Source organism: Tauraco erythrolophus, chromosome Z (genome assembly GCF_009769465.1).
Source record: "Tauraco erythrolophus isolate bTauEry1 chromosome Z, bTauEry1.pri, whole genome shotgun sequence".
Lineage (NCBI taxonomy): Eukaryota > Metazoa > Chordata > Aves > Musophagiformes > Musophagidae > Tauraco > Tauraco erythrolophus.
The window spans coordinates 45532486-45676664 of NC_141496.1; the positions used below are offsets into that span (position 1 = coordinate 45532486).

At 42.1% G+C, this 144179-nt stretch overlaps 2 protein-coding genes and 1 non-coding gene across 7 annotated transcripts; 2 read left to right on the top strand and 1 right to left on the bottom strand.

Moving 5' to 3' along the window:
- The first annotated feature begins 53078 nt into the window (after nt 1-53078).
- On the top strand, nt 53079-116067 carry LOC104373225 (atrial natriuretic peptide receptor 2). 5 transcript variants are annotated; one of them, XM_086628813.1, is made up of 24 exons: nt 53079-53168; nt 72591-72666; nt 75497-75593; nt 78286-78418; nt 80874-80997; nt 83002-83106; nt 83719-83821; nt 85367-85512; nt 88122-88194; nt 93931-94078; nt 95585-95671; nt 95929-96072; nt 96926-97047; nt 98688-98829; nt 102393-102441; nt 103348-103452; nt 105759-105878; nt 106698-106791; nt 107594-107681; nt 108448-108587; nt 109719-109871; nt 110778-110876; nt 113205-113296; nt 113832-116067. In XM_086628813.1, the coding sequence occupies exons 3-24, from the start codon at nt 75578-75580 to the stop codon at nt 113991-113993; spliced, it is 2445 nt and encodes an 814-aa protein (XP_086484939.1). In that variant the 5' UTR covers nt 53079-53168; nt 72591-72666; nt 75497-75577; the 3' UTR covers nt 113994-116067. The 5 variants fall into 5 exon arrangements, with proteins under 5 accessions (XP_086484939.1, XP_086484935.1, XP_086484937.1 ...); XM_086628809.1 differs by lacking the exon at nt 53079-53168 and adding an exon at nt 71036-71215; XM_086628811.1 differs by lacking the exons at nt 53079-53168; nt 109719-109871 and adding an exon at nt 71036-71215.
- Nucleotides 104684-104756, top strand: TRNAK-CUU (transfer RNA lysine (anticodon CUU)). The gene has a single exon. It is a non-coding gene; the product is annotated as a tRNA-Lys (tRNA).
- A 10268-nt stretch (nt 116068-126335) lies between the features above and the next one.
- TMEM215 (transmembrane protein 215) lies at nt 126336-127055 on the bottom strand. The gene has a single exon (XM_009977376.2). The coding sequence runs from the start codon at nt 127053-127055 to the stop codon at nt 126336-126338; it is 720 nt and encodes a 239-aa protein (XP_009975678.2).
- Between the last annotated feature and the right edge of the window lie 17124 nt (nt 127056-144179).

Here is a 144179-nt window from a genome sequence, read left to right on the forward strand (position 1 = left end):
CCCAACTCAAATGCCTCTATATGAATGCCCGCATCTTGGGCAATAAACAAGAGGAGCTGGAGATGTTTGTGAGTCTGCAGAGCTATGACCTGATTGGCATCAATCAGAGAGACATGGTGGAATGACTTCAGCAATTGGTGTGTTGGACTACGGGGGTATAAACTGTTCAGGAAGGACAGGCAGGGGAGACGAGGAGGGGGTGTTGCCCTCTATGTCAACGAACAGCTAGAATGCATGGAGCTCCACCTGGCAAGTGATGACGATAGAACCGAGTGCCTGTGGGCCAGGGTGAAAGGAAGGGTAGGAGACTTTACAGTGGGAGTCTGCAACAGACCACCCAACCAGGAGGACCAAGTGGATGAGGCTTTACATAGGCAGATAGGAGTTGCTGCTCGTTCACAAGCCCTGGTCCTCATGGGGGATTTTAACCACCCTGATATCAGTTGGAAAAACAACACGGCAGGGAACAAGCAATCCAGGGGATTCCTAGAATGCATTAACAATAACTTCCTTATCCAAGTGATAGAGGAAACAACGAGGAGAGGTGCCATGTTAGACCTCGTTCTTGTCAATAGGGAAGGGCGGGTAGGTAATGTTGAACTCGTGGGTAGCCTTGGCTGCAGTGACCATGAGATGGTGGAGTTTGAGATCCTAAGGGCATCTAAGAGGGGGAAGCTCAGCAAGCTTGAAACCCTCAATTTCAGAAGAGCTGACTTTCGCCACTTCAGGAACCTCCTTGGTAGTGTGCCATGGGATAAAGCCCTGGCAGGACTGGGAGCCCAAGATTGCTGGTTGACTTTCAAGGATCATCTCCTCCAAGTTCAAAGGCATTCCATCCCTAAAAGGAAGAAATCAGGCAAAAACACCAGGAGACCTATATGGATAAACAAAGAACTCCTGGCTAAAATCAAATACAAAAGGGGATTACGCAAAGCATGGAAGCAGGGACTGGTAACCTGGGATGAGTACAAGGAAGTTGCTCGTGTACTCAGAGACCAGGTTAGAAAAGCTAAGGCCCTGACAGAGTCAAACCTGGCCAGCGATATTAGAAATAACAGAAAAGGATTTTATAGGTATGTGAAAGAAAAAAGAAAAATGAGAGAGAATGTAGGGCCCCTCCGGAAAGATACGGGTGACCTGGTTGCTGAGGACATGGAGAGGGCTGAAATTTTCAACAACTTTTTTGCCTCAGTCTTCACTGGCAACCACTAGAACCACACCACCCAAAACACAGAGGATGTTGGCTGGGTCTGGGAGAGTGAAGAACCACCCAGGGTAGGAGTAGATCAGGTCCGGGAACACCTAGAGAACCTGAAGGTGCACAAGTCCATGGGACCTGATGAGATACATCCACGGGTCCTGAAGGAACTGGCGGCTGAAGTTGCCAGGCCACTAGCGATCATATTTGAGAGGTCCTGGCAGTCTGGTGACGTTCCTTCAGATTGGAAAAGGGCAAACATAACCCCCATCTTTAAAAAAGGGACCAAGGACAACCCGGGAAACAACAGACCAGTCAGCCTTACCTCTGTGCCAGGAAAAATCATGGAATAGATTCTCCTGGTAGCTGTACTAAGGCACATAAAAAAACCCCAAGTGGTTGGTGACAGCCAAGATGGCTTCACTAGGGGTAAGTCATGCCTGACTAATTTAGCGGCCTTCTACGACAAAGCTACAGCGCTGGTTGATGTGGGTAAATCAACGGATGTCATATTCCTGGAGTTGTGCAAGGCGTTTGACACTGTCCCACATGACATCCTTGTCTCTGAAATGGAGAGACATGGATTTGACAGATGGACCACTCGGTGGATAAAGAACTGCCTGGATGGTCACACTCAAAGAGTGGTCAATGGTGCGATGTCTACATGGAGACCAGTGTCAAGTGGTGTCCCTCAGGGGTCTCTTCTGGGTCCAGTGTTGTTCAACATCTTTGTCAGTGACATGGATGATGGCATTGAGTGCACCCTCGGTAAGTTTGCCGATGACACCAAGTTGTGTGGTGCCGTGGACTCACTTGAGGGAAGAGATGCCATACAGAGGGACCTTGACAGGCTTGAGAATTGGGCCAGGGCAAACTGCATGAGCTTCAACAAGTCAAAATGCAAGGTCCTTCACCTGCGTCGGGCCAGTCCTAGGCACAAATACAAACTGGGCACAGAGTGGGTTGAAAGTCGTCCTGAAGAGAAGGATTTGAGGGTGTTTATAGATGAGAAGCTCAACATGAGCCGGCAGTGCGCTCATGCGGCCCAGAAAGACAAGCGCATCCTGGGATGTATCAAGAGAAGCGTGGTCAGCAGGTCAAGAGAGGTGATTCTCCCCCTCTACTCTGCTCTTGTGAGACCCCGCCTCGAATACTGCGTCCAGTTCTGGTGTCCCCACCATAAGAGAGACATAGATTTGTTGGGGTGTGTTCAGGGGAGGGCCACAAAGATGATCCAGGGGCTGGAGCACCTCTGCTACGAGGACAGGTTGCGGGAGCTGGGATTGTTCAACCTTGAAAAGAGAAGACTTTGCCAGGGGACCTAATAGCTGCCTTCCAATACCTGAAGGGAACCTACAGGAAGGCTGGGGAGGGACTTTTTACAAGAGTGTCCACTGATAGGACAAGGGGAAATGGGTTTAAGTCGAAGGAGAACAGATTTAGATCAGATCTTAGGAAGAAATTCTTCAGTACGAGGGTGGTAAGAATTTGGAATAAATTGCCCAGAGAAGCTGTGGATGCCCCCTCCCTGGAGGTGTTCAAGGCCAGGTTGGACGGAGCCTTGAGTAGCCTGCCCATGACAGGGAGGTTGGATTAGATGATCTCTGAGGTCTCTTCCAGCCTATGCCATTCTATGATTCTATGATTCTATGATACATGAATCATTTTTGTTGAGCTTGGTCCTGCCTTGGTTTTCAAAAAGAAACAGTATGAGGGTATGTCATGCACGTGGGACAGGAGCAAACCTTATCACTACATAATATATTATATAGTGACATATATATATAAAATGATACATATATAATTCACTACTTATCAGAAGTGCTTGGTTCTTCTCAAAATTTAAAATTAAAAAAAAATGCAAGGTGTTCCATTGGCAGCAGAAACTGAAAAATCCTGATTTTCCAGTTTTCACACTCCTCTGATGTCCCTTCACCCCTGGCACTCCATACGACTCCCTTTGCAGCACCAGAAACAGCCTGCACTTCAGCTGACCGGGAGCACCGTGCACAATGCGTGGCCGCCCTCTGCACATGTGCTCGGTCCCAACCCCACCTGCTGCCAAACGATTTTTATCTGCCAGCCCATCTCACTGGGCATCTCTTCAGCCAGCTGCCAGTTTCTCTAAGGCTGCCTGCTTCTATGTGCACCCACGGTTTGGCTGAAATCAGCCTCCAAGCTCAAATGTCATTTGTCTGCTTTTCCCTTTTCATCCTCTTTCCAAAACAGACAGACAATGCAATTGCATAAATCTTATTTCCTTTGGAAGCAAAACTAAAAAAGAAGCCCTGTGCAGAGTGAATTGTAAATACATGACTATAACGGGGAATAAGCAAGCCAGCATTTAGTACAAACCTCTTAGCATTTGATAGGAATGAAACCAGTGGAATTCTGTATGTATTAGCCACTTTCAAATCTTTTCAGGTTATGTACTCACATGGTATAAATCCAGACAGCTCTGTTAATTTTAACATAGCTGTGTGATTTACAATAGCTGCTGGTCAAAATATTAGAATTTAACAACCACTTTTTTTATCTTATTTTTAAAATTTGCTGTGTAAAAATACTGTGTTTTCTGAGAAATTTTTAAAGGTCTTAAAGAAGAGTTAAATTTTTCAGTCAAATTCTAAAGCTTTTCCATATGGAAGGCAAGCTGTTAAAGATCAAATCATAAAACAGTGTCAACTTAGTTTTCAGACGTTTTTCCTGTCTAAGCAAAAATATAAAGCCAAGTCATAGCCCAGCAGATTTTACTTTGGTTAGGTTGTAGTTTTTTTTTCCTGTGCCATGTAACCTAATCAGCGAAATGTGCCCTAGGAAATGCTTTGTAATCACTTCCTTTGACTTCATTTGCAGATGAAGATGCACAATTGCACCAGGTGATGTCAACAGAAATTTCAAAGCAAACCATCATTTCTGACAGTGGATCTTACTTAACTCAGTGTAGAAGGAGTAGCCAGTGGTAAATCAGCCAAGTCCTCCACAATACCTACAAACGAGATAGGGATCGAACAACATCCATCCTTTTAACTTGACCTGGCTTCTCCAGTTCTTCCAAAAAAAACTTTTCAGTGCACTGTGTTGGACATGAAGGTTTCAGCATGGGGTTAGCGTGAACAAGCTGGAAATGAGGTCTGTATAGTGGAGCCATTGCCTTGTTCCATCAGCTCATGGGCAGACGATGTGGTCCACTGAAGGGCTGCTAGCATAAACATCATTAGTTGTCATGTTTGGATGCTAATCAGTAATCCAGAGTATCATTCTCATAAATTGCTTGTAGAAGTTCCACAGCAATATTCTTGAATTTATATTCTCAAGACCTTTTATAAAACTAGGGCCAGTACACAGCCACCCAAGCGAAAAGCAGAGCCCACTGAAGAAAACGTTCAAACTATTTCTGATATCAATATTTAAAGCACATCTTTTCTCAATTTTTCTATTCATTTTCTTTTATTCTTTAAACTTTATCATGTGTCTTTTATATACCCACTATTTTATTGAATAGGATTTAGCACTAGTCAAGGACAACTATATTTTCTTCCTGAAAACTGGGCGCTTATTTAGTTAGCATTTAAAAAATAATCAGATGAATTTTATAGAAATATTGCCAAAAACAAGTATCTCAAACTTTTACTTTTGAAAAACATAATTTTTGAAATCTCATAAATCTTCTTAGATCTTTCACCTCACAAAAATAGAAAGAAAAGAAAGGGTATCAAAATTAGACTAGATGGGCTTATTTGACATTACTTGGAACGAATAGCTATTTGGCTGGCATAAATATTTCTACTGTGTCCTTATGACATGCAATAGTTTAGACAGATTTCACAGTGGAGGATTTAGACAGGGAAAAGAAAATAAAACCTTGAGAAACCAAAGGAGGAGTAAAAGTTTATGTTACGAATCTCTGAATCACATTTTTTTTTCCCCCAGCAAGAAAGCAACTGCTAATGTATATTCCCGTAAAAGTAAACAAACGTCTATTCCAGTGTACAATACCAGGCATAAACAAGGGCATCAGTGATAAATGACTCCAGGATGCCACTTATTCTCACAGAAACACATGTAGAACATGAAGAATTCAACCTTCAGTCAGGTTTATTATGGAGACTTAGTATATTTCCTCACAGTCTGAGCAAGTGAACTAAAGTAATAACAAAAAATCTTCAGTCTTCCCCTCTTATGCATGAAAGCAATGTGTGGGTATATGCATTTCTTCTATCTCACAAGCTCAAGCTGGAAAACACAACCCATCTGCAGTCCAGTTGTTCAGAAAGCAAATAAATCCACTCAGAACATACTATTATTATTCTAAGCTTTGTGATTTTAAGCCAGTTTTAGATTTGTGCAGGGCCTGAAACCTGCTGGAGCTGCCCAAACTACAAAAAAGGCAGTAGTGTAACTAAGGATAAATGAGGCAAACAAGGTTTACCAACTTCTAATTTAAGTAAAAAGGACTTTGTCCACTGTGTCCCTCCTACTTGAGATGCCCATCAAGTGATTTTACCTTCATCTATTAGGTAGATACACATTCCTGTGTTTTTTTTTTTAATTTACCACTACACTGAGACATGGGTTATTAAATTTCTAATGCTAATAAAGTTTTCTCTACCATGCACATGAATATAGCTTTTCAGTAGTGTAAAATTCATAAACTTCCCAGCTCTTCTTCACATACTCTCTAACAAGAACAGGATCCACTATTCATTGTGAAAAGCACTGATCACGAAGCAAATCTTTTTCTTTCTTTCTTTTTTTTTTTTCGCTAGCACCGGTTAGCCTAATGATATGCTAATATGAGTTCCCACAATGAAATCCCTTTCAGCTCACAGACTGGGAAGTTCACTCCATTCAGAAAAGTCAATGAAAGACCTAGGAATCATTAAACCCTCAGAGAGCTGGTTGAAGCTACACTTGGGTAGTACCTAGGTAAGCCCAGCCAACAGGTACTGTTAGCCACTCTCCATGCACAGAGTAATGAGCTGGACAGAGAGAAACTCAGATACAACTGTAAGCAGCTCATATCTGTCTTTCCAAAGATCTCCAGGCCTCAAAAGACCATCAGCACCATCAGCTCCAAGTCTGCTCTGGAAGCTCTGCACAGGTTTCTCCCTAAACAGCTTGTGATCAGTAGAATGTTTCTTCAGCTTTCTGTTTTCTCCTCCTATATTTTCAAAGAAAAGAGAGAACTCCTTGTCCTCTTCTTGACCCACTTTCCAAGGTCTCCACTAACTACTGAATGTATCCCTGTCTCCGCACCCTTGAAAAACCCACGTTTTTTGCCTACCTTCCTCTACAACATCCAGCTTTTTGGAATTGATGCAGCTCTCCATTTCCTCCTAGGTGCTCTCAGCATTTTATTGAAATTAGTAAGGAAGTGGGACGTGGGGTTGTGTTTTTGGGGCATCTACAGGATTAATGGTTAAAATGGCAATGGGGGTGCTGGTGGGAACACTGAAGGCAAAAGGCAATTTCCATCACACTTCATTTTGGTGCTGGAACATGCATGATTAAGTGGACTCTTTGGAGTGACAGCACACGAGCCAAGTGAAAACGGTGTGTTTTATTGAACAGACAGGCTACATTTCCTGTCACCTGCTGAAAGATGCCCATAGCTGCCAACTTTTAAGAGAAATAAAAAAAACACCGACCCTAAAGCAAACAAAAATCCTCTAATAACCTACCATCTGTGGGTGTCTGCTGTCACATGCTGACTTCTTAATAGGGCAGATTTGTCTGACAGTAACTTTCCCTCCCTGATTGTGGGCTGTGGTTTGGGGGGGCCACGAGCACGATTAGAAAGTGATATAATTTTCTAGGGCCTGCCGTTCTCCCCCCTGCTCTGATATGAAATAAGCAGAGCCCTTCTGCTTTACATCTGACCTTGACAAGGGTGTTTCTCATTTCCTCTCCACTTTTTCTCTCCTAATCCTTCCTGAAAACATGTGCCTGCTGAATAAATTGGATCCAGTATTTTTAATTGGCATCTTCCTGGTGTTTGTGCCTGTGGTTGAATTTTACACATGTAAGGTCCTTTTAAAGGTATGAGGGAGATGATTTCTCCTTTGACAACGTACCAGCTGTGATCTTTCCTCCTGTTACCATTCCCCATCTCTGTGTTCGCCTGGAGTGTAGCTGCTCTGCCTGCTCGGATGGTGTGGTTTGATGAATGCCATGCTTCAAAAACATGTCAGCAAATCAACCTTCCTCAGTGAGGTGCTTAAAAGCAGAGGCAAGAACATCATCCTGTTTACGCAGTTATTTAACAAAGCCTCTTTCTTTTCTCCTTAGGTGGGTCATTTTGATTTGAAAGTGAGATACAAACAATCAATTTTTCATAGAAGTCTTCCACTTATATCTCAGAAGAGGTGAATTACAAAAGCAAATAGGCACAGCTACAAGGAGAGTTTAGGTCATTTCAACAATCACGCAAATCAGACTTGGGACTGGGATAATGTCCTTGCAGTCTCCAGTAGTGCCATGTTAGGTTCCTTTCCAAAACCATAAATTATCTTCCAACTCTAGCAGGCTACTGCTTAAAAGTTCAAGTAACATCATTGCCTGACCACTTTCCCTCTAATTCATCAAACTAATTTTACACAACTACTGAAAGCAGAAGATAGAATATTTGTCTTGCCAGATGAAACTAGTTCTAAATTTCAGAATTGCTGTGATCTTCAATAAAAGCTGGAGTATTTTTTGCTTCCTTTTCCCTTTATCTAGATGACAGCCACAAGTTAACTAGTACTGAAGTCTCTGCAGAAATGACTTAACTGACAAAAACTATCACAAAATGGAAGTGTACTCGTTTTTTAAATTATAACTGTATGTTCACTTCCTGATTCTCATTGAATTGCCCTCTTCATGAGATCTCCACCAATTAAATGCCACTTGTCAGTAATGTGCACTGTTAAATGTCACATTAGCATCCCTTGACCTTCTTGTATTTTCAGGATGTGGCTGAGTGCCTGCTGTTACAGGTAGCCTGCAGTGGGACACACACAGGGCACAAGTAAAAGACCACTCAAGCAATGAAGACATTAAATGGTTTGTAGATGTTCACTTATGGTGGGAGAAGAAAAGGTAGACTAGGATGATTATAATCCAGATGCAGTAGACATCTCCCTTCTATAGAGGCACACTCCAGCACCGAGATCCCAGCTGCTGACCAGAAAAGTCAAGTCCTGCAAGACTTAACACAGAGGAAGAAAACATCAGTTTGTCAAAAGATCAAGGAGACATTCATGGTCATCACTTTCACTTAAAATATTTCCTTCAAAATGTTTTCATCAGACTTGTTTTGCTTTCTAAAAGGTTTGTTCTAGAAAGCTTTCAACTGTGGCGAGGGGGAATAATTAGTCTCTTCTATCAATAAAGAGATACTTTTCTGAGCATCACAACACTTCAGATTTTATTCACTTGAGCTGCAGATACAATTGGGTAAAAAAAATAGGTCCAGCCTTCCACCAGGAAATCCTATGACATTATGAAAGGATAAAACACCTGACAGAATCCAAGAGGCTAATTTAATAAAAGCCTATTTGAAGGAATTCTTTAGACCAGCTTAATAATTGATTTCCTAAGACTGTTGAAATTCCATTCCATTGCAGTAATTTCCACAGAAAACTGGAAATTCCAATTTCTTTCTTTCCATAGAAGAATTTCTTCTTTCTTTCCATAGAAGAAATCTTTATTCCTGTGCAGTCTTATCAATTTCACTGTTTTCTCATTCTTTATTAAAAGAACACTAAATGAAAACAACACAGCAAAACTGCTCGGGGAAAACAGCAGTTTCTAATCATTGCTGTGCCTTGTACCTCCCCATATGGCACAGAGAGGAAAGTAGCTTTCAGACAAATATGCCACATTAAAGAGCCAGCATGTGGTTTTAAGATACTCAGAGGCTAGATTTTTAGGGATACAGGGTTGTTGCGGTGTGGGCTAAGGAGAGGAGAGGGGGGTTGTTTTTCATTAAATTTGGCATAATCACATGGAAAAGGCGGCACTGGACCAAAATCTCAGAGAATCCAATGTTTTCCTGCTGACTCCCCAGATCCTGATAACGCACTGCACAATGCATTGGCAGAGTCATATAAACGAACAAAAGTTTTGGGATGCAATCTATGTATCCCTGAAATGCCAAATATTCATATTCAGTATAGGCTACTCAGGACAGGGACTTACGGCCACAGAGCTCCCACTTCCATCTGCTGTTAGCAGCCAAGCTTCCAGAAAAGGTGGACATTCACACGTCCACTTCATTCACTGGATGAAACCAGGCCTGCATTTCAGCACGGCTCCCAGAGGATCTGCCTTCAGGACAACACAGACTCTGAACAGTGCCAGCTGGCTCTCCAGTGCCACCACATAAAGATTCAAGGTTTCCCCCAGTGAACTGAGAGAATCACCCTAAAGCCTGAAAGTCTGGAAACACTTGATCAGTCGCCCACAGACGAAGGAAAAAACAAAAAAATCCAAACAATTAAGAAGCTGAATTAGATATCTGGAAAAAGTGACTCAGTGATCAGGTCTTCATCTTGCTCATCGGGTCTTATGCTTGCTTCTCCTTCCTACATAATTTTTATTCTACTGCTGTAAGCCAACAACAACAAAAACGTCAAGGCTGTCACAACTAGATTTAGGCATATCTCTGTCCGTTGGCAAGTTCATAGAGCAAAGCAAGAACGAAACAGCTGCAGCACTTTTCAGATTAGAAAGCTCTGTTTCTAGGAATGTATTCTCTTTTAGAAATACATTACCTCAACTACATCTTAGATACAAATCTGTAGGTTTTATTCTGTAAAAAGTCAGTACTCAGTTTCCATGTTCCAAAAATTGGGGGCCAGACGTGATCACCATACACGCCGTGAAACACAGGCTATAGACTCTTACTTCAACGCGGGGAAGAATGGTCCTTAAAAGGCAATACTCGAAAGGCAACAGGGGTAAGAGTCATCCCTAGGAAGATAACCAGCATAAAATTAATCAATTTGCCACAGACAAGTGACATCCATAATGCTAATCCTAACGCTGACCCTAGATCTCTTAGTGCTTCTGAGTTTGGATTCTAATCCTGCAGGCTGACAAAAGCAAGCCAAATTACCCCATTTGCTGGCTACCTTGGAAAACAAACATTGCCCCCCCACACCTCCAATAATACTTTGATGAATGACCAGTACCTTCAAATATGTGGAGGAAGCCACTGGTCTGTCACTGATGAGAATGAGGGAGGTAACTGTGGATTCCTCTGCATGAATCTATGAAAAAACTGAACAGACTTCTCCACCTTGTGCTGGGAAGTAGAAGGAGAAAGTAACTCCAAAAAGGCAAGCAACATACACAAACCTTCTGCCTGCGCAGTATCACACATAACTCGGTAAAGCAAGAACTGGAGGGGGGAGACAGCTATTACGCCTGAACATCAGACACAGGATCTCATGTCCACCATGGAGCTGACTTTCTCCAGAGACATGGAAGTGTTATTGAATACCATATTACATATACTCAGGTTCGATTTTAACTGCACACATTTATTCTTCATGACTAGAGTGACTTTCTTTGCGTCAGGAATTTACCTGACAGAGTAACCGTTTAATAAGGGGGAGAAAAAAAAAAAGGCAGAAAAGAAAGTTGGATTTTTAGACTGCAGAAACACAAACTTTGGGCAGCGAAACCCTGCGAGTAGAGGCTATGCAGCACACTGACTGAGTGCTCTGCTCCAAGTGAGATCACCTCTTCTTCTCATCCCGGACGGGAGGCGAGGGGGTGAGGTGAGCCAGAGGGCGGACAGATGTGAGTCTGCAGCGGGGAGGGGAGAGGGGAGGGAAAGATGGAATAGGCAAACGTGGAATATGCAGAGGGCTGGAGCACTGGGAATCATGCTCTTCAGCACTTTTTCTTTCCCCCTGACATCCCAGCACCTTCATATTTGATGGGCCAAGACTCATTACAACGTTGGCAAAAGCACTTTCTTTCTTTAAAGAGCAGCTGGAAGTCTTAAAACATCAAGGGAGAGGGATAAAAAAAAAAAAAAGAGAAAAAGCAAATCTAAAGTCTCTGGATTTCAACACAGGTTTGAATGTGATATTCACAAGGAATAAATGCCATGCTGTCACAACCAGTGAGTCAAACCTGCCGTGGCTGACCTAACTGATGAATGCAGTCTGAGCTTAGAGCTTCAGGACAGAAGGAAGGCCTGCTTTCAGGTGAGATTCTACTCTTCGAAAGCAGAGATGTGGCTGCAGAAATTAGACCTCGAGATGCCCGAGGAGCTCAGAAAGCATGGCTGACCACAGACTGAATCACTTCCCCAGGTCATACACACAGTATCAAGACCCTGTAAGATTGGGCAAACATTAAAATCAGGCCTTTTGGGGAATGACAAAGATGGTCTTATCAAGTGTAGAACTATCAGAGCCCTTATCAGACCAGTATTCCCCTGGTCTGGGACCTTGGACTGACTCTACCAGACATTCCCAAGGGACACAATTCTTGTAACACTGTGGGACACGTTGCCTCAATGCCAGTTTTCTCAACCCACGGCACACCTAGGAGTTTGCATTCTCAGGCATGAAGAATGCTATCTTGGAGTTTTTATCCCATTTTGCACAATGTTGGATACTTCCTTTCTCCATGGTAGTATCAGACCCTTCTCAAATCTGCTATCCTTGCAGCAGCAAAATTCAAAGGCTAACTTTGTGATACTGTTGTAAACTTTCAGTTTATGTAATTTTCATGGGTTTTTTACCCTTCAGTTTAACTGACCCCAACATGATGAGATTATTTAAACAGGACACCAGAATGACCTACTTTGCCATGTTCATTTTTACCTCGTCTTCTGTAACACCTCCTTTTCTCTCCCTCTGACCTAAGAAGTTTGTTCTTTTTCATCTTTTCATAAGGAATAGCTTGTACTTCAAAAATAAACCATCGACTGTCAATATGAGAAGATGTAGGGCATGGTGAGAACATTCTGCAAGGCTGCATAATAATAATTACATTTGCTTTCACTCATATTTTCTGCCCTGTCCTCTATGTTCCTGTCCCTAATATTTTAGTAAGATGCACTAAACAGACATTTTCATCTCTGTCATTCTGACAATGTGGAAAAGATTATGGTTGTGTTTGCTCAGCTGCAGTATAAAGACTGCATGGATTTTGAGTGTAAAAATCTTGTCTTGAAACACCACAAGGTAGATAAAGGTACACTGTAGGACAGGACCCGTTTGCTGGTATGTTAGAGCAACCATCTGTGCAAATCCTCTATTTCCTCTACATGCCTAGAGCTGTGCTTCACAGAGATGAAAGCAGAACAGCCACCTTCTTTCAAGAAACCTTCTTGGCCAGAGATTTCAATCTCTGGCATAATATAATTTTAAGGCAACCAACTAGCCTGCAAATCCAGAGGCTAGCACATCTGGATGACCTCATAGGCCACCTAAGTTGAAAAGATTTCTCGGAGAAGATGACTGAAGTGCTGCCTAACATGCTGGTAAATCCTTCAAACTAAATGTCAGAAGCAATCTCAGTCTTGACAACGCCTCTCATACAGTGACCCAAAGCGTCTTCTCATTCTCCATCTTTGCTCACATAAACCTAACCTCTGCAAACCGGTACTGCTAGGAGTCAGTAGCAAAGGATCCCTCAGGACTTAGGGAAGTGGCCCCAGAGGAGCAGGGTCATGGTCAAACCTCAAAGAGCTGGTGGAGGACACAGCCTCATGAGGCACAGTTGTGGCTGACCCACCAGTGGTCTGGTGTCACCCTGCCTGCCACTGCTCCATATTACCCTAATGACATGAGGGAAGGAAAAAGTCCCAAGCCTTGGTCTCCACAAAGAAAGATGGGCACAGACTTTGTCACAATCTACTTGTGATCCCAGTGGAACCATGTGGAATCCTTGAAATTTAACGTGCCTGTCAGCAGGCTGGTGGCTACAAATCATTTATTTTAGTGCAAATGTCACAGTGGTCCCATTGACAGTAAATGATCATTCTGGATTTGCACTAAGGAGACGAAGGACAGAATCTGTATACTTTCTGATTTTTAGTTAAAACTCTGGTTGCAGAACAAACTTACAAAATGCTCCTTTCTAAGCTGTAAAATACCATAGAAAAAAAGTTGTCTTTTTCTCTTTTTGCTTTATACCAGCACTTGCCATTCTTATTTGTAGTTTCCTTTTTTAAAAAAAAGACAGACTTTTTTTTCCCTGCAAACACCTGACGTAACATAGCCCGCAACACAGGGAATAAATATATTTATTACTGCCATAGTTAGCTAAACACTGCTCACTTGCTCTTGTGCCATAAAGAAAACACAGTTATATTCATTCACAGAGAATGACTGCATTCATGGCCCTTGGTACGCTGCTATTTTTACTTCAACCCTATAGTTAGATTCTATATTTTCAACAGTAGAAAGAGGAGAAACTTTCTCAATGGTATCTGTTTCCTATTTCTTGAGACCACATACAATTAAGGACACTGTCCAGCAATGATTCGAGAGAAAGAGAATCATGGGATTAGAAATAAGGCTTGTGTTTTACAAAAGGCTCTTTGGTGCATTAGATAGACTCTATACACAGATAATTCTTTTATATGATTTTGCCGGTTTCCTACAAAATGAACAACTCCATCTACTAGGTTAATGCGTTCTCACACATTAATTAATACTCACTGCATGAGTGAACCAGTACGACTGCTACACTGGGCTACTCACCTTTCGAAATCAGGTGAACCATGATGTACCAGGGCTGCCCTGATCTGTTTCACAGATTTTGTCTTCAACAAAGAAAGACTTGAATTAGACATGCAAGTCTCACAAAGCTGAAGAAAACAAACTACATAGTCCTATTTCACAGGTTTTTTTTCTACAGTGGCTCCAGAAGTCATTAGGCTCATAACCTCAGGGTTAGGTTCGTAACCTCTGAGTTCCCTTATGATTTCATTATGTTATTTATTTGTTTACTTATACCAAGTAGTTATTGTGCAATGAATGAATGACAAATCACCAACAGCTCCAAACTCGCTCTGAAATTACACTGGTATAAAACCCTTTGTATATCATTTCTTCAATCTCAAGGCAATTTTAGCAAAACCTTGATTTGTTTTTTTCCAGAATGACAAAATACTGGGCCTTCATCCTCTGGGAGTGCATGAAAGCTGTGGTATGGTTCACGATAGTTTCAGTAGGATAGTCAGGTTAGATAACCATCATGTAAGTCCAGTGGCTCAAGTGCTTCTATAGAAACACATAGGGCTTTTAGAAAATACCTATTTATATTTCAAGATGAGGTGCAGAAATAAGCCAGAAATATGCACTTGCAGCTCAGAAAGCCAACCGTATCCTGGGCTGCATCCAAAGAAGCGTGCCCAGCTGGTCGAGGGAGGTGATTCTGCCCCTCTACTCTGCTCTTGTGAGACCCCACCTGGAATACTGTGTTCAGCTCGGAGGCCCTCAACATAAGAAGGACATGGACTCATTGAAGTGGGTCCAGAGGGCCACCAAGATGATCTGAGGGCTGGAGCACCTCTCCTGTGAAAACAGGCTGAGAGAGTTGGGGCTGTTCAGCCTGGAGAAGAGACAACTCAGGGGAGATCTTCTAGCAGCTTTCCAGTACCTAAAGAGGGCCTACAAGAAAGCTGGAGAGGGACTTTTTACAAGGGTATATGGTGATAAGTCAAGGGGCAATGGCTTTAAACTGAAAGATATAAGGAATAAATTTTTTACATTGACAGTGGAGAGGTCCTGGAACAGGTTGCCCAGAGGTGTTGTGAATGCTCCATCCCTGAAAAGTGTTCAAGGCCATGCTGGACGAGGTTTTAAGCAAGCTTGTGTAGTGGAAGGTGTCCCTGCCCATGGCAGTGGGGTTGGAACTAGACGATCTTTAAGGTCCTTTCCAACCCAAACCATTCTATGATTCTATGATCTCAGTCACCAAGTCATCTGTTATATCAGCTCTGAACAAACAAAGCGACAGTTTCTTCTCTGAAGAACTTGAAGTTGTTTTCACCCATTGGACAAGAACAACATAAAAAAAATAGAGTGCCATTTTGATCTATGTTACATAAAGTAGCATTCTTTAGTAATGTATTTCTTGAACACATTTCAACATTTCAGATAAACTGTTACTTAGAGAAACTAATTACAGATGACAAAAGTAATTTTTTGGTAGCCTGAAGAAAATCTATTAATATTTGTTCAAACACATGAGGTTTTGAATTGTACAACATATACTTGCCCTGTTTTTTCTCTAATAGCACTAGTTATTCTAAATATGCAGTATCTTTACACGCATGGTAGAAAATCAGGGATAAACATGTCTTTGCTATGGTGTTGCAAAGAGAGTATTTCCCTGATTTTGTAAAGTATCTGGAGAAGAGAAGCAGTAAGTGTGCAGTGTGGAAATTGAAATAAACTTCTGGAAAAGAAACAGCAAGCCATTGGGATATGAAAAATACCTCAGGTGCATACCATTTGTTAGCTGTGGGTGTAGATCACTGCAGGCTGATGTAAGTTAGCTGGACTAGCGGTGAGAGAAAAGGTTCTGCTGCCGTACTCTTATAAATTTAGGAAGTATTTTAATAGTCAAAAAACCAGAACTATTCCCTTAGTTTACTCACCCCTAACAAATGAAAACTCTGATTCCATTGAAATTAAAGAGGAGCTAAGATTTCATCCAGTATCCCCACCGATCTGGAAGTTCAAAGGACCAGGAAGTTTGGGATCCCCTGGGTTTTCGGTCTTTGAACACAGAAACATAAAAAAGTGAGCACCAGACTTGCTGCTCGCTTCCCAGACAGTCTGTGACCCCAGCAGTCTACTGGCAACCTCACCCACTCACCCTGACCCCAGCTTCTTTCATGTCTGCCATATGGAGCAGGGGAGACACTTTTCCTACCAGGGAAAAGCTTGCACGGCAGTGACGGCTTGTTCAGGTCTACCCAGTGAAAGAAGCTCCAAGGGATGAATCGAGACGCAAGAACCTGCTTGCTGTGGCTGCTCTGCATACCCCCTCCTTCCCCCTTCCTCTCCAAGCAAGAGGTCCCAAAAGTTATGAAAATATTGAATCCCGGTGCTTTTTATTTTTAAACAGGGGGAAAGGAGGTATTGGGGAAGGGCAGTTTTGGCAGTCAGCAAAGCCCCGCGCCATGCTCTGATGGGAAGGACTCATCCAGCAAGCAAGGACAATAGCTCACTTGTGCCTGGCCCTACCACATCACTGTCATACAGGAAGGGTATGTGAAGGTCACAAGGAGCAGACTACTGCCCAACTGTATTTTCACAGGAGGAGATGTAAACCTGATGGATGGAAGGAACATTACACACTGGACCTTGCTGGGAGACTGGTCATATACAATAACAAATATGCAGTTAGAGAGCACAGGGGTTTAATGAGCTTCCCTTATTTCAAAGAAACCCCTTCCCCTCATCCAAATTTTTTTTTTTTTTTCTGACTCAGTGCTAGAGTACTACAACACCTCAGTTATAATCCTAATTGAGCTTCACAACTAGCATGACGAATAATTATTCTGTTGGACAATTATGAAACCCAATTAATTGGATTACAAAAGGAGGCAGGTGGGGGGGGGGGTTGGAAATCACCCGAACACTTGTTGTTCCAGCCTACAGAATAACCTGAATTCATGCTCACTGGGTACTTTATAGTTCTCTGGAACAGAATTGACACCTCTGGGAAATTGTTTCTCTCTCCCACAAGACTGCAGTCACACGATGTGCTATTTGCAATTACACAACCTTGTGGGTAAAACCACCTTCCCAAACTCTTTTTTTATCAGAATGACCTGCAGAAGTCATAAGGAGAGAAATAAACCATTCTTTAGGTGTCACAAGAATTTCAGAACACATATTAGGAAGAGTTTTCTATTGATAGATACAGTCAGCAGTACAGAAATATAGGAATGAAAGGACTTGCCTGTTTGAACAAGTTTCATTTCATGCACCAACAAGGAATTGTGTGCTAGATGTTCCTTCTGGAAAGAGTCACAAGAAAAGTTCCCCATACTTCCTTTATACTAACAAGTGGCAAATTACATTCTCCCAAAACAGACAGAGACAGTACTATAGAACCAATAGCCTCAATTGTACGCTGATATCATAAGAGGACTGGAGCAAGACCCAAACCATGGAACCCTGCAGGAACACACAATTAATAAGGTGCCTAGAAACCGATCTGCAGGTCACACTGCAGAAGAAGGCAATTATTCTTCCCCCCTTACCTCTGAAACAACTGCCCTTGCTGTTTTGACCTTGGGGAATATTTTTTCTGAGTAAACCTGAAAAATGGAGTAAAGCCAAGTAGAAGCAGATCACTCAAATGTCTGAGAAACTCAGAATTGGCAGCAGCGGTAGCAAACCTCCCAAGCACCAGTGTCCCATCAGGCATACACGCATATTGTGGCAATGCCTCTGTCAGGCTTCTGATCCAGCATGTACAATGTGCAACTGCAGCACAAAACAGTAAAATGGTCTAAAAATGACAAACGGTTCCAGCCTTCTCTTGAGTAATTTATGTAGTTTCCTTCCAGAATGGAAAACTGGGCATCTTTCATAATGGCTACCAAGCGCTACGAGGACTGGCAACTTCTGCCTTTGACCATTCATTCAACAAAGGAAACCACTTCAGTGTAACCTGTACTTTTCAGTCCTGGAAAAGCAAAAGCTGACACAACTTAAGTAAGTGACAGGCTGTGGACAAACGTATGTCTCTGCAATGTGACTAACACGGTACATGTGCAAAACAGAATAGATGATAAATTTCATGATAGTTTTTTGGGAACACAAGTATGAAAACTCATGCCAGCTGCCAGGAGAGGAAACAAACCCAGAATTTTGTCTGATAGCTCTTGTTTGATGTCTTCCAGGGAAGCTCCAGGCAGCAGAGGTGTCCTTTGTGTCTTAAAGGACAGACTATTGCCAAGCTTCTGTTGTGCACGCAGAATTAAGCGCCTTGGCTACATCTAGCTGGTGAGAGACATTACATCTTGGTTTGCTTCCAAATATAAGACCAGCTTTCTCAGTGAAGAGACCAGACCCAACAGGGATTTTGGAAGAAGGCTTCTTTCTCTTGTAGCTTTGGCCGAATAATCTCAGATAGCATTTTTGCCTTTCTCCTCCTTGCTAATTTATTTCCACACAATCCCAGAGGTAAGGGGAAGGAAGTCCATCTTTTCATGTGACATTATTCTCCTGGAATTTGACTAAAGAAGTCAAGAGGGCTCTCACTAGGTTTGGCCAAGGAGGTACCGAAGGGTGGCCTAGCGCTTCACTAGTCTCACTTTCTTGGGATAGCTCAGTAATACAAACAATAGCCTATTTACTTCACCCAGATCCCTACATTGGTTGCAGGGAGAGGTCATCTGCTGGTTCCAGGTCCTCATAGGATTCTCTTTACCCTGCAATAGCCATCTCAACAGCTCTCTTACTAGCTTTAGGGCACACTGCACCACTTGTACAACAATGCTAACAGAAGATAGACTCTGACCCTGACCAGCAACAGGCTGGTAAACAGTGTGATTTCATCATTAAAGGAAACTCTGAGCACACCTACAGTTCCTCAGGCTCCTCCTTGTGTCGCCTCCCACTTCTCTTTGTAGAGGAATTAATTTTGTTCCAGAGTGTTCTAATTTGTGGTACCCTCACTGATGAGCTAAATATTATGCACGCTATTTCATTCAAGCTTCTACAGCTATATATAGGCGTGTCAAAAAGTGACTCAATGTTTTTAGGTGTTTCAGACACCTAGAACTCATTCTGGCTCCCTTCCCATTCTTTTTTTTTCCCTCCTAACAGGTTTATAATTATGATCAGTACAGGAGATTTTTGGCAACAAACATTAAAAAAATAGAGTAAGGCAGATGGTAGGGAAACACAACCATCTGGCTTAGAACAGTCCTCTAAACATCTACAGAATAATACCCAGATCTCTGCTTTTTTTGTTCAGAATTCTTTGATACACAGTCATTATTATTCTCTCACTGGAATTAGGCTTGACCTCTAGTTTTGAATTTATATAAAATCTGGGTGGTATGCATGAATTATTAAGAGGAATGACCAATTTTACAAATAAATTGTAATTATCTCAGCAAAAACATCTATATCAAGAACTGAAGAAGTGGGGAGGAAAGGATGGGTCATAGTACAAAAGGAAAAGTTTAGGTTTAACTTTGAAAGCAAGTGCTCTGCTCAAGCTCAACTGCCATCAAAAATAATTTCACCATTAATAGCTGTTGCTTAAACTACACATGGGAAAGTTACAGAAAACATCAAGGCTTTAACAATGACACCTGACAGAATATAAAGTTTTTAAAGCATTCCTAAGACCCTACAACTACATTTTTTTCTTTTTTTCTTTTTTTTTTGACTCTTTATACTTATGATATCATTTGTTTGCATATTTCAACCTATGGCACTTGTTTTATAGTTGTCAAAAAAATCTTCCTTTCCAGGTGTATTCAAATGAAAAGAAATAAAAGTTCTCTGCACAGCAAGACAGTCATATTTTATTTATTTAGTGAAGAAAGTAAACTGGGAAGCAACAGCAAGCACCAATGCCTCAGCAGAGGTGTAGACTATGATTAACTCCATGCAGTTATGCCACTGAACAGGAAGCTCTTCAAAAGCCTTCACTTACACTTATTTCACATAATTTGAAGAAAATAAATGGAAGACCTATTTCCACTAAGTTCTCAAGGAATTACTTTTCCATTTATTTTTTGTGTAGAGATTCAGAGAGGTAGAAAATTTCATGGAAGATTTTCCACATCAAAACATGGCAGATGAGGAAATAATAGTATCGATTTGACTTTCTGGAAGGTTTTAAGTCACAGAGGAGAAAATTGGTCTTATTTGCTCAGCTGTTGGTGAACGTTGGCAGCATATGTAAAAATTTGTAGATACAAATTAAAGAAAATTTGAAAAGCACAAAAATCAAGTCCTCAGTAAAAGAATGCAAGATTTGGAAGAATGAAATTCTGTAATTATTAATGTTACTGTATCACACTACAATCATAATCTTCAACTATTCTGTAACTATACACCACACTTTTCTTAAACGTCCCCTAAAGCAGCTGCCAGTGCCAAGGTTAGGATATGAGACACGATGGCCCACTGGTCTGAACAATTTCTATGCACCAATGCCAATTATAAAACAAGAAATGCTAACCATTGTAATTACCAAGTTTTTAATTTACAACATATTTTGGTATCCTCATGTAACTTTGTGGACTTAACTGTGGAAGCAACAAACTGCTGTCAGTGACAAAGACCCTCTGAAACTGAGTATTTAGACCAAGAATAAAATTGGTTTATGATATTTAGAAGCTATACTTCCCATTCAGCTGACTGGAATATTCCTTTGAAGTTTACTCTACCATGAAAGTTTTGAGGAGGGGATGAAAAATAATCAGAATTGCATTGCAGGGCGATTACTGCACGATTTGCTTGGGTGGCAAGCATGAACATGAAGCTCAAGGCCAGCAAGGGTCAACTTCATCTAGCAAGTTTAGAAGTTGGAAAATCTTCACAGTTATGGAAAACCAAAGAAAAGAACAATGGCATAATGCCTGCTATGGCTTTTATACAAGGACATGGTATCAGAAAATGAATTACCAAATATCCAGTGTTCCACTTGATGATAGTCTCCATATGCTCAGCTAAATTACACAGGCTTTGTAGGTATGCACTGCTTGAGATAGAAGGAAATGGAGTATTTTATTGCTTTGGGGTTAAAGATTCTGTAATCCCTGCAGGTCATGGTTAATATTTAATGTCTAAACCAAACCACTGAAGAAAACAAAGCAATTCACTTCAGGGCTGACAGTCTGCACATCAGACTGCAGAACTCCAAGTCAAATTTCTTGAATGTGCTTAACTTTGAACACCCAGACTTCACGTAAGAGTACACTGCCTGAGCAAAAGGATGGACTCAGAATTTTGCTGATAGATTATTATCCCTTTAGACGACATATTATTGTCACAGGAGAGAGAGTTTAGTGCAGGGGTATAGAGATGTGTGCAACAGTAACTGCAAGCTAGCTGGGAATAGTCTGGTATAGAAATACAGGACTGGAAAACCACGACAACAGCACTTTTAAAACAAAATATTATTGCGTGGGGACATCTGTATTCCTTAGAAGAGAGAAGGGGAAAAAAAAAAAAAAAGAGAGAGTCATCACAACAGTGATAACTCTTATTTTATCAAAGCAACGATCTTCCATCAAGACACATTTTGAAAGAAAAGTTTCAAGCAGCGAATCACTGATAACTAAGCACACACGTAAGCACAGAGACTAAATGAGACTTTCATTCAATTCTTTTCTTGTGTAGTATTACGCACCAATACTAATGGTATGCAGTAGCCCAATATGAATCAAAAGATAATTTGGTTTTCTGAAGGATATTCTATACAAAAAGAAAATCCCATCACACACTGTTTATATTACTTAACTTTAAAACCCATCTACTAGGACTATCTAGTTGAATAACTATTGGAATTAGCTCAAAATGGAAAACATCTTCACAAGAACTCATGGAGATTCTTTTCTCCTAGTCAGGTTAATTGTCAATTTACAGAAAGCATCCAAAAAGTGTTCAAAACACAGCCCAAAGTACAGGAGTATACATTTGTAGAGGGAAGACACCGAGCTGCTGCTGGTATCCTGAGACCAACAGGAGCCAGAAGTCATGCAAACTTCTGTGAAACTGGGCATTCAGGTTATACAGCCTGCTGAAGGTCAATCTCTTGAGGGAGAAAGAGTCCTAAAACTAGAGCACCTCATCTGCCTGTCTCAACATTTCCTTACAAGAAAAAAAACGCTGTGTGAAAGCAAGGAAAATGTTAACTTGTGGGCCTGTCACTATAACAAGTAGTGCCCCATCCCACTACTAGACTTGTGAAAACAAGTAATAGTGAGGTGTATTTTGCTGTCTCTTCTTAGCATAAGGCATTATTCTGTGTATCACAAAATTTGTCCTCTAACTACTTAGTGATAAATCTGACTTAAATTATAGCTTCTCAACTGTATTTAATCACCTGTGGCATTGAACACGGGCATCTATGAGTAAGGCACCTTTCTTTCCGAGCAGGTGATTGAAGACAGAATGACTTACTGGCTCCTGGGAAGCAGAGCTAGTGCAGCATATGTTTCTGAATGGGTCATTAGCAAACGAATTCTCAGAGCAGAGGAAGAATAGTGATGAAGTGGTCAGCCCCTCTTGGACGGTGTCACTCCCTCTGCTGTTCAAATGCTCCACATTCCCCCAGCCGTTGTGGAGTCTAACCCGTAATTTACAGGAAAAAAAAAAAAAAAAAGAAGATGTTAACAAGACAACGTATTGTGGAGGAGCTGAGGTGTTAGTCACTATACCTACAGCTAAAATTCCCACCCTCATCACAGTAATAACTGAGCAAGCAATTCTTCATTCTCCTTGCCTTCCAGATTCCCTAAAACATCCCACCCAAAACACACAGCAGCACCAAGTTCATGGCCATGCAGCACTGCAAGTGTTAGCACAGGGTCACCAAGAGAGATGCAGGCAAACAGCAGGGCATTGAGAGCGAGTTTCCAGCATTCCTGGAAAAATACACTGGCTGCATTGTGTGTTCTCTGGTGGAGTCCAGCCAGGCTTGCCCAGATTGCTCTGCTTTCCAAGAAGCTGTGTTCAGATACTAAGTTGTTTACACACCTTCTTCGACTGACTCTACTAAAAGTACACTGGCATGCAGAGCCTGAAAGGTCTCCCCTGACTGTCACCAGGGAAAATGGACAGGACTTCACACAGTTATTTCACATACTAAACCTACTTTGCTCTTCTGCCAGTTTCTAATTTACTTGTAAGGTTGTGGGTTCAGTCACCAAACGCATATACAATGCGCCCAAAATCAGACTAATGGCACGATGACATCCTTCAAAAGGATGGGAAATTGAATAGTTGAAACATCTTTGGATGGGTTAGGGAAACACGTAAGTTGATGGCGGAAAGCAGAGCTCCAAGAAAAGTGATGCTACAGAGACTTAGTGTCTCTGATACGCCTAGGCTGCCAGTTTTAATGGAGATGGGGCAGGGCTAGGACACAGACTGAATGTGTATCTCCACCTTTCACCTCAGCAATAGCTAATGAACACTACAGGCACCTTCATGTCTTCCAGGACTTGGAGAGCACTTGAGTGTAACTGATGGACTTCGCATTATGCCTTCAATGTAAGGCTTATTGGTAAAACAGCTTAAAAGATAAATGGAAGTTAAAAATGAGAGCACCAACATTCAGATGTCATTTCTATAGTGTTTAGAGTTTCCCAACATCTATCTGTCAGTACTGCCAAAATACTTTTCAGCTGTAGAGACTTTTTTCCCTTTTTCGTTCGCTAAACCTCTTTGGAATGTTAGGTGTGTATGAAGAGAGAGCTGGAGCAGACTGGGGACAGTCAGTTCAGGTAGGTTAGGAAGCAGAAGATGCTAGGGGCAAAAAGAACCACCACAAAAGAACCACCCAACTTGTGCACAGAACCAGCACTGGATTAAATATTTTCTAGTCAAGTTCATGCCCAACCGTCTACTTGGAATTAGTTTTTAAAAAAAAAGTTTCAAGGCAAGAGGAAGACCCCTCCAAAAGTTGGACTATTTAAAAAGAGGCCAGTTATAAGCATCCAATACCTTGTCCCTGTCTAACTGACCATTTCACATCTGTATTTGCATGCACGTTGTTTGTGGCCATTCTGCGGGGACATCCATCAGACCACCTTTCATTAAGCAGATGTCAGCCTTTACTTGCGTCAATAGCTGAAGCTGCTGGAGGAAGAAGTTTCATGTGCAGCTGTTTCAGCGTGTGCATCTATGTGTCTTGGATGGAGTGCAAGTCATCTATTTTTCCCTTGAGCATGTCTGCCTTTGTGTAGCAGCACTGCAGAGTCCTACCAGGAGCTGTCTCTTGCAATCTGAAGCCTTGCTCATGCAGTAATCTCCTCGTGGGTGGTCTAGTACATATGCAGGGAGTCTGACCGAATATTTTGTGGCTCCACCCACGCGGCACTCATTGCTCTATTCAGCCTTAGGCTGGAAGGCAGACCAGGTTGTCTCATGTAAAGTAAAGGGGCTTAAAATTGGGACTAAATCTATTTCAGCTCTGAAAAGACTTTCGAGAACATTTCATATGCAATAAGAAATAGGGGGGTAGGGGAAAGAAAAATAATCTCATTGCAGATATCTGGAACTTCTTAGCATGAAAGCAAAATAACTGAGTTACTTCCAGAAAAACAAACTGCTTCTCATTATGTGATTTTGAGAATGTCTATAAAACCACAGTTTTGCTGAAGAGTAGCTCACCTCCTGCCTTTCAGAAATCTGTTTTTTCTCAGAAGGCCTCTGACGCCATGCCCCAGTGCTCAAAGGGAGAGTTTATGTGTGTGTAGAAAGCTTTATGGTGTTCCTATATATTAAAATTCTCACTTTCCTTTGCAGCTTGGAGCTAGAGTTTGCAATTATTTTTTTATGTCTCCTAAGCAGATAACATTTGCTCAAATTCACAAGACGCTCATCCATCTGCCATGTGAGCACTTACAAATTTAACAGCTTGGTTACATTACAGAGACAAATCACTTCTAAATACTGAAGCCGCTTTCCTCTGACAGGTTAATTAGAGAGGGAATTTCTATACCTAGCTACTAAAGTGTTTTCTCAAATATCAGACTCTTATTTCCTGTCCCCCAAAAGAAGATCATGTAAAGCCTATGAATGGGGGTTTTAAGTACAAATTTACTTATTTTTAGTCATAGAGGCTAAAGGTCTTCCAATTTCGTGCTTTGTTTGACAGCAAAAAGTCAGGAGTGGTTGAATGGAAATGGTCTGTTCCTTGATAAAGAAGGCAAGGGAGCACAGAGAATAGAGACAGCAACATTGACAGTTTGCTCTTCAGTTCACTGCTGGACCGATTTGCCTTTCAAGTACCTTTTGTAAGCACACGGAAGGTTATAAGAGGGCAGCCTTGCCTGAAATTGTTTTATGTGCTAAACAGCAGTGGTCACTGTACTCCTGTGAAAATGAATAGATGAAGGCATCCAGAAAGGAAGTGAAAATCTCAGATGGGAGCACTTTAATTGCACAGTGATCAAAACTGCAATGGTAAAAGACTTGGATGGGTATACAGCCATTTGTTGATTGCATCAGTTAGTTAGGCTTCACATGAAAAGTATTTGATATTTCATTCTATCAGCTGTCTAAAAGCCACTAATGGCTGCAAATTAAGCAAAGTGAGAGGGTAATTATTAAAAGCAAAGGGACTTCTAATAGGTGACGGAAGTTGAAAGATGGAAGAGATCAGTTAGGCTATCTCAGCAAGCTCAAGAGTTTATCCTGACAGTACATTTCCAGAGCTGTGCCCTAGTAAATTTCCAGAGCTGTGCTCAATCCAGTTTTAAATGTACTGCAAGTCAAGTCAGAATACACAGGTATAACACCAACAGCCACATAGATGCTGTGGCAGCACAATGCCAAGCACGCAGGCAAGTTGGAAGAAAACTATCATCAGAGGAGCGTCAGCATTGGAGAAAGGCTGGAGACCTTCTCAGGACTTGGATAAGCTGAAGGAATGAGCCACTGTTCCCACCTCTGTACAGTCTGCTAGATTTGGGAAGAAACATTCTCACTCAATTACTACCCCATTAAAACAGATAGGAATGAGTGAGTGGTTAGAAATCAAGAGGCCTCACGTGCAGAAGAGTATTTCACTTCCTGATTTTTCATCCCACCAGATTTTTTTTATTATGTGCACAGTGCACAGCTTTGCCAACCAGCAGTACCAGGGCTGTGGCTGATCTTAGAATGAAAACTGAAAAGAGAACCAAAGGTGAGGCTCGCTTGGAGGTCACTTTGTGCAGTGTGTAACAGTGCTGGGTGGGTCAAGATGTAGCTAACGCTTCTGCATCTGAGAGACTTAACAACCCATTGGTCAAAAGTTTCAGGGAATGCTTTTGTCCAGACTTTGTCCAAGGGGTTTTGACACAGCAGAATTTCTCTTAGTTTGTCTTTCAGTCTTGTCTAAGGAAAGGACAGTGACAACATTGGTTTTGTCAGTAGAAACAAGTTCTTCAACTTCAAAAGACCCCAGTCCAGATGTTTCACATGGGCCAGAAATCCTTCAACTGCTTCAAGGCATTCCCATTGTTGTTGCATTTACCTGTGTGTATTGTAGTTGTTTCTGGGAGTGTACACTGTGTATCCTCAGTTGCAAAAAGTAAGCTGCATTACTATTCCTTCCCAAGAACAACGTGGCTCTCATCTTACCAGTAAAAGGAAATTGTGGGAAGGCACTAGAGAAGTCAAAATTTAGATTATTTTATCTACATTTAGAGGGGCAATTCACCATCAGAGACAGCTTGGCTTTACCCTAAATCCCCAAGAAGCTGGCAAACTCAGTCTGCAGGTAGCAACTAGAGAAAAGGCAGCTTTCCACGTGGTTAGAAGCAGTCTCAAGGAGAATATCCAGAGCCTGTACTATCTTAAAAATGAAGACAAAGTAAGAGGATTGCTCCCTGCCTCTGCAGTCTTCTCCCAGGGCACTCACCAGGTGGTATACACTCTCGAATAACCCAGTCTACAGGGTTTATCCCAGCAGCTGAAGATCTCTTCATCTTACACTTATCAACATTTCCTTTTCTGTTTTTTCTAGTGCGCTCCCCCTACTTTTTGCCTCTTTTCTCCTCTGCAGTGAAGTTGATTACTGCTTGACATGCATCATAGCAACAGCTAAAGCTACAAGGTTTCTTAATCCAGAAGCTCCAGAGCATGCTGTTTGGAAGGGGTTCTTGCCCTCATTTCATGCCAACTCTTTATTCATGTTAGTACTTTGAAATTGGGGGAGCTGTAGGGGAAGGGAAGAAAGGGGGAGTGTTCATCATTCAATTCAGTTAGAGGTGTTCATTGTAAGCAGGACCCAGCACAGTGCTGCTATGCATTACTGCCACATGGATTTCATTTGAAATTAAACACAGAATTAGGGCTTCTCATGTCATTTCCAAATGAAAACCAGGTGTTTCCATCCCAGAAGTGCGATGCAAACACTGTGTTGTATTTCGTCTGAAGAGGTTAAAAAGCTACAAAAATCACATGAAAATTGACTTGCTGATCAGTCCTTGAAATAAAGAGAGAAATAAGGACCCTGTTTTCTATTCTTTGTAAATCAGTATCCAGGAGGAGCCTCTGCTCAAGAAACTGACCTGCTGTCTCCTCAGTATCATCCTTCTCTGGGAAGTTTGTCTCAAAGCTGATTCCAAGATATAAATGGTTATAAAGCTCTGCAGAACTAACAGTTTTGCAAGATATTGCCCTGTACATGCACTAGATATACTGGACACCTATGCAACTCAGAGCAATGTAAGCAAAATGCTTGTAAACAGCAGGAAGGACACCAGCACAGAGCAAAGGTAGTCCAGGCTGTTGTGCCTATTCTTGGAAATGAGGGAAGAGAAAAGGACTTGAGACATTGTGGTTTCGCTCTCTAAATAATGTGGAAAAGTGGTTTTCTTTTACATCACTTGATATAAGGCCTCTCCAACCATGTCTAGGGAAACAGGTAAATAGCCACAGCCCTTGGATGAAACAGAGAATGTGGATATGGAACAGGGAAACTGAGTTCTGATCGAGAAATTGTGTTCTGAACAGCACACAGTGTCTCTCAAATATTGCAGCATGAAAACACAACAAATTGTTGCTTCCTCAATATTGAAGTGATATTTCTGGAGGCATATATCCTCCTGAATGGCAATAAACACTGATTAATCAAGAGCACATTATTAAAGCAGTAAGATTAAATAACAAAGCAAAACCAAGTTTAATGTCTTTAATAGACATTTGTTTGCGATCAAGTTACTTGGAGGATCAGACTTCCATGACATTCTATACAGTGCTGATGTTTCAGTGTCCCAGACGACATACTTTGTCTGAAACGCTAGAAAGCATCATCTTGGATTCTCATAATTCATCTAGGAAACTTAACAGCAACAGAATATTCACCTAGAGCTGTATGTATCTAAGTCCTTGAACATGAAACGGAAAAGCAGGAACAACTGCTGAATAAACGTTTCACCTGAGTACTTTTAATCACACAGGTTATTGGCTACACTGTCCTCTGATTGTCAATAATTTATTTAATTTTTGGGGAAAACTTTTTTATAGTTTGAAGTCAGCATTAAGTAAGTCACAGTGTATTATTCTCTTCTGCTTTCCAGATTAAAATTTTCTTCATGGCACTCTTGTACAGAATTAAACAGTTTCAAAGGAAGTGGAAACTAAGCTGATTAGCAAGAGAACATGATCTTTAGCAGAGCACAGGTTATCCTCACTTTTCATCAGCGTTGACTTATTCCCACTGTTCTTTTCCTTTGGAGGACTACGGACACAGTTATGAAAGTATCGAAGACTACTATCCACACCCCAATAAGCTTCATTTAAAGGTTCATGAACAATCAGCTAAATGACTAAGGGACATTTACTATCATGTCATTCATCAAACAGCCATTTCAAACTAAGACAAAAGAGGCCCCTCGAAAGAGGGAAAATAATGGTATTCAGAACAAAGCAGACGGGGTGCTTCAGTGTGCGGCGAAAGCTGCCACTCAGTACGCCCCTATGCAATGACACCACAAATGCATTTCTCTTTGAATCTTCAAAACAACTCCTATTCACTTAGGAAGTTGCCACATGACTTTCTAGAGATATTTTATTGTACAGAGACCTAGAAGACAAGGCAACAAATCGATATTTCTGAGTAAGCCAGACACATTTTCAGAGAAAAGTCAATATTCCTCCCAAATTAAAGTTACATTTTAATATCAAGGAATAAAGACATTATACAAATGTTGCCCCATTTTAGCAAAAACGCTTGCCTCTGCCTACACTAAATCTGGTATTTTTAAGGTCAGAACAATATATTTCACACTGAAGGAAAGCAAGCGCTCTCATAGAATCATAGAATCATAGAATGGTTAGGGCTGGAAGGGACCTTCAAAGGTCATCTAGTCCAACCCCCCTGCAACAAACAGGGATATCTCCAACTAGATCAGGTTGCTCAGGGACTCGTCCAACCTGGCCTTGAACGTCTCCAGGGATGGAGCATCCACCACCTCTCTGGGCAACCTGTTCCAGTGCTCTACAACTCTCATGGTAAAAAATTTTTTCCTAATATCCAACCTGAATCTACCTCCCTCTATTTTAAAACCATTACCCCTTGTCCTATCACAACAGGCCCTCCTGAACAGCCTCTCCCCATCTTTCTTGTAGGCCCCCTTGAGGTACTGGAAGACCGCTATAAGGTCACCCCGGAGCCTCCTCTTCTCCAGGCTGAACAGCCCCAACTCTTTCAGCCTGTCCTCAGAGGAAAGGTGCTCCAGCCCCCTTATCATCTTCGTGGCCCTCCTCTGGACCCTCTCCAACTGGTCCATGTCCTTCTTATGTTGGGGGCTCCAGAACTGGACGCAGTACTCCAGGTGAGGTCTCACGAGGGCAGAGTAGAGGGGAAGAATCACCTCTCTCGACCTGCTGGCCACGCTCCTCTTGATGCAGCCCAGGATGCGGTTGGCCTTCTGGGCCGCAATGAATAATGTTTGCTTCTTCAGCACTATGAAGGGTACCAAAACCATTTGCACTGATAAAGTACTCCTAAAGGAAAGAAAAATATATGCATTTTCCCTTTTCTCTTACAAAACATTGCTGTTGAATGCTGTTCAGCACCCAGAAGGAGACTTAGCAGTACACAATCTTTAATATAAACATTTAGAACTGCTCTAGAGTTTTCTAGCATTAATTTCCTTCTGTAACGACACAGCCTCCTTCTCAGTGGCATGATGAAAAGATAGAAAAGGAAAGAAAAGCACAGAAATATTGAGATTGACCCCTCTCTCAAACACAGAGGTAAAGACACTCCATATTTGTCCCTACATTGTCTCACTTCCTTCCCCCCTTTCAATTCTCTCTTCTCTCTTCTTTGAACAGCCCCAGACACCTTCCCATCAAACAAGCTTAGGTCTCATCCTTTCTAAAAATTCTGCTTTGCTTTACAAGCAGCTAATTTATGAGCAGACATGTTGGACAATTCTCCATAGCCGTCTATGAACCTTCTCTAGCCACATTCATGAAGAGACGCACAGAGAATGCAATTTCTGCAAAACCCAACTTCATAGCAAATAAATTATTTTTATAACGTGACCTCAGGCTAGTTTCTGCATGATTTAGCAGAAAACAGATTATAAGGTAAAGTGAAAGCCTTTTAAATCTACCTCAGTACTGGCAACAGGTTGAATAAATTACCTTGAGTAAAGGCATGCAATATCACCGCCAATCTAGATCCTAAGTGTGTTATCACTTAAGCCACAAGGCACTTTATGAGCCATGCTTGAAAGAGTTTTATTTCAGTGGCTGGAAGCGCTGCTTAAACGCTGTTTGTTGTGGTGGCTGATTCAGACATTTCTAGAAGAGGCCAGACACACCTGCTTCTTGTAACAATTGTGGTTCATTTGGAAAATTGTGCTGGTTTCTGTGCATCTCCATGAGGGTCTGACCTACCACACCTAATGGTATCAACAGGAAAACACCTCTGACTTTAAGTATTAAATCACACCAGCCACCTGTGTTTCCCTGTTGCAACCATAGTACTGTCTTAAGTCTATTTCTATTGTTGATAAAAGTTATTTTTCTTTGTACATCAAGGGTCAAGCATCAGTCTATAACCATGTTACTGCCGGTACCAACAAACAATTACTCTTCATGCCACGGGATAAATGCCTAGCTTTTAAAAGCACTCTCATGACTTGAAATTCTGCAGCAAAGCCAAACAACAAGTTTTTATTTGCATTTCAAAGGAGCCAGCTCTACTGGAGGAGAGCCAGAGCTGTCATCTATTTAGGTAATCTTAAATTTCAAGGGTAACTTTATATGTCATGTAATAACACAATATATATTGGGCCCAAACCTGTACACATGAAGCCAGATATTCATCTAGGGTAAGCCATGGTAGCAGTACTGACTTCAAGAGGGTTTTACTTTTATCATCTGCTGAACTGGTCCAAATAATGGTAGTTTTAAACATAGGGACAGCAAGGTTCAGGTTAAGACTGCTGGAAAATTCAGAGAGACCATGGCTTTACTGTCTGGTTTGCAGATACCAGAGACCTGAGCTAAGGGATGATTTTTCCTTTCTAGCATCTGTCACAGCCACTAAAACCGAAAAAAGTGGAAAGCCTTACCCTCCAGACATCTGCCTTTCTTCCTGTTTATGTCCTAACTTTTCTCATCCTTCTGTTTTCTCCTTGAGAAAAAATAGTCCTGTTTCTTATCTTGGGCTAGCAAAGCTTTATTCCCAAGGCTGAAAAGTCTTCAGCTGGCTCTGATTAAGAATGACTCCATCAAGTGAGAGGATAGGCTTTCTCATTTGTGCAAACTCTAAGAATAACCTTGCTGAGAAGAAACTGCGATTTGATCTGGTCCTGAAGGAACTGGCGGCTGAAGTTGCCAGGCCACTAGCCATCATATTTGAGAGGTCCTGGCAGTCTGGTGACATTCCTACAGATTGGAAAAGGGCAAACATAACTCCCATCTTTAAAAAAGGGACCAAGGACAACTCGGGAAACTACAGACCAGTCAGCCTTACCTCTGTGCCAGGTAAAATCATGAAACAGATTCTCCTGGTAGCTGTACTAAGGCACATAAAAAATAACCAAGTGGTTGGTGACAGCCAACATGGCTTCACTGGGGGCAAGTCGTGCCTGACTGATTTAGTGGCCTTCTACGACAAAGCTACAGCGCTGGTTTACGTGGAAAAAGCAACGGATGTGGTATTCCTGGACTTGTGCAGGGCATTTGACACTGTCCCACATGACATCCTTGTCTCTAAAATGGAAAGACATGGATTTGACAGATGGACCACTCGGTGGATAAAGAACTGACTGGACGGTCGCACTCAAAGAGTTGTGGTCAATGGTGCGATGTCTACATGGAGACCAGTGTCAAGCGGTGTCCCTCAGGGGTCTGTTCTGGGTCCAGTGCTGTTCAACGTCTTTGTCAGCGACATGGATGACGGCATTGAGTGCACCCTCAGTAAGTTTGCCGATGACACCAAGTTGTGTGGTGCCGTGGACTCACTTGAGGGAAGAGATGCTATCCAGAGGGACCTTAATAGGCTTGAGAAATGGGCCAGTGCAAACTGCATGAGCTTCAACAAGTCAAAATGCAAGGTCCTTCACCTGCGTCAGGCCAGTCCTAGGCACAAATACAAACTGGGCACAGAGTGGGTTGAGAGTAGCCCTGAAGAGAAGGATTTGGGGTGTTTATAGATGAGAAGCTCAACATGAGCCAGCAGTGCGCTCATGCGGCCCAGAAGGCCAACCGCATCCTGGGATGTATCAAGAGAAGCGTGGTCAGCAGGTCAAGAGAGGTGATTCTCCCCCTCTACTCTGCTCTTGTGAGACCCCGCCTCGAATACTGCGTCCAGTTCTGGTGTCCCCACCATAAGAGAGACATAGATTTGTTGGAGCGTGTTCAGAGGAGGGCCACAAAGATGATCCAGGGCTGGAGCACCTCTGCTACGAGGACAGGTTGCGGGAGCCGGAATTGTTCAGCCTTGAAAAGAGAAGACTTTGCCAGGGGACCTAATAGCTGCCTTCCAATACCTGAAGGGAACCTACAGGAAGGCTGGGGAGGGACTTTTTACAAGAGTGTTCACTGATAGGACAAGGGGAAATGGGTTTAAGCTGAAGGAGAACAGATTTAGATCAGATCTTAGGAAGAACTTCTTCAGTACGAGGGTGGTAAGAATTTGGAATAAATTGCCTAGAGAGGTTGTGGATGCTCCTTCTCTGGAGGTGTTCAAGGCCAGGTTGGACAGAGCCTTGAGTAGCCTGATCTATTTGAGAGGCGTCTCTGCGCATGACAGGGAGGTTGGATTAGATGATCTCTAAGGTCCCTTCCAGCCTATGCCATTCTATGATTCTATGATTCTATGATTCTATAATATAGAAAAAGACTTGGATGGATGAAATAGTACATTACATTTGCAACCCACAGACTTGTTATCAGTTTGTCTTAGAGTCAAGAAGACCTTCCCACCTCTTATAATATGGGACTATGCGTCCCATTTCAAATGAACTGCTAGCACTTTATGTCTTGTAACCTCCATGGTAGGGGAGTTGGAACTAGATGATCTTTGAGGTCCCTTCCAATTCTAACCTTCTATGATTTTATAATTCTATGATCTTGGGCAATTTTATGAAAACCTGGCCTCTTTTTAGGAAAAATAGAGTCCAGGAAGCAAGAATAAAGAATTTTCTTATAACTGATGGCCAAGAGTGACATGTGTTGCAGAAACCATAGACTCAAAGATACTTTTATTAAGCAGAAATCATTCTGCTTAATAAGTTTTGTGTTGAATGGGAGTCAAATTCCACGCAGTGGTGCTCATTACTTGTGCTGATGATTACTTCCAACAAACACCGTGCAAGATAACTTGGAAAGAATATATAATAAAGGATTGTGAGGTGAGACTGAGAGAATTATCCTGTTTGATTTATTAAAACTTTCTGTCTGGATAGTTATTCTGCTGCTGCAGTGCTTGCCAGCTGATTTTTTTTTTGTCCTGTGCATTATGTCCATGACTAAATGTCTGATGGAGTCGCCTGTAGGTGACTCCTCCCATAACAAGTTATTTTTGGATCCCACTTCTTGACCTTTGTTATTTTCTCACTTGCTTTTAGCCTTCCGGCTTTCTGAACATGACAGGCAAAGCCATATCGCTTAACTCACATGCATGTGACAATGCAAGGTTTCTCCTATCTCAGCTGGGGACTGACAGAGCACGAGGTGACAAAGGTATTTTTCCACTGTTCCGTTGTCTGCTTAGTTTTTCTGTCTTGCACTGCTGTGCAGTGAGGCTGGGAGGAAATACTCTTTGTGAGAAAAAGGGATATTCCAAGTGTGAAAAAAGCAGGCAGGCTTATAAAAGGACAGTTAGCAGTAACACAATTTTGAGTTTAAGGAGCAGAGGTAGCAAGGAACTCACAGTAACTTGCATTGAACTAATCATTTTCAGTCCATTCACCAATCTATGTGGTCATGGTTCAGCCAACTATTTAAGGAGTTACTTAATTTTAAGTTTCTGAAGAGTGTCTCAAATTCTTATGCTTAAAATTAATTTTTTCTTCCTTAGGTCACTTTAAGCTGAAAGTTTCACCAGACAAGCAAAGTGATCTTTCTCATTTTCTTACAGGTGCAAATTTTTGACTGACATCTGAAAAACCGCCATGTCTTTCCTTCCCGCTCTGTTCCATGTTTGGGTACTGAGATGAAGAGTTTCACACGAAGGAGGTGACTGGGTACTAGGACTGGACCCAGTGTTCCTTGGAGATTAGCAGGGGAAGGAGCTATAAATTAATACGCTTATTCAGTGGAAAAAAATGTAATAATCTTACATTCTTTAAGCAACTCTCTGTGAAACAGTGTAGTACAGGACTGGTCTGTCCATGTCCTCTTGAGGGTATGTAGCACCTTAGCTGTTTCTCTGCATAAGTCAGATGAATCAGCACCGTCCTGCCTTTAAAGATAACAGTGGAGGGGGAGGCTTCATACTGTCAGTGAAAGGCTGAAATTGCTGGCTCCTCAAACTCTGTATCAAATGTACTAATGGCTAATATACACCCTGTTGCAGCCTCCAATCACAAGTGACCTAAAAAGTCTTGAAAACGTTTCTTTAGATAGTGGTGGCTGGAGTGATCTTGAGCGGCTGAACAGTCATGAGATAAAACTTTTCACCTGCAGGATCTTGATTTCTAGCAGGCACAGCCGTTACACGGTAGAGTACTGTGAGGCTGCAGAAAACCCTGTTGCCATCTCTCTTGAATTAGTGTTCTTGACCAGAATGAAGCAGAAGGGCTGTTTCAAATGTATAGGAGAGTTTAGAGCACTTCCTTTTGAATTTTGGAGGACAGGATGTTCCACTTTGTTCCTGTGTGGTTGTAAACCTCTCTGTTGATATTGATGTTGACAGAATGCCTACAAGTGGGGCTGCTGGAGCCAGCAGCACAGCGTGTGAATGCTGGTGTGCTGTCTGACCAGGAGAGGACTCTTCTCCTGTGAAAAATTAAGTCCTTAAAGATGTGTTGTGTTTTCCATGCTGTAGTTATTGGTATGTTTAAGCCTGGTTAGCAGCCCTGAGGAAGAGAAGTCTGCAGAAAAAGTCTTTGTAATTAGTATCAGTATCATCCTAAAGTTAAAAGCTCCCAAATCTGTCATTTGATTCCTCAGCAAGATACTTTTCCTGGAATTTGAAAATGTGACACACTGGTGACTGACTGACTCACAAGGCTGAAATCAAATGAGTTGAAAACTTCTACTTCATAAAATACTTTCGTGGAAACTGTATTTAACTGGAACTGCTTATTTAGGTTTAGGGACAGCAGTGACGAATTTGTAGCAAGTGACTAATCTGAATTTAGAATGAACTTTTGTCTATAAAACATGTATATGATTTTCTAGGAAAAGGATTTGATTTTAAGCTAACTTCCTCTAAATGCAAATTAATATTCCATGTCCTGTGAGGAGCAGCTGAGGACTCTGGGTTGTCTAGTTTGGAGAAAAGCGGACTGAGGGGCCACCTCGTTGCTCTCTACATCTTCCTGAGGAGGGGAAACAGAGAGGGATGTGCTGATCTCTTCTCCCTGGTATCCAGTGATGGGACGCGTGAGAATGGTTCAAAACTGCATAAGGGAAGGTTCAGACTTGACGTTAGGAAGCATTTCTTTATGAAAAGCATGGTCAAACATGGGAGTAGGCTTCCTAGAGAGGTAGTCCATGCCTCATGCCTGCCAGTGTTTAAGAGGCATTTGGGCAATGCCCTTAGTAACATGCTTTAACTTTTGGTCAGCCCCGAAGGGATCAGGCAGTTGGACTAGATGACTGTTGTAGTTCCCTTCCAACTGAAACTATTCTATTCTATTCTGTTCTGTTCTGTTCTATTCTATTCTAATATTTTACTAAAAATAATATAATTGCTTTTTTTTGGATAACTAACACATGCTTTTTGATATGGCCGTGAACTTCAGTGTTTCTTATCCCTTGAGGCTAACAGCAAGTTTCCTACTGATTCACCGTAGAATAATAACAGTTGTACCGTGGTTAATGCTCTGCAGAAAACAATTCTCAAAATTTATCAATATGAAAAGGAATATCAGAGAGAATTCTTTTTTTAATGGAATTACCTCCTTTGCACTAAGTTCTTTCTGACCATTGTAGTTAGTGATTGTCCTATTTCCAGAAGGTGACATTTCTCAAGTTCTCTGCATTTTACTTAATTTTTACATATTTACTATTAGAGTTCTGAATATTCTCTCCAGTGTAAATATTTTATTACTTTTTGAAAATTAGCCTTGCAAAGCTTCAAACTGATCCTTTTGGAGTTCTCAGTGACCGCTAGCTTAACATTGTTTTGGCTGTTGTGGAAGTGTAACTCAGTTAATAAGTTAGTTCTCCAAGTCTACTGTGGCTAATTAGAATACTGTGATTTTTGTACTGAACATTTCTCTACTGCTCAGACAAAGACCCTCTTTGAGCACAAATCCTTGAAAATACCACCAAACACTGCTGTGCTTGTTGTCCAAACAATGAGATTTTATGCAATTTTAAATAGGATGGAATTTTTCCTTTCTGTGGAAGGAAACATCAGTTTTGCTGCTTACAGAAAATTACTTTTCAGTTAATGGTTAAATATGGAGAACAGACACATATTACTGGCCCTAATAAACCCGATAAAACTCTCATTGGCTTAGCATGACTGGGTTTTCACAGAATGTTAGGGATTGGAAGGGACCTCAAAGGATCATTTAGTCCAATCCCCCTGCCTGATCAGGACCACCTAGATCATAGAATAATAGAATCATAGAATGGCACAAGCTGGAAGGGAACTTAGAGATCATCTAATCCAACCTCCCTGTCATGGGCAGGGACGCCTCTCAAATAGATCAGGATACTCAAGGCTCCGTCCAGCCTGGCCTTGAACACCTCCAGGGAGGGGGCATCCACAACTTCTCTGGGCAATTTATTCTAAAGTCTTACCACCCTCGTACTGAAGGGTAAGGTCTAATTTAAATCTGTTCTCCTTCAATTTAAACCCATTTCCCCTTGTCCTATCAGTGAACACTCTTGTAAAAAGTCCCTCCCCAGCCTTCCTGTAGGTTCCCTTCAGGTATTGGAAGGCAGCTATTAGGTCCCCTGGCAAAGTCTTCTCTTTTCAAGGCTGAACAATTCCGGCTCCCGCAACCTGTCCTCGTAGCAGAGGTGCTCCAGCCCCTGGATCATCTTTGTGGCCCTCCTCTGAACACGCTCCAACAAATCTATGTCTCTCTTATGGTGGGGACACCAGAACTGGACGCAGTATTCGAGGTGGGGTCTCACAAGAGCAGAGTAGAGGGGGAGAATCACCTCTCTTGACCTGCTGACCACGCTTCTCTTGATACATCCCAGGATGCGGTTGGCCTTCTGGGCCGCATGAGCGCACTGCTGGCTCATGTTGAGCTTCTCATCTATAAACACCCCAAATCCTTCTCTTCAGGGCTACTCTCAACCCACTCTGTGCCCAGTTTGTATTTGTGCCTAGGACTGGCCCGACGCAGGTGAAGGACCTTGCATTTTGACTTGTTGAAGCTCATTCAGTTTGCACTGGCCCATTTCTCAAGCCTATTGAGGTCCCTCTGGATGGCATCTCTTCCCTCAAGTGAGTCCACGGCACCACACAACTCGGTGTCATCGGCAAACTTACCGAGGGTGCACTCAATGCCGTCATCCATGTCACTGACAAAGATGTTGAACAACACTGGACCCAGAACAGACCCCTGAGGGACACCACTTGACACTGGTCTCCATGTAGACATCGCACCATTGACCACAACTCTTTGAGTGCGACCATCCAGTCAGTTCTTTATCCACCGAGTGGTCCATCTGTCAAATCCGTGTCTCACCATTTTAGAGACAAGGATATCATGTGGGACAGTGTCAAACGCCTTGCACAACTCCAGGAAAATGACGTCCGTTGCTTTACCTACATCATATGCTTATCAGTACTTTTCATGCCAGGAAAGAGGAGGACAATGAAGCAATTTCTCATCTCATAAAAGATATCCTGGTGGTGTCATCCACCCAAACCCTGGTCACCACAAAGAGGACAGCATTTATGCAGAAAGGCAGGAGGGAGAAAGGGGGACTGAGACTCCTACAAATCACGACTTCTGCTAAGATCCTATCCTCCAGATGTCTAGGAAATGATAAAGAGTTAGATGCCTTATTGTGCATTACCCTCTCACTACCCCAGCACAATATCAGAGCAAGAGATTAGCAGTTTGCGCAACATGCTGCACTGGCGCTACTGAGTCCTCACTTTCACTCTCACCTATCCAGATTTACCTTTTCTCCTTGGGTCAGTTCCAGTTTCTTCTCCTGCCAAGTCAAAGTCCTCCATCCTTCAAATCTCTGTATTCCTTGTCATCTTGCAAAGATATTCTCAAGGTAAACCCCAATCTCTGGCCCTAGTATCTTCACTCTAAAACTTAGAATATTCATTTTGCCTCTCTTCTATTATTATTTTCCAACAGTCTCTCTCACTGGGAGCATCCAGTTCTAAGTAGTCTCCATATACACAGATGTTCAGCTGCTATAGCCTTGGTATTCAAAGCATCTTCCTTTTGTCTCTTAACAACCTGGTCTCAATCACAGGTTCAGTAGGAGCCAAGAGAAACTCCTTCAGTGTATCTTCCACAGCTCCACTTGCAGTTGCAGTTGTTAAGAGTCCATTGAGAACAGAATGATTAAGTTTGACAAAAGGAATAGTATTAGGGCCTGGACAAACCCACCAGACTTTCAGCAAGAAAGCTTACCTTAGTACTAAGGCCTCCTTTCTATAAAAGTTAACTTCCTTCTCAAGGACACAGCAGAGTTATTCTAAGGAAAAAGATGTGGCAGATGGATTTCTGATTTTTAACATGGATAGGACTTAGTATTTTCTCCTTTTATCCTGTTCTCAAACTATTGCTGTGCTATGGCTGAAGACAAAGACACTTCCCTCTCAGAACATGTCCAGCTCTTCTGTCTTCTCCGATATCCTGATCTGCGCTTTCTAACACCTTCTTGTTCCCTGAACTAAGTTTAAGATTGGAGTTTATTTCAGAGCATTGCACCAAGCTGTCAATTACAGCAGTTTTCCAGTGGTTTACCAGGGAAGAACACAGAAGAAACTTCACCAATGCTTGAGTCACATGAATTGTGCCATGGGTCTAAGGATGGAACAATTTTCTTCCCACTATATTGGCCCCAACATGCTGTAAGACAAGAATACTTTTTAGTGTGTTGATTCACTGCAAACGCAGGGATTACCGAGAAAGGGGTAACGAGGCAAGCCAAGAGTTTTTCCATATGGTCTCCCAAGGAAGTCTTGTTGCTCTTTGGCCTTTTGGTGTCAGAAACCAAATTAACTGCAAGTTTCTCTCTAAGTCTGAATTTCTTACTTTTTTATCATTTGAAGGCAAACTTCAAGGGTATATTCTGGAAATACTAGGAAAACAGGAAATTATAAACCATAAATTACAGAGAAGAAAAGAAACAAAAGTTCTTGTAACTCTGAGACATTCCCAGTGCCTGTGGATTACTAACAGAAAAACCCATACTGGCTATACCACCTGTGTCAATGAGAGTGGAATAAATGTCAGAAAACAAAGTAGCCTAAAGCACAAATAGGTTTAGCTAGGACAACTTTGATTCTGCAATCACAACAGTTTGTGAGTTTTATGACACAAAAGGAAAATCCTTCCAAGACATTCGTTTCACATTGGAAAGAGTAAGCAGCTCAGTTTTGACGAGTTTTGGGATTATTAAGTTATCCAGATAGTTCACTGTAAAATTGCAGTGTTGAATAGTTAGAGACCCAGAGAACCAAAGTGGCTGTTTAAAAGAGATTCCAGCAGATGTAGAGATGAACATGCCTATAAAAACATATCTGAAACATATGACATGTCTCACAGTAGTCCCTCCATATTTGACATGAAGAACTAAAGTGGCATAAAGCATGTCTTAAGCCTTAGAATTCTAACTCCTTTCCTACAGGGACAGCAGAAACCAGTGTTGGTTTCCTTCTGAAGATCAACTTACAAGCTTGATCTAAGGGTTAAACTCCAGAAGGCAAGGAAGAAGTCAACCACAGCACACACTGCTGTGCAGATCCAGGAGATGAATTTTTAATCCTTGCCATCTAGAGCCCTAGAATATCTCCACTTGGATGGGGCCCATAAGGATCATAGAGTCAAACTTCCTGCTCGTCGCAGGACTACCTAGAACTAAACCATATGACTAAAAGCGTCATCCAGATGCTCCTTGAACTCTGACAGGCTTGATGCCATGAACACTTGCCTGGAGAGCCTGTTGCAGAGACCAACCACTCTCTCAGTGAAGAACCTTTTCCTAATGTCCAATCTGAACTTCCTCTGATGCAGCTTCATTCTATTTCCTCATGCCCTATTGCTGGTCACCAGAGAGAGGAGATCAGCACCTCCTCCTCTGCTGCCCCCATTGAGGAAGTTGTAGACTGTAATGAAGTAACCCCTCAGCCTTCTCTAAGTTGAACAAACCAAGTGACCTCAGACGCTCTTCGTAGAGTTACCCTCGAGGTCTTTCACCACCTTTGTTGCCCTCCTCTGGACGCACTCTAATAGTTTGATGTCCTTCTTATACTGAGACACTCAAAACAGAACAGGGCACTTGAGGTGGGGCTGCAATAGTGCAGTGTAGAGTGGGACAATCAGGTCTTTGCTGAGCCAGTGTTACTCGCTTGCTCTCAATGTCACCCATAAGTTCAATTGTAAGTGTTCTCTGGATACACTTCATCATGAGCCCATGACCCGGGAACTGGGGATCACTGATCTCCAACAACTTGACACTGCTGCCTCTTTGCCAACAGCTCTGTGACACGAGCTGAAGATGAACCCAGAGACTCCTCCCTTCCTCCCACCATGTCCCACCCAGTAGCAGCAGCTGGGTGAGTTATCCGTCATGCCTCTGACATAATACCCCAGCTCATGCCACAGCTGTGGCATGCCGGAGCGGGAAGCAGGCGGCACATTTCTACAGGAAGCACCGGTGCCTTGGCAAGAGCATTGCAGCCAGCAAGTCTGAACATCCCAAGTATGTGCCCACTTTCCAGGCCCCCTCACCATCACTTAAAGAAGCTGTGCTATTCCTGCAGGTGCTCCTGGGCAACAGCTTGGAAAGCAAGTGTTCTGCCATATGGGGCCCTGGGCAGGGAGCCACCACTGAAGATACGTTTGGCACGTAGGCCTGCTGTTAGGGAGGAGATTAAAGCATAGTGCTACAAGTGGTGAGGGAAGACGAGACTCCCATGTGACATGTCACTAGCAGCAGATCACAGGCAAGTGGCAAGACGGCTTCAAATCTGACTTCCAAGATGAGGGTAGCAAGGCTGCTCAATACTAGAAACTGAAATATCGTGAATACGAGTCCGACAGGACATTACACCCAGCAGAGGGCTGAGGGAGAGGGAAATGATTCAGTACAAACACTCGAAAGTCTGTGGTTCACCTTCCTTGGAGGAATCCCCATGAACACACTCTCTGTCCTTTCAGCTGTGGACAGGAGGCTACCAGCCTGGGCAACAGGGAAAACGTCTCTAACACAGCCATGAGAGCAGATGCATTTGAATAAAGAATTTCAGGGTGGAAAAAAATCACAAAATATAGTAATTAATAAATAGTCTGTCCATAAATTTTTAAAAATGCAGTAGATTTCTTCATTAACTCCTTTACAGTAACAATGCACACTGTTACTTAGTTGCATCTTTAGGTGTGCTTGAGTTACGCTGTGCATTTGTCTCTCTGCTCACTGTTCACTCTTTTCCTTCTACATATAGGAACTTTCTTCCATAATGGCATGACTTAATTCACCATGGGAATTGTATTCTTAAATTTTATCCAGAAATAAGATTAGAACTGCATTACAACTGTGACTGTTTGCCAGTCACACTGGAAAGTTTATGAGCTAAAATTTCTAAACAGGAATGAGACTGCAAATATTTGTGAAACAGAGGAATTCAGCAGAAGAAAGGGATAAATTAATGATTTACACTTACAATCAGAAAAGCTGTGGTTCTAAATCAAAAATTTTGTTGCGAAATTAAGCTCCATACTGTGTGTTGCATTGCACTGCATGATGCCCCAGGAGAATACCTATCTTAATTAAACACCATGTTTTTAAGGTGTTCTAGATATGTTTACAGCCTACATACTAAACTGCCCTGCAGAAAAGATCTGGCACCTTAGAGTTTTGGCAAGAAGGGGAAATTCAGTTAGGTCTAGACAGACATTGGTTTGAGTATCAATAAATAACCTTCTCACATTTATGGAGTCACTGAGTACATTAGTTACTGCTTGCTGTCTCTAAGCAAAAACACTGTCATTGATCCCTTAAATTTGCTGCCACTAACTAAATTAATTACCAACTATGAATGCAGGTAAGCTGTTCCAGCAGGACTTCTTTGATAACCTAGCTCAACTGTTTTCATCAAAACTTAAGTGTGCTCAACATCAACAATATAGTTAGGCAAGGATTCAACAAAACAGCATCCAAAAGAATGACATGTGAGACAACAGAGCTATCTCACTGACTCCACCCCTCATGTTAATAGACTAGCAGAGCTCTTTCCTGGCAAGATTGACAGCATTTGGAAAAACACAACACTGAATACAAACACTGCAACCTTTACACATCATTCACAAGCCAGAGCCAAAGAGACAGTATCAGCTTCACGTCACAGGAACTTCAGTTGTGGTACCGTTTCATAGTCACTCTGTTTCACGTGTTTAAAAAAATCACGTTAGGTAGTACAAGCATTGAACCAGAAAGCTGTGGCAGGTGAGGAATAGAACACACAGTAGGCAACGGCAAACAATGTAAGGCTGTCTCTCTTGTAGCAGCTCTGGTGCAGCCAGCTAGGCACTTTGGCTTGGAAACTGGCCGTTGAGGTGGCATGGGGCCACCCTGACCTTCTCTCTCTACCTGCCTGCAGGAGTCCCCACCGCCAGGTGGGAGCACTGCTTTCAGGGTGTACAGCATGGGAAAGCAGTGCCTGAGGCATTAGCCATCCTTTTGGATGCTGTTTGTTACAAAGACATCACAGAAACAGTGAGGTTAATAAAAGGACCTCCTGATGACTCCAGGTGCGCAGGTAAAGCAAATACAAAGAGACTTCCTGCTCAGTATTATACATCTCTTTCAGATGCAAGGGACAAACCACTATTCGGAAGGACTTGTGTCGTTGCTAAGGACAAACATCAACAATTCATATAGGAGAGAAATGCAGTGAAACGATACCACCTTAATAAGACAATACTGGCACCCAGTGGTTTTAAAAAGAGGTCATGCTTTTGTGAGTGTTTTGGTTTGGGTTGGATTTGTTTTTTTCTGTAAAAAAGCATTTCCTTTCGAAACAGACTCTTGATGCATGTCCCACACTTTGTCAGCTAAGACCACAGTAAAGACTGTGATTTGTTCCTGAACAAGAATGAAGAAAGTTTCATTTCAACTCTTCTCGATTCAGTTTTCACACTCAGTAAGGTCATTGGTTGCAGCAAGAAACAAGAAGATGCAGGAGCATTTCAGTCCAATAGTTTGTGCTCTATCAAGGGCTAGGCAGAGCAGAGACATTAAGTCCGCCCCGATTTTGTCCAGGTTCCCATACCAGGACATCTGGTTTTCTGCAGTAATCTCCCTCTGAGTTAGAGAATTTGTGGTAGTGGTAGTCCTATCCTTAACTCACACTTATACCGTACCCTGTTTTATTGTTTACCTAAGAAAGTATTCAACACAAGACAGTCCCCTCAACTTTTTCTTTGGTGCTATGGTAAGAGTGGATTGTCTTTGGGCTATATATATGTTCTATTTATATTCTAAGGAAAGCTCTAGAATATGAGTGAAAATAGGAAAAATGCTTTTAGTCCGTTATTTGTCCCAGAACACATACTGTTGTGGTAAAACAATTTTTCTTAATCTGCAGTGGTTGACTTATGCAAACTGCACCTGCACACACATAAACCTAAAAAGAGATCTACATAGCAAGGGTAAAACACGGAACATAAAGAGGGGAGCCATTTTCCACTCTCCTCAAAAGAAATCTGAAGACTCAGGGACCATCACCTGCACAATTGTACCTGGAAGGTGTTTAGAGAACAGTGCAGGAGAAAGGTCTACACATTCACCCCTTTTGTGGAGAGGGTGACAAAAATTCCAAAGATTTCTTCCACTTCTTTGAAGCCTACTGAGCTTGAAGATGTCATCTGAAAACCTGTGCTTATGGACACTCAACGGAAGAGTCAAGAAAACACTTGGCATGCAGTAGCTCCTTTGCATTGCAAGAAGCAATCCATAGTGTGCCTCCTCTCAGATAAAGAAGCAGTCAAAGGACAAGGAAAATAGATCTTGTGAGGGGACTAACAGGAGCATGGTCAAGAAAGGAACAGCCACAGCAATTGTTCATGCAGGACTTAAACAATAGCAAAGAGTTGCAATGCAGGGAACACAGCTGGCCAAACCACATGGCTTTGCAGTGGAAATCCAGTAGTCACTAGAATAATGTATGGATTTGGCACAGGAACTGACTCTTGGAGAAACACGTTAGCAACAGTAACTCTGAAAAGAGCTTTCCTTTGATCCACACTGAATATAGGTTGAATGGTCTTAGGCACGCATGCACATGCTCCGCAGAAGACTGAACTCCCTCTGTTGTCCATGCCGCCACTCTTACCCAGGACTGCAGGAAAGCCGTACAACCAAGGTTACGTTTTTTCCCTCTGAGGTATAGTGGGCAACTAAAGTGGCAGATTTATGAGATTTGTGATAGGGAATTCCCCATTCAACCATAGTATGATCTTTTGGTTCCTACAGACGTGAGCCAGGCTCCAGCTATCAACATGATTGTAAAAGCTTCCACAGACCATTACCAGCATAATGGGCTTCTGCTATGTATTTCTTTTGTTTTAACAATTTCATCCCTCAATTCTGGCTTTTTAGATGTCTGACTCAAAGTAAACCTCCCAACAATGTATTGGTTTAAAATTCTAATCCCTCAGTGCATTTAAGCTTATTCACAAATGTAAACACATACTTCGCTCAACTGGAATCTTTACTGAAGCAGTAATGCAAATAAAATTACGCAACTCACAAAAAGAAACACTGTAAACTTCACTGATGATCCTGTCTTTACAACAGTTGTCAAATCCTAAAATCCTCGGGACCTACACCAAAACAGAGAAAAACCAGACATAATTATAACTTTATTCTCCTTGGCAAAACAGTGTAAAACTGGATGGTTCTGTTGAGTTAGAGAATGATGGGAGAGCACAGTTTACAAGATGAGACATGTTAGAGCTTGAAGTATCCCCCTCTATCTATCTACTTAGAGTTTTTTAAGAAGCCCTTGCACACTGGCTCACATTTGGCTCAGCTCAGTCACATACAGTGTTCTAATTAAATTCTGTTAGAAAGGAAAGAATGTAATAGCCTCTGAGTGCATTGTAGGAGTCAGACCTCTGTTACAGTAGATAAAGCAGTTGCCACTGGGCAGAAGATTATAAGGCTCACTTCATCAGTGTGCGTTCTATCTCTTTTTTTGGTCAAGGAGTCACACCTCCTTTGGACAGAGATGAGTTTTTTATTTAACTGGAAAAACAATGGAATTAAGTGAATTTATTTCTTTTATTTTCCACATTTGACCATTTTTCAGGATTGTAAGTTCCACTATATTAAATACCATTCAAACATGAGACCAGATGTCTTCATGTTTACAACACATTATTTTGGCACAGCTTGTCAAAACACAGTCAGTCTCGGAATATCTGAATATGAATGTTTTCATGTAAGTGGCCTTCAGTGTCTTTGCTAGCCCAGGCAGATTAAAACCTTGTAGTTCTAAATTAAGTACCCAAGGGTCCATTCTAATCACAATATCCTAATACACTCTTTAACTTACATGCTAGTTTAGCTTCTATCTCTCAGAGCTTTTATAACCAGGAAAACCTAATTGTGCTAGTTTAATTAGGTGCTTAATGAAATGGTTACCTGATGTGCTGGTTTCGCTTTTGTAGGGAGACAGGACCAACACAGCGGCACTGAGGAATTATGGTATCTTTACTAGGGTAAGGGAAGATGTGGCCATTAATAGCTAAAACACCAGTACCCAAGGCAAATTTGCAAGGATTAACAGAATGGAGAGCAGACACACACCTGAATTTAACAGACAACCTGTAATCTTACTGGAGCATTTACACTTGTACATAAAGCAAGTGATTAAACAGATGTCATGAGCTCTGAAGTCCCTGTTACTCATACAGTTTATAAGTTTTTTTCTGAGAAATCTCTTAACTTTAATATATATTTCCAGTTACAGTGACAGCAATTACCAACACAGAAAGAATCAATCCTGCTCTTGTGCAAAACTCTTTGGGCTATATAGGTCCTGAAAATTGTACCTTAAATTCATGAGAAGGGCACACAATTGTTGCTAAGAGCAAAACAAGGTTTTGTTCTGCATTCCTTTTTTTTTTTCTTGCCATTCCCTTAGCTCTGACTTCTGTTACAGAAAAGCACAGCTTCGCTTTATATTGTCTAGACTCTTACGTAAAAGCAAAAGCAAATACAAACCTGTATTAAAATTAAATCCCATGATGTATCATTTTAGGCCTGAGGGACCTACTTTGGGACTCAGGTAATCCTTAAGTAAGAACTTACTAAAGGTTGCTAGTTTGTTTGTTTGTTTTCCCTTAAGACTGTAAATTCAAGGAAGCAGATCTGAAACCTTGTATTTTCAGCCAATATTGTACAAATTTCTCATGGCTGTTTTTTAAAGACGGTGGCTTCTTTAATACAGATTTCCAGAAATACTGCTAATTTTGTAACGTGTGGGTTGCTTCTGTCGCTCATTTTATGACCAATGCAAGTCCTTCTGGTCTGCTATTTGGCTTTAATACTGAAGCTTGCAAGGCCACGATTCAGAAAGGTGCTGTTTAGAAAACCACGGCAGTTTCAGGAGCTCACTGTGAAATGAGTACCGAATGTTGCTATCCGCAATAAGTGATGCAGCAGACAAAGCGAGCTGGGGAAGAAAGGTTTATATGCTAAAAAAAAGTCATGGAAGGAAACCTGCTTTCACAGAAACTGTTACAACAGCAGGGAACTGGACTCAGTGAGACGAGAGCGATGACTCTGTGCCAGGACTCTCAGTGGTCACAGCCTTACTTCAAACTGTCTTTTGTCTCCTCCATGCCTTGACTCCAGACTGAATCCTTCTGAAATCCAGTTGCTTTTTCTTGGAAACAACTTAACATATTGAATGCAAGTACTGCCTTGGTTAGATAGGGTCACAATGCAGGCAGGCAGTGCTCTCCAGAAAGTGACAGCCCATCAGGAGGTGCAGATGGGAGACTCCAGGGAGCTCAGAGGGCTAACGCTTTCTCAAGACATCTTCCCAATGGGGCACAGCTGTATGATGCTAAGTCAGGTGCAGGGAATGAGGGCAACACACAACTAAGCAGAAATGAAAACCTCCTCACTTTTCTAAATTGAACAGTGGCCAGATCTGAGGGCAGGGATGGCTGAAATTGTCCTTAAGTAAGAGGTCTAGCACAAACCTTGTGTGGATCTCAGCCCACCTCCTGGGCTTCCTCATTATTCTGGCTGTGTTTCTTCAATCTCACTGTCTCTTAGAGCCCAGATACTTTGCAGCCCACGTTTCCTGCAAGCCACGGGCACAGAGGAGGAAAACAAATCTATCCTTGGAGTCACTCTTACGCTCTTCAATGCAACTCAACGGGAAAGGCAACATGCTGGCAACTCAATGAGCCTTACAAATTCAGAGTTATCTCTGCCAGGCACTGTGCCGTAGATTTGAATTAAAGTTACATGGTTGAGTCAAATGTACTAACATGATAAATAAAAAAACTGACTGCATTTTAAAATTCAAAATCAAAATCTGAGAGTTCCCAAGGCTGCCACGTCTTGTAAAGAAATAGAATTCAGATGATGTGCAAGACACAGAAATTGGTTAAACACTATTCAAATAACTTACTGTACTAGTTTTACAATATTCACATCTCTATGAAAAACACCTCTGAACACTCTAGTCTGTCTTTCAAAATAAACCATTAATCTGTGTATTCAGAATGACTTTCTGGTAGCTGCTGTTCAGTGCAAGGCTCACCAGAACCGGATATATGTATTTTTTTCCGAGGTGCTCAAGAGAACCACTCGAGAAAATCAAGAACCTCTGTTCTGTCTGCTGCTCATGTTTGTCATGTCTGCTGCTTCAGATACGCTTCAAGGGCACAGGTCTCATACGATGTTTCACATGCCTATCAGTTCAAGACATTTCTTCCCTCCTGCCCTTCCTGGTACAGGGTAGGAAACGGAAGAGCAAGCAATGGACCTACTACAGAAGGAAAGAGGATGCAATACGAATTTGTATGCACATATATAAAACACATGACCATGTACAACTTCTCTTTGATGTTGTAACAGTTCTGCCTGCAGCAGCTCATAGTATCAACCCTAACCCACTGTTTAGTGTAACGAAACAGTGTCAGGCTGCTCACAACCAAGAAACTCACTGTATTGACCAAGTTTGGTTGTTTTTTTTTTTTAACTCCACCTGCATGTATAAATCAAACAACTGTTCAAATACACATCTGCATGGACACATGCATGTCTAATACATGCAGAGGGTGCAAACATTTTCTAGACATAACTAGCAGGGCAACCAGACATGAAACCTTAACTTTCTGAATAAGTTTTTTGAACAGATTGAAAGCAGCATTTTAAATTAAATTACTTTTGCCCTGTGACTTCTAAGGTGACAGGCTGTATCCAGCCTCTCTGGTCAGGAACTGAAAGCTGCCATTATCTAACAGCTACTTATCAGCGCATATAAAATGAAACGACACAGTTAACTTGACCCAAACAAGCCTAGAGTCAAGAAAACTGGAACACCTTTTACCCTTTAATAGGGCACAAGGACAGCTGACCAGCAAATTCTATAATTCCGTTCTGGAGTGCAGTCATGCATCAGTATCCATCTAATAAAGGCATTTTAGGGCATTCCACTGACAGATTTCTGGAATAATTTGTCCAGTACCAATTTTCACATTTTTGAAAGTGAGAAATCACAAACTAAATTTTGCTGAAATTCACACATTTACAAATGACATCACAGGAAGCTATTGTCACATACTTTACCAAATGGTACAATGACATCTTTTGTACAAAGTTTAGTCACAGTTAGAACTGTTTCGCTTTATCCCAACAGCATCTATTAAGATTCAGAAATGTTCTATTTCTCAACAGAGTTTCTTTCTCTTTTCACTAGCTAGGCAGACAGCAGGCTCTCTATACTCCAGGCATATTAGCTGACTTTCAACGAGGAGCCTAGCAATGTATGCATAATCCTATGCAGCATGCAGTTCTTTATATTTTATATTCTTCTTACATCTTCAGTGATCAGAGTTTGGCAAAAAAGAAAACAGGTTATAAGACAATTAAATCTTTCCTTTTACCTGGCACAGAAAATTTCTTAACTTTTTTCTCCTGAGATTAATACTGTTAATCTTGAAAGTGCAATACAAGGAGCACTGCACGCTTCTATACTTACCATTACTCATATTAGTCTCATCTCTGAAGTTATGTAACAACTGAGACTGTGTTACAATAAAATTCAAGCAGTGCCAAAGCACTGTAGAGTCAGAAACCATTTGTTGTGCGGATAGCTAACAGAAATATCAATATGGCAGCTGCCATTCTTTGATAATCTTCTGCTTCTCCAAAGACATACAGGGACTTTATACCAGCTACCAGCAAATACGGAAAAGAGTGTTTTCTTAGTACTTCTCTAATCATTAATCCATACTTCTCACTGCACATATAACCAACATGTAAATTCGAAATTCCTACAAGTTCCAGAAGTAAAGTATAGTATCTATGTAATACTGAAAACACAGAACACCTGAACGTGAAGATTGCACATTCAGGACAGAGCACTAAATTTAAGTCTAGTTAAGTATACTCCAGTTCTCAGAAAAGCTCTACAGTTTCACGTCAACTCCCAGGACCTTCACGCAGTTGCTTTCTGTGAGTTTCACTTGTATTACACAATTAGCAGGGGACATGCAGCCACAATTTAGAGACTCCCAGTAGCTCTGCACAGCTGTGAAAGCCCAATTTACCGCATGCACTGACCTTCTTCGCCCTGTACCACAGCCTACAGCCCTGCCTCGAGAATGTCTAAGCTACTCTGGAACAGAAATGAGAGTGAGTAGAAGCATCTAAAGACACTTAAGACAGCTGTTGCCTTTAACAAACCTGGGCAATCACTGTTACTGTCTAGTGAAGTATCACTAGAAAGATCACAGACAGATCACTGCTGCTAATTTAAGACCATTCATTTTAATAACATTTTTCTGAGTTTCCCAGAGGAATACATGCACACCACTTTGGGGTGGTAAAGTTTCTTTACCTGTGAAACTCAGCTTAGCAATTTGTCCTCACAACACCAACACAGGAAAACACCAGCCCTAGTTTAAAGGAAACCATGTCCCCCGAGCAGCCTGGCTCACTCATGGGACAGCTGTGGGACACGAAAGCAGATGACTCTCCCAATACCCTGCATAGCACAACTAGGGAGATTTAAGAATCGTCATTGAATTCTTTGCTTTACCAAGCAATTCTTCCTCTTCTTTGGGACATTTATTTGGAAAAAGGAGAGCAAATGGAGAACCAAAGGACTCCCTAACGGGTGTGCTAGTAAAAAAAAAAAAAGTGTTTATAAAGGAACCGGATAGAAGACACTGATGTTTTTGTCATGTCACATTACTTTAGTTCAGTAATGCCATCTGGGTTAAGTTACTGTATGTTTGGTACTGGACTTATATTTGTCTTCCATGAAGTGCATGTTTCTGATTTAGTATTTTTTCCTATTTGGTTTAGTCTACTAGAACTGCAGCAGCTGCTAACACTCCAAAAATTCCAGGAAAAAGGGAAGTTCTGAACCTATGCCCTTTGTTTTTTTCTGAGAAAGCTCTTGCAAACTAGACCACACCACACAGTACACATTACTTTGCATGAGGAAATTTTACTGCATGTTAATAACCAGTACGCATTTGGCTTGTGTAAGCTCTATCAGCTTGTCTTTCAACAGAGAGCGCAAACACAGAAAACAGATGTTTTTTTCACTTTTCCATCAGATATGGCTTCATAGCCCACGGAGCTACCGATCTGAGCACAAACTGACGTCTCACGCCACAAATCACACTGCAAAGCACCACAGCAAGTCAGCGGTCCAGGGTTCCCTGCAGCTAGCCTTGACTCCCTGCTAGGCCTGGAACAGCTCTGGCGAGTGGGGACGGTCTGGTGGTTTCCACAGCGAACCAATTCCAGGACTGGCAACCTGGGGCATGTCCCTAAGCACGGCTTCAAACGAAGCAGAGGCTGGTGAGCACTGCGCGTCCACAGTGCCAGGGCTTGGTTTGCTGTTCTCATTTCTTCTCTGCAGCTCCTTCAGCCCGTTAGGAGCCGAGGCCATGGACACTCCTCTGCCGCACACGGCAGGTAGGGAAGAGGCGGGAGCCGCGGTCGGGGCCCTGCAGAGAAGGGTGGCAGGGGAGGGCTGCGGAGAAGACAGCTGCAGGCGAGGCTGCTTGACAGCTGAAACTCCGCAGAAAGGCAAGAGCTGCCGGGGCGAGGAGGCCATCAAGGGGAAGAGCGGCAGCAGCCACGCCGCGGGAAACAGGCAGGGCGGCTCCGCGGATGTCCCACGCCACACGGCAGGGCAGACCCCCGCGGCGCCGCCCGGTGCCCCGCCTCGGGCGCCGTGCGTCTTCCTGCCCTGCGCTCCTGCGGGCGGCTATCCCCCGACCCGGGATGCCCGCTGTCGCCTGCCGCCCCGCGCACTGGAGAGAGGCGGTCCGCGCCTCACACTTTGCCTGCCTGAGCCTGCCCTCGGGCCGCCCGCCGCCATCTTCCAAGGTCACCACAAGCCGCCATCTTCCCTTGGCCTGAGGGAGCGCGGGGCCGCCGATACGCTGTGCGAACCTGCCATCTGCCGGCACACAGGGTAAAGGGCTTCGAATCCCGATACAGTAACAAATACGAAAATATGGGCTATTTTTTTTTTTTTGTCTGTTTGTTTTTTAACTTTTGCACGTAGCACGCCACAATTTCTCCTACACGCAGCACGCTGCTTACAGATCCATGGGATTGGGCGTTTTTGGCAACAGGAGCGCACCGCGGCTGCGGGGTTCCCCTCGCAGCACTGCACCCTGCGGTTTCCTGACGCCCCGCTCCGCCGCGGAGCTCCGCAGCCCGGCCGGGGGCTGTCGCTGGGGAAAGCCGTGGCCCAAGGACCTGGGCATCGCCGGTGGCAAGCGTAAAATCCCTGGGAGCCCCACGGAGACTGGGCTCTCACAGTCCTAGTGCTGCCTGGAGGCCTCTGCACCCCAAAGGACCTCCATCAAGTGCTGGAGCTTCCACCACCCATGTTGTCTTCTGCTCTGGCTGTCACCATGCTGTCAGTGTGAGAAACATGAAGGCCGAGGGCAAGCCCTGGGAATCCGGGTGAGATCCGCTTGTCCCCTGATCACAGGGCCGGCGTGTTAAAACTGAAAGCAAAATCATTTTCAAGTCCAGCAAAGCAGTTTGAAAAATGCTGGCTGGCTGGTACTGTTTCTCTTCTTTGCAGGAGGTTGCAAAGTTGAGATTCTAGCTCCTCAGCCATTCTCAGTTTTAACCTGAAGAAACACTGTAGCTCTGAGAAGAAAAGGAACAATACCGATCACATCTCAACCTTTCTGCTGGAGCTCCCCTCTGCAGACCTCCTTTAGCTCCAGGTATGCTGGTTGTTGGTGAGGCTGATATTTCTCCATTAAAAGCAAAACTGACTTCATCAGTACTAAATACAGTCTCATTTCAAGTAATTAGATATTAATTTCTGCTGAACTAAATACAATGGCTGAATAAAGAAACATCACCTATGATTATACATGACTTTAAATTAAATGTTTTATGACAAACAGTGGATTTTTGTTTGTAACCAGCAGATGGCCATTACAGATTGTTACAACTACCATTTGCTTCTGGTATCAGGGAGTAGTAACTCCAAGTTCTGGCTCTCATATCATACGTAGCTTCCATTGTTTGAAGTTGAGTGTTTCAACTGTCATTCTGTCTGCAAAAAAATTCTGCCAAGGAATTGGCAAAACCAGTCCTGGAAACCAGTTGATAGCTGCATGACTGGTAAATTCTTGACAGGTCTAGAATCAACTAATTCAAATGCAGTCCTTAGTCATTCCCTGGAAAGTTTGACTGGTGTCAAGTAACTAGTTCAATGTCTTACACGTTTCTGAATATTTTTCTTTGCTGTTTATTGTCCTCTAAGAAGTAAAGAAATAAGCTTTGAACTAGTTTGCAAGGAACAAGTTTGCCAGGAACTTTATTTCGGAAATAGGTCTGATTTGTTTGGCTTTGTTTTGTTTAAACAAATCATTGGCCTTATTCATTCTTTAATATCTGATTTTCGATGTTGACATATCTGCTAATTTTTTAGGCATATGGTATTTCCTTCAAGCCAGCATTGTAGCTGAAAGATAAAAAGGCTATATTACATGTGTTCCTTCCCAGTCATTTAATTCAGCATGCTACCACATCTCTAAGAAGCTCAGTGTTCTTAAGAATCTATGGACATTGTATGAATAAGATAGCATTTTCATCACAAGTACTGTAATGTGTTCATACTGCCAATTTCATAGGCATCGCATTGATTAAAGAAGCAGTGAATTATACAGATTGCATTTTTGATGCACTGCAAAGCCAATGTGTGTAATTTGTTAGATTTTTCTCATGATAGTTCACAAGAGCTGCATTTAATGGAAAGAACTCTATTTGTACTGGTGTTTGTGAAAGGATGATACTGTTTCTCCTGTTTTAATGGGTGTGTGGAATCCTGAGGTGTTTGGTGTCACCAAAATCTGTTCCTTATGCTTACTCTTGCTTCTTCAGTATTTTGTGTTTCACCGTTCCTAAAGAAGATGTTTATTTCTTAGTGCGTGTTCTGATTATGTGTAAAAAACCCCCAATGCATCCACTTTCTGTCCACTTTTACACGTCCTACAGAACTGCATTAAATTTACTTCATGACTCCATGTTTAAATTCTTTAGTGAATTAATTTTTATTGGACAATGCAATGGCTTAGTTGATAGTTGCTCTTACTACCTTCCATGTATAAATTTCAATTCCTTCAACTCTTCTCAATGAGTAAATAAGAGCATCAAGGGATCAGAATAGATATTCAAATTCTAAACATATCAGTGAGAGCTGAAAGTGTGCTGTTGATTCAGAATACCATATGCTTTTTGCGTTGGATTCCCCATTGTGTTGGTTATTATTGAAAAATAAAATGGCAGGTCAGAAAGCGAAGCTTTAATAGACAGAAAACCAGGGAATGCCAAGAAAGCCAGTGGACTTCTGTTTACTAGACTAAAAGACCAGACTTCCAAATTTTCTCTTTTCAAGTGCTCAAGCTATGCAGAATTTCAGTCTGTTTCAGCACAAGCAAGTGGCTTGCTGACCAAGGACTGAGCTATGGCACTCACCGTGTATCCTTAGCCTGCTCTGTGATCTGTAGCAAGTCACTGAATATTTCCATGCCTTAATTTCCCATCTTTTAGCACAGACCCTAAAAAAGGGCAAATTTTGTTAAGCGTTGTCCTTTAATACCTGTTAGGCTATTTTGAATCATATCACACAGCCAGTTTTCAAGAAGATGTTCTCAAAATGTTACCTCATGTATAGACATGCTGAACATTAATGAATGTCTTAGGATGGACATGGATATCATTCAGCTACTGCTGTGGCTGAGCAGTGGTTAGCAGGGCAAGCTTAAAATAGTGATATTGCCTTACAAAGCAGAAAGTATCCTGTCTGAAGGACAAACTCGTATCTTGTGCACTGCTAAATCAATTGCATACTCTATAGACTTATAATCTGGAGTCACTTGATTTAAAATAGAAAAGATTATCAAAGCAGTCATACCAACCAACAATTTGAAAGGCAGGATCAGTTGACCCTAGCTGATATTGTCAATTGTTTATGAAGGAACTTCTGCTTTCTTCCAAAACAGGTAACTGCAACCTTGCTATTTTATATCTTTAAAGGAGATGGTGACACTAGAGCCATTATTAGAAGGCTGAAAAAGGTTATAGGTAAAGCCCTATAAAATGCAAAGAAGAGATTTTTTTCTTAGTTTAGCACTGCTCACAGTGTTTAATTTCTTCTTAAAAAGAAAGAACGAGAACTGATAGGAAATTACTAAAATAACAGAACATCCTGGGGAATGTAGATTTTCAAACGGGGCTCTTGGAAAACGTCTAGGGCTGCAGTTTGAGTCCTTATGGGGAAAAAAGGGATGTTTCCCAGGCACTAAAAATTGGCTAAGAAGGCATGAAAATAGATGAGAACAAACACTTGAAATCCATGTCAATGATAGCCTAGTTGAAGACAAGAACACCTACATTTAAAACAATATTGGGATACTAGAAGTTGAAAATTCTCTTCAGAATCTCTGTCATTTCAACTCATTTTTATGAAAGATGCTAAGAGATTATACTGGATACTGTATTTTATTTAATGTTAGCTTGCAAACACTGTCTATAAACACACATACGCACATCTGTAAGGAGTCCTATTTATTCTTACTCTTACTCTATAGCATTATTAATTCATAATGTATTTTTAGAAATGGTTTCTGGAGAGCAAATCAATTGTCAAATACTTAGCCATTTTTTACAATTCATGAGGATTTCTTACCTGAACATTTTCCTGCAGGACTTAACATTGAACACTAAAGTTTTCATATGAAATATAAAAACTCCTGTGTGCAAACATATTTTATAATTACATACCATATGTCACCTTAGTTTGGAACTGAGAAGCCAGTACAGCTCAGCAGCAGTCAGGCTTTCATCTTTGTAAAACATTTTTGTCTGATCTCTAGGTTGTTGTTTAGTCATTTACTTGAAACCTTGTTTCAAAAATAGGAAAGCTGAAGATGAGCAAAGTTCAACAAATTACACTAACACAGAGCAGGTCTGTGAGACAGTTGGAACTGTTCCTTAAGTCTGCTGGTTCCTAGTGTTATGTTAGCACAATGTCACATATATTTTTGAGCTAGATAAAATTCACAGAATCATAGAATCATAGAATGGTTAGGGTTAAAGATCATCCAGTTCCAACCCCCCTGCCATGGGCAGGGAAACCCTCCATTACACCAGGTTGCCCAAAGCCTCATCCAACCTGGCCTTGACACCCAGAAGTCACAGATTCAAAATCTCTTCATATAAGGCTATCAGTCTTCTTTAGATTTTCACTGGCGATGGCATTGTTGGAGTGTTTTGGTTTCAATCTTCTTTGTCAGTGGTAACAGCCTGTGGACTGATGTGCCGTTCCCCACCTCTGCTTCTTCCCTCTGAGGAATTTTGGTCTGTCCACCATTAAAGACTTCCCTTCTGACAGACCCCTCAACCGAGACTGGGATATGAAACTTTTAAGACTGAAATGGCAGCTCTAGGGATTGAAATACCTGGATCGTTTAGTTAGAAAGAAAAAGTCAAGTGTGTGTACACATATAAAAAAAATAGCTTACTTTGCAGCAGCATCAAGTAGGTCTCCTACATGTGGTAAATCAGGATCCATTAATTATGAGGCATTTAAGAGTCCTGTTTAGGCAACCGTTTTAAGTAAGTTTATGTTGAAAGTCTGCATGAGTGCTGTAAACTGCCTCCTTGGCGTTGTCTCAGGAGGGGTTCAGTAAAACTACTGCAGTCACTTACCTGTGCTTAAGGTAAGCGGTGGGACATGCCATAACACAATTTCAGTAGGAGCCAAAATATTAACCCCTCCAGTACTGTTGTTTTCTGTAATTAAATATGATGAGCCTGGGTTTGTTTTTTTCTGCTGGGACAAAGGGTTTTTTGTCTGTCTGTTTGTTTGCTTGTTTTGACTCTGATGCCCTAGGAGCTTCAAAGCAGATGATATAGAGTCACCACCTTCCTGGCTCTTCTAGTTACTGGCAATGCCCTCAGTTTTTGAGGTACCCCAGGACTTCCTAGGTCCTCTGTAAATTCACTTTCCATTAAAAAGAAAGTCAGACAAATATGTCTCTTCCACTAGTCCACATCTGCTAGAACTCATTTTCCTCCTTTCTGCAGAAAATAGCTCTTAGAATACTATTGCTGACAATCTTTTAAGCAGGTTAAAAATATCTCTCTCTCTCTCTCAGCTTTAAATGAAACAGTTAAAAAAAAAGATGTAAGCGACATTCATAAGACCTAAGCTGAAAACTGAGGTCTTTTAAAAATCTATGACTTCCTCCAAAGAAAAGGCATTTAAGCTAGGGATAGAAAAATACTGGCAAGTGAGTTTTACGAGTATTTTTTTACCAAATTTTAAATGAAGGAGAAAAAAATGCTGAGAATAAAATTGAGTTAATCCTGGCAATTGAGATTTCATTGCCTGGCAATTCCTGGCAATTGATTTAGCAGAGTAGTAAAATTCAACTGCTGATGAAAATAAATTAGAAAGTCCTGAAATAATTATAGTGGCACAGTGATGCATTCTGTGACAGCTTTGACAAAACTGATTAGCTCATGGAGTGGGAAACAATTCTGAAGGAAATTGCTTGAAATATTTTTTTGTGTTCCGAATGCCTAATGCAGTCTAGGGAGGGAGAAATTCGAGTTACAGTTCTGCAGCTAACACTACCTCAAGGCTTGTGAATGCAATAGAAGGATACAAAAACTTAGATGTTTCTCCATTCTGATTTATCCGCATCTTAAAAATCTACTGCTATAATACAAATGTCTTCTTTGCATCTATTTCCTTTCATTCAACAGTGTGACAAGGCCAGAATAAAAAACTTGTTTCTGAAGAATTCACCTTTTGGTGTTGTTTCTTTGTATGGCTCTAACCATCAGTATTGTTACCTCTAACAAGTGAGACACGATTCACCGCTGAGGCAGAACTGGTGTTCTCCAGGAACAGCAAGGGAATGTCACGTATACAGAATTATGTTTATGATTCTTGCGTTTACCCTGCCTAAATCCAAGTTAGTGAGCTTTCAAAAAATTATTACAGAAAATTGATGAAGATACATCTGTAAAAATATTGCATTACCAGAGTTCCTCACTGTGACACATTAATCATGCATGGTCATTATCATCTTTATTTACAGTTTTGACTTTTCTTTACAGATCAGATAGAAACTTGCATTGTTCTTTTACTGTTGTGTCTGAATGTCCCTAGTGCGAATCTGAATCTTTCTTTTCCATTCTAAAAACAAATCCTTTAGTAAGAATACAAGGCACAGGTAGAACCAGGGATTCGTAAACACAGGTGAAATATCTGTATTAAGTATGTGCCTAGCATTTCTTTTACCCATAAGAAAACATAATTTGCATGACATTGCTTAAAACACATTTAAATAATACAAACTGCTTGCTTGAATTATTGGCTACAAAAGTGGTGTGAGGAAAACAACCTAGGCTTCTTTAACCACGGGCTGACCTTAATGCCAGATCTTCTATCTAGGGACCGGGCGGGTTTGTCTCCACGGGGGAAAAGGCTGCTCGCTACAGAACTAGTTGGGATCATCAACAGGGCTTTAAACTAGATGTGAAGGGGGTGGGGGGTATTGTCAGACTTAGAGGATTAACAGCCGAGGACGGCCCTCCATTGTCTGATGAAAGGAGGGTAGGCAGGTGCCTTCGGCCTGCTGCCTCAGTGATAGTAGGGGGTGATATGTGTAGTCAAGAGCAACACACAAGTTGCCTAGAGGTTAAAGAGAATCCCAAAAATAACAGCTCAGGTAATAAAACTTCCCCCCCTAGGGGTGCTGTGGGGTCGAAAGCCCAACTTACGTGCTTCTATACGAACGCACGCAGTATGGGCAATAAACAAGAGGAACTGGAAGCTCTTGCTATCCGGGGAAACTACGACATAGTTGCCATCACTGAAACATGGTGGGATGACTCGTATAACTGGAGTGCTACCATGGATGGCTACAAGCTCTTCAGGAGGGATAGGAGAGGTAGAAGGGGTGGTGGGGTTGCCCTGTATGTAAGGGAAGATCTAAACTGTTTAGAGTTAAATGTTGGGGATGACCTAGTAGAATGTCTGTGGGTGAAAATCAAAGAGGGGCCTATGAAGGCGGATATTGTAGTGGGAATCTGCTACAGGCCACCCTATCAGGACAGTGAGACTGATGAGCTATTCTTTAAACAACTGGGGGAAGTCTCGCGCTCACTAGCCCTTGTCCTTATGGGTGACTTTAACCTGCCTGATGTCTGTTGGAAGTATAACATGGCAGTCAGGAAACAGTCTAGGCGGTTCCTGCAGAGTGTGGAGGACAACTTCCTCTCACAACTGGTTAGTGAACCGACTAGAGAAGGAGCTCCCCTAGACCTGCTGTTTGTGAACAGAGAAGATCTTGTGGGAGATGTGAAGGTTGGAGGACGCCTGGGGCTTAGTGACCACGAGATAATAGAATTCTCAATTCTAGGGGAAGTTAGGAGGGGGAACACTAAAACGGCCAAGCTGGACTTTGGGAGAGCTGACTTTGGGCTGTTTAGAAGTCTGGTTAACAAAGTCCAATGGGAGACAGCTCTCAAGGGTAAGGGGGCGCAGGAGGGATGGTTACTATTCAAAAAGGAAATTCTGGAGGCACAGGAGCGAGCTGTCCCTGTGTGCCGGAAGTCGAGCCGCCGGGGTAGAAAACCAGCTTGGATAAAAAAGGAGATTTGGGAACATCTCAAAAGAAAAAGGGATGTCTACAAGTCTTGGAAGAATGGGCAGGCATCCAGGAATCAATACAGGGAGGAAGTTAGGGCATGTAGGGAGATAATCAGGGAGGCAAAAGCCCAATTGGAACTTAGACTAGCCAGCTCCGTAAGGGACAACAAAAAGTCTTTCTATAAATATATTAATAACAAAAGGAGGGCTAAAGATCACCTCCAGCCCCTACTGGACTCAGGGGGTACGTTAGTCACTAGGGATGAAGACAAGGCTGAGGTCCTTAATGCCTTCTTTGCCTCAGTCTTTAATAATAAGGTCAGCAGTTCCCAGGTGAGCTGGCCTTCGGTGTCTGAGTGCAGGGAGGGAGAGCAGATCGAAGCTCCTGTGATCCAAGAGGAACGGGTCAAGGATCTGCTCCTTTGGCTGAATGCCCACAAGTCTATGGGGCCTGATGGTATCCACCCGAGAGTCCTGAGAGAGCTGGCGGATGTCATTGCCAAACCCCTGTCCATTATCTTTGGGCAGTCTTGGCTCACTGGGGAAGTTCCGCTGGACTGGAGGCTGGCGGATGTTACCCCCATTTACAAAAAAGGGCGGAAGGAGGATCCGGGGAACTACAGGCCTGTCAGTCTGACCTCGGTGACGGGCAAAGTCATGGAACAGGTTATCTTGAGTGCTATTAATGAGCACGTACAGGTTAACCGGGTGATCAGGCCCAGTCAACATGGGTTTATGAAAGGCAGGTCTTGCCAATCAAACCTGATCACCTTCTATGACAGGGTGACCCGCCTGGTTGACGAGGGAAGGGCTGTGGATGTAGTTTTCCTGGACCTCAGTAAAGCCTTTGATACAGTTTCTCATAGTGTTCTGGTGGAGAAACTGGTAACTGCTGGCCTGGATAGGCACACCCTCCTTTGGGTTAAAAACTGGCTGGATGGCCGGGCCCAAAGAGTGGTGGTAAATGGGGCTAAATGCAGCTGGAGGCCGGTCACCAGTGGGGTTCCCCAGGGCTCAGTGCTGGGTCCAGTTCTGTTTAACATCTTTATCAATGACCTGGATGAGGGGATTGAATGTACCCTCAGTAAATTTGCGGACGACACCAAGCTGGGAGGCTGTGTCGATCTGCTCGAGGGTAGGGAGGCCCTTCAGAGGGATTTGAACAGACTGGATCGTTGGGCTGAGGCCAATGGCATGAGCTTTAATAAGGCCAAGTGCAGAGTCCTTCACTTGGGGTATAAAAACCCCAAGCATCGCTATAGACTCGGGGAGGAGTGGCTGGAGAGCTGCCTGGCGGAGAAGGACCTGGAGGTGTTGGTTGACTACCGGCTTGATATGAGCCAGCAGTGTGCCCAGGTGGCCAAAAAGGCCAATGGGATACTGGCGTGTATCAAGAATAGTGTGACCAGCACGAGCAGGGAAGTGATCCTGCCCCTGTACTCGGCACTGGTGAGGCCGCACCTGGAATATTGTGTCCAGTTTTGGGCCCCTCGCTTTAAGAGAGATATTGAGCTCCTGGAGCGAGTCCAAAGAAGGGCGACTAAACTGGTCAAGGGGCTGGAAAATAAAACTTATGAGGAGCGGCTGAGGGAGTTGGGGCTGTTTAGCCTGGAGAAGAGGAGGCTGAGGGGAGACCTGATTACGGCCTATAAATACTTGAGAAAAGATGGTGGGGAGGTAGGGGAAGGGCTCTTTACATTAGTGATGGGTGATAGAACAAGAGGAAATGGGCATAAGCTTAGTCAGGGGAGATTCAGGTTGGATGTTAGGAAGTATTTCTTCTCTGAAAGGGTTGTCAGCCACTGGAATAAGCTGCCCAGGGAGGTGGTTGAGTCCCCATCCCTGGATGTGTTTAAGAATAGGGTGGATGAGCTACTTGAGGATATGGTTTAATGGGGATTAGGGATGGTTGGACTCGATGATCTCTAAGGTCTTTTCCAACCTAGAAATCTATGAATCTATGAATCTATGAATCTATGAATTCTGGCAGTTCACCCTGAGAGCGAGGCTTCTGTTGTATCAACAAATGTCTTTTTCACTATTTCTTCTAGATCTCAGACAAGCCAATTTTTTCAGCACTCTCCAAAGAAAAATGGAGACTCTTACAACAAATATTGATGACAGTTCTCATTTGAGACAGAGAAGATGCCCTCAATGGGCATCACAAGGTAAGTCTAGATGTGCCTGACTCTTGTCGTTATTCATTTCATACATCTAATGAGGAGTAAATACATATCTCACAATTCTGAATAGTACTTCCCCATTCCTCCCTAGCAACAGAGACTCATTCTTCCTTTAAGGTCCTTTCATCCCTCTCGACTACATCAGACCAAACTGCTTACTGATGCCCTTTATCAGGGACAGCCAGTGAACGCTGCACATCTATGTACTTCTTTGCCTGCCTGTCAAGTGTCATTCTGTGTGAATGCTCAGTGCCATCTCCCAGTACTTAGAAATCACAGGGCCATTTTGCAGTCTCTGCTGTGCCATCAGTCAGAAAATCTGTTGCCTCTCAGCTAGTTTCATCTAGCAATAAGAGTTTCCAGTCAGGGAAAAGGGGACAGCATAACAGAGCAGTTGGAGTATGTCTACATCCCATCAAGGTCACTTTCAGTCCAGAAATCCAGCAAAACACATTTGTTTGACAGAGGTACAAGCACTTCCATACTCTGTGATGCCAGCCACATGTAAACCTTTGTCCTTACAGCTCTGGTCTTTGATCCTGCCTGCTACTCTTTGCTTGACTTGGTGTCCTGGATACTTATTGCTCCGCTCCTTGCTCCTTTAACCACAAACATTTTGACTATTGAAATTCTTTTAGAATGCATATAGCCTGTAGGAACTCCACACAGTCCTATTGGTCATACAAGTCCAGGCAACTCTGAAATAGATTTTGCTTCCCTCTTTCTTCTTTCCAGGCTTTAACATTTATACCCCAAAACTTTCACTTGGGCAGACTTACCAAAGCTGGTTAACCCAAGTTTTTGTGCACAGTTACAATACATACACTGCAGTACTCCATATACTGTGTCAGTATACTGTATGATTCTTTTACATATCATGACTTCTTTTTTAAACAAAAGTGCCTCCCAAACATACCAGAAATGGAGTGAGGAGTGTTGCTTCTTGAGGAAGTCAGAGTCTGGCCCACTGGCTACATGCTGTGAACATAGAGTGATGCAGTGAAATGGAGCTACTAGTGATAGGTCTTGTTCATTCCACAGTTGGAAGTGAAGCCATCTCACATTGCTTTTAAGAGAGGAGAAAATCCACTTTGTGTAATCAGAAAGATTAGATTTTAAATATATCCTGGTCATAATACACAGAGTTGTATCTGTTTCACAAAAGCTCACTTGCTCAGTTAGATTTGTGGGGGGGTTTTGAAGCAGAACAAGGTGTAAGTTGGATTAAGAACCAAACTTATGCACTGGGTGTTTATCAAATCACTAATACATCAGAGGGAATGAAAAAACCCACTGAGTTATTTAAGAGAATGATCCACTTGTGTTTAACCAAAGCCACAAGAGTAATCTTCTCTTCAGCTTTATGCTAGCCACAGCTCCCCAGTGGAATTTCAATTTATATCTCTTACATAATTGGAGCACACTTTCAGGGGAGAACTTGACCCTGAGGGAAGCAGGAGGACTGGAGAGACTTGCTAATAGTCATGTGGTAAAAATAGTCTTTTCATAAGCCCTGCATGAAGTACGGAGAATGCCTTGAAACATGCCCTGGCTAGTATCAGAAATAGCCTAGCCAGAGATGAAAAGCATCCTTCTGCTTAAATGTAAAGGAGAAAAAAACCCTAAGATATTCTATAATAGTCCTCATGAGTCACTCCAATGTGCTAATGAGTTCGTCACAAGCCAGCATTTAAAATGGCATCCCTTTCTTACCAGCGCAGAAGCATATGAGTTCCCTGGACATTCAGGTTCTCATGCACCGCTTCTCTCTTTTAATGTGGAATATACCAACATCAGTCTCATTTCAGAGTCCATAGACATCAGTCCTCACAGCTCAGGTGTTTATTCACAAAAAAAAAAGTGAGTAAGCCTCAGGAGTTTCTCCACTCTTCTTTCTCCAGGAGTTGGGAGAAGAGCAATTTCTCTTCTGGGTTTGCCTATACAGCACGTCTGATTTCCCTACGCTTGCTGCAGGTAGCCTGTCTCTTTAATCTCCTGTGGTCTGAGAACATTAGGAGATTTGTCCTACTTCATTCGTGAAGGGCTAAGGATTTTGCGTATCATTCTTCCAAGTGAATTACTTGCCTCTCTAAACATCCTCATCGAGTATGGAGCTGCTTATCCAGCTTCCATGGGATATAAAGGCAGCACTAATATGATGAGTTTTTTCTTCCCACTGAAGTACAGAGAATAAAATTTATACAAATTAGAAGTCATCTCCACTTAATAGGATAAGCACCTGGGACATGAGGAGAGGATACCTCTAGTCTTTTTTATGACTAGGGAAAGAGTGATATTGTGATTCGATGCAACAATTGGTAGTGGTCAAGCATTAACAAAAAGCTGTCGCTGTTAAGAAACTAAAGTGCCTGTATACATTTTATAAAATTCTCTAAAATCACAGCCAGTCTGAAGCAGATATTTTGAAGTAGGAGTGTGCCTGGAAACTAGACTAAATCAGTGATAGTACTGTTAATTTGAAAATACTATAGAAACACCAGAAAATCCCAAGATATCAATAATGTCTGTGTTTGAAGTTAACTATGCATAGAATTCTATCCTGGTAATTATGTACTTGCTATAAAAAGAATTTCTTGTTTGTTTGTAAAGAGTAAGTCCTTTGAAATAATCCATACTTGCAATTAGAAATGGTTTAGCAAAAAATGCTGTAGACAGTTATCTCTACAAGGTTTTGAGCAAAGCATTTACATTTTCCTTTCTGGGTAGAATTTTGCTTTATTGCATATTTACTTCTGATTTTTTTTTTTTTACTGCAGCATTAAAGCTGAGGTGTCCTTGTCAGCAAGCAGCAAAGGCAGATTGCTACACAAGGGAGGGACATCCACGAGCCAAGGGTGACAGCAAGGCAGGTGGCAAGGTAGATCACCCCAATCAGGGCCCAGGTCCATCGTGCCTGAAAAGGGCAAGCATGGCAGATCTGAAGATAGTAAACAGAGTCAGCTAAAGGTGGAGACTGACAGACAAGTTCATGGTGATGAGAGAAGTCTGAGGTCAAACCAGGAAGTCAAATCCATGTGTCAGGGTCAGGATTCAGATGAACGGAGTGCCTGGCCAGGTGCTACAGGTGCAATGTAGCTCTGGCAGGAAACAAGTGTGAGAGCCCAGCCTAGAAGCAGCTCCCAGAGAAAGGTGGAGGGCCGCTGCAAGGGCTTCTCAGGCAGCTCTCCCTCACATTGCTTCAAGGCTGAAGAGGTGCACTGTAAGTGTTGGCCCTGAGACCAGGCAGCATAGGTTCCAGGAGAGAGGGGTATGCTCAGGGCCCTGATAGCCTGTGTCAGGACTGTGTGTGTTTCATTACTCACTGTACACATACTTACACCAAAAATAGAGGAGATTTTTCCAAGAAATAAGTGTTAGTAAACTATGGGGAGATTCAGTGGACATCAGGCCTCTGGCTGCTATTTATGCCTTTGAGAATCTCCTGCTTTCGGAAGTTTAAAAACCAAGGAATTATTATATAGGAATTAAATTATAAGGGAAGTGAGGGTTCTGGAGAGAAGTGTAAGATAAGAAGACACAGCTCAATTCCTAACTAATATTTGTCAGAACAGAGCAATGAAATACTTAATGGCAGAATCATACTGACATACCATGCTTGTTAACCAGACCACACTAGAAACAATTAAGGATAGCACTCTGCAGAGTGCTCTTTGAAGGGAGAGAGATCTCAAAAAACCAGAAGAAAAGCTAATTGGCTAGTAGCCTTAGGCAATACAAAAGTGAAATAATGGAAAATAAAAAAGCTCTTTATAAATACTGACTTACTATGCCTACATTTCTCCTCGCAATGTGTTCTCAAGTTCTCCATTCTGGGACTAGCATATCGTTAAAAAAAGCAAACACGTGTGCCAAGGAATTTCATTCAAGGTGAGGCTGAGCCCTAAATCAGATGATAGTTGCATGTGGCTATACAAAAGTCCAACACGTAAGTCACTTAAGATATTTGAGTTTCATGTTCAAAACAGTTTTCTTTTCTGTCTCTTCTTCTCTGTCAGGATTTGAGCCACAGTTCCATGTGTCAAAGTTACAGTGCAAATGATAGATTGATCTCTGTTTGGGTGCAAAACGTGACAGGAAAAGAAGTTGCTGGCTCCCCAGTATTTTCGGATTGAAGGCATGTCTGACTTCACCAGAGAGAGTAATGTACCCAAAAAAACAGAGAATCCTGAATAGCAGAAAAATCTTTTCAGGTTCAGTAGCTTCTGAAAATCCTCAGCTTCTCCCGCTAGACTAGTTCTGACAACTAGTCAGTCACAGAACAGTCTACAAAATGGCATTATGCCAAACTGGACATTTACCAAGTTTGCTTCACTTGAGGCACAGATGTAAAAAACTCATTGAGACAAAGCCTCCATCAGCAGAGAGACTGGGATGTTAAACAAATACAGTTTTTTACTTCTTTCTGAAAAAGTGATGTTTATTTTAATTACGGTATGAGAGTGGTCTCATGATTATGATCCTGGGCTGCATTTGGGGTCACTTGTTTTCATCCAAAGATCCAACAGAAAGCTTTCATTCCTACTGTTGAAATATCTGTTCTGCATTTTCTTTAAACGCTCTTTATTTCTGTATTATGTTGCTGAAACTAGGATAGTCTCTTTTCCCTGTGAAGAAATGTGAGAATACATTTGTGTAAGGCGTCCTGATACATCGTAACTGGCAGAAGCCAGAATGTTAAAGACTTCGAGTGTGTAAAAAGTATACAGAACATGCAAACTGTTCTCTTTGCTGCTGGGATAAGTACTGACCTCAAATTATAGCAAGACAGAAGAAGATGGGACCATAGATAAAACTAATAAGGAACGGTAGTGAAGCATTGGAGTACACCATAAAGGAAGGGATAGAGGCTCTACTGCTGAAGGTCATTAAAAACAGTTTAGGCATTGTCTGTCTAGGCTGACATACGCAGAAATGATCATTACTTGAGGAAAGGAAATAGCTTGGAACGCTGTTTCGTTTTGGGGCTGGTCCAAAGAGATGATCCAAAAGGCTATATGATTCTTCAGTTACAGAAGGCCAAGAGAACCCCTGTCTCAGTGTCTCTTAGGAATTCCTGATCGCATGAGACCCTAGAAATATGGAAGCAATTGTGGCTTATGAGGCTGTCTTTTGAGGGGGAGAGAAAGGGTATGTGCAATGTCAATGAATGTGCGGTGCTAATGTGCATAAAAACATGGGCAGAACATCATTCAAGAATTCTGAAAACAGAAATGAGTCATGCAGTGAAAAGTAAGGAGGAGAGGAAAAAACCATTAAGGCAAAATGCAGATTTCAGTTGAATGCCACTACAACCAGTGGAGTGACCAGGGGATCTTAGGAGCATGATGCAGGTAAGAACAGAAATGTCCCTTAGCTGCCATCTGTCACTGACACCCAGATCCTCCACGCAGTAAATCTTAAGAGCAGCCAAGTTTGCTGTTCTTAAGCACTGCAGACATCTATAACATTTCTGCCTGTGTGGGAGGACTGAAAGATGGGAGGCATTTGAGAACATCAATGGTGTTCTGCTCAGTTTCTTCCCAAACAGAAAACTCATATTATTCTGTGCTGAACTAGGATCAACTCATCTTAAGCCTCTCAGGCAGTCATCTTATCAAATTGAAATTCGTTCTCACGTTCTCAGACTTGGTGAATGCCCTTTGAACAACTACAGCATTGACATGCTGCATTATAGTAACAGAAACCCAATGATTTATTCAACTAAGTCCCTTGATGCAGAAATCTCTTTTAAGTTATGTACTTAGGCTAGGATTTTCTAAAGGTTAACCTGGACCACTTTGAAAGTGAAGTTCCTGTTGGCTTCTCTAAGAACTGAGAGTTCAGTTTTTCTTATCCAGCCTCCTTAGAGGTTTTCAGTCATATATTATATCAAATTACTAAAACCAACAGCATTTTCAGCTAGAGGGATAATCACTGTTACCTGTTAGTTTTCAAGCTATGAGTATTCTCCTTGCAAAATTCCAGATGTCATAATTTTTCCCACCTTCTCTTTAGAAGAAAAATTACAGGTTGCTTTACATCATGAAAATCCTGGAATGTTACTTTCCTTCCACAACAGCTCATGTACTGATCAATCCTCTAAACAGAGAATAATGCCTATTCTCAAAGAGAAATATTTCTTCTTAAAGTCTCTGACGTATACCGGATGACAGTCTTCATACAGCCTGCAAGGAGTATACATGATACTTTTTGTTTCAAGTTTTAACATATTTTCTAACATTTTTGAAATGAATTAAAAATTCAAGCTTGTTTAGTGCTGCAGATCAAACCCAAAGTGCAGCACCAGAACAAGCCTTCCTGTGATGTCCCATGAACTAGAGTGGATCTGAGGAATGGATCTATAAAACCATAAATTTGTTCAGAATTCCTAGTAACTTGAGAGTCTAGTGAAGACTACCTGCCACCTTACTGATGAATACCATTTGCATTTTTGAGGTTTCTGTGATGTTTGTGAGGTATATATAACATTGTAGATGGTAGTCAGAAGAAGCAATTTCTTGGCCGTAGTTTTCAATGTCCCTAATTCCTTTTTTGCAAAACTCTTTCTCTGATCTGTCATGCTTTCATACTGCCTCCCAGCTCTGTTCCTTTGTGTAAATTATGTAACTGTTTGCTCCTTCTGCTGCAATTCAGTTAAACTGTCATCAAAGATTAATCATCTAACATTAACCTTTCAGATTTTTCGTAACAAATATGTCATTACTTTTTTATTTTATGATTACCATTCTTTTAGCCCAAGGCCTCTTTCTCTGAAATTCGCTCAAACTTCCAATATTTGGGAGAGCATGTGAGAGAAATGGAGAGATACCACAAAGTTAAAAGATGATGTATGTGTTTTATGCAAGGCTCAGGAGCTGGTTTTCTGCTCTCCAGCATTTCACCAGACCCACGCCTATTGTCTGTTCAGCCCTCTCAGCAAACTGAGGGCACTCAGTACTTCTGAAGCTACTGATCTACTACAAAACTTAATGTTTAGTCTTTTAATTGAATTACCAAGAATTCTGGAGAAAATTCAGGTCCACGTGAAGGCCTGTGACGAGTGGTGTTCCTCAGGGGTCCGTACTGGGACCACTGCTATTTAACATCTTTGTTGGAGACATGGACAGTGGGATCGAGTGCACCCTCAGCAAGTTTGCAGATGACACCAAGTTGTCATCTGGTGGTGGTTTTGTGGACACGCTGGAGGGAAGGGATGCCATCCAGAGGGACTTTGACAGGCTGGAGAGACGGGCCTGTGAGAACCTCATGAAGTTCAACAAGGCCAAGTGCAAGGTCCTGCACGTGGGTCGGGGCAATCCCAAGCACAAGTACAGGCTGGGCAGAGAATGAATTGAGAGCAGCCCTGAGGAAAAAGACTTGGGAGTGCTGGTGGATGAGAAGCTCAACATGAGCTGGCAATGTGCACTGGCAGCCCAGAAAGCAAATTGTGTCCTGGGCTGTATCAAAAGACGTGTGGCCAGCAGGTCGAGGGAAGTGATTCTGCCCCTCTGCTCTGCTCTCGTGAGACCCCACCTAGAATACTGTGTTCAGCTCTGGAGTCCCCAGCACAAGAAGGACATGGAACTATTGGAGCGAGTCCAGAGGAGGGCCACGAAGATGATCCGAGGGCTGGAGCACCTCTGCTATGAAGACAGGCTGAGAGAGTTGGGGCTGTTCAGCCTGGAGAAGAGAAGGCTCCGGGGTGATCTTATAGCAGCTTTCTAGTACCTAAAGGCGGCCTACAGGAAAGCTGGAGAGGGACTTTTTACAAGGGTGTGTAGTGATAGGACAAGGGGCAATGGATTTAAACTGAAAGAGGGGAGATTTCGATTAGATTTAAGGAAGAAATTTTTTACATTGGGGGTGATGAGGCACTGGAACCGGTTGCCCAGAGAAGTTGTGGCTGCCCCATCCCTGGTAGTGTTCAAGGCCAGGTTGAATGAGGCTTTGGGCAACCTGGTGTAGTGGAGGATTTCTCTGCCCATGGCAGAGGGGTTGGAACTAGATGATCTTTGAGGTCCCATCCAACCCTAACCATTCTATGATTCTATGATTCTGTGAAAATTAGATGTTATTTTTTTAATCTTGCTAATCCCAGCTCAGTTGAGGTCTGAGTCTCACTGAACCACATGAACACACGTGTGTTACTTGAATAAGAGTGAGTTTGCGCCCAGAATGGATGAGAAGAGACAAAGGGTGGAAGGAAAAAAACACTGACCCAGTTAAAACTACTGCAGTAAAATAATATTTTTTTTAAAAAGAGCAGCTGTAACCAGATCAGACTTTTAATCCGATCATCCAGTTTATCTCATAAATTGCCAGAAGCTTGAAGGACCAGCACTGCAGGGAGAGCACACAAGAAGCACATGCTGCCAGGCCTCTTTTGACACCTATACTTGTTTGTGCCAGCGTGGAATTACAAGACAAGATTAACACCCTTTGTCTGCGGGCCTGCATTACTTACGATGGCAAAGCAATTTCTGAGGGCCAAAAATGCGTAAACAAACAGTCATGGTGACCCAGCGAAGGTGTGACCACTTCCTGTGCTGTAGTGCTGTGGACGTTCGCCAGAGCCCTGGGAACTTCTTGTGGCTGTGCAGCACATCGCTCTGCTGATGGGAAGGGGAGGGGTAGAAGGCCATCAGCTGCCACCACCAAGTGAGAACTCCCAGGTGAGAACCTGAGATCAGGCAGGTTCTCTGCCACACTGCTTCTTAGTACTCCATTTGTGGTAGCTTGTGCATCAAGAGGAGGCTATCCTGAAACCAAACTGCGCACAGGGTAGAATCTGTCTGCCGTCGGTCTGCAACGAAACCACTAGGGGGAAGTGTCAGAGAGCGCTGGCCATGCCTGCTCACCCCCTCTGCCAGCACCGGAGTGTCGGAAGCTTTGCCGAACTGTTGAGACCCCGGTAAGAAAAGCACTTAGATTCTGTGTCGTTTAAAATGCTTTTTTATTGGAGCTGACACTATAAAATGAGAATAGGATAGATAACCTTGCATCTCTGTAAGTGTTAGGAGCCCGAAGCTGTGTAGCATTGAGCAGGATGCCCGCTCGTGTTCAGGGTGAACGTACTCTGCGTAGTGGAGTTTTGTATTTCAAGAACTTAAGTTTTAACTACTGATTTCACGAATGACAACACAGTTCTGATAAATGGTATCTTTGGAATTCTGTCATTTTTGAATTTCAAAGGAGCCCTGGTCTTGATTTTTTGAGATTTGTTTTTTTGTTGAAAGTAAGTCTCTTGCTAGAAAATCTAATCTAATTAAACATGAAGTAGTCTAAACATCTCTATTTGAGTTTCAGCTTGTTATCAAGACAAGAACCATCTGGAAAGTTTGAATGCCAGAATAAATAAATATTTTCAAGGATACTTGAAGCTTTAATCACAGTAATTTTTGCTTCGATATATTGCTGGAAATTGCTTTCCTAAAATAGTTGAAAGCACATAATTAGCAAATTTTTTCAGCAATATTTTAACCATTATTATTTTCTACAAACATCACATGTGTATTTTAGTTTTAAGATTAGTATCAAGACATTAATAAAAATGCATGTTTTTACCAATATCTACAGTAATATTGCTCATAAAATTTGGAAATATCTTTATTTTCCCTCTGTTTGGTAATAGAAATTATTATTGAGTTAACAAATGAAATGGAAACTATGTAGCTTAAGGGACCACCTGAGCACAGCCAACACAACAGACATAAGTCTGTAAATATAAAGTTATCTGATAAACTTCATTTGAATCAGTAGAAATTACCTATTTTTTCAGATTAAGAGATCCTTCTAAGAGAAGAAGCCAAAAAAATGTGTTACTGCACTAATTGAGTCAAGTGGCAGTCGGCAGAATTCAGTTAATCTATGCTAGACTTAATGTGACTGCGTTAATAAACTGATTCGTAGTATGATGCAGTGTTAAGATGTTAATGCAAATTACATGACTGCCTATAACTTAAAAACAGAAAAAAAGAGCAAATGTAAAGCAGAGATTATCAGGTTTGAGATGGCCATCTCACTTTATTCAAATCTGTTTCTGATTTCCTTTATATAAAGAAAATTGTAGATAGACCTCAGGAATGTATCACTACTAAGCTGTCAATCCTTTCTTTTTTGCTAAGGTTCTCATATTTATATTGCAAAATAGTCCTCACTTGTTTTCTTTTTAAAATTTCCAGTGCTTAAATGCAATGCAGAGGTGGTAATGTGCTTCTCCAATAGCTGGGATAGATTGTTAAATCAGATCATCACCAGCCATTCCAATCCATCCGTCTTTAATTCAGGATTCCCAGACCAGCTTCTTGCACATGGCCACTTTCCAGGAATTTGGAACTTGGTGATAGACAAGTAGCTATAAAGGTAATGTATGATCTTTACAGTCTTTGAATCATGATACTAATGTCATGTGAATATTTGACCATGCTATTTAAGAAAATAGGATCAGTCTGGTAATCTTTTGGCTGCTGTAGGATCTAACAAGTTGTAATCCTTAGCTTTCCTGCCAGCAAATGCCTCGTTAAGCACAAGATATCCTAAAAAATATCACCAGTAAAACCTTTCCAAGATTTTAATATGTGTAGAGTTCTTTTAAGCAGATAATTCTAGCCAAAAAAAAAAAAGCTCATTTTTTTTCTCTTCTCTTCCCTTCCCTTCTCTTCCCTTCCCTTCTCTTCCCTTCCCTTCTCTTCTCTTCTCTTCTCTTCTCTTCTCTTCTCTTCTCTTCTCTTCTCTTCTCTTCTCTTCTCTTCTCTTCTCTTCTCTTCTCTTCTCTTCTCTTCTCTTCTCTTCTCTTCTCTTCTCTTCTCTTCTCTTCTCTTCTCTTCTCTTCTCTTCTCTTCTCTTCTCTTCTCTTCTCTTCTCTTCTCTTCTCTTCTCTTCTCTTCTTTCTCTTCTCTTCTCTTCTCTTCTCTTCTCTTCTCTTCTCTTCTCTTCTCTTCTCTTCTCTTCTCTTCTCTTCTCTTCTCTTCTCTTCTCTTCTCTTCTCTTCTCTTCTCTTCTCTTCTCTTCTCTTCTCTTCTCTTTCTTCTCTTCTCTTCTTTCTCTTTCTACCATGCAGCCAGGCTGAAATACTCTAAAGGCTTTCATATATTGAAACCTATGATTTGAGTGAAATAGTCGTAGTGAACCACAGGAAGACACAACACAAAGGAGGTTAGGATTTCACTACAAACATAAAATTCCAACCTGAAATGTTTGTATTAGTTTATACAAATATCTCTTTAATGAGTAAATCCAAACAGATTTTTTTAATTGATCTACAACCCTGTTCAAGATGAACTGGCACCCATTGCATTTTTTCATGCAATTTTGATGAGATAAATAGTGAAGTCCAAGCATCTTGACTAAGATTCTTAATGTCAGTTTGGGCTGAGAGCCAGAATTCCAGAAAAAAACACAGGGAAATATTCAGGAAAGCTGAATCACAACTGAAGTTCTGTGTTGGCAGTGACTTCGGCAAACAGAAATAGCCACAGACACATCTATGTCTTTATTGTACCAGCATGGGTAGGCAGAGGTCTGTTTCACATGTCTATGTAGCAGGACACTTCTCAGGCATAAGTTTTCCTACACCTCCAGGGACTGAGAAATTGAAGTCATAGGGTCTAATACAATTCAGGTTGGAAGAAACCTCAGGAGATCACCTAGTCCAACCTTTAGTCACACAGTTTGTCTTACATAGGTGACCTTTCTTGCCTCGGAGTTTGTACACCTCTCCTCCCCCAGGCCCAGCTATGTCTCTGTGTTTATTTCCACAGCATCAATTCATCTGCCTACAGGTCAGATGCAAGTTTGACAAGGCAGTGAAGTAAAATCCTCCCATTGCTTTTCCATCTTTGAGCTGATAGAGGCACAGACTGGAATGATCTGAGAGCAGGGCTGCCACTAAGACAGTGATGATTTTTCAGAGAGGTTCGGCAAGGATGCAGAGGGGTGTTTCCACCCTACACCAAGAAGAAGTGGGGTTGGGGAGAAGAGGGAGGGACGAGGCAGAACAGCTAGAGCAGCTGGAGTTGCCAGGATCAGCTTGCCTAGCAACCCCCCTTCTTAGACCAGGGCATCTAATTCAGTAGCAACAGCAACATCAGAAGCAGCCCTGACACTTGGTGAGCTGGGTGCGTGTTAGGGAGCATGAGAGCTGTCAAAACACCAGCCTTAGGGCTCCGAAGCCTCCTCAGTTTATTGGTAGGTAAACTACATAGATCCACTTACAGAACTTGTGGTCTGTGCATAGGGAAAGAACTGTATATGGCTTATTGCAGTGAGACAGCTATTTATACCAGGCAACTGTTGAATATTACTTTAGTAATGTAGAAAACAAGAGTAATAGAAGAATATATTGGAAAAATCAGTTGTATAGTTCTCTCTTATTCTGTGAATACTGTGATAAGTAATTGTGTAATCCAATAGATTACTATCCTCCAATAATATACAGAAAAATAATAGGAGATTAGGTGAATAGAAACTATTATCTTTTACTAGAAGTGGAATAAGACTAGGGTGCATTATCACAACTTATTCTGTTCTGTTCGTGTATACCCTAGAGTGTATATTTTAATACATGATTAATATATCTGTTATAATGTATAATATATATACAGGTATAACATATTCTGCTGCTGTTGCAATTCAATCTATATGCTATTGTGATGCTGTATTCTACCTGTAATAGGCTTATGCAATCTTAATATTATCTATAATTACATATTTTAACATTTATATAATTAACAATTATATTGTATTATTAAAGGTTTAACAAAAAATGAGTCGTTCAGAGAGCTTAGGTGTAAAAGAGTAAAAGAAACTGAGCAGTTTGGAGCAGAGTGCATGACATTTTAAAAGCAAACAAAAAACCTCTGTAAATCAAACTTCTTTCTGCATATGGTGCTAGAACCACCTGCTCTTTATAGAGAAAACCTTCTGCAAGAGGAGGATTAGTTAAGTTCCCTCATTGTTTCATGGCTAATTTCTGGATAGATCAAAATAATCTACTGATTGAGTTTTTGTACCCCTAGGAAGCTGTCATTTTTTACTCCAGAGGTCGAAGAGTGTGAAATATGCCAGGCTATGTTTCTGCATTTGGTTTGATTTCTTTAGAAGAAATATAAACTTTGGAGATGGAACTCATCCTTCTCCTATTCCCATACTGTCTTTTTTGGAGTCTATTCATATGCTTTTTTTTTTCTGGCAGGTGATATTAGTGAAGGGGTGGCATGATTTAGATAACAAAGACTATGACTGTTGGCCCCTGGAAAAACCAGATGAGTATAATATGCTGGACTGTGGAGGTAAGTGAGTCCTAAGGCTGCTTAAGAAAGATCATCTCTTGCAGGGGAATGGTTGAAAACCCAAAACTTAAGTACTCAGAATAATACCTCACTCATGACGGATGTTATGCATGGTGGAAAGCATCTGAATCAGTGACAACCTCTCTTTCTAGAGACGTAAGTGAACGAAAACAACCAAAAGATACTTGAGAGCAATTGCTTGTTCAATATTCCTTGGTTCCAAATAAAAAGTAATAGCAACAGCTGAATCCCTTCCCCCAGAAGGAAATGGAAAACATTTTATTTCTCGTTAGAAATCCAAACAAAGCAGGCAAGCAGCTCTGCATTGCAGCAAATTCTATTGAGTCATTGCTGAAATTTTGTAGTGTTCAACAGTGGACTGTGTTTAAACCCTCCAGCCAGTAGGCAAAATCACTGATTCTACACATCATGATTTTCTACCTTGCTCAAAACTGTGTTCCTTAAGTACTTAAAAAAAATCTGAGATCTTTAACCGCTTGTTCCAGTCAGTTTCCGAAATGAATTTACATGATGAGATAATAAAAAATAGAGCATTTTTGGTGTTGGAAATTGATTGTTTGAGATTGAAAAATAATTAAAGAGCAACTAAAATATGGGAAATTCAATTTAAATATTAAAAATATCTTTTATACTGTAAGGGTGATCAAACAATAGAACAGGTTGCTCAGAAAGATTGTGGTTTCTGCATCCTTGGAGACTTTCAAAACCCAACTAGACAAAATCTAGGGCAACCTGGCTTGAGCAACACAGGATGGAACCCAATGATTTCCAGAGGTGCCTTCCAGTTTCAATTATTCTGTGATTTTGTGACTCTGTAACTGTTAAATAACTGAAGTAAAGGAACACTTTTGTTTAAGTTGTAGACGATAGGACGAGAGACAATGTGTTTCAATAGGGTTTTTAGAAAAAATGAGAACACCTGAGAAACTAATACTCATAAAACACTCCAGGAAATATACTGCTGGGTCACACTCTAAGCTCAATATTCCAGTGAAACATTTTCCAAAGGATTTTGTTGGAACAGTGAAATTCAAACATTATCTAGATGATTGTCAACTAAGACTTTTATCCCTGTATGAATTTACTATTGCTTTAACATTGAAACAACCATTTATCAGAACAGATGACTTGTTTAAAGCTATTCTTACTGATAATGAAAGTGTGAACTGAATAAAAGGGAAACTAATATGAGTGGCTTGCTTAATTAACATTTACCCTTTGCTACCAGTTTTAGATTGAACTTCAGGCTCTGTCCTGCCTTTCTCTCTTGTTCTTCCGTGTCATCTTCTGGGCATTGCTAAAAACAAAGCAAGAGACATATACTGTAGCCTCATTGCTGTGGGTTTAACACAGGATCTTCAAAGCATTTAGGTGTGGGAGTATCTGTCATTGAAAGAAGAGTTTTGTTTATCTTTGTGAGACCTTTAAAGGGAAGTAGAAAGTAATTTAACTGAAATTTGTGCTGACCTTTTGCCTTCATTCTCACACGTTCTCTGAAGCTCAGCTCTCTCTTACCTTTTAGTGCAAATCACACTAGCCTTTTTTGTAAATCTTAGTGTTGTAGTTTCTCTCATAGTGTTAGCATTTATAATGAGTGTTTACTTTCCAAGGGAGATGTGAAATCAAGAGATTGTTTGCAATTTGCTTCTTTATATCTGAAGAGGAATTTTACGGGAAAAAATAACAGCTTCACTAACAGTGCAGGTGAAGAATACACTTGTAAAAACAACTCCAGAGTAATAAGAGTTTATAATTGAATAATAGCAACAAAAAAGTGAGCATCTCTTGAAGGACAGGTTTACCCATTCTCTGCAGAAGGGATTTAAAACTTCCTGACAAACTGAGAGCTACACACTTGCATGTTGTAAGTAATTTGATGTGGTGTGAATTGAAACCTTCATCCAACAATATGGTAAGACATAGATTAATGGAGTAACCTTCATCCAACAATATGGTAAGACATAGATTAATGGAGTAGGAAGATTTTGATAGTGTTTGAGAATATGGATTAAAAACTTCTCCCACCTCTTATCTCACTTTATTCCACAGCTCAGAGCAGGTAATAAGGTATCCTAGGGTCAAGACAGATGACTGGGATAAATTATCTTTCCCAGTAAGGGTGTGGAAATGGAAGATGACAGATGTCAGAGTAGCACTTCTTCCACTGTCCTCTGTTCTAGATGTGATGGCTTTATAAAATGAGAATGCTTTCTTAAATACATAATTATTAGTATATATAATTCATGTCTCATGAAGTTAAGGGCCTTGACAGAATTTCATGTATGCTAGATTTGTCTGTTCTTCATCCATAATGAGGTGTGCCTCAGTGAGAGCAGCCAAGAATGAAGAGCAATATTTATTGTGTGATCAAAGAGGAAAGCAGCAGGACAAGCAGCACTGCATTATACTGGGAGCAAAGTTACTTTAGATAAGATGACTAGATTTTTTTTGTCATGTGTCCCCAATTGCTTGATCTTTTCTAAGTGAGTGTCAGTTGTTCAGTTAATGTGCATTTATGTTTACCTATACAGCCACTAAAATGAATGAGTCTTTTGCGCTCATGAAAAGCAATAGGAACAATAGATGAAAATCACTACAGAAAGAGTTTTACATTTGTATGCATCTGTAAAAGTATAGCAAATATGTTGGCCCGTGATTGTGTTCTTTCTAGGCCTGGAGATGGCGTGGGTGCAAAGGCCTCCAGAAAAGGCTGTGAGTGGGGAATTCTTCAACGTGACCTATGAAGTCTTTGCTTCAGACAGCTTTTATCAATATGCAGTGCAAAATGGAATCCTTTCTCACAGGTATTACCTCTTATAAAAATGCTTTCGTGGTCATGAGCATATGGGGATTCTGTATGTACATTTTCAGTAACATAATTGGAACATACTCTGGGGCTTCTCGCTAATTCCTTTCATCTCTTGAGGTCTCTTATAGCTCTGTTTGCCCTGATATTTTCCCCTCTGCAATGGCTTTGCTCTCAGAGCAGACATCATGGCATGCTTGTCTGCATCATCAAGGATAGGGCATGTCATCCTGTACCTGCATTACTGTCTCAGTGGAACTCTGAACATCACTTCTTGCCTTCTTTACACAAGGAATTTACAAATGAAGTTTAAGCACGAGTCCCAGACTAACCGTGCCTTATACTCATTTTAATCGTATGTGCATTTGAAGTGCACAACATGGATACGAAAAAGAGGCTGGTCCAACCCTGAATCCACTGAATTCAGTGATGAACTTCTTTTGATTTCTGTGGGATTGAAATCAGTCCAAAAGCTTGTATGTCAACTCAGAGACTGTGTTGGTAACTGTACACAACAAAGGTTAAATATAGAATGTTTATGCTACAGCTCTAGACCACTGAAAGGCTAGTACACCCTGATTTTCTCTTTTGTCTGTACATAGCAGTTCTCCATCCATATAAAACAATGTCTGGGACAGAGACTGCAGCTGTATTTCCACGCTTTCCGTGCTTGGTTAGTGTAAGAGATGTTTCTGCAAAACCTCACATTTTTCACTGCCAATCTGAGTGTTCACATTACAAAGTTCAGATTGTAAAAGCTGTTATCCTGAGAGAATTTTGTTTTCATATTGAAAGATGACCTATAATCCATTTGCAATGGCAAAACATTGATATTGTATTTTGATAATCTGTGTACTATGGTTACACAGTTTTGCACAATTTGTTTATCACGTTTTCTGAAATTTATGACTAGTAATAGTTGGAAGAACTTAACCACAAAGCAGCTTTTTTCACTGCTTGGAAAGGAATCTGTTTTTCTAGTCTTTCTGGGAAGACCCACTCCCTTAAATCAGTAAGGCATTTGGAAAATTAGGCTCTTTGTGTGCTTTTACATATCTTGCACATAGAGACAGATGGCAAATATTTAAAAATAAGACAAATCTATGCTGCAGTTTTTCAAAGAGATCAAATTTGCACCTCATTTTAACTAGAGGACTATCTGATTGACTCTTAAGCTTACAGTGGCTGACCCAAATATAGCTGAGGCTGTCAAGTCAATGTATGAGCGTCAGCATAGTTAGGTGAACCCATGATGAAGATATTGAATAAAAAATACAGAATACAGAATAAATTTTAAAAAGCAGCCATAAAGACAAATACATGATGGAATTAGACACCAACTTGCTTAAGCATTTTTTTCAACTCCCAGCATGGGCTCAAAGGCCAGTAGATTTTAATATTTTATCTGTTTAGATGTCTTGGGGAATGACAAATTTGGTTATCTCAGGTTTCAATTGTGTCTATGCCTTTGTAAATCTGGCTGTGAATACAATCTATGTCCACCTGATTCCCTATGTTTGTGTTTATTTCTTATAATACAGTCTTCTGTCTTAAAACTACTCATTACTGGCTAGTTCTTCTTTCATTAGAAACAAACTGAAAAATAAATCCTGGTGTTCTGGCATTGCTTTATAGAGATCCATGTCAAGTGCATAACATTTAAACTAAACCCTACAACTAAGTCTGGCTATAGCTACTGAGTAAACCATGTTTGCAGAAAATTATTTTATTTTAAAGACAAATTTATTAGGGTGATAACGAACTGAAAGTGTAACTGAGGAAATAGTGGGAAAAAGTGTTGCATCACATATTTCCAGGTGACTACATTTGTCTTTCAGGGATGGACTTTCAAAAGGCCCACCTTGTTTTGCTGAACAGTGCACTTTTTTCTCTAAATTTTTTATTTGAGGAATTATATCTAATATTATTGACCAATGTAGTTATTTTCCTTGGCTATTTGGGTTGTGGAGCAACGACTGGAAGTGAGTGGTATGTATGAATCATGCATAGATGAAGGTATATAATTGAAAACACTGAGAATGAAAGTAGCCAGGTACATGTATTACTGATAGTGAAAGTAGACTAATGGTATCATCTGTGCCAGATGTACCAGTGCAAGTAACCATGGTTACTTGGTTATTTCATCTGGTCATGAAGTCAGTCTAGGGAGAGGAATAGAAGTTGATACCTGCTTGTGACATAGTATCTGTCAGAAGTCCCTACTGCATGGCAGTAGGCATTGGTCAGGTTGACAGCAATCTTCATTGCTCTAGGAGCGCTTCAACCAGTAGCAAAACAAAATGGGAATAAATGGTGTAACAGTGTTTATTTCACTTCATATGTTTTTGCTGCTAATTTTTCTGTGCAGGATAAAGAACAGGCTCTCATGGTTTTTGCAATTTTGGGGAATGAGGAATGAATATAAAAGTTTCTTTCTCTCTGCTGCTTGCTAGCAATGCAACTGCTGCAAAGCAATTCTGTGAGGAGCATGAATGCCCTGCCAGCTGGAAAGATGCAAATGAGGAGAACTGCTGTGTCTATCATGCCAACATTCACTCCTGTCCTTTGGCCTTCATGGTTAGTATAATGGTGCAGCACCATGTGCTCTGTTCTTGCCACTGGATGAGACATCATTGTAATAACCAGGTTCAAGTTTATGAAGTCTTTCTGTGATTACAATTAGACCAAATCTGTAGATTGCTAAAACCACTGTGGGGATATGTGTCAGTTTCAGAATTTTTTGCACTGGATGCTGAGGCTGCAAAGCAAATGGATGGATTTTTGGACAAGGCAGTATTTGTAATCTCTCATTATGTTTAGTGGTGCTAGTTTCGTCTCTTGGAGATTACTTGACTCAGGCCTCTGTACAGTCAATAAAGAAAGAAAGACAGACCATTGAATTCTAAAGCAAGCAGTGTGAGTTGTCAGTTGGAGGTGTTACTGTCCCTGCAGCTTGTATAGGGACTCTGTATGATTTGCTTGAATTACTGAAGTTGAGAGAAGTGAGTATCACTGGCTGTGACTTGTAGAACTTAAGCCTGTATACACATGTTCTGAGATGAAATGATTTTTCTGTATTATGTCAGAGCAGAGCAAAAAAAGGAATCCAAATACCGGATAACAAAATTTGTGCGTGCAGTGTAAGCAGGATCCATTCTTCAGTCGTCTGCTTGTCTCATTATAAAAGCCTGTCCCTCTTTGAATGAATAGAGTTCTGACTCTAACAATACAGTTTAGGACATCTTTTTTTTTTCCTTTTTTTTGTATTTTGTGAGGTAAGCCTTAGCCTGCATAATAACCTTCATGCAATTGCCCGGTCTTTCTAGTTGATCTCCCTTCTGGCAATTTGACACATTCTTTGTGATCAAAGATGGTGTAATAGAAAATCTAGTCTACACACTTTACAGCTGTTTCATTTACCTTTCTGTGTGAAGGTCTCATGTCTCCATAAGAGCTCCATCTTTCTTCTCGGTTGTCCCTTCTTAAGGAGCTGTTTTATTAATGTCTCCTTGGGGGCCTTAGCTGATACCAAGACTTTGGTTTAAAAGAGGAATCCCTGCTGGAACCTGGAAACAAAGAAACTATTGTCTGCTACCGTAGTAAAGAATTTCAGCATCTCACCACTGTGGTGACCTCTCCATTGTTTCTTACTTTCATAATTAGGTCTGCTTGGAATTACGATGTGGAAAAAGTGAAAGCACGTAGCCAACATGCATTATCTGGCTTCCTTGTAAAACTTAATATTTCGGTTCCTGCTTAGAAGAAGTCTAAGCAGGTTGGCTGTCATACTGTAAGAAGGCCATGAGTATCATTGCATAAGCTTGAACACTTCAAAGCAAGCTTTTTCCATTATTCGAGAGGAGGTTTTGTTGAATTTTCTTTTTGCAGTGTCATGACTTTTAAAATGTTTTATCTTGGTTAACATGAACTCCATTTTTTTTGATTTGGTTTATGACTTACAGTGCATTGAAAGAAGTGCCTGAAGAAATATCTGGAGTTAGGAGACAAACTTAATCCTTTCAAACAAACAAAAAAATGCAAGATCTTCAAACAGCCAAAATAATCTTCAATGGTTGCCGTTGCTGGGAGGTTTACATCTTAACAGCTTTACTGAGAAATGCTGTGCAAATAGGCACAGAAGAGGTGCCTTCCTTCCTCATTAAAGGAAAAATAAAGCAGCCATAGCAAAAGTGAAACTGCAATAAAACCCTTTTAGAAAAATATAAAAGTGAGATATGATTCTGATTCTGGTTCTAAAACATCATATCTTGAACAAGTGTATTAACATCATAGAATTACTGCAGTTAAAATTTGGGAGCATGTTTTTTTTTTCCTGTATTAAAAAAAACCCACAAAGCAACAATATTTGTGAAATTTTAACTCATTATAGGCACAATTGCTTCTCTTATCTTTTATCACAGAACAGCGTTGCTTGTAGTTTGGCATGTTAATAGATTTGGTTATAAAATATCACTTTATTTGCTGTCAGAGAATGCAAGTCATTTTAAGAAAGTAAAACAGGAGGAGCTAGGATTTTTATTGTGTTGTGGTTTACTGACATAACCAATATGTCTGATAAAGGGTAGAGGAGGAATATGTGGTCCATGGATCCCAGATGATGGCCAGATATTTACTCACACTTTGTCTACAGCTGGCAAAATAAGCCAGAGAAACTGGACTGCTAAGGTAAGGTATATTTATTGCATACAGGAATTTACCTGGTTTGCTTTTTTCAGAGCTTACTTGCTAGTAGTTTAGTGCAGTTCGTGTACATGTTCCCCATCTCATTTATTTGTCTGTTGTGTAAGTGATGCATATGGCTGAGTAATATCAATTCCCAACTGACTTGACTTGAAGTAACAGCTTTTCACGCTACTACTCCTTAGGTAGTTAGTAGAGGTAGTGGGGATGGGAGGGAAGAGAATAGCCTAATCTGTTCATTTAAGGCCTACGCTATATTGCACTACTGACTGAACTGTGTTGCAGGTTAATATGGTCATCAGGGAGCTTCTACCCAGCAGAAGTAACAGGGAAGCAAACATGGAAGAATGCATAGGCTGATAGCCCTGCTTAGTGAAAAGAATGCACACCAAGAGGGAAATCAGATCTGCCTTTCCCACAAGAGTTGTCTCTCCTGCTTCTGTTTGTTTCCCCAGTCAAGGACACCTGTCTTTCTTGAATCTGAAAAAATGCATGCATTCTTTCTCCAGACACCACAATTAGACAATTGCTGTTAGAAAAGCCTACTGTATGCAAATGAAGTTTTGATCCTCGCTGCTTTGTTTGTTTTCTTGGCAGGTTGTTTTAGTTCACGTGGGTGTAACTTCTCTCATCGCACACGTCAGAGTTGGGAGAATGCAAGTTGCTCTGGAAGCAAAAACCACAGTCCTTCCTGCAGTAGGTACGATATAAATGAAGATGTGAGGGAATTGCTTGTTGGCTGCAAATCTCAATGCTTTTATCATTCCTGCATGGTTACTAAGAGCAAAAGGGACTCCTACCTCATCTTACCATTGACGGTACACAAAAGTCTTCCTAAAATTCTTCTTCACATAACACTGAACGTTTGAAAAAGTGTTTGAGATTCTAACCTGTGTATGAATCTAGAACAGTAGGTACCCACTCTTGTCAAGTAGGTGAAGTCAAATACTATGACCAATTGCTTCAGGTACTACAAGGCTTGTCTGCAGTTGATGGGGATGTGAAAATATTCTTCCAGCTACTATGTTGTGACGATCTGGACACTCACGGGAGCAGACTTGCCTGAGGCATAATGGAAATGTGGAAAGCCATCTTGGTTCCCTTGTTCACATTAAAATTCTATTGCTCCCATAGTCATCAATCTTTCATTCACTTTAGTATAGCTCTATGCAGGGAAGCAGAAATAACCAATTATTTTAGCAACGTAAAATTCAAAAAGTGGACTTTATTAAATAAATTAAACACACAACCTGAAGAAAAATATTGGGTAAAATAGGAATGTCATCACAGCACTCTTGTTAGCTACTCTTCTGGAAGTTTGAGAATATATTTCCCAATGTTACGGAGAAAAAAAAAGAACCAAAGCAACTCCAATGCAGATGGAAGTATATAGCTATAGAATTTGCTGTTCATTTCAAGATAGCTCCAGCTGAGTTTTCCAGGAAACTTCCAATTTATCAGAAAAGAAATTTTAAAAATGCAGCTCTGCCCCTGAGGCAGAAAATGACTTCTGTGATTATCCTGGTATTATACTTGAATCAAATGGACTGAGGCAGAATTATTACTGAGTGGTGGATTTTGTTTTGTTGATTTTTTTTTTTTCAATATATTGCATAGTGACAGAATAATACCTTCAGCTTGTCTCAGAAGGCTGAAGTACAGCATGATATTAGTTTAGTCACAGAGGTAAAATTTAAACACTATTCAGGACATGAGAGAAGGAGTTTTGTCCTTTAGGGCTTTAGTTTTAAATCGCATCTGATACTGCTGATAATTTTTGTAAGACCTTGGAGAAAAAGAAGTCCTTGAAGTACAGGTTGCAAGGTTTCATTCTGCGGTACCCAGCATCTGCTGCTGCTACTAAGAAAGGGTCTGGAGATTTCAAGGGCTGGATTAAGTACAAAAAATATAAAAGACAATGCCTGCCTTCAGGAACTTTAAGTCTAAGAAAAAACAGATGGACAATCAAAAACAGAGTATTGATGAAGTGAGTTATACACAAAACATGTCAAAGGCTCTGATGTCATTAACAATTTAGTCTGATCAAAGAGATACGGTATAACTTTAAAAATTCAGATTATTCTTTCAGCTTCTAGGATGCTATCTCTGGAATCTTCAAAATTTATTCTTTCTGATAATCTGAGGTTTCCCAGCTCAAGAACCATGTGTTTAAATCTGAATACAACCTCAGAGATGGAGGAAACTGCCTTAAAATATTCTGATATGTGTTTCCTTTTCTGATCAGTCTGTGGAGATGGCTTTTGTGAGGAAGAAGAAGGCTGCTCTGTCTGTCCAGCGGATTGTGGGGAATGCCCTCTGTCTGCTGATGCAAGGATAGCAATTGCCTTACCAATATGTTTAGTCTGCACTGGCTTCATTTTGACGACCATGGTAAGTATTCTTTTTCTGCTATTTCCTTTCTCTTACTTCTGTGATTTGGTTAGTTAGAGTGGAGCTCTCTCTTAGTAGAGGGATAGATTTTCTTCTGTGTCCGGAACCTATGTGCTATGGAAGAAAGCAAAAGGAAGGGAAGCAACTTTTTCGGCTTCTTTATGAAGGGAGGTTTATTGAGCTAGGAATGTACATCCTGTAGGACAGAAGACTGAAGAGGAATGTAACAGGGATGGTTATACAATAGTAAAGGAAGAAAAGATTTTTCACAACATAGGAATGAAGGGGTGCCGGTAAAGTAAGAGTACTTTTCACTTAGAATAAAACTCTGTTATGAAATTAGCTGCTTCTGGCCTATGGAGGCCAGAAGTATAAATGAATTAAAAAACAAATTAGGTAAATTCATAAAGGAATTAGCTTCACCAGAGGCCATTAAATCTCAAAGTCCAAATAAAATTTATAATGGAAAACATTCGACTTGGGATATTCTCAAAAAGAAATAATGAGAAGAGGATCGTTCTCTTTTTTCTGTTTTTTGTTGGTTTTTGGTTTGTTGTTTTGTTGATTTTTTTTAATAGGCTCATTTTCTTAGTGTAACTGAACCAGTTTGGTTCAGTTCAAAGTGACTAATTTTGCACAATAGCTACCAATTATTATAACAGGTTCATAAAGGAAAAACAAAAAGAGAATGAGAGAAGAGTGTATGAATATGGGATAAGTAATTTTGGATACCTTTGAATGAAAATGCCTGTATAAAGAGGAGTAGCTTCTTATTTCACAGTGCTTCTGGAAAAGAGGAAATACATTCCTTATGTGTCTGCATCTTGAAAAAAAAACACTTTTCTGAATGTCATAAGGATTTAGCAGGTGAATATGGCAGTTGTAGAGTCATTATGTACATTATTATGTACAGGTAATTTGTTTGGGATTTGGCCTATAAATCCTGTAAATCGATAGGCTCCTCTTTCCTCAGAGATTCCTTCTCTTTCCATCTTGTACTGCAGTTGTAGTGATCATCCGAGGTAGGCAAGTGCAGTGCGAGGGAATGAGCAGGAGAAGGCCAATGGCCCACTGAGTGAGGTACAACAGGAGGCCTGAATTGCAATTAGATTTTTTCTCTGTTTTGTGCCTCTCTGTGTGGCTTTGCAAGCTAGGAATGGAAGCACTGCTGAAAAGTATTTGTGCATTTATAATTTTCAGGGCAGTTGAGACAAAGTGTTTATAGTAACTGTCCTGTAAAACCGTGTGGTCTGATAGAAATACATAATTGAACAGATGAGAAGTTCAGGCAGTTTTAAACAATTGGCACTGTAGAAAGAGCAATGGAGTTTCTTGGTCTTGCATAGGTTTATCTAAAAGTCTTGTAGCAAAATTTACCTATTATTTCTGCTATTTTTCTGGAGGTTTTGAGGGTTTTTGTTTCTTCTTGCATTTCTGTGTACTTATTCCTGCTAACTTCTGCAGTAGTATCTTCTCTTTTTTTAATGTTTTATTTATATGATAAAGATATCTAAACAAGATAGGAAAGATCCTTTTATCCAATTCAGTAATTAAAACCATATGAAAAGAACCATCTGGCAAACTAATGCCTTCTTTAATCATTCAAGTAGAGGACATGATTCCTTTGATATCAGTGTCTGTAGCAAGCCTAGTGGTTGCTTCTAGCTAATATGTCTTTGTTCGGTCATACCTTTGCAAGGTAAAATGTAGATGTCTTTTCTCAGAAACCTTTTGAAATAAATGGGATGACTTAATTTTGATTCAATGAGTTCTATATTTGTCATAAATTTCTACCAAAATATCGACACAATCTCCACACCATGTTCCTTGCATATTATCTGGGCTTTTGTTACCTGTTCCAGTGAAAGCATAAGTCCTAGTATTAAATTGCACACTATAGAAAATGGTATAATAATGGTAAAATGCTGCTTTGGTTTGACATTTTGTCATTGACTGCAGCTATAACAGCTGTATAATTTAATGTGCTCCCCCTCTTTTGAAAGCATGTGTTTACACTTTCTGTGTTAGTTTTGCATGTCAGCTCTACAGAAAATCAGCTATTAGATTGATGCTGTCTTTACAAAGTAGTCACAGAATCCCCACTTAATATTCTTTATGCTGGAGTATTTGAGATAATGTGACCTCATTTGTGGATTGGGGGCTAATTCAATTATAAAGTATAAGATGTATTACACGTTACCTTGGGGTTGGAATGTAGTGTGTTCCTATCATGCTCTTACATAGAATAGGACATTTCCATGGCTTGAGGTGATGTCAACCACTCAAGTGATGTCCATGCTGAGATGTAAATGTACTGCATAAAAAGTATTGACAATAATGAAGAGTTTGTAGCCAATGCAAAATATGACATGTAATTAGATTCTAGAGCATAGAATGTACGGTTTTTAAGATATTCATCAGATGCTGGGTTATTCTAAGGCTGTTATAAATACTTTTGGTTCTAATGTTACTCATAAGATATATGTTGGATCCTTAAATATCAGATTTTGTTTATGTACTTATAAACTTTAATATTAAAAAAAAAAAGAGTTTAATTCCTTCAAAATCATCAGGGCTACATCAGGAATAAATTTGATTTATTTTTGTAGTGGTTTCAATATCAGAAACAAAAGATGTTTTGGGATGAAAGCTGGATTATAGACTTTACCTGCATCAAACAAGGTTAGTAACTTGTCATTTTGATACTATGATCAGTTTCCTTAATAATTACGAAAAATAATCTCAGTCGTAAATACATCTTCATATTTTAAGGGTCTTGCAAAATATGAATCAATTTGTGGAAGACATATCCAAAGTAACTTCTGTGATCTGGTCACTGATATTTTTCTTCATTGAAACTTTAGATGTCAAAGTTATTTTAAATAGTTTCCTTCCTTTTTATGGTGATTTGTCAATTGAAACAGACAGGCCTATCCCAAAATAAACACATGACCTCTGACTTGGACAAAATAAATTACAGTTGCTTCAGTGGATGCATCATTCTGTATAATTGGTCTCACTAAGTTGTCCTGGATTTGCACAAATATAATGAGAGATATAAGGAAATCTTAATTTCTCTCAGTGTATACTATCTGTGAGAGACTTGCTGCAAAAAATAATCAATTTTGGCCAGAGTTTTTTTCATTTTACCTTCTGAATATAAAACAGGATTTAATTGGTTCTAATTAACCATGTTAAGAATAAAATCACATGTCATTATATGCTTTACTATGCTGCACTTAAAATAGGTATAATTTATTTACTTTGCTGTTCGTTGTTTCAGCATTCAGAAGGAAAACAGTGCCTAGATCCTCAGAAAGGGTAAATCTGTAGAAAATCTGCTGAAGTTGATAGGTCTGTGCTGATGTACATTCTCTCACTTTATGTCTCTGTGAGGAATTGCTAGAAAGATGTCTGCTTTATCTGCTATGTCATTGTGTTGCTAATAGAAGTGTCAAGACATTCTATGTTCAAGTATAGTAGAGATACTTTCAACCATAGACTTAAACATTAATTTCTGTGTAGTTTTGATTTGACATCCTCTTTGCTGTAAAGAACAGATGTCAGTTTAGAAATTAATTGGAGTACATAAACCAAACCAAATTTCAGTCCAGATTTGTGAAAACAGAAATGGAACACTCAAGGAATACTGTCTTTCAATATAGCAAGAAAGCAACACGAGCAAATTTTTAGCTCATAGTAAAAAGCTGATAGTGATAGGAGAAACAATAGAGAAAGACTGAGGGAAAAGAAAAACGTATTAAAAGTTAATTCGAAAAATCCAAGATCAAAGACAGTTTTCTTGGAGGGGAGCCTGCAAAGCGACAATACTGTTTAACACCTAGGAATGATAATTAACAATTTAAGAGTAATAAGGACTGATAATATGATGAGATTTGGAAACAGACATTGTGTCTCCACTGGACAGAGCTGTCCAGAGATACCCACAGCAGCCTGAAATCATAGAGTCATAGAATCATAGAATGGCACAGGCTGGAAGGGACCTCAGAGATCGTCTAATCCAACCTCCCTGTCATGGGCAGGGACGCCTCTCAACTAGACCAGACTACTCAAGGCTCCGTCCAACCTGGCCTTGAACACCTCCAGGGAGGGGGCATCCACAACTTCTCTGGGCAATTTATTCCAAAGTCTTACCACCCGCATACTGAAGAATTTCTTCCTAAAATCTAATCTAAATCTGTTCTCCTTCAACTTAAACCCATTTCCCCTTGTCCTGTCAGTGGACACTCTTGTAAAAAGTCCCTTCCCAGCCTTCCTGTAGGTTCCCTTCAGGTGTTGGAAGGCAGCTATTAGGTCCTCCCGAAGTCTTCTCTTTTCAAGGCTGAACAATCCCAGCTCCCGCAACCTGTCCTCGTAGCAGAGGTGCTCCAGGCCCTGGATCATCTTTGTGGCCCTCCTCTGAACACGCTCCAACAAATCTGTGTCTCTCTTATGGTGAGGACACCAGAACTGGACGCAGTATTCGAGGTGGGGTCTCACAAGAGCAGAGTAGAGGGGAAGAATCACCTCTTGACCTGCTGACCACGCTTCTCTTCACAGAATCACAGAGTCACAGAATGTTAGGGATTGGAAGTGACCTCAAAGGATCATCTAGTCCAATCCCCCTGCCGGAGCAGGACCACCTAGATTAGATCACACAAGAATGCATCCAGGCGGGTTTTGAACATTTCCAGAGAAGGAGACTCCACAACCTCTCTGGGCAGCCTGTTCCAGTGTTCTGTTATCCTTGCTGTGAAGAAGTTCTTCCTCATGTTTAAGCGGAACCTCCTATGTTCCAGCTTATATCCATTTCCCCTTGTCCTGTTATTGGATGCCACTGAGAAGAGCCTGGCTCCATCCTCATGACAGTCACCCTTTCCATATTTATAAACATTAATGAGGTCCCCCCTCAGTCTCCTCTTCTCCAAGCTAAAGAGACCCAGCTCCCTCAGCCTTTCCTCATAAGGGAGATGCTCCACTCCCTTCATCATCTTTGTGGCCCTGCGCTGGACTCTCTCAAGCAGTTCCTTGTCCTTGTTGAACTGAGGGGCCCAGAACTGGACACAATATTCCAGATGCGGCCTCACCAGGGCAGAGTAAAGGGGGAGGAGAACCTCTCTCGACCTACTAACCACACCCCTTCTCATACACCCCAGGATGCCATTGGCCTTCTTGGCCACAAGGGCACATTGCTGGCTCATGGTCATCCTGCTGTTCACCAGGACCCCCAGATCCCTTTCCTCTGTGCTGTTCCCCAACAGTTCAGTCCCCAACTTGTACTGGTACACGGGGTTGTTCTTACCTAAATGCAAGACTCTACACTTGCCCTTGTTGTATTTCATTAAACTTCTTCCTGCCCAACTCTCCAGCCTGTCCAGGTCTCTCTGAATGGCAGCACAGCCTTCAGGTGTGTCAGCCACTCCTCCCAGTTTAGTGTCATCAGCAAACTTGCTGACCATGCACTCTATCCCCTCATCCAAGTCATCAATGAATATGTTAAACAATACAGGTCCCAGTACTGACCCTTGAGAGACTCCACTGGATACAGGCCTCCAACTGGACTCTGTCCCATTGACCACTACTCTCTGGCTTCTATCCTTCAGCCAGTTCACAATCCACCTCACTATCCGATCATCCAGACCACACTTCCTCAGTTTAGCTGTGAGGATGCCATGGGAGACTGTGTCAAATGCTTTACTGAAGTCAAGATAGACCACATGCACTGCTCTACCATCATCCACCCACTGGGTGATATCCTCATAAAAAGCTATCAGGTTTGTCAAGCATGACTTCCTCTTAGTGAAGACATGTGACTGCCTCTAATGACCCTCTTATCCTTGATGTGCCTAGAGACAGCACCAAGGATAAGTTGTTCCATTATGTTTCCAGGGATGGAAGTGAGGCTGACCAGTCTATAGTTAGCTGGTTCTTCCTTCTTGCCCTTTTTGAAGACCAGAGTGACATTTGCTTTCCTCCAGTCCTCAGGCACCTCTTCGATACCTCTCTTGATACATCCCAGGATGCGGTTGGCCTTCTGGGCCGCATGAGCGCACTGCGGGCTCATGTTGAGCTTCTCATCTATAAAAACCCCCAAATCCTTCTCTTCAGGGCTACTCTCAACCCACTCTGTGCCCAGTTTGTATTTGTGCCTAGGCTTGGCCCGACCCAGGTGAAGGACCTTGCATTTTGACTTGTTGAAACTCATGCAGTTTGCACTGGCCCATTTCTCAAGCCTATCAAGGTCCCTCTGGATGGCATCTCTTCCCTCAAGTGAGTCCATGGCACCACACAACTTGGTGTCGTCGGCAAACTTACTGAGGGTGCACTCAATGCCATCATCAATGTACAGTTGTCTAAATGGAAACACATCAGCAGTTCTGTACTCAGGGTATATAGCCTGTGCTATGAAAAATTAGCTTTATTTTTTCCAGATAACTCCTTTTTGGTACATTGCACTATATATATCTCTTTATATATCTATATATCTCTATCTATCTATAGAGATATATATATACATACACGCTTTTATTCTCAAAGCTACCTCAGGGATCTCTAATGTATTTCTGGGTGGAAAGCTGTAGAAAGACTCCAAAGGTCAACACAATTTTGAACTGCATATGGATAATAATATGGTGAGGGAAGATTCATAGATTCATAGATTCATAGATTTCTAGGTTGGAAAAGACCTTAGAGATCATCGAGTCCAACCATCCCTAATCCCCATTAAACCATATTCTCAAGTAGATCATCCACCCTATTCTTAAACACATCCAGGGACGGGGACTCAACCACCTCCCTGGGCAGCCTATTCCAGTGGCTGACAACCCTTTCAGAGAAGAAATACTTCCTAACATCCAACCTGAATCTCCCCTGACTAAGCTTATACCCATTTCCTCTTGTTCTATCACCCAACACTAATGTAAAGAGCCCTTCCCCTACCTTCCCACCATCTTTTCTCAAGTATTTATAGGCCGTAATCAGGTCTCCCCTCAGCCTCCTCTTCTCCAGGCTAAACAGCCCCAACTCCCTCAGCCGCTCCTCATAAGTTTTATTTTCCAGCCCCTTGACCAGTTTAGTCGCCCTTCTTTGGACTCGCTCCAGGAGCTCAATATCTCTCTTAAAGCGAGGGGCCCAAAACTGGACACAATATTCCAGGTGCGGCCTCACCAGTGCTGAGTACAGGGGCAGGATCACTTCCCTGCTCCTGCTGGATACACTATTCTTGATACACGCCAGTAACCCATTGGCCTTTTTGGCCACCTGGGCACACTGCTGGCTCATATCAAGCCGGTAGTCAACCAACACCCCCAGGTCCTTCTCCGCCAGGCAGCTCTCCAGCCACTCCTCCCCGAGTCTATAGCGATGCTTGGGGTTTTTATACCCCAAGTGAAGGACTCTGCACTTGGCCTTATTAAAGCTCATGCCATTGGCCTCAGCCCAACGATCCAGTCTGTTCAAATCCCTCTGAAGAGCCTCCCTACCCTCGAGCAGATTGACACAGCCTCCCAGCTTGGTGTCGTCCGCAAACTTACTGAGGGTACATTCAATCCTCATCGAGGTCATTGATAAAGATGTTAAACAGAACTGGACCCAGCACTGAGCCCTGGGGAACCCCACTGGTGACCGGCCTCCAGACGGATTTAGCCCCATTTACCACCACTCTTTGGGCCCGGCCATCCAGCCGGTTTTTAACCCAAAGGAGGGTGTGCCTATCCAGGCCAGCAGTTATCAGTTTCTCAACCAGGGGTGAGATGCAGGGTGAGATGCGGAAGTTCCTCAGCAACTCTGTATTGGATACTTATACCAAGGAGAGTTGAGAGGTTTCAGCAATGCTGAGACTAATTGGCTAAATCTGGGTTTCAATTGGAGATGGCGAAATGATATGTAATTCATTAATTAATTTTTTTTAAATCCATTTTGTTACCTTGAGCTGGTCAACAGAAATTTAAAAACATACGTTGAGATCACTGATTTTTTTTTCAACTGACTGTATTGTTGCTCTTCTCTAACTTCCCTTTGGTGTGAGAATCACTTCCCACATCCCTGTACTTTACAGTCTTCTAGGAGCTCCAAATAGACTTGTTAAAGTATGGCACAGGGCTTGCTCTGCTTCCCTGGGTTCTCCTCGACATCCAAGTAGTACCAAGGGCTAATCATCCCAAAAGCGGAGAAATTAGACTTACGTCAAATCCTGAGGATTAATGGGAAAGATCTCTGGCAATGAATCACCCCTGGAAGTTTTTTACTTTCTATGCAGCAGTCACATTCCAAGCAATGGCTTTCTGTCTTAAGTGTTAACAACACCAGCTGAGATGCAAAGATTGGGAGAATTCCCTATATTTGTCTGCCTCTGGAGTGTCTGTTTTGGCAATAATATGCATCTTTCAGGTGCCTTTTCTCATCCCGCATTCCTTTTAGATTGTATAGTACGAACAGCTACAGGAAGCATGATGAGTGCTCCCCCAGCACCCAGTGACTCCAATGCCAGCTGTATCACTGCTCTGAGCTCCTGCACAGCAGCTGCCAACATGTCCAGTAAACAGTACTTCACCCACACTGGGAAATAGTAAGTCGATATACTACTCATTTACTGCAGTACCTACTGTCCTATAGTTTAACATTGCTTTCTGGTTCTTGCCACTTTACTGGCACTACTGGATAGATAGTGCAGAAGCTTGCATTTCTCTTATTAGACCAAATCCAGTAAGTCAATATCATCATCTGGATTCTGTTCTACATAGTGGCTGTGGAATATCTTATATGCCAGGCTTCTGTTTTGGTTGTCATTTCTCCTTTTTTTTCTTGGGAAATTGTTAAAAGGCTGTGGCTGCATAACGTGTCTTGCATCTGTTAATGAACGGTCCTTACTGTTCCAATATAATTGGAGCCCATGCTTTTATGCAGCCCTTTTTCTAAAATGCAGGCAGAGCACAGCTATGTTCTTTGCACTAAAGAGTGACATCCTGTACAGTAGCACATTAGAAATCTTGTCCTTAAACCAGCTGATGTGACTCAAGATATAGAGCATTTCGCCTCTTGATCCCATTATAAGGGTGCACATCATATAACTATACGGGCAAACAATGTAGCCATATCCTGCTATCCAGAAAACAATTTTTCCCATAAAAATAATGTAAAGGATACAGGTGGAACATGTGCAAAGATGGAAGTAGTACCTACCATTTGAATACACAGGGCAGGATCTGTGCTTTGCAGGATAGAGGAGTTTTCTTAGGATCATTGGCTGGGGGACCAGCTGTCTTTTCAGGACAGATCACTGTTCTGGAAAATTGCAGCCACTTCATTGATGAGACACTATGTCCACCATAGATCTTTTACAGTGAGCATTTTTGCTGCTGCTTTCTGAACGATGACATTTTCATCATCATCATCATCATCATTATCATCATCATCATCTTCCTCAGATGAATCAATGTCAAATACAACATCAAGGGTGGAAGATCTAAGAATGAGGCATTCAGTCTCATTGGTGAAACACTTGCATCTGCTACACTGCAGATCCAGTACTCTGTATTTGTATGGTGGGTATCACTGAAATTCCTGCATGTATCTCCACAGGATTCCTTTATTCTTCCAAGGAAAAATGCTTTGTTCAAACTCAGCTGCTTCATTACTGATAATATTTCACCCATGAGAACAAAAGGGTGTTAAATATCAGTGGTGGATCTCCAAAACAGTAGACAGAAGCAATGGATAGCAGGGATGTTGCTGTATGACTTTCACTAGCTCTGATGTTTTTCACTAGCTACTCCATCACCCAACTGCCTCAACTGACTTGTACACTGTCACATTCCAAATGTCATCCACCGATCAAGGATGCTTGAATATAATCTAAATGGTTCCCTTAGCATAGAAACAGGGCCTTGTCACCTGTCGTGTGCACAGATTCAGATTCACATCCACAATACAGACACGCTTAAGTTCTGTGCCTCATCTCTGGAGATACAAAGCTACCCACTGTAGAAAAAATCCAGTCCATTTTTGTTTTGTAGTCTGACAGGCTTATGAAGTTGGCCTAAAACTCTGTGAACAGCATTTCATTCTGTTTCAGCGATGGTAGAACAGTGGCTATAAAGAAAATAATGAAGAAGGCATTCACGCTGTCCAAATCCATACGTAAAGAAGTAAAGCAAGTGAGGTAAGAAGTAAAACCTAAGAAATGTATGTTGTTCCATTTTTACATTGGGTCTTTAGGGGTTACAATTTGTCCAAATTGGACTGTAAGTTCATATTGCTCTTTCTTTCAAACTTTAGTTTGACACCAGACTTATGCCTGTTTTACTTTTCTCTCTACATTGCGAGACAAGGCACTTAGTTTTCCAGTTACCCTACAAAAAGCAGGAGGGACATCCATTAAAATTGCTGTTGTGCTGTGATTTCTGTTGATTTTCACAGAGAACTTGACCATCCCAATCTCTGCAAATTCATTGGAGGTTGTATAGAAGTGCCAAATGTTGCCATTGTGACAGAGTACTGCCCCAAAGGCAGCCTGAGTGATGTTCTGCTCAATGAAGACATTCCTTTGAACTGGGGCTTCAGGTAGAAAAACCTTTTTTTAAAAGCTAAATGACACAAGCTGTGCTATATGCTGTTTAGGACAAGATGTTAATTTTAGATGATGTCCTTGGATAGGTGGGCCTGAACTATGATGTGGAGAGAATGAAGAAGAAAGAGAAAGAAAGAAAGCAAATTCAAGTATCCAGCCCAAATTGTCTTCTGGATTTTTGAGCAATCATATGTTTAGCACTGGTCATGCTAAGCCAATGACTTTTCAGCCCACCTCTAGTTATAATGCAAAACTGTTTTTAAACCTTTTTTCCCATGTAACTTCATTTTGTTCTCAAATATCTTGGGCATCCTCATTTACTTAAAAATCACTGCATCTGTTTGTGAAGACACATTAGTGAAGTGATTAGCATACCTAAAAAGGCTTTATTATATTTACCAATACAGAAAATGAGCTCACATTGTCAATAAAACTTCCACACAGGCAATGACATTGTTTTTTGAGAATAGTCTTGGCACACTGTTTCTACTTCTGCCTTATGTTTGCATTCAGCAAAGAAAAAGATTGTGAGGGAGGAAACCCTTCAAATAAAGTAAGGAAGTTAATAAAAAATTATTTCTCTTGTAAACATTTGAAAGGACTCTCAAGGATACAAAGGTACTGGAAAATTCTAAAAGAAACTAAAGGCCTATGGACTCAGATAACTGAGTGGGAGTTAAAGGCTTTCAGCAACCCACCTTAAGTGTTTTGGAAAATGAACACGGGGACACAAATTGAAAGCTATTGCAGTCATAGGGAGGTTTTCTGTCAACTTTAGTAGGCTTTGGAGCCCCTCTTGAGTGAAGGCTTAGTGGAAAAACGAGCTCATTGAGTTTTATCTTTCAGGTTTTCTTTTGCTACTGATATTGCACAAGGAATGGCCTATCTTCACCACCACAAAATGTATCATGGACGGTTGAAGTCTAGTAACTGTGTGATAGATGACCGATGGGTTTGTAAAATTGCAGGTAAAGAGAAGATAAGAAACAAAATTTCAAAACTGTCCAGCTAACCTACTAATGCGTATAGATTTCACACTTAGCACTCCTCCCAAGCACCTCCACATTTCATGCTGACTATACCAGCCTTCACTAGAAGTGCCCCATGCTGAAGGAAATTTCATGTTACATTATCATGTCAAATCATTTAACATGTTTCCCTGATGCACACATCATATCGCACAAATGATGGTGCCTATCAACATCAGTCTGAGCAGAAACTTTCTCGTTCTCAGTTTTGATACAGAGAGAAAACCTCAGCCATGGACAGTGCTGTAAAGACATGGAATAATGCTGACTGATTGGTAAACACAAGGTAGTTTCATGGAGAAAAGCAGACTCAACTCTGCTTTTCAGTCCTGTGCACAAAACTGAATTGTATTCTCCCAGAGACAGAGCTACAGGACTGGTCTGCTCCTGGTACAGGAAGACAGCCTGCAGGGGCAGGAAAGCCACTGAAGAGTCTAGTTGAGTTTGCACCTGCCAAAGGGAATGAAAACAATGATCATCTGGTGTTCTACTTCCTCCCCAAAGTAGTTATCACACTGCATAACCCACAGCCATCTAAAAACCAGCAGCAACAGATTTGTCTTTCAGTGGTTCATCCTATGACTCAGGCTCCTACACAAGGCTATGACTGCTCCAACTCCTTTGGTATCCTACTGCCTTCAGAACGACCTACTTTGCTTAGAGCCTGTTCTGGAGAAAAGCGTAAAAAATTGAGATACTTGGATTAAACCAGTTGCATCACATCAGCACGTCTCCTCTGAATTAAATGGGATCTTTGTGAAATTGTTCCGAAGTTAACTGGTAGAACTCTAGAGGCTTCAAATATTCGTGGTTTATCTGGATGTGATAATGTTAAACAAACCTCACAAATAACCAATGTGGGAACTATTTGAAAAACTCCAATGACCTCCAACATAAAGAACAAAGCTATAGGACTATCTTAATTAGAAGTCACTCCAGACAAAACCAGACATCTGCATCCTCCCTTCCCATACACTCAGCAGAATGCTGTGTATATCAGAAAGAAAACTGAAGTTGGTTACTGTTTTCTCCTCTCCAATGCTAAGTCACATGCTGGGAATCTCTTCTATGTTAGGCTAAAAGTGTAGCTGCAAAGATGTTTCACATTTATGATGCCTTTGTTCTGAAGCTAGTGATGTGCTGGTGAAGTCCACCACCTGATTTTCAGTAGCTCTAGTCTGTCCAACTTGTAGTTACTGTAGCAACTTGCCTCCCCAGATAAGGATCAGGGGATGAGTAGAACAGAAACCTGCATTTGCATGCTAGCTCTTGCACTGAAGTGAGCCTATTCTCCTAATATAATTTTATAAAATCATAAAAGAAATCTGATTGGAAGGGGCCATGTAGTTCAACATCCCTGCTGCCATGCAGTCTTATCCAAATATTTGGTTTCCAGATTCTATATTTGCGATGGGTTTAGAGGGACAAGACTACCGAACACATGCTATTTTTAGACTAAGATATGTATTTCAAATAGGGAAAATTAATTCATTTAGATAAGTTGTGTTACTGTCTACCACTGCGCGTCTTCCAAAGAAGTACCCACTGAATAGTTTGCTTCCTGTTTTCTTCCGTGTTAGATTATGGTTTGCAGTCATACAGAAAAGAAGATTCTCCTGAGGGACCAAGCTCATATCAGCAGCATTTGATACAGATTTACACAGCTCCTGAAATCCATTCCCTTTCAAACTTTGAACCCAATTCTATGACAGACGTCTACAGGTAGTTAACTTTTCCTGTTTCTTGCACTTAATAATCTCGAGTATTCTTTGATCACAATTAGGCTCAGCGTAATTCTGTGGTCACACCAGGTAGCTGTTTATTGTATTTTAAAAAGGATCGATCCTGGAATACAGAACAGCATAGATATCACGGGATCTTCTCTTTCAAAGTAGATGACCAAATACTGAATTCACTGGCATTCTATAAATGCAGAGTTTGTCTAATGATTTATAAGGAGTTACTGTGGACTGGCAGATAAAAAAAATATAAAGATCTGCCATTACCTAGTAATCCTTTTCTGTTGCTGTTTCTTAAGAAAAAGTAGATTATTTCGATAATAGCAATACCTTAAAAGTTAATAGCATCAATTTCCTGGGATGTCATAATGCACATATGCATCCCATAATTTTATAATTAGTGTCAATACATTATTCTGCTGCATGCATACATGCAGTGACAATATTTGGATTGTAGAGAAAAATTAGAAGTAGGAAAAGGAAATGGATGCATTATTGAATACTCCATCCCTTCCCTTTCCAAAAGCCCTTATAGGAGATCACTTTCCAATGCCTTATTTGACTATCAGGTTTAGCCTTCCCAGTGATGGATGGCTTTGATCAAGACACTTTTCAGATAAGTAGGACTACAACTGAATTTTCAGAGAGTAATAATCCATTGAAAAAACTGTGGAACTAGGTTTTGTAAAAATTGCATATTTAAAAAAACTTTCTGTATTAATTAAGAAAATCACTGTGTTCTTGGTGTATTCTATTTTGTATCAATGATAATTCCTCTATCTGACCATTTCCAGTAGTTTGCTGAAAGCATTTGAAAGAGGAGAATGCAGAATGGTACTACAAGATGTTTTGTGGCCCTTTTCTCTTACTTTTTCTTGCTGCATTCCCAGTCCAGTAGAAGTCTTCTGTTTCCTGGTGACTTTGGTAACTTGCCAAATGTAAAGAACTGGAATTCAATTAGAGATTGAAATGCTGCTGGTGCGACATAGTTGAGCAGAAGAAGGCACGGTTATTAGCACTGTTTATTAACAACATTTACCAAAGAGTAGCTATTATTGCCTTTTATCAAAAGCTCTGAGTTTTTCTCTGGCCTGTGGTAGGCCACAACAAATGCTTACTGCCTTAAGTGACTGTTATGACATTTTTATTGAAAATTAATTGCAGAAACAGAGAATGTTGCTTAAGTGTTCCCCTTTTTTCAATTAGGATTCATTAAAAATTATACATGAAGGCTGATTTTATATATAAGATTTACTGCAATAATGTGCATTATTCCCTTGTAAAGAAATGTATGCATATGCAATGTGGTAGAACATTATTAATTTTAATAAATTCTATCAGGTTATGTAATCAAGAATTTGAGGTCTCAGTAGTATTAATATCTATAGGCTTAAACAAGCCCTTAGAATTTGATTCAAAATAGCTCAGCTAAAGGCAGTTTGTCATTGTGTTGACATTTCTGGCTATTGTCAGTTGTCTTGTGTGGGTCTTTCTCGACATGGACTGGTCTTAGAATGTACTGCGCTCCAACTAAGCAGTAATTTTAGGATTGTCTTATGCATTGCAGTTTATCATTGCCCCACAGCCAAAATGCATTCCAGAAAATGTTTCCTTGGTGCTTATCTGGTTCACACGTTGCCCCTGTTCCAGTGAGATATCGTTACTTGACTTTACAGGCAACCTGGCCTCCTGAAGCCATTTCTTTCCAAGGACTCCCCTCAAAATAGTGCTAAGAGCTGATTTGCTTGTATCATAGATGACTATAATGAACTTTTGACAGATTCAGTGAATGCTTGCTGAATCTATCTTACTGTCAGTCCCCGTGTCTTCAAAATCCAGGTCTTCTTTTGTTGTACTGCAGTTCATCCATTCTTATTAAAAAAAAACAAACCAAAACAAAACAAAACAGTGAGAGATTAAATCAGAAGAGGGATAAGAGCAATGTCCAATCAGAGAAGAAAGATAGAGATGTACCCTGTAGCCTTAAAAGGGTTGTCTTTTTAACTGAGCTATTCTTAAGAACCTGCATTTTAACACGGTTTGTGTTTGATGACATGAGCAGGTGGTACGCCTTCTTGATACAGGTATGTGGACTCACTGGCCAGGGAGCAGTGTCCCAGTCTTGATATCCTCAATTTTTATCTGTGCAAAAATTCCATTAATATTCCTGAAGGTGTGGCCCAAATGAAAAATAAGTAGAAACTGCAGGAGTGGGACTTGTAATTTTGTGTGCTCTTACAGATGAATCACTTGCTTTTAAAGTTCTCCAGGAAATGTGTTGGTCAGATGGGAAAGCTAAAATGGAAATGAGAACAGGAACATGAAGGCAGCTCCTGTTTGAGCTGAAGAAGCTGTTTCCAGTCACAGTTTCTCCTAGATTGGCTTCTCTTGGTTTGTAATCATTATGTGAATTTCACTGTCCACTACATTAGGACTTTTTTGAGCAGTGCTGCTGAAGCTGAATAAAATCAATACTGCTTCATCAGAGTTACCATCCTCTAATTACTCTCCTTGAAAATCTGTTTCAGCTTTACTATCTCCCCAGAGTTGGTATTCCTTTCTACTACCATATCACCCCAAAATTAACACAAAAATCTTCTCAGATTAATTTCTACATTATTCTGCGTGGTTTATATGCATTATTTTATTTCCCAGTGGTGGCCTATGAGTGGACTGAAAGACAGATGGACATACCTCATTATACAGCTAGAATGCCTTACAGAACAGAGCAACCATTAGCAATACAACAGATTGCAAACCAATATTCCCCATAAAAATATATGTTATCAAGCAGAGATGCGTGAGAGGAGTTAATTATTACACTGTTTCAATACATAAAGAGGCAAGAGCATCTTTATCAGGATTGCTGGCTGGAGGAGGTGCTGGCTTCTTAGAGATCACTGTTGTAGAAGATCTCTAGTGAGTTCAATAAGGAGACTGAACAGCCAGTTGTTACCTCATTTTTTCCATTCTTCACCCTCGATGAATGCAGTTGACCCTGGTTTATCTGAGGAAGATGACGATGATGAAAATATAATTCAGAAAGAGCAAGCAAGAATTCTTACTGTAAAAGTTCTACTCTGGACACACTGTCTCATCCTTGACATTATGGAGATTTTCCAGAACAGTGATCTATGCTGAAAAGAAGTCACTCCTCCAGCTGATGATCCTGATGAACCTGCTCCTGCCCTTCCTTACAGCACAAACCTGTCCTGTATGTTTAATGGGTAGGTATCATGTAAGTCCCTGTACATATCCCTTCTGGATTCCATTAATTCTTCCAGAGAAAATTGCCTTGCTGTCCATCAAACTAAAATCCTTCATCTCTGAGACTGATATCTGTGAGAGGAGACTGCTACGAAATTATCAGTGACAGATTTCTGAAAATAGAGTAGTAACAGATAGCAGCACTGTTGCCATCCCCCCTTTTGGGATACTGGGCTTTCAGTCATAAAATGGGGCAGAATAAGAAATAACAGAAGGAAGAAATCACTGACTCCATTAACTGTTATTTCATTAAGATTTTGGTTTGCTTTTGTTCTGCAGTTATGCCATCATTTTACTAGAAATTGCCACAAGAAGTGACCCTATGCCAGTAAGTAAAGATGAACTTTGAAGTTTGCATGACAACTTTGATTCTAGTTCTGCTGAAGATAAAAACCGAACTCTGAGTAACTGCACCTTTGATTTATTTTTTGAGCATGCATTTTCCTCTTGATTTAGTGGGTGCAAGTTCAGTTCCAATGGAAGATGCAGTCAGGGCTTTCTCATGCATCTACCTGTCTTCGCTTCAGGACTTGGAAGAAAAGCGTATGACAAAAATAACGTAGCACCAGAATTGCCTTTTGGTTAGCTCTGTGAGGTTTGATGGCAGGGGGGTAGCAGGGGAAGGTATGCCATAACATCTTCCTTTTTCTCCTGTTCTTCTGTCCCTTTCCTGCCATGCACAGGCCCCTTCAGTGGAGTCTTACAGTGGTAAGAATATGCTAGAAGAATAAATGAGCTGTTCTCCATAAGAAAAATATCTTCTTTGCACGTGTCTTGTGACCAGTGTTAAATGGCGAACACAAAAAATGCACCTTGAAATTGAAACCAGATGTTCTGGACATGTAACCATGTTCTGTCTGAAATAATTTGCTTAACAAGAATTCTAACAATAAAGATCTGAAACTGCCATTTTTGCATTTCTGACAGTTTGTGATAATAGTCAAATGTAGGCCTTGTGGTTTCTCAAAAGTTTCCCAGTATCTTCCCAGTTATTTGTTTCAAAAATTGTTTACCTCATATAAACACTGAATTAAGTCTTTCAGCCACGAAAAAGGTTTTAGACAAGGCCACCCAGTTTAGACTGGGTTATATCCTTTATTTTCTCCTACACTCATGTATAAAAGCAGATCTAGAAGTGATAGGGAAGGTGTCATAAAAGTAATTATGATCATAGTAATATGTTTTCAAAAAACACACTAGTTGTTTCAACATTGTTTAATCCTTTTTTCTCTAGAAAGACGATGTGCATTCAGCTGAATATTCTTGGTGTCCACCTTTGGCAGAATTAATTTCAGGAAAGCCTGAGAATTCTTGCCCATGTCCCACAGATTACATAGAGGTGAGTAAGATACAATATTGCATACTGTCATGGTTTGATGTGGAGGGGGGGTGGTTCTGGTGGCAGGAGAGGGATTTTGCTCCCTGCGACCTCCCCGGTTTTGGATCCGGGTTAGGCTTAGTTCTGGCCACCGGATCAGACTGCCATCCCCGTCGGGGTTGAGCCAATAGGGCGCCTCTGCGAATTGCCCTATTTAAGTCAGGACAAGGGAACCGGAAAAGGTGCTTCGCCCAGGATCGACCAGAGAAGGGAGGAGGGCACTGCCCCCGCTCCCTGGCTCCCAGCCGGGCGGCTGCCTGCGTCGGGCCGGCGCCGCCCACGGAGAATGGCGGCGGCGGAGCCAGCTGGGGAACTCGGGGGCACCCCACTCCCGGGGTGCCCACTGGGCTGAGTTCACCTGGAGAGGACTGAGATCTGAGAGAAACAGCCGCATCGACAGCAGGTCAGTGAGGATGGAGCGGGAGGAGGTGTGCCGGAGCCGAGTTTCCCCTGCGGCTGATGGTGAGATAGCAGGCTGCCCCCCTGCAACCAGGACGGCCTCGGTGGAGCAGCGACCCACTCGCAGCCCGTGGGGAGAAGATGCCTGAGCCCGAGGATGGTCGTGTTGGGGGCACGGCAAGGCAGAAAGGCATCTGGAGTCTGCGTGACGACCCACGCCGGAGCGAGTGGCTACAGCTCCCTAAGTACCCGAGACTGTGGTATAGCCCACACCGGAGCAATCTGTGGGGAAGGATTGTTTCCAGTGGGCTGGACTCACGTTGGAGAAATTTGTGGATTTTTCCTCGTGGGTAGGGGATCCATTGGAGCAGGGGAAAAGGGTGTAAGGACTCCTTCTCCTTTAAGAAAGAAGCAGCAGTAACAGCAGGGAATGAACTGACCTGCACTCCCCCAGTCCCTGCCCCCTGTGCTGCTGGGGGGAGGAGGTAGAGCCGGGAGGAAAAGGAAGGTGGGGGGGGGGAAGGTGTCGGTTTTAAGATCTGGTTTTGTTTCTTTCTGTCCTCTCAAGTAATCGGTTTTTATTTCCCTTTGTCCTTCTAAGTAATCATTAATAAACTGTTTTGCTTTGAGAAAAGCGCTGCCTGTTTTGCCCAGGACCATGGTTGGTGGGTGCTCCCTCTGTTCTTGCCTCAACCCTCAGTCCTTTTTTTTTTTTTTTTTTTTCCTCTCCTCTCTACTTTATTGGAGAAGGAGAGACCCTTCCCCCCCCCCCCCCCCCCCCCCCCCCCCCCCCGCCCGGCTAGCTCAGTCGGTAGAGCATGAGACTCTTAATCTCAGGGTCGTGGGTTCGAGCCCCACGTTGGGCGCCAAAAGGACTGTCGTGGTTTTAGGCTGATCCAGCAACTAAAATTCACACACATACAAAAATTATTTACTGAAGTGAATTTAAGACGTGTCACGGAAGTTTTATGGCGATATTACCTTTGGTGAGTGTAAACAACTCAGAAGTCAAGAAGTACATCTAAAACAAGGCACAATGAAATGCTTTAATATCTTTAATAAAAAAGTAGTCGTTCTGACAAATTGAAAGTTTCACTTGTCCCCTCAAATTGTCAGTGTAATAAATGATGGTTTTAATATTCAATCATTGATTTTCGTGCATTTTCATTTTATTATAAAGTGTTGAGTTCCATACGTATTTTATATTAGTAATACTTGTCTAGCTTACTGGCAAAGGACACTGAAATAGTGAAGTATGTGTCTCAGGCAAAGTAGGAGTATGGTTTTATTCTCATGCCAAAGGTCTATTTGTTCAGTCAAACTGCCTAATAAAACAAAGTACATCCCCTCTCAGTTCAATTAAATCAGAATAAGATTGTGGCATTCTCGTTTCAGCTTAAGAGCTACATAGTTCACCTTTGGTGATTTGTAGTAACCTAAATGTTACAAACCTCTCGTAAGCAGCACTAGATTTTATTCAGGAGTTAACACTCTTAAGAACTTGTTGGGTTTTTAATCTTTTGTGAATTTTGCATACAGGCACGTCCTCTGAAAACAGTATGTGACTCCAACAGCATAACACTGTGCTAAAGCACAAGAGAAGAGCTTAAGCAGTGTTTTGCAGAAGAAACATGAGCATCTAATTATCGTTTCCCACTGTAGCATTTTCATGAACTAACATTCTTCATTCAGCATAAATCTGAGAATGCTGGAGACCTCAGTATAGCTCTGCCACTTTTCACCAGCTGCAGACAGGGCTTCACATGCACAGTTTGCACCTAGAAAACAGTAGTATTAATTAGAAACACTGCCTGTGCTTGGAATGACAAAAGCTTGTTTGCTTTTCTCACTTTCTTTCTCCGCTGCAGTTAATCAGAAGATGCAGAAAAAATAATCCAGCCCAAAGGCCTACATTTGAACAAGTCAAGAAAATGTTGTACAAAATGAATCCAAATAAAGTTAGCCCTGTTGACATGATGATGACTCTGGTAAATTTACTTTTTTAATCCAATCCAAGTCAATCTGCTCAGTTGTAATAACTTTCACCTGTATCCTTCAGGTTTGGTTTTTGATCTCATACCCCCCGTTTGATGAGAAAAGCCATAGTCATTCATTCACCTACTGGTAGGCTGATTGTAGCTGCAGTTCTGCTGAACACTCAGCTTTCTTTCTCATTCCATTTCTGTCATTTTTTCCTTAACTTTCTCAGCTTCTTTGGGGCTGAAAACTTTAGTTTCTTCAGTCAAATGTTGTTTTATTTTTAAGTCCTCACAGGAAATTTTTTTTTTTTTTTGGCGGTGCCTCAGTGGTGGTCTTACAGTATTGGAGGTGTAGAATCCCTGCATGCCACAAATAACGTGTACAGATGCATTTTGAGCAGAATATCTTAAGCCCATCAGCAGAGAAAAGAGATTTCTTCCTCCACAGCGTGTTGCCTCACGGACAGCAAGGATGCCAAAAGCATAGCATAGCATAGCAGGATATTTTGTGAAACAAATCTTTTGATAAAAGATTGAGACTTTGATACCTTCGGGTTTGGTAACATATTTTAATCCATGTCTTTGAAAAGTCTGAAATTGGCTTCTGCCCTCTTAAGTGTAAGCAACAATTTCAATTCTATAATTAGAAATTTACCTAGGGAGAAATCTGATCTTTAGATTTTGTAAGAAAAAATTAGCGCTCTCAGACCTGAGCCTTTGCTTATCTGAATGTTTTCAAAGCAGAATCGTTCAAATTATTAAATCCTATCCAATAATGAATCTGTTTCTGTAAAAGGATCATTTTATGCAATTCTCTATGTTATTTAGATGGAGAAATACAGCAAACATCTGGAGATACTGGTTTCTGAGAGAACCCAGGATTTAATGCATGAAAAACAGAAGACCGATCGTCTGTTGTATAGTAAGTGTAGTAAGTCGTATAGCAAAAATAATGGATATTCTTCTCAGTAATAATTTTATTTTAACTAATTACAGACAAACCCCCTTTGATAGGTGATTATTTAATAGATGACATTTATTTGGCAATGAATTAATATGCTTTTTCCTTGCAAAGCCAGAAAGGTATTTAGCTACTTTTTAATTTTACCCCTAAAAATCAGTGCACTCATCTGAGAGCTATGACTCCAGAATCCACGGTACTCTCACTTTGATCTTGTTTGACAGTCCTTCTGTATAGTTATAAATATTAGTGAATTGCTTTTGGACTGATGTTTCTTTTGATGGCAGCGTATCTTCTGGAATGCTGCAAGAGAAGAGGGATAAAGGAACAGGTATTACACATAGGAGAGAAAAGCAAAAGGCTGTGAAAGTGAAAGACAGGAGAAATAAAGAAGATCAAAAAAATCTGAGCAGAGATAGTAAACGAACCTAACACAGGAAGAAAATACTAGTAAAGAGTTGGCAAAGAAGCAGTTAGTAATATCCAAAGTCACACTATTAGAATCTAACCTTACTCTAACTTGAAATGTATAGATATTGGTTTGTTTAAACTAAAAGTTACAGGTCATCTGAAAAATCTGGACTTGTTATCAGTGAGATTTACTGTGAATTCTCACATTGCAGATTTTGATTCTAAAGAGTGCTTTTGTTTTCAGAATATTTCACATTTACGAACATTGCTTTTATACCTTTAAACAAACATGTTGTGTTTATGGTGTGCTTTTATCCATGGCAAAGAGTAACAACTCTGCTTTCTACAACAGGTATGTTGCCAAAGCAAGTAGCAGATGATCTCAGACAGGGAAAACATGCACAAGCTCAAAGTTACTTAAGTGCCACCATCTTTTTCAGGTAAACAAAAATGAAAGATAGGTCTAGAACTGACTCCTACTGAAGAAACTTCTAGGCTTCCAGTGGAGGAGAACCTCCTAACCGTGGACAGAATTTCTACCTAAACTGTCATTTATCACACCAAGTGGCAACATTTGACTCTGCAAATGAGTGTCTTTCAAAGTTCTCACACCTCTGTATTTTTTGTTATAATTACTCAAATAAAAAATGAGATTACTGTGGAGCTCTAATACACAGCAGCACTCACTTTATGTGTGTCATGCACATACCCATGTATGCTTTGTAGGATAGGCCTAAGTAAAGGTTCCAGCATTTAGTTGTGTAAAGGAAACTTGTCTATCCTTAGAGTCCACATGGATTTACAGTCTTTGATTTGTTATGTGTGCATGGAGTAACATATAAATTGCATGTCTTCAGCTTTTCAAAAATGGAGAGGTATTAAGTTCTCTTTTTTCATTTGTACATAACCCAAAACTAAAGGCTACTTAGTCTGTCGCAGATTAAAGTCTAGCTGTAAAAAATGGTTTACTGCATTGGTAAGCAAAAAGACTTAGGTCAGTCAGTCCTTTTAAATGGAAGGTAGTCTGTTTTCATTTTAAGTAAATGGTTGACAAAACTGTTCTGTGAGATCCTTAGTGAAAGAAATGCTGAAAAAGAGAAGATTGAGGTAATTCCACTGAGAAATTGTTACTGTGCGTTTAGGATTACCAGTATCTGCAATGGTTGAGATGGTGGATGAGATGTTCTTTTTGTTGTGTTTTAACAGTGACATTGTTGGCTTCACTCAGCTGTCCAGCAGCAGCACTCCTTACCAAGTGGTAGATCTCTTGAACAAGCTTTATACCACTTTTGATGAAATCATAGATAACTATGATGTCTATAAGGTGGAGACAATAGGAGATGCCTGTAAGTTCCTTGAGCTGTGGACAATGATGGGGCATGGGTATTTCACCAAAGTAGAGACTGATCTGATGATGAGGAAGAACAGATGAAGGAGATTTGGAAAGCTTTTTACCACTGGGAAGAGCACACAAAACAATTAGGGCAGAAGTCCTAGCAGAGCACTAGCAAACTTTAGGAACATTTTCTTGCATATCTTTCATCATTTCTACAATTGATGACTGTTGTGCATGGGACAAATGAGTTGAATAAACTTCCATTGCTGTTTATTTTGTTCCTGTGGCCTGTAAGGTCTGAATTTAAACCTTGGCAACAGATTAATCCCAGTTGGCAACTTCCGTTTCACAGGAACACAACTGAAAAATGGAGCATAGACGCCATTCTATAAATTTTATTGTCTCTGTCTTTTTTACAAATACCATGACAACCTTCTCTCTCCTAATACTCTGTAGGGGCTTGGCTGCCTCTTCTTTTTGGATTATTAGGAAAATTACTTTCTATTTGCTACCATGGAAATCTGCTGGGGATTTACTACCATTAAAACTGAGTTACATCAAAAACCTAGCAGAATCTAGCAGGATTTTTGGATAAGACAGACAGGAAATGCTTTAAGAGATGTACAGTAAAAAGCCACTCTTCTTTTTCGGTGGCATGGTTGAGCACATTCTGGAGCCTAAAATTCCTGAACGAATGCACCTGAAGGATCCTGAAAAGACCTGTCTCTTCTCCTACACACTAAGCGTCAGTGCAGGAAGCATAGGACAATGCCTAGTGGGAATCATTGTCTCTCTTTGTAATATCTGCCCAAAGACAAAAGGTATTGAACAGCCACTTTCCCACTACCTATCCCACTTCAAGCATTCTCAATGGAGGGAGGGAGGAAGAAAGCGTAGGAGGGAATAAATCTTATGGAGAATTAAGAAGGAAATCCAACATTTTTCAGAGCTAAGGTAATTACACACATGAGCTGTTGCCCCATCCTTCATTTGTTTCTGGCTTCCTCTGTTCAGCAAGCACAACTGCGCTGCAGGGTATGAAGGAATAGGGCTTTGGTTTTTTTTTTGTAATTTTGGCAGCATCCTTTGGTAAAACTGTGTGTAATGCCAAAGATTAACACAGTTGCATTGTTGTGTTCAGATATGGTGGTGTCAGGAGTACCCAAAGAGAATGGGATCCTTCATGCCGGTGAGATCGCAAGCATGGCTTTAGATCTTCTGGATGTCTGCAAGACTTTTAAGATCCCACACAAGCCCAACACCCTCCTAAAGATAAGAGCAGGAATCCATTCAGGTACATCGAAAGGGCTGCAAAAGAATCCTCCTCTGGTTTAACAAATGTTTCTGTAGTAGCATTTGCTCTCCATTAAAAATGAAGTTAATTTCTTGACGTGGATGGAACACCTCATAGAGGTCATCCCAACAGAATAAATTATTGCCTACCAGGGATATTGGGAACACAATGCAGAATACAACACTAGAAACACCACATGGCCCCAGTGCCTTTGCTGATGTGAGTGAGGACTGCTATTCTGTATCTGTTACTTGTCCTTTTCAGCTGTTCTTTTCTCAGAACAGTGAGTGGCTTCTTGACTCTTTGATCTAGCCTTCACTTTCAGACTCCCAGCTCCCTGATCTAAGCTGATGCGTGACTGTAGCTCCTTCTTGATAGACAGCCAGAACTGGACATGTGCTGTGCAGCCCAAGGTCTGCAAATTAAGTGGCTTACATTGTCTCAACAAGAGATCATATCTTCTATATTTTAAATCCCCTGGGGCTGACATAAAGGAATCAAAATGCTCATTTCCTGCCTTCAGCAGGAGCAAGTTACTTCCCGTTCCTGCTTTTCCATGTGACTAGTGAGCATTGCATGCACAACTCCTATTAGCAGCGTTCCTATCTCACTGCACCTCAAAATATTCTCGTCATGTTGAAACTTGATTCTGCAGGTGCCTTAATTCATGCACACCATGTCCATCCTGTCATCACTTCCCTCACTGTTCTCCTTTGAGGCCCTTGTGCAGTTCCTTCCATGGTTCTGGAAGACATCTGTAAGTCAGATATATAACCCATGTAAGACAATATTGACAGTTGTTATCTTGTTAATCAACGAGACATAATTTAGGAAGCAGCCATGAGGCTGTATGACTGATTATGTGATTTAAAACCACAAATATCTTGTTTTCTTTTCTTGAACAAGGGGCAGTTGTAGCTGGAGTTGTTGGGACCAAAATGCCACGATATTGTTTATTTGGAGATACTGTGAACACAGCTTCCAGGATGGAATCTACCAGTGAAGGTAAAAAGGAACAAACCGCAGTTTGTGCTTTTGACCATCTCTTAATGAGTTCTGAAAAAATGTTATGCTGAGTTTTGAGTCCTGTCCTGTTTAAATGACTGCAAATCCTGAAAGGAGGGTTTTGATTTTTGGATCCCGTCTGCCTATGGGCAAATTATGCCAGTGATGTTCTCTACAACCTTTGTAACGAGATCCCCTCATTCCCCAAGTCTCAGAGAGGGATTCTCTACAATAAAAGAGGGTAAGAATCAGATGAAATGAGAGGTAAGTGGATATGTTCACTGTCTGTGTTCCTTCCTGGCACCCAGCTGAATTAATAGTAAAAATATTTTCATGACTCCTCTTTTTAGCTGATTTCTCCAATGGAGAATACAAGAGATGGTAGGGCACCATGGGGTCTCTGTCTGCCTTTAACCAATATAAAAGATGTGTCCTCCAGCAAAGAGATTAGACTGAAATGTCTAGAGATTAAATCATGGCGATATCCTCACTTTCACTTCTTCCCAGGAGATAACTGAGCTCCATGTTTAGTTGGCAAGCTTATCTTTAGCCAGTATGAGCATTTGAACCTCAAACTTCTGAAATATTTTAGTGTGATCTACAAGAACTAGGCAAAAAAAGAAAAGACTGAGGGAGTGATTCAAGGTTAAACAACCTTGATGGCTTGTTTTTGTTTCTGTCATTCATGAAATGAGGCTGAATAGTTTTAGGGCTCACACAAGCAATGCTTTGTAAATGGGTTTGAATTAGACAAAATCCAAGGTGTTTTCAAGCTTAATTTCGTGATAAAAAGTGATGCTTTATCATGATCCACTGAAAACAAAGCAGAAAGGCAGAGGAGTGGTCCTACATGATGGCTTTGAAGGTTTAGCCTAGGGGTTTGAGAATTAACCAGGATCCATTCCTTCTCACCATTTTATGTATTTTTCCAAAGCAAATCCCAGCCTGAGTGGAACACATATAACTTTGTTTTCCTTCTGTTAGTCTCCCAGATAACTCCTTTCCTTCTCCTCCTGCTCGTTTCAGGCTTTTTGTATCATCTCATCTGCATTGCTTTAAAACTAATGCCTTAAAAATGTGCTTCCATCATTCTTCATATTTCGTCTTTTGTTCTGTATGTCACACAATTTCTCATATGGCACATCAACACTATAAACTTAAGTATAAAGACAGAGCTTCTTGTCTTTTAAGCTTTTCTTTTATCTCCCTCTTTCTCTGGCCATGTACATCAGAGGATCTCAAATTACATTAACGTGTTTTACCCCTAAGATGATCAATTTAAAATAAATCAATTAATTAATTACTAGCAGTGTAAATTAAAATTGCTGTCAGCTGGAATTTGAGTGCTAGTGTCTTGTTCCCAAGCAGGATGACCACTTAAAATATCATGTAGCTACCGAAAAGAGTATTTCAGAGCTGTGTATGTGGATATGTCAAATCATATATTACCTGGTCTATAGGCAGTGTTTCGAGACTTTCCATAAAAAACTTTTAAAGAAAAAAAAAAGTGGATATTACAAAACTATAATTTTCTGATATAAGAAAAATCAGTAAGACAATCTTAGCCAGTCCTACTATGATCTGAGATCTTTTTCAAACAAAGAGGCGTAATGATATATTCTATGTAGCAGAATGTTAAAGGCAAAAGAACCCAGAGGGGGTTTTTTTGGCAATTTTCGAAATTTTGGCAAAATTTTGCTTTCTGGCAAAGGTAAGAGTATTCAAAATTTATTCTATCTGTCCTCCTCCTTGGTCTTTCCTCCATCATTTGCAAAAGGCAAGACAGACAGGGTTTACATGAAGATAAATTCTCAACTAAGGAAAAATCACATTGTTAAAAAAACAGTGGAATTACGATAATACTGTCTCTTCCCCCTGTTTTTATTTACAGGTTTGGAGGCAGAGCAAGGATGGCAGTTTCTTTAATGTTTAGACTTTGCTGAAAGCTGTATCTGCAAAGAAAGCACTGGCTCTTTATTGACCAGGAGGTAGAACTATGTATGGTTTTCTTCACAGATGAAAAGGATGCTTGTCAGTAACTCCAGCCAGGCAGCTATGAAGAGTAGCAAAATAATATTAGAAGCAGGATGTGAAGAGCAGTGTTTGTTGACAGCCACATATTTGTCCTGAGATGCCCTCACAAAGAGTCTGGGATACTGGAGCTTGTGTGTGAACTTTTCAAACAACAGAGGAATGACAGCAAAGGCATAAAAAAAGCAAGGGGGGGATTCATTAATGAGTCTTGAAGTCTTCGGCACACAGAGAGGGATTGCTCTGTCTTAGGTGTTTGAATTGTTATGATAATATGATGATTGTCTCTCTTTCCAGCTCTTAAGATACAGTGCAGCTTGAGTGCATACCAGCTGTTGGAGCAGATTGGAGAGTATGTGTTAGTATGCCGTGGGAATTTACAAGTCAAGGTGTGTATGCAACGTTTACACTCAGCTTTTCAGGAGGAGAGTGTGAAAGTCCCTGAATTTTAACCTATGCAGTCCTCTATGTTTCAGAGTCCTTGGGTTAGACTGTTTCTTGTCCCTGAAGAGAGCAGGCTCAAGTTTTAAATCAGGACCAGTGCAGTTGTTCTTGGGACAACACTGATAATTCAGGAGATGAAGGATTTAGCCAAACTTGGAAATACTGCGTGGCAGGTCACTTTGTCATAACTGCTTGAAATCAAAAAACATCATTTAGAGACATCATAAATCATTATAAGAGTTCTATAAGAGGCCTAACATACTTCTGGACCCAGTTTTGGATGGGACTTCAAGGAATTGTTTGAATCCACAGTGCTGCCACTATCTTTTAATGAAAAGCTTTATGCCTCGGTTTTCCTGAATGTAAAATTTTTGCCTGGCACATCAGTCTCCTTTTGAGACTTGCTTTGAGTTGTAATAAGAAGATTATTACACAAATGGCAGGTAATATTATAACCCCATGACTCATTTTCTTCCCTAGGGGAAAGGAGACATGGTAACATACTGGCTTGAAGGTAAGAAAGCCCCTGCCACCCAGAAGGCAGTCACCAGCACTTCTGTGACTCTTCAAGGCCCCAGTAGAGCTTCATTTAGTTTAATACCAGGTGTCCTTCCCAGTGATCCTATCTCAAGTCCTGCTTAGTAGCCACTCACTAACTCCAGCATCTATCCTGCTTTCAGTCTCTTAGGTCATCCTGCTGAATTAGAAAGTAAGAAAAGAGACAGTACAACCCTTTGGTCTTGTGGATTTATTAGTTCAGACTTTGCTAATAGGTATCTCTCTCCCAGAAGTGGCAGGAAAAATACAAAAAAGCAAAAACTCATCTTGAGGAATTATATGTAAGACTGGTCCACCAGCTACTAGGGCAGAAGGTAACTCCCAGTGTTACTTGTTTGGTTGGTTTTGCTGGGCAATCCCCTGCCAGCAGCCTCCATCACTTCAGAACCAGCTGGCTGGACATTCCAGCCTGTAAGCAGCTCCCACAGGAAAGAAGGAGACAGTGTAGTGTTGCTATTTAGTGGTATGATAAACCTTGTGGGTGTGATCGGTTTTGTGCTGTGGATGTGATGTGTATTGTGTTAGAAGCAAGGCCCATGGAAAGAGGACGATGACACAGTGCAATCATAGAGGATACAAATGAAAATGAGAATTTGTGCTCCTGCTCCTGTTTCATCTCCATTGTCTGAAGTATAGAAAGAAGAGTTAAGAAGAAAGTCTGGGATATTTCCATAGAGTCAACACTTAGTGATACCTGCCATCGTGGTAAAGAGATCGGAAAATCTTGGGAGAGAAATGAAAGACATTGCATGCTGTTGTTAAAGAGAAGAGCGTCCATTACAGCTGCCCTTGCCTTTGACTGCTCTGGAATTTCTCTGAAAAACTGCTCTTAACGTGGCTTGTGATACGAAGTTGCTTTGACTGAAGTGGTGGTGAACCTGCCATTGCTGGCTAGCTGTCTGACTGTGACATCAGGCAGCTCTCTGAGTCACTGTGTTATTTAGGACACAGTTTAGAAAAGGTCATTCTGAGCAAGCATTTCCTGTAAAGAGAGACCCATCCCTACACGTGGAGTAATCTCTTGAGGAGCATGGTTCTGTAAGCATTGCTGGTGTGGACTTTTTTTAAAGGCAAAGCATACGTACAGCGGACCTTGTTTATACCTTTTACGGTTGTATTTATGGCAATAAATTACCTTTTGAGGCTAATCTGTTTTGAAGAGTTTAGCCATTCCAGTTGAAATGATTAACAGTCTAACAGGATTAGATACAGTGAAATAGAGGAAGGCAGGTTACCAACAGTCACAGCAATTCCACCACAATGTTAATGGCCAAAGCTAACAGGGAGGAGGTGAAAAGGAAGGATGATGAGCAACATAGCACCATTTACCCCTTCTTATTCTGCTCCCTTACCCTCCAGTCTGTCCCCGATCCTAGGTACAAGCACAAAAGCAGCCATGTAGATGAAATTTTTCTGGTATAAATTTGTGTAGCTTAAACAAGCAGCTGACTAGTTGTCCATGTTCCCATGTATCATGCTCTTAATGCTGAATATATGCTGTGTGATAATGATAGGAGAGTCACACCACAGCTTCTGTGGGAAATAACCGCAGTGGTAATGTTAGATTTTTCAGAGATGCCTACTAGAGGTAGAAAGATAAATCTTTTGAAATTATGGGAGACTTATTTGAAATCCACTGGAAAATACAGGACATTCTGAGCAAAATTCTGTCTGAGAAATCGGTGGGAATATTGCCATTTGAATGGGACGAAAATCTCAGCAAGGGACATAGACATAGCTGATCTTGTCACATGAGATCCCAAAATGGAGTCTAGCCAAATTTTTTAAAAATAAAATTTTTAATTGGCTTCACAATTTTTTTTCTAAACTTAAAATATTCCTTTCTCTATTTTTGAATTTCTTATTAGTACATGGTACAGTACAGTTACTTTATTTGTAATTTAAGCAAAATAAAGCTTTCAGTTATCCAGAGCCCAGAGATGTCCTTTAACACAATCATTTCCTTTCCTTTATCCAGATGCTACGTAGGTATTGTGAAACTCTCTGCTCTATTATAGGGCTGCGCGATGTACAATATAGTTTACATTATTCTGTTAATGAGTTAGCATTTTTTACATTTTTGTTATAAAAGTGCATATCATAGGGTCTTTTATCAAAAGTGAATGTGAAAGTACATGCTTTGTTGTATGTTCATCTGTAGCAGTACTTCTGTTTTAACGTTTATGCTTTATTTTACTGTTGTTTTTAGAATTAAAAGCTTTAAAAAGATTCTGAGTTTAAAGCCTTCTAACTAGAAATGAATGATGAGTGACCATCAGCAAGCTTGATGGATTTATAGCCTTCACCACTGACATGTCCTTAGGTAGTATTCAAATTCTGCTGAAGATGGGTGACGTGGACAGTGGCATGGAGTGCACCCTCAGCAAGTTCGCCGATGACACCAAGCTGTGTGGTGCCGTCGACACGCTGGAAGGGAGGGATGCCATCCAGAGGGACCTTGACAGGCTGGAGAGGTGGGCCTGTGAGAACCTCATGAAGTTTAACCAGGCCAAATGCAAGGTCCTACATCTGGGTCGTGGCAATCCCAGGCATAAATACAGACTGGGTGGTGATTGGATCGAGAGCAGCCCTGAGGAGAAGGACTTGGGAGTACTGGTGGACGAGAAGCTCAATATGAGCCGGCAATGTGCTCTTGCGGCCCAGAAGGCCAACCGCGTCCTGGGCTGCATCAAGAGGAGCGTGGCCAGCAGGTCGAGGGAGGTGATTCTCCCCCTCTACTCTGCCCTCGTGAGACCTCACTTGGAGTACTGCGTCCAGTTCTGGAGCCCCCAACATAAGAAGGACATGGACCAGTTGGAGAGGGTCCAGAGGAGGGCCACGAAGATGATAAGAGGGCTGGAGCACCTTTCCTATGAGGACAGGCTGAAAGAGTTGGGGCTGTTCAGCCTGGAGAAGAGGAGGCTCCGGGGTGACCTTATAGCGGTCTTCCAGTACCTCAAGGGGGCCTACAAGAAAGATGGGGAGAGGCTGTTCAGGAGGGCCAGTTATGATAGGACAAGGGGTAATGGTTTTAAAATAGAGGGAGGTAGGTTCAGGTTGGATATTAGGAAAAAATTTTTTACTATGAGAGTGGTAGAACACTGGAACAGGTTGCCCAGAGAGGTGGTGGATGCTCCATCCCTGGAGACGTTCAAGGCCCGGTTGGATGAGGCCCTGAGCAACCTGATCTAGTTGGAGATATCCCTGTTCCTTGCAGGGGGGTTGGACTAGATGACCTTTGAAGGTCCCTTCCAGCCCTAACCATTCTATGATTCTATGATTCTATGACTCTTAACTGACATCAAGGGGCTTAGAGTCTGGTGGTTATCTACAGAAGAGGTACAGCTTGAAGAACATTAGTGTCAGCCAGCCTCTCTGTTTTGTTGTTATCTCCTGATACTCTCCTCAAATAAACCATCTCCAGAATGAGAACTAGATTATTTTCTGAGGACTGTTGAATCTGTGGTGTCTCTCCTGAGACTTCAAGCAGTAGTCCTTATTAATGTCAGCTTGTCTGATGACTGTAATCATAGGACTGTTCTTCCAGAAGGCAGGAGTACAGAGTAATGAGTGTTATAGATACAAACGGAAGTGTCCTCAGTCAATGGGGGAGTATTTAAGATTTTTTTATCTCAGGCATTTTGACAGAGATAGTCAATACCTACAGCCATATTTCATTATCAGCTACTGAAGCAACAGGCAAGTTTCAGGAACATGAGCTTTATTTGGCTACACAGATTTTTACGAGAAGTCAAATGCAATGCAGCAATCATTACAGATTGTAGGACACAGCAAATCAGCAAAGGTGGTTTCAGCATAAAGCCTGTGAGATGTGCTTTGCTTTTACCTCCTGGGCATGGTTACTGCAGACGTCATTTTTTTCTGTATTGTTGTGGCCACACAGGCATACACACATATAATATGAGGAGAATTATATATTTGTAAATATGTAAAACAAATCTGGCTATAAATATAACTTTATGGGGAGAAATTAGTGCAATTCAATACCCAGTATAAGGTCAACAGGTCGAGGGAGGTGATTCTGCCCCTCTCCTCTCCTCTCTTGAGACCCCACCTGGAGTACTGCATCCAGCTCTGGGGTCCCCAACACAAGAAGGACGTGGAGCTGTTTGAGCGAGTCCAGAGGAGGGCCACAAAGATGATCCAAAGGCTAGAGCTCCACTCTTCTGAAGACAGGCCGAGAGAGTTGTGATTGTTAAGCCTGGAGAAGAGAAAGCTCTGGGGAGGAGACCTTAGAGCAGGCTTCCAGTACCTAAAGGGGGCCTACAGGAAAGCTGGAGTTTACAAGGACTTGTAGTGATAGGACAAGGGGCAATGGCTGTAAACTGAAAGAGGGGAGATTTTGATTGGATATAAGGAAAAAATTCTTCACTGTGAGGGTGGTGAAGCACCAGAACAGGTTGCGCAGAGAAGCTGTGGATGCCCCATCCCTGGAAGTGTTCAAGGCCAGGTTGGATGAGGCTTTGAGCAACCTGATCTAGTGGAAGGTGTCCTTGCCCATGGCAGGGAGGTTGGAACTAGATGATCTTTAAGGTCCATTCCAACCCAAACCATTCTATGATACTACGAAATTGTTGACAATTGTTGCCTCAGGTTTGAACTCTGTGAGCATCTCAGTTTTTGAACCTACCAAGGGAATAGAGAGTGGTGCTCTGCACAGAAATTCATATACAAAGGCAGGTGGTCTTTGTGGCACCTGCAAACCAAAATGCTGTCCCATTTCACTGCTCTAAATCTATATCCTGTGTGGGGCGGGACTTGTGACTGATGTTACTGCAAATTCAGATCTCCAGAAAGTGCTGTTATAGCTCATGCCCAGGAAATGTAGCAGGGAAGCTTGTTGTGACGAACACCGCAGCTGCTGAATGAAGTCCTAATGACCTTGGCATTGCAGGAGAGCATTTATCAGCTGGTGAAGCTGAAGTATGATAACCAGCATGGTGCTCATCTGTGAGGTGCTTTAAACCCACAGATATTCACTTCCCAGATATGGAGTTAGTCTAATAATCTAACAAGTATTCTTTTCTAAAATGACACTTCATACAGAACTTTACACAGATGAATATGTGATGTGTTCCTCCTTTCTTAGGAGATTATAACCCAAATAGAAAATGGGAAAGCAGTTGTAGTAATAGAGCTGAAGAACTTTAGATGACACATAGTTTATAGATTACTTCAGTTCTTCACTCAGTGGCCATTTGTCATCTATGGTCATAGAAAATAACACAGAGAATACTTATACTGTATTCATGACGTGGTGATTTTATGGAAAGATTGTGCATTTTGATTATTGTTTATTACAGCTCCACCTACATACAGGTGAGGATGCAGGCAGGTACAGTAAATAAATGACGCAAAGCAGAAACTGACTTATGAAAGTCTTTAATTAGATCAATAAACCTTCACTACATTGTTTTGGTTTGAATGTTGAGGAATAGACTGAATAACCACAATATTTTAAAAAATCCCAACAAGTAAAAAAAATGGTTAATGTATTTCCAGGTGTAAAATTTCCTAAATTTTATTCAAACCATTGGCATTGGAAAAAGACTGTTTTGCCACCGAAAAGTTAGTCTTTATCCCCTAGATTAGGTAGCAAACATCTTTTATTTAGCTTGTTATCGATATATGCAGAGGATCTCCAGTTCCATGGTTCTTTTTGTGTAAACAGAAAAGTTATCTGCTTCTTCCTACAGCTAATTAGTCAAACCAGAAAAATGAATTTATTTAAAGAAAAGTGGAATGAAATCAGACGTTCTTTGCAAACAGTGCAAGGGCATAGTATGAGTGTTGAGTCTGACTGTGCAGTCAGAGGATGCAGAGTCTCTTGAAGATCTATCTGAAGAAGAGATTGGTATGAGGCTTCCCAGCATGTAGAACATTTCTCTTTCCCACTCTACTCAGACCCCCAAAAGTTATTAATAGCCCTTCCATCTGAATTTACCTCAGTAGTAAGAGTCTTTGGTTTTTTAAGCGTGTCTTTCTGGGGCTGTCCTTTCAGACCAGTAAAAAGACAAGACTATGCAAGATTATTCTGATTATTCTCCAGCTGGCTACCATCTGCTTTTCAGCTAATGAGTACTCTGTTCTCCTAATTCATGTCTGAATTTTCTCCTGCTTCACACGGGTCAGTGTAAAACATTGGATTGTACATTATTACATTCTAAACTGGAATTCAAAGATAAAATCATTCGCAATCGAATGTTCTCTCCAAAGAAAATGGGGGAAAAATCCCTCTCCTCCTAATTTAACATTTGGTACAATGCAATTTCTGATGCAGATTTATGAAACAACCAGTTTGAACTGTGTGAGAGGGGGCTTCGTAGAACTTGCTTGTGTAGGAACTCTAACGACTGAAACCTTCCAAAGAGCATGCATGAGTCTACATGATGTTATTTAGTGTCCCACAGTATACTAACCACGGTCCTCTGATTCAGACAGGAAACCAAGCTACCCCAGCTTCTGTATTTGTACCATATCTTTCCACTGTGCTAGGTCTTAAGTGCATATGTGTCCTTTTTGGAACTAACGTCTAGTGCTGCATTTAATGGTTTTCATACAGTACTAAGTTTGACCCTGGAGCTCCACATGAAATTTTTTGTGTTACACCTTTGTGAATTTTGCCTTGGATTTCAATGGCAATAGAATAGGTTCTTCCTAGCCAGTGAATGCCAAATGCAAAGCTACTGTAGTAGCATCCTTCTGTTCATGAGTGTGCATAACTGCTAATGATTATCACTGCATTTCATAGTAAAATACAATGGTGTGCAAATAACTGTTTTGATGAAATCTGAAAATGAATCAGTATTCCTGGCATCAGATCTCTGCTACATACCATTTTTTTTCTATAGCTCTTGCATCCTGCCTCCAAGCAGAAAAACACACTCAGTCCCTACCTGGGGAGCCTGTTCTGGGTAAGCTGCCAAAGAGAAACTACACATATGGAAAAACACAGTAAAAACGTATTGCCAATGTGACCAGAATATAACACAGTTAATCTAACAAAGTCATGAAATACTGTCTGTGAGGCCTTTTTGGTCTCTTTTGCTTCATGAATAATACCTCTTTTTCTGTTCTTGCCCCACTAGAACAAAGTACAGAGCCAGATTTTCGAAATATTTAACCCCTTTCCACTCCCTAAGTAATGAAACTGTAGGTTGAAACAATACTAGTATTGAATTTGTCAGAATTGACCAAGGGTTCAAGGCTTTTACCAATGGTTTGGGGAAACGCTGAATGCAGTGCACTGGAAAATTTGAGTTTGCAATTGATAACAGAGCCAGCATTTAGCATTTCACAGGGGTTGTAATGAAACACAGTCCTGGGACATTTAAACTCTGTGTATCCTGCTGGAAAAACTGTGTGTCCTTACAGAGCCACAAAGTAGTTTTTAGAAAAATTCTCTTCTCGTAAAGGATGGAAAGGATTTTAAATTGCAACAATAGGCTTGAGGCAGAAAATTTAGGTGAGCTGTTGGAAAGACAGAGGGGTCCTCTGAACCGATCTCAGATTAATATTTTGCTGTGCTTGTGCATTCTGTGACCTACTCTTGCAAAAAAAATGTGTAACGTATATACACCTATACATGGTACAGTATTTGTAAGTAAAAAGATTAAGCATAAACACTTCTGCCTGCATCTGACAACAGGATAGTCAGGGCTAATCCTTGCAACTGTTCTGAACAGAAAATAAACCGTGATTTCAACACCAAGGATAGCTGGATCTCCTTGCCTGGTGAAGATATACAGGGGCTGGAATTCCTCTGCTGAGAGGACTGATAAACTAAAGGTAATGCTTACTGATGCAAGTTTGCCAGAAAGCATTAAAAGTGGATTTTATGTCCGTCCTCTGTGTTGTTTCTAAGGATCAGGCATAAAAGGGCCCGTAGGACCAGAGCAGTAACAAACGTGCCGACAGTCATCTCCGTAGGGATGGCATGTTCATACTGGCTGCAGAGGCGAAATGGGCTCAGCATGGGCTGCTTTGCAGCTGATGCCCCATGCTGCGTGTTAAGAACGTGTCAAGAAAACTCCTCTAGTCTACATATTAGGAAATTCCTCTACAAGTTTTAAGACAATTGATATTATAAACTTACACAGAAACCTTTCAAGACTCGGAAAATCTCCCATGTCAGAACTGCATGCTCTAGCAATATGGCTTTACTGGCAATATGTTGAGATTTCTGAGTGCAGATTGTGCTCTGCGTATAAATAGATCCGTCCCTAAATGCTCATGAAAATCAGGCTGGAAGTGCCTTTGAGGCCTGACAGCCACCCATCTCTAACCTGTCTCTACAGCACCTTTAGCGTAATGCCCACAGAGATGCAAAACCCCAGGCCTGTGCTGCAAGAGCCAACAATTTAGTGGGATGTCTCCACATAACAGCTTACATGGGACGGATGATGTAGGGTCAGATTCTATTACCCTGGTCAAGAGCAGGAGCTTACTCTGCAAACAGTTTGGCATGTACCAGGAGAAATGCCAAGAAGGGGTCATAGTGGCTGTTACCTTAATAAACAGTTACTGGAGCCAGGACAGCTTGGATCGGATGGGGAGGAGCTGCCTGTGGAAGAGCACTGCACTCCTGCAGAACACGGATCAACAATACGATCCCAGTCTGGAGAGACACACACCCTGAGCACATTCACCTCCCACTCATTCAGTTCCAGGCAGAAAGGACCACCTATTGTTTAGTGCTCTGGAGGGACAAACTGCACATTGAATAAAACTCCCAATTTTCTGTTAAAGGCTTTGCAATGATAGCTTGTATGACTGTAAAAATGCTATTTGTGACAACAGAAATTTCAACAAAGCAGCAGAAAATTGTCCTGTGTACAGTTGATCGTGGATCACATCGTTTTTTAAAAGAAGGAAAACTCCACTGTAGCACTATGACACATGCTATTCTAAAGATAAATTTTACGTACCTTATGAACGTTCTCTGAATGTCCAAATCACTGATTTTCTTCAAGCGCTAATATATGCCCCACCACCCATACTGTAGGAACAAGCAGTATGTGGCAATTGACTTCAATGAGACCAGGCATTAACCCCACCAACAGAGCTCCACTACAACTGCATGCGTTGTTGGGATGATGGCATTGAGGAGAGAGGTGGGATTTTGACCTAGAGGTGTTTTAACAGTAGCAAGGGCTGAAAGAAGCTCTCATCTCTGGGTCATAGCTTGGAATCATACTCCAAGCTGTGGCGTCCTAAAGCCAAATTCAGCCCCAGGGATAGAAGCTGCCTCTGAAAAGAATTATTATTCCTGCTTGTTCCAAGATGAGCACTGGTCCTTCAAGTTCTAGTGGCCATCAGAAGAGGCCACATGAGCTGAATGAGAATAAAGCCCTAGTAATTCTCTGGCCTGGGCATAGTATCTGCATAAAAAGCTTGAAGCTGCTGTCAAGCTGTCTTTGATCAAATTAAGCAGTAGATTTCTACTGGTAAAACTATAGTGTATGAAAAAAACTCACTATTAAAAAAAAAAAGGCTCAAAAAGCTTTCATTTTTAAATGGACAAATTCGTATTTTTAAAACAACCAGATTAATCCATTTCCATTTCATTCTTTGCTTAACTAGCAGAAAAGAAAGGAAAAATCATAGAGAAGGATATTTCAGAGGCAGTACTACTATATTTCTTTAACTTCAAATTCCTACATGTTATCAAATTCCCACAGTTGCAATAAAAAACTTTAGTGGATTATGGTGGATTAGCCTAGAAATGTTGCTCAAACTTGTGTTTTGTTGTGAAATTTTGTCTTAGCTAAATGAACAGAGGAAGGACCCTGCCTATGAATACCATGTTTTAAACACACTTTTTTAATATCTCTTTCTATATTATGGGAAATTTTCACTCTCATTAAACTTTGCTTCAATACATTCTCTTCTTTCTACACTGAGAATGGAATGACTCAGATCTGCATGGCTGTATCTCAAGTTATATATTTACCATTCCATTTGTCACTAGAGTTTGCTGTCTTGCCTTGTAAAACCCCATATAACTCTTGACAGAGAACATCTAATCCTAAACAAAATGGAAAAACTTGACCTCTTCCTATATATATTTGCAGAACTGTACAAATCTAGGTTCCCAGAGGGCTGATGCTTTGCTCTCTTATGCAAGGCAGGCGATTGCTCACAACCCCAGCAAAGGCAGCATGCGGCTACCAGGTAGCCTGTTTTCTCATAGTGGGTCGGATCTTCAGGGATGCTGAGCACACGCGGGCACACGCTGAGACCCTCACCTGCTTCCCTTGGGAACAGAAAACGATGAAAGGCCCTATCCCTCACCATGTACATCAGCAGTATTGTAGGTGTTGGCTTCAGAGGTCATGAAATAAGACCTCCCAATGCCATCAAAAAGCTGCTCTGTACATTGCAGAATAAGGTCCCTCAGTGTCTAAGCCTTCAGGAGACAGCCTGACAACAACAGAGTGCTTTTATGTGGAAGTGGGAGCTGAACATGTCAGGGAGAGGGTCTGTCTTTGCGGAATTCCTTTCCTCAGTGGATAAAACTTAGGCTGTACAGAGTGTGTTTATTTATTCCCACAGTACTGTTGCTACATGCCAGAGCAGCAAAGCTGCCTGTAACCACCTATCAAGAGGCTTTACCTGACTCAAATTACCTGTTATTTTTTTGTTTTATCCTAATAGCATCCTGATGCCCCACCAAAGCCTGGCCACATTGTTAACATAACCTCTTGTTTGATCTCAAAGAAACCAAACTATCTTATGTAAAAAATAGTATTTCCTCCTTCTGGAAACCTCTTCAGAGACTGGTTGTCTGTAACGATTTGACATAAGCTTCCAAACAAACAAACTAGTGGATGCATAAAGTTTCCATTCACTTTCCAAACAATTCCATGGGCAGTGAAGGATGGCTCATTTCAGTGGAAAATTCCTTGCCATTTTCTATACAACATCTCGGCTCACTACAAGAGAAAGGCTGCTTTTCTTCTTTCTTACCCTGGTACATTTGTCTGGTACAACTTATGACTGGCAAAAAACTGCTAAGTAAGAACAGTTATTAAGACTTCCATCACAGAGGAACTTTTTGGAGTTGTGAGAGTTTAGTTATAGGAACTGGAACTTCGTGAGATGCTAGCAAATTGCTCTATGCTTTAATAACCATTACTGTAAGAGCTTAACCCTTAGAGTATCTGCTTATCATGTACATCGTATTATACCACGTCTCTATTACCTACATAGTAGAGGCCAGATAAGATTTTTATACATAGCATGGAATGTGCAATCTACTGCTGGGCAGAATAGCCAGGATTTGTGTTTCTGCATGTAAATTGCAGACTCAGATTTTGAATGGTTAATCCTCATTACTCACTTCATATTTCTCTTGCTATGTATCCATAAGCTGTGAACAAAAACATGTCAGCCAGGTCCTCTGTTCCCTCTCCCCAGCAAAGCACTGCTTTGAAACCTCTGAGTGGATCGTAACCATTCATCACCTCTAGAGAAATATCTGGCATTTTAGAAAAGGCACATGAAAATGACATTTTTGGAAGAGTCAGATCCAGCTCTGAACACAACCCATAGAAGTCTATTCCCTAAGCGACTTTAGAGGTACTTGAATGTGTTTTTCAGACCTGGAGTCCACCAACATCTGCTCCTAGTTTCTGCAAGAACTGTGTCATGATCATGTTGCAATCTCCTTGTCAAGTATGCTGATAACATCCAAAAGTGTTATAAACATTCCAGTGAACTCAATACCAGTGGGGAATGAACCTAAAACCTGTACCTTGCATGCTATTGGTGATGGATTAGCCTTTCAAAACTCCCCTGAGCTGATCTGGCTCCTAGGAGACTTTCGGAAGAGCCCACAGGGGCAGCACATCCATTCCTTGAAGCAGAGGAAAATAAAATCCTGCCAGGCAGAAGAAGGATGAGGGACAAATCACTTCCACACTCCCTGACATCAGCCAGCTATTGGGGAGCATGCTGACATCTCTCAATCCCTCCCAGAACGATGTGACACTATTGCTAAGACCCATTCAGCCATAGAGCACCACATTCATTCCTACAGACAGCTCCAGAGTTTTGATTCAGCTCTTGATCTCAGCTGACAGCCACTGCTGCCTTCCTGCCAGTGTGTCTACAGGCTTGGGTACAACAGCCAGAAGGAAAACAAAAAGGAGGGAAAGGGAGAAAATACAATTAAAATGTAATTTCTTTTTTTCCAAAATGAAGAATTGAATTCTTTAACCTTTAAACATGCTTGTTTACTTACAGAAAGAGTATTTCAGGCACAAAAGGTTTGAGTTATCAGTCACATACCAGGTTAAACTGTAATAGTATCAGGATTGTCCCATGCAGTGCAGTCAGCTATATTATCCCCTATCAAGAAGTTGTAGTTTTTGTATTCATACATATATATAAAGTATGCATCTTTCACACTATGGTCTCCTGGTCTGAGTTGACTCCAGTAGGGTTTACGTAACAACAGTATTTGTCATAAGGGCTGTTCTCCTTGTAAGAGCAGACAATGATACTGTCTTTAGGAGCAACAAAAATGTTGTCTTCAACGTCTGGGCAAGCAGCACTGTCCCTGGTGGGAGAAGAGCTCTTCTTCTCCAAGGCACTGTATGTGGAGCCATCTCCCACGAACACATTCCCCGGCATCTCTGGGTAACAGGACTCCAGGTATCTCAGCATCTCCTCCTGCTCCACCTTTCTGATGAGGCTCTTGCACTCTCCCATGGTGGTGGTGGTGGTGGTGGTGCAGATGGACACGGAGTCCTCGCCCTGCAGCGCTCTCCTGTCCTTCTGGTATGCTTTCTTGGCCAGCTCGTCGCAACTCCCCTTGCCAGACTCCAGGTCCGAGGGGGTCCTCAGCAGCTCCATGACATCTCGGTCCTTGACTTGCTTGCAGCACGGACACTTGTTCTTGGGCCATTTGGTGCAGCCGTCGGTCTTTCTGGTGAGGGCGATGGCGGCGATGCCCGGCAGGCAGATGGCTGGTCCAATGGCCAGCAACGGGATGTCCCCCAAGGTCTCTCCCTTGATGCCGGACACGGTGAACATGAAGCCAAATACCAGGAAGACACTGACCAGAGCCACCACTAGCCCCGTCCGAGGGTTGATGTCGTCGGGTCTCATGGTCCGCACCATCCTGCCGGTGTGCAAGGGACCGCTCTCCTTCACCGAAGCAGCCCCTCGGGGCAGGGGGTGGAAGCTCCCCGGCAAGTGCCTGAAGTTTCCCGGACGGCGAAGCGCGGAGACCCCCGACGGCCGCTACCGCTCGGCTTCCCCTCGGCGGAGCCGCAGCCGGAGGGCGGGACGGGGCCGGAGACGGGGCCGGGGCCGGGGCCGGGGCGGGGGCCGGACCGGGGCGGCGGGCGGGAGCTGTCCTGCCTCCTCCTTCCCCCGAGCCGCTCTGAGCCGCGCTCCGCCGACCGCTCCGCTAAGGCGGGAGCTCCAGCCCCCCCTCCGGCCGCCGACAGCCCCGCCGCGCCCTCCCACGCGTGACGGCGGGCAGCCGTGGGCACGGCGGGAGGTGGGGGGGGGGGGGGCTCAAGCCCTGCAGCGGCCAGGGGGGCGGGAAGAGAGACCCGGGCGGTTTCTAGCAGCCGGCGGGCAGGGAGCAAGCGGCCGCAAGGGACACCTGCCCTTCCTCCTCCTCCTCCTCCTCGCCCAGCCTCGCCGGAGCCCCGCAGCAGCCGTGAGTAGGTGCATCGCCCCCGGGGGTGGGGCTGCGGGGTCGCTACTGGGGGGAGCTTTTAAGAGGGTGGACCGAGGAGGCTCGAAGGGGGTTCTCCCCCAACACCTGACGGCCACCGCGGCTTCGCTGGCTGCTGCCGCCACCCCGGGCAGGCTTCCCCTCCCGGGCGGAGGCGAGCGGGTCTGGGAAGCCCGTGCCGGACCCTCCAACAGCCGTGCTTCCCCGGGGTGCTCCGGGCCCCGCTTTGGAAAGCCAGGGGGGTCCCCCCGCCCTCAGAGCCCCCGCCTTTGTGGGGCTGGGGTTCGCGGAGTAAATCCTCCTCCAGACAGAGAGCAGTCCTGCCCCAAACTCTCCTTTCCCGAGTTAGGTGCAAGCGGAGAACGATGCTTTCGGAGATGCTGTGCGGCCGGGGAATTTCATCCCGGGGGAACACCCTCAGTGATAAAGCCTCTCCCCCTGTTATCCGAGGAGACCCCAAGGATGAATCTAGCCATTGGGATGCATCTCACAGGGTTTCCCTTGGTGTCTAAGGCCTGCCAAAAATCGGCTGTGATGGTGATGTTCTCTATCTCTGTGTTTTGATGCACATGGCTAATGCTAATTCAAAGCAAGCCCCAACATCTGAGTGACTATATGAAAGGATCTGAAACGTGTGGGAATGTGGAAAGGCAGGAGGAGCCTTATGAGTGGTGGCATTTTCAGGCAGGTTGCTTTGACATTTAACGTGCCAGTGACATAAAGGAGCAAATGTTTTCACCTGGGGCCAAGGAGATAACCGGGAGATAAAAAGGAATGATAACAGGAAGTGTACAAGAGAATTAAGAGAATAAAAAAGGACATTCTGAACTACATCGTGAAACTGTGGTTTCTGTAAGTTTTCCCATTAACATGATTCTTTTTCCTCATACTAGAAATTTGGAAAACTCAGAGACGCCATCTTGGAAAACACCCAAACATCTGTCATCTTTGAGCCATGAAAAGGTCTGGGTTTTGTTCATCCTCCTGACAGTACCACATGAACAGAGCACCTCTATATTGTAGATTTCCAAGTTGCCTTGTGGAGAGCAAGCCCAAGAATGTCCTCTCATTAGTGGGCACAAGTCCTGTCTTATGGGACACTTTCTTCATAAATGGGGTGTCAAGTGATAGCATTTGCTGTCTTAATTTGAAGGAAGAGTAATTCTGTGGGAGCAGAATTACACATACTGGGGGGAGAGGTGTTTAAGTTGGTGGCAATGGCCAAGTTTTGAGATTAAAAGTTTGTAAGGGCCCATGATCATCATTAGAACTTGTCCTCCAGAAAGTTGTGCAGTAAAATCCCCACTGAGCCTCTCACCTGCTGCTGAATGGGCTGCAACTGGAATGATTTAGACTCTGTTAGGAATACCCTCCAACTTAACTGAAAGACTTAAAACCTTCCAGTTAGATTTCAGCACAAGTTAACTTCTACTTTTATCTCTGTGCAAGATTTAGTAGGGTGAGCAATGACTGTAGCTTCTCAGCTCATATTTTCTGGAGTGAGAATTTGCTGCCTGTTTCCATCTGCTGTTATTCAGATACACAGCTTTTATGTCCTCACATTAGAATGAATAATGCCTTTTTTACCCCTCTGCTAAATTCTAGATGAAGGGAAATAATACATTAACCTTCAGCCAGTCTGTCCCACATAGCTAAAATGTTGTGAAGGTTATGTTATGAGTAGGGTTACGTTGGTAAATAATGCTTTGAAACTCACCATTTACCTCCCCTTGTACATTTGAATAGTCTTAAGATTTCCTGTTGGGTTGAAAATTGGTCTTTTGCTGAAAAACAAACTATGTTGCTTGGGAATGGCAATTAGCTGTAGCTGTATTCATCATCAGTCCTTCAGAGAAAGCAAAACTGCATCAGTGTATGACACAGAAATGTAAATATCATTAGTAGCATCAGTGGAGGGGAAAAAATACTGTAAGAACTGCAGTACATGTCGGAAGATCTAACAAGAATAAAAATAGCCCTTCAAATTTAAGCGACAGGGTTACTGAGATGGAAGAGAGAACATCTACTTTATAACAGAAAGCTGTTAGTGGGTAGAAAAATACTTACAGAAAATGTCAGGACAAAGGTGGAACTAAATGCCTCCAATCTGTCCCTTTGTCAGTGGTTTCCAAGATTAACAGTATGAAGACTGTATGCTTCCTGCGGGGTTTGAAAAGGGAAACCAACCACTCTGTTCAGGAAAGCAAGCTACAACTGTTAAAATGATCTTTCCCAGCTAGAAGTCAAGAGATCATCAAGTACACACTTACAGAATTGAGCAACAATGCGAATCATTGAATTTTCTGTCCTGTTCATAAGGATTCCTTTGAGGTGAAGCATGTTTCTGTTGTGGTGCCTTACGAAAAACATTTGAATTAGCAGTGACTGAAAATTCAAAGTATTGATTGAACAGATGATGGTGGTGATTAACGATCTTTTATTGCTATCACACATAGCTTAGACTGTTCACTCAAAGCAAAATTGTAGCTGAATTATGGAAAAAAAGTGTGTTCTTATTCTACACTGTGATTTTGTCAGTTCTTTTAGGACTGGTCTAATTGGAGCAATCTCTGAAAGAGACTGCTAGGAAGATCTAGGAATTGCTGAGAGAAGACTGTGAACAGACATCCCTTACCAGGGCAGGCAGAATGCAGATATCGGACATAGGTCATATATCATGTGTAAATAGGGGTGTTAAATGGTAAGCTGATATGTTCTGGATCAGAACACTAATTTCAGCTTGCTCACCATGCGTTTCCCTTATATACTCAGTTAGATAAAACATCATTCTCCTGCCCTACATAACAGTTTAGTGTACTTGATAATCAGGTAGTGTATGTCATCCTCTCACTGTTTGAAATTCGTAACTGAAAGCAGTGGCCATTGTTGGTAAAATAGGTAAACATTACTCAGGTTGAAAGCTGCAACAGAGGTGTCACCTATCCCAGCTCCTTATGGCTGTGGTGTGGAAGCTGGAAAACTGCAAATTAGAGCTGACTTCCAATTGAAAATAAAGATTTAAAATAAAGAGCTAATTCAAAGTGCAGTGGCCATGGTAGTGTTAGTCGTGTTAAATATTGCGGATGCCCGAAAGTGCTCAGCCCTCTGCTTTATCATCTCGATCCATCAAATGTAAAATATATGGACTTAAATGGCCCTAAATGAGTGAAAAAACACTGTTGAGCACTAGCTAGCAAGGTGAGTAACCTGTCAAATATCTGAGAATCTTCAGCAGCTCTGGTCTCATGCGGCTGTCTGAATCCATTGCACCTATGTAGTAATAACTTGTCCTTCCAAAAGGATTGGATCCCTCAGATAGGGATGGTCCCATCTTCTTTTTTATCTCCACTACTTCTAGCACTTGCCGCCTCAACAATGCAAATGTCCACTAGTCTGCGTTTACTGACCAGTTGTATTGATGCTAAAATGTAAAGAATCAGCCAGTCTGGGTTGTTACTATTTCAACTTCAAGTAATGTTTTAGCTCAATGGCAGGCTATTTTTTAATTACCGTGAAGCAATCAGAACAGCCATCTAGATAAACAACTTTAGATGTGCTATGTCATCTCTGGTTTTATGTAGGTTCGATGGTTCAAATCACAAAAGAATGGACCAAGGTGGATGTGGGGAAAAGAGTTTGTGTCCACCAGCTGATTAACACTTAGATAAATTTTCCTGGCATTTCTGTCTTAAATCTTTCTCTGAATATTTTGTTTTGCAGATCTGATTGTCTACTTCAGTCAGTGACTTTGTGTAAAAGCAAAGCCTTTCTCTGACCAGGCAGTACTGTAAAACCCATGGAAAAGTGTATGTAGCATGTTTTTTAGCATCCTAAAGGGAGAGAGATCTGGGAGGTGGAGTTTTGAATTAATATGTTACAACTGGCAGCTGGTTTATCTATAGCATCTCAGTCGTGCCATACCAAGACGCCACAAGTCCTGAGTAACATCACAGGTAAAATTAGATTCTCCTTTCCACCTTCCAAGCTCTATGGCAATGCTAAAACTTGACACAACGTGATACTACTTCTGAGTGTGGGATCACGGAAGTCCTACCTATAATTCGAATATGAAACTCAGGACTTGTTTTGCTGACAAGTTCTATGTGGGCTGGGATGCTCAAGTGTCAAGCTTTTGCAGCTCTTGTGCACACGTTTCAGCCACCCCATTAGCTTGAGTAGACTACTGTTGTTCTGCTGAGGTCACTGGCACTTCAAACCTGCTCAAGAGGTGCTTCACAAAGTCCTTCCAGTTTGCTATCTGTGGCAAGTACTCCTTGCTGAAGGTGGGTGCTGAATGCTACATCCATCTACAAGCCTTCTTTAATATTGTGTTTTCTTGGCCACATCCACAAAAGAAAATGCTTGCTAATTTCTTTGTGCTGTGCAAATGTGTGCTGTGATCCTCATATGCCTCAATTTACGGATTTTTTTTTTCTCATTTGAAAAAGCTTGTTGTTCATCTAGCTCCACATACAGAAATTTCCTTATTTGTATTTTTTATAGGGTCTGTCCATACAGACCTTATTGCTCTTCCATCCCTCTTAACTGCTTTCAAAGCCCCAGTCAGTCCTCTGTCTCTTCATGTCCTCAATCACAAGAAGTTCACCTGAGGGAGCATTTTTGGACCCTGGCTGTTTACCAACGCCCCTGGATCTTGATCTTTGCAGGCAATCTTTTGTGCTGGACTGCTGCTTGCTGGGTCATTGGCTGTAGGTCAGATGGGGAAGGACCCTGCTGATGAGAGAGTCCGATCAAGAAACAAGTGGTGAAAGGAAAGTAGCAGATGCCTGAAGGGCTTGTACTTAGCCACCCATCCATCACACCAGGAGCAGGATTCAGAAACCCTGGTATTGAGTCCTTCATCAGCCTGGAGGTGACCTCAGGGTCTTCAGCAGGGCCACTGTGGAACAGGTACAGGCTGTAGCATGAGTCACAGCATCGGACAGTAAATTTGCACTATTGGAATAAAACCCTGCCCCATATAATTCAATAGGGACTTTGTCTATCTCCATCTTTCTGCCTGGTGTGCTTTTTCCCTTTAGGATATTTCTGATTAAATATACTTTATTTCTTCTGTCTAGAAGTACTCAGACAAAAGATGCAGTAATCTCAGTGGAATCACCCACGAGTGCTGTGTATTATGCATAATGGTGAATAATAGATATATTACTTTGTCCTGAAGAACACACCAAACTGAAGCCCACGCTACTTAAAAAGGGTCTCTAATTGGAGTCTCTCGTCTGTAGAGAGAGAGGGAGAGAAAATAACTCATGTCAGGTTGTCTTGACCTAACTCTACAGAAGAAACTAGTGATTTTGGATGTGCTGAAACACCTTTAAAACAGTTTTAAGCATAATGATGTAGAAATGACCATATATTGGGCACTTGAAATGACTAATTCTCTCTGGGAAGCTTGCTGATACCCTTCCTGTCTGTTTAAGAAAAGTTAGTAGAAAACTAAGGGAACTGATCAAAAGAGTATCAGCAATTTGGCTTACTTTCAGGCTCTGGAAGACTGGATCTTCCCAAGCCAACTAGACTTGAAGCGAATTAAAATGGGGATGGCTATCAAATCCCTAGTTTATAGCTCATTTAAACAATGAAAATATCTCTTTTTAAAAAATGATCCCATGCTGTGGATGTGAAAGAAACAGTGAAATCTTTGTCGTAACAGCCCTGATTGCCTGCCCTCTGGTTACTTTGTGCCACATCTGCATCTTTGCCAAGAGGTGGCAGCTAGTCCTGGAAACCGTTTCCAGGCATGTGAATGACAAAAAAATAATCAGGAGTCGTCAGCATGGATTCACTAAGGGGAAGTCATGCTTGACCAACCTGATAACCCTCTACAATTAAATGACTGATCTGCTAGATGAGGAGAGTGCGGTGGATATTGTCTACCTGGATTTCATTAAGGCCTTTGACACTGTCTCCCATAAGATCCTCATAGACAAGCTGTTGATGGGTTGGATGAGCAGACAGTGAGATGAACTGAAAACTGGCTCAATGGACAGACCCAGAGGGTGGTGAACAGTGGCGCAACATCTAGTTGGATGCCAGTGACTAGCAGTGTACCCCAGAGGTCAACACTGGGTCCTTCCACATCTTCATTAGTGATCTGGATGATAAGTCAGAGCACAACCACAGGAATTTTGCAGATGACACAAAACTGGGAGGAGTGGCTGGTAACAGAGGGTCGTGCTGCCATTCAGAGGGACCACGACAGGCTGGAGAAATGGGCTGACAGGAACCTGATGAAATTCAACGGGAAGTGCAAAGTCCTGCACCTGGGGAGCAACCACCCCAGACACCAGTATATATGCTGGAGGCTGCCCAGCTGGAAAGTAGCTTGGAAGAATAGGACCTGGGGGTCCTGGTGGACACAAGTTGAACATGAGCCAACAGTGTGTGCCCTTGTGACAAAATGGCAAATGGTATCCTGGGTTGCATTAAAAGAAGTGTTGCCAGCTGGTTGAGGGAGATGATCCTTCCTTTCTACTTGGAGCTGGTGAGGCCACACCTGGAGTATTGTGTCCAGTTCTAGGCTCCTCAGTACAGTAGAGACATGGACATACTGGAGATAGTCCATTGAAAGGGCCATTAAGATGATTCAGGGACCGGAGCACCTCTCCTATAAGGAAAAGCTGAGAGAGATGGGACTGTTCAGCCTGAAGAAGTGAAGGCTCAGTGGGATCTCCTCAATGTATATTGATACCTGCAGGGAACATGCAAGGAAGACAAAGCAATGGTATTTCCAGTGTTGCCCAGTCACAGGACCAGAGGCAGCAGGTGCAAACTGAAACACACGAGGTTCTCTCTGAACTTCAGGAAATGATTTTTCACTGTGAGGGTGACTAAGCACTGGCACAGGTTGCCCAGAGATGTGATGTGGCACATCCTTGGAATATTCATCTTGGAATGTTTTGAATTCAAAAGCTGTCTGGACATGGTCCTGGGCAACTTGCTATAGGTAACTCTGGGATTGTACCAGATGACCTCCAGAGGTCTCTTCCAACATGCACCACTCTGTGGTTCTGTAATGACAGAGAAAATGATGGATGAACGTAAGCGTGTGTGGGTGCATGGGCTGAGCAGCCCCTCCTTGCTGTGTGTAGGGACATTGGATAGAGGAGAAGGGGAAGGCGTGCTTTGCTGGTGTCATGATTTATCCCAGCCAGCAGCTCAGCTGCCATGAGGTCACTCCATCAAACCTCCCCTTCAGTGAGGAGGAGAAAAATGTAACAAAAGGACTAAGAGTCGAGATAAGAACAGGGAGGGATCACCCACGGACCATGGTCCCAGGCAAAACAGACTCAGCTTGGGGACAAATCAATTTGATTCCTTAATGGCTCATTCAGAAACAATAACAAGAAACAAAGCCAGATCTCAAAACACCTCCTCCCCACCCCTCCATTCTTCCTAGCTCTACCTCCTCCCCCAACAGAGCGGGGAGACAGGGAATGGGGGGCTGCAGGTCAGTTCGTCACACATTGTTTCTGCCACTCCTTTCTTAAAGGAGAAGGACTCCTTACACTCTTTCCCCTGCTCCTATGGATCTCCTCCTCACGGGGCAGTCCACAGACTTCTCCAATGTGAGTCCTTCCTGCAGGATGCAATCTTTACCCATTGAATTGCTCCAGCATGGGCTTCTTCCCCAGAGTTATGGCTTCTTAGGGAGCTGCCACCCGCTCTAGCGTGGGGTCCTCCTCAGGCTCCAGATGCCTCTCCACCTTGCCATCAGCCTCCAGCAGCAAACTGAGACCATTCTCTATGACCTCATTCAGACACAGGCATCTCTGCTCCAGCGTGGGGTCCTCCACAGGCTATGGGTGGGTCTCTGCTCCACCATTAATCTCCACGAGCAGCAGAGGTGCTGCTGCCATCTCACCAGGGGCTGCAGGGGAATCCCAACTCCGGCACAACTCCTCCCGCTCCATCTTCGCTGACCTTGCTGTCTGCATGGCCATTTCTCTCAGGTCTCAGTCCTCTCTCCACCACAGCCGTGCTGGGCCCGACAAACCTCGGCAGGACAAACTCCACCCAGTGGGTGCCCTGGGAGTGGGGTGCTTCGGAGCTCTCCAAGCCACACCACTGTGGCCGTCTCGGGTCGGGTAGCAGTGGCCCAGTGTGGGCAGCTGCCCAGCCGGGAGCCCCCCTCCTCCCGTCTCTCTTCACCGTAGGTCCAGCCTTTGTCCAGTCTCCTTTCCGGCTCCTTTGTCCACATCTTAAATAGGGCATTCACAGAGCTGATGGGCTCAGCCCCGTCCTGAGGGGATGGGAGGTCCGACCTGGCCAGAGGCGGTCCTGACCAGTTTTGGAGCTATGGAAAGCTTTTCACAGCTACTTACAGGGGCCATTTTTGCAGCCCCTCCTGTGCTACCAAAACCCGGACACCAAAAACCGAGCACAGCTGGCGAAGGGGATGCAAGCAGCTCTCTTCAGAAGGGGTGAAACCTGCTCCGTGCACCAGGAGCTCTCTGGGGGGAGGGTTGCAATGTGACACAAGGCACGGGGCAGCTGTGTCCCTGAATAACCTGAAAAATGTTTTTTTCAGGAGGCAGCCTGTCTGATCGCCATCAAATGCTAACGGCTTCCCTCCCCCATCTGTTCCACAGGGACCGTCTGCTGTCACATGGCTGGAGGCACCAGAGCTGCTTGCTACAGTCCCGTGGTGACTCCCCAGCTCTCGGGTGCTTCCCTGCAGCTCCCCTTCCCGCTGCCTTTGGGGATACCTGCCCCTTCACCTGCTGCAGCCCCACCAGACCAGTATCTCAGAGGTGTTTCCTCCAGCATCGTCCTCCAGGAGCTGTGGGGCCACAGAGACTTCTCAGAGGTCATGTCTCACCTCAGCCCGGCTACCTGGTGGTGGTGACTGCTGTGAAGAGCTTTCAGTCCTTCTCTGAAGTCCCAGAGGAAAGTGATGTCCTACAAGACAGGTAGCCATCATCTCCGCTGTCCCAGTGAGCCATACCCAGAACTGGCAATGAGGGTAGCTGGGGATCAAACCAACGGCATCAACATGCTATCCAACTACCTTTCTTGTGTTTGACCTTCAGGTGCACCAGGGACTGCGGTCAGGGAGTGACAGAAGACTGTCCAGGCTTCCCTCCGTGCCATGAGCTGCTGGAGACTGCCTGCAGAGGAAATGCTGTTTGGGTTTGCACTCACAGGTACCAGCCATGAGGAGTTCTTTGCAAAGGAGAAGAAGAAATGGTTGTTAGGAAGGTGGTGTGGTTTTCCTCCATGGATAATGCATCAAAGGGGTGGGAAGGGGGAGCAGCTGCAAGGTCTCTGTGATGGAATGGGGAAAAATGAGGAGGTGTTCTGTTGTCCAAAGGAAAATGCCTGCACATCACCACGGCCCTTGCATGCCACCAGCTGTCTGAAGATGGAGAGCTGACTTGTGCAGGCTCGTAAGAGCCCTCATTCCCTCGATAGTGGCTAAACGTGTACCTGGTGTGTAGCCCTGCTACCTACTAATAGGGCAGTTATGGGGGCAGCTTCATAGATTTTAGAATTTCCTTTCTACAGACTCACTGCCTTTTCCTGAAGCTGTGCCTGCAGTGTCCATTAGATAACTGAGCCATTGCAAGTGGTGAGATGATGGTGACCGTGAGCCAGTCATGGTACAGCCCTGTGCCAGGGAGCAGTATTTAAAGGTAGGGTTATGTGTTCCTTGTGCTGGGAACACAGCTGCGTGAATGCTTTAGTCATAAAATACATGATAGTGTTTAGTAGATGAGGAGATGTGTGACCACAAAAGGCTGGAAGGAACACTTTGCCAGTGTTTAGCACCTTTCAGTGTAATAAGCTGTTCTTGTATTTCAAAAGCATTCGGTGCAGGAGGTGGGGTGTTAAAGTTTATATTGCTGTACACTTGGACCAATTGCAACACTTAGAGCTGGTAAAAAACTTGGATGCTTATTAGCATTTGATATCAGGGGATATCAAATGGCTCCTGATTGCACGCGTGGGTGTAGATACACTGCTAATTCACTCCCTTTCTGTAGAACAGACCTGTGTCTCTGAAGAAACAGGGAAGGATGATGTAAAAACAGCTACATATGTTGCGGAGGAGGAGCAGAGCATAGGAAGGTCTCCAGCCAGACCCTGGGAGTGAGGGGTTGGTGCAAAGAAGCCTCTAAGCACAGACTCGGAACAGCCATACCTGGACCCCTGCCCACCATTGCCTCCCCTGCTCTCTGCCTGATGCGGGGGCAGCCTGGACCACCCAGGGCATCTCCCTTCAGACCAGGATGTTGCTTACCTTCCCTGACAGATGGGCTTAAACATGCCACTCGGTCCAGAGGGCACCAGTGAATATTTACCCAGTGCGTTTGCTATCGCTAGCCCAGCACAAGCACCCCACTGCTGAGGCCCCATCTCTACCTCCAGCATCAGGTGTGAGGTGCCCTGTGTCTCTGTTGAGGGATCTCCAGCCTACAAAGGAGGTGCTTGGGCCATGCGGTAGGCTCCCTTCTCGCTCTGCAGCCTGCTGCGAGGTGTTGTGAAATGCACATGTGTGAAATTTTTCCATTCACTTCTCCCAAAGAATACGTCTCTCACTGGTGCGGTGATGGGGAAGGTGCAGTAACAGAAGTTTTCCAACAGGCTCTTTTCTCCTTCGTGGAAAAGTTCACATCCTCGCTCCCAGAAGCCCTGTTACAGGAGGACAGCTCTGGGCGGTCCAGCCCCAAGACCTGCAGGTGAGGAGGCTGCTAACGGAGGAGATGGCATGCTCCCCACTCCCCCGGCTGCTACGCCACAAGCAGAAGGGCACAGCACGTGCAGTGTCTCTCTGACCCAGCATAAGGAGCCTTAAGCAAACACATCCTTGGGCTTCCAGTTGATCCCAAATGCCCACTTCCCAAGACTAATTTTAATTTTCCATTCAGGAAGCAACCTTTAGTTGAAGCCATGGGATGTGGGCAGCAAAGACTCCTTGTCTAGACAGATGGCTCATTGCAGGCACAGACACTTGGCTTGGACACCCCCTCAACCCACCTCCCTACGGAGAGTGAGTGCAGATCAGTCCGGGACCCTCATCCGCTGCTCTCGTGGTCTCTGAAAAGGAGCGACCAGCCATCAGTGTACACTGAGAAGTACCTCGTACTTCGAAAGGAAGCTGTAATGTGGCAAGATGAGTAATTAATTAGCCTTGTGCTGCCACAAGCATTTCCAGTCCCAGCTGATGACAGACTAATTAAGAACCTCCCTGTGGTGTCTATTTTAGATAACCATTTACTTTGGTACATATTAACAAAGGCTTTTCTAATGGTTTGTTTCACAGGGGACTCATTAGGTTAATTTATGGGGCAAATAGCAGGAACTTGAATAGACATTTTGAGTTTCCAGCCACCAAAAGCCCAGACAATTTTGCTGAAGAGTGCTCTAATTTTATCAAGGCAAAACACTTGCTTCCGTTTGATTTTTTGTGTCGTGTCCTTTGTTCTCAGTTGTTACTGCAGCCCAAGTCCAGAGCCTTTGAAAACTGAAGGTGACCTAGTAAGTGCTGGTTCTTAGGAACAGATTAATGTCCCAGCACCCTTGTACGTGAGTTCCCCAGCGCAGTCATTTGAGGTGCTTGCAGACCAAGCACCGTGAGTGCCAAATGCACCCCGTTATCAGTGTGATCTGTTTCGGCATCTCAGCGGAGGCTGAGGAACCAAACCTCAGGCTACCCCTGTGATCCCTGCATTAGTTACCATGGGAAACACTGGTTTCACAACTCCTGAGGTTTCACAGGATCCTCACAAAGCCTAAGAGGATCAGAAAAGGACTCTATGTCCCTCAGATGGCAGACAGGATTGTCCTTCCTTTCCACATTAGCTTTCAAACATTAAGCTTGACCGTGCCTCACAATTGCACAAACACGGTTTGTCTTTACGATGATGCAGGAGTCTCAAGATGTATTCTGGACTAGAGTAGGGACTTGAGTTGACAGTGAACCCAGGAACAACCTAGTTATCTCCACTCCAGGATCTGTCTTAATGGGAAAACACATGCAGGAGGATTTTACCTTCCATTACTGCGTCTGCACTGCCTCATGTTTGTGGAGTATAGCTGTGAGGGTGAAATATTTAAATTTGACCTCAAATCAAGCGTCGGTGGATGACGGCAAAGGCAGCAAATTGGATCGTATGTAGCAAGGGATCATGCAGCTTGGGAAGGGAACTGGGGCTTTGGGCAGAAGAGGAGAGTGAAGAACATGAGCTGGAAGGTCTTGCTAGAGGAACAGTGTGGCACCGTGGCAGCAGCGAAATTCTCTGTGTGGTTTTCAGCAGAGTACAGTTCTCCAGGTGACTGAGATCAGGTACTTCCATGAGCACTAGAATTAATTGGTAAGGTCTCTTTGAAACAAATGTTTGAGCATCTAATATATTTTCTTTTTCCTCTGTGGTGATACTAGCCAGTTCCCTGTTTTCAGACACTGGTAGAAACTTAGGTTAAAGCCTCGGAGATTAATTTTTCTTCCACATTTGGTTGAAATTGGGTTGTAGATTTGCATGCAGAACAATCTTGTCAGAGAAATTGCTAAACCTAGGGATGCCTCATTACAAGTCATCTGCTCGGAGCCACCTGCTCAGAGGTGTACGGATCATCTTTGTTGATGAAGGGGAGCGTTTTCATGCTTTTCTTCCTAAAAAACTGTCCCAAACTAGAATCCCTAGATTCTTGTCTAGGTTAACTCACAGGAAGTGAAAACTCAAAACAAAAGTGGGATTATCAATTTGCATTTCTCAGCACCTAATTGTGTAATTTTTGCCTCACTCCCATCCTACCCCTGGTAATTCTACATGAGCAGAAACGGGAACATTTCCTCTGTTTCATGGCAACAGAGCTGTGCAGTGGAGGCTCCACAAAGCCACACGCATTACGATTTTTATCCCCTGTTGCAGGCTGGCGGTGCATAAGCTTTTCCTTCCCACTCCTCGCTGACCCTTTTGGAATGCAGTCAGCTACAGCGAATATCAAACGTGACATTGTTTGCTATAGCTATTTGCCCTCCCCCTCCTAATCCTTAAGGCAGTGGATAATTTCCTCTGTGGCTGGTCGTTGGGATGCTGGTGACCCACTTCCTGAGTCTGAAGGCATCATGGAGCACAGGGAAGCCGCAGCACCCAACAGCTCCGTTGAAGCTGAGTGCTGACAGCCGGGAGGCAGCAAGGGTTGAACGCAATTGCTTCCGAGATGCGCACTGCGCGCTTCTCCCCAGCAGATGCTTCTGCTACGTGACAAAATGTGCTCTCCACTCACGAGGCCAGAATCCTCGCAGGCTTAAGCTGGCTCAGCGCTTCCAGCTTCCTTTTCTTCCCTCCGAGGAGCTGTCCCTGCGCTTTCTGCCAAAAGTCTCTGAGGATCTTATTAAGCGGTGGGCTTCTAGACCTTTTTTCTGAGGTGTAGCTTTATATAAGCAGCCTGAGCCACGTCGATGCAATTTGCACCATTGTCCTTTTCTGGCCGATCCTCTGGGTATTTCATGGTGGCCTCCTGAGGTCACTGGCACTGCTGTGCTAACTCCTAGCTGGCGTGCTCCTCCTGTGGCTGAGATCAGCCTTCCAGAACAGTAAATTTGTCTACCAGGGGGACTCATGTCAACTGCTGGGTGTGGTATGCGGAGCTGCAGTTGTCACTCCTTTCAAAACCATCAGCTGGGTCGTTTTCTTTTTTCAACTTTATAAATAGCCTTTTCTGAGAAAATTAGGTGGTTTCTAAGCATGCTGTGTGCATAAGCCACCCCACTCCCCCAGGATAGGATGTAAACTACATGTCCTTTGTGCTTTGGTGTGTTAGCAGGTGGGGTACGTGGGCATGTTGCAGCTCCAGAGAGTCTCTCTGACCTCTGAAGCTGACCTGCTGTCTGCTGATGATTCTCCAGAGCAGAAAATCTTCATGAGACCATAAGTCTAGGCAAGTTCTTGTGGGTGAGCTAGGTTTAAACTCCCAGTGACCACAACCCTCTGTGCTACCTATTTCTACAGGCTTGCTCAGCCCCAGCAGAAATACTGGACAGTGCGTTGTACTTAATTATGTCATTCTCAGACTCTTCACAAATATGCATCTTTGATTATTAGGTACCATCTTGCCTCCAGATCCCAGACAGTTGCACTGTTTATTGCACAGAGTTTGTTCTGTACTCTTGGCTCCCTTCAGGGAGAGCGCAGTCTCCTGCTAAACACACTGGAAACAGGCCATGAGACCCGTAGTCCTTGGGCTTGAGCTGAAGAGTATGATCTCATTTCACTAGTAAGGGTACTGGTTCCTGTTGTAAGTCTCTGTCCTAAATCCTACCCTGTTCTGCCCAAGGGAAGCCACCACCTGCCATGTTATCCCCGTGGCTTGTTGCAGGATCACTGTCTTCAGCAAAGCAGGTTTTTAATGGTATTTTAGAATTCATTCTGACCCTATGTACCTCTCAGGGACTTTTCCACAGTTCCTACCTAGATGCTAGCTGCAACACACGTAATCAGGCAGTGGGACAATGGATAAAAAAATTCTCAGCGATGTTTATTTGACAGATTCATCCATTGTGATCAAAGGCCCTGCCCTGATCTCACTGGATTTAATGGACGTTTTGCTAATAACCTCAGAGGACCAGGACCTGACTGTCCCTGATTTGTGGACAAGACCATTATAGCTTCAGGAGAAATTAAAACCCTTCCCCTACCCTTTGGATGGGGAAAAAAGGCATGTATGATGCTTCCTCTTTGGATGATGCCTGTTCTTACAACTGGCAATTACCTGAGACAGTAGCTGGTGTAGCATGTGTCAGAGGAGTGTGGTGTGGCAATTTCTGTCATCATCATATATTTAGCCTTGAGTCTGGAAGACAGCTCGTGTTAGACAGAGCTGAGCTAAGGTTACCTCCATGACCATGGCTGTGCCTTTCTAGTCTGTGCAACCACTAGTGCTGCAGAAAGGAGTGTTGAGATGATTTCTCTGTCTTGCCCCAAAATTTATATTTCTGGAATTTGTCTCAAAGGCCCTTAGGGAAAAGGAGTGAAGTTCAGCAGTACTACTGTGCTAGAGCAACTGCTTTGCTGGTGGTAGCTCTTTCTTCCTTCATGTTAGCACTGAATTTGTTTTGATATTCCTGAAATGCCTTTAAACACTTCATTTCTTCTTTAGATGGAGCTGAGATAGTCCGTTGTGTGAAAGTTAGCTTTGGGAAGAAAGCACTAAGCCTCTTACAAGAGCAAAGTTGTGCCTGTGTTTAGACTCATTCCATCACCCTCTGTGGCATTCGAGCTGATTCCTCTTTTTATGCCTATCACCTTCTCATTTCCTTTGGCTGGGATCCCTGTTTCTTTCTGCTGAAATGTTTGGAGGGCAGGCAATTCCCTGGCTGCCTGCAGATGAAACGAGATCAGCTTTCGGCGTTGAGTTGTGTAACAGCTGCCCACTGTCACTACAGAGCCAATTTTGGGACGGTGTCATCAGCTTTGTCAATCCATATGTCCCAGGGAGATTTTTGCAGGATCAAAGCTTAAGTGCACATTAACTGGATCATATTCTTAAATGTACATCCGAGATCTGAAGTGACGAATGGTATATCCGACTCATTAACCAAACAAAACTAATTCATTGATGTAAGCTGAAAGTTTCCATGAATTCCAGCTATCCGTAGGTATGTGACCTCTGAGAGATTGTCCCATGCTCACCCTGGTCTGTATATGAACGTGTGTGAATGAGCAAAAAAAAACCTTTTAGTATTCTCTTTGCAAATTTTGCTTTGTTTTTTAATAAAGCTTGTAATTGTCAGGTTTGTGCTTGTAAAAGGCGTATCACAAAAAGACCAGTATATCAGGGTTTCAGTTCAACAGAGCAAGTGCAAGAAGGCCTGGTAGAAGCTTGCAAAGGTGTATCGTAGCTTTCTAATAATAAAAATGTCTCACTCGTCTTAGATGTGGGACGCTGTGTCCTGGAAGAAGGCCTCTTGTTACCTAACAGTGGAGCCTCCTCCAGTGAGGACATGCCCTAAATTGCTCTTTGCAGTTGAATTCAAATCCGAACACGGCGACAAGACCACAGGGCTGGTAGGTCAGCACCATACAAGCTGCATCAGATCCCAGATGGCTTCTGCTGGGAGGATCAGCATCAGCCTGTCTTGTCTGCATGTGCCAGGCAGCTGATGGGCTGCCGAACAATGTGTGGAGCTCAGAGAGCTTGTGATTGACACAGGTTTGCACAGATAGCTAAATAACTGAAACACCGCGTGCTTCAGATGAGTCATCTGCAGAGACCTGGCTGCTGAAAAGAAAGTCTCAGAACTGAGTTTGGGCGTATTTCCCTTTATCTGAAAGCAAAAGCATGATCAATTCCGCTTGCCTCACTTACCTGCTTTGTACTAGTTAAATTTTTATACAATATCCTTCTCTCAGCCTAATAGGGGCATAGCTTCATCCGTCACCTATTTCTTTAACTGACTCAATTTAAATAAGAGATGAACCACATCTGGTGCAGAATTTGCTAAGTGATTGAGATGTAGGCCTGCTCAGTAGCTCATGGTCTGCCATTAGCTCTAGGTCACTTCTCAATAGGCTTCTGAGCATCCACAA

What these genes read in the sequence shown, in the direction of transcription:
- TMEM215 (XM_009977376.2), bottom strand. Translation starts at nt 127,055, where the DNA reads ATGGTGCGGACCATGAGACCCGACGACATCAACCCTCGGACGGGGCTA.
- LOC104373225 (XM_086628809.1), top strand. Translation starts at nt 71,151, where the DNA reads ATGCCTGCTCACCCCCTCTGCCAGCACCGGAGTGTCGGAAGCTTTGCC. An exon ending in ATGGGTTTGTAAAATTGCAG is followed by an intron (nt 97,048 to 98,687) that starts GTAAAGAGAAGA and finishes CTTCCGTGTTAG; the next exon opens with ATTATGGTTTGCAGTCATAC. An exon ending in GATGGAATCTACCAGTGAAG is followed by an intron (nt 110,877 to 113,204) that starts GTAAAAAGGAAC and finishes CTCTCTTTCCAG; the next exon opens with CTCTTAAGATACAGTGCAGC.